This window comes from Globicephala melas, chromosome 11 (genome assembly GCF_963455315.2).
Source record: "Globicephala melas chromosome 11, mGloMel1.2, whole genome shotgun sequence".
Lineage (NCBI taxonomy): Eukaryota > Metazoa > Chordata > Mammalia > Artiodactyla > Delphinidae > Globicephala > Globicephala melas.
Window position 1 is genome coordinate 71222282 of NC_083324.2, and position 136647 is coordinate 71358928.

General features: G+C 52.2%; 6 protein-coding genes and 1 pseudogene across 16 annotated transcripts in view; 5 read left to right on the forward strand and 2 right to left on the reverse strand.

Annotated features, from left to right (window-relative positions):
• Positions 1–235: 235 nt before the first annotated feature.
• CUL7 (cullin 7) lies at positions 236–14675 on the reverse strand. The gene is made up of 26 exons (XM_030870676.2): positions 14377–14675; positions 12947–13534; positions 12362–12513; positions 11724–12221; positions 11050–11188; positions 10756–10952; positions 10256–10484; positions 9242–9479; positions 9050–9155; positions 7820–8047; positions 7453–7543; positions 7178–7349; positions 6898–7003; positions 6506–6601; positions 6196–6371; positions 5930–6063; positions 5408–5590; positions 5041–5147; positions 4760–4942; positions 2995–3155; positions 2615–2831; positions 2212–2500; positions 1390–1535; positions 1148–1274; positions 853–1058; positions 236–627 (listed from the first exon to the last, which is right to left on the reverse strand). The coding sequence occupies exons 2-26, from the start codon at positions 13524–13526 to the stop codon at positions 304–306; spliced, it is 5085 nt and encodes a 1694-aa protein (XP_030726536.1). The 5' UTR covers positions 13527–13534; positions 14377–14675; the 3' UTR covers positions 236–303.
• A 427-nt stretch (positions 14676–15102) lies between these two features.
• On the reverse strand, positions 15103–19347 carry MRPL2 (mitochondrial ribosomal protein L2). The gene is made up of 9 exons (XM_030870693.3): positions 19201–19347; positions 18855–18943; positions 18464–18660; positions 17169–17337; positions 16468–16609; positions 16243–16358; positions 16056–16166; positions 15704–15777; positions 15103–15345 (listed from the first exon to the last, which is right to left on the reverse strand). Exons 3-9 carry the CDS (start codon positions 18557–18559, stop codon positions 15133–15135), a joined length of 921 nt encoding a protein of 306 aa, XP_030726553.1. The 5' UTR covers positions 18560–18660; positions 18855–18943; positions 19201–19347; the 3' UTR covers positions 15103–15132.
• KLC4 (kinesin light chain 4) lies at positions 18793–30819 on the forward strand. Of its 10 annotated transcripts, none has more exons than XM_030870688.2 (17): positions 18821–18888; positions 19224–19371; positions 20497–20778; positions 21781–22011; positions 23635–23716; positions 24301–24511; positions 24963–25050; positions 26143–26244; positions 26490–26663; positions 26978–27077; positions 27277–27329; positions 27543–27613; positions 27795–27903; positions 28494–28634; positions 28936–29051; positions 29406–29469; positions 30342–30819. In XM_030870688.2, exons 3-17 carry the CDS (start codon positions 20521–20523, stop codon positions 30390–30392), a joined length of 1851 nt encoding a protein of 616 aa, XP_030726548.1. In that variant the 5' UTR covers positions 18821–18888; positions 19224–19371; positions 20497–20520; the 3' UTR covers positions 30393–30819. The 10 variants fall into 10 exon arrangements, 9 of the variants coding, with proteins under 9 accessions (XP_030726547.1, XP_030726548.1, XP_060163278.1 ...); XM_060307295.1 differs by lacking the exon at positions 19224–19371 and adding an exon at positions 19716–19800; XM_030870685.3 differs by adding an exon at positions 19716–19800 and having other exon boundaries at positions 18836–19371.
• A 1214-nt stretch (positions 30820–32033) lies between these two features.
• Positions 32034–92120, forward strand: PTK7 (protein tyrosine kinase 7 (inactive)). The gene is made up of 20 exons (XM_030870678.3): positions 32034–32290; positions 68105–68392; positions 68778–68880; positions 69248–69438; positions 69534–69684; positions 70684–70832; positions 71082–71348; positions 74913–75046; positions 75208–75343; positions 75455–75574; positions 76867–77016; positions 77134–77284; positions 77382–77509; positions 78848–79051; positions 79910–80065; positions 80691–80923; positions 81802–81882; positions 89498–89649; positions 90458–90636; positions 91130–92120. Exons 1-20 carry the CDS (start codon positions 32212–32214, stop codon positions 91288–91290), a joined length of 3213 nt encoding a protein of 1070 aa, XP_030726538.1. The 5' UTR covers positions 32034–32211; the 3' UTR covers positions 91291–92120.
• LOC115860677 (large ribosomal subunit protein uL10 pseudogene) lies at positions 54400–55360 on the forward strand (annotated as a pseudogene).
• A 7191-nt stretch (positions 92121–99311) lies between the features above and the next one.
• Positions 99312–107631, forward strand: SRF (serum response factor). 2 transcript variants are annotated; one of them, XM_030870673.3, is made up of 8 exons: positions 99312–100224; positions 101137–101211; positions 101851–102117; positions 103586–103847; positions 104408–104527; positions 105579–105770; positions 106176–106252; positions 106478–107631. In XM_030870673.3, the coding sequence occupies exons 1-8, from the start codon at positions 99706–99708 to the stop codon at positions 106571–106573; spliced, it is 1608 nt and encodes a 535-aa protein (XP_030726533.1). In that variant the 5' UTR covers positions 99312–99705; the 3' UTR covers positions 106574–107631. The 2 variants fall into 2 exon arrangements, with proteins under 2 accessions (XP_030726533.1, XP_030726534.1); XM_030870674.3 differs by lacking the exon at positions 101137–101211 and having other exon boundaries at positions 99313–100224.
• Positions 107632–109512: 1881 nt separating this feature from the next.
• The window catches only part of CUL9 (cullin 9), a 38217-nt gene continuing 11082 nt past the window's right edge, over positions 109513–136647 (forward strand). The window contains exons 1-26 of the mRNA XM_030870666.2: positions 109513–109653; positions 111377–111980; positions 112534–112688; positions 113011–113523; positions 114044–114179; positions 114333–114526; positions 114814–115213; positions 115631–115823; positions 119137–119344; positions 121201–121397; positions 121781–121998; positions 122827–123076; positions 123166–123271; positions 123803–124030; positions 124289–124379; positions 124503–124674; positions 126118–126223; positions 126516–126611; positions 126815–126990; positions 127236–127369; positions 127751–127930; positions 128113–128222; positions 128303–128485; positions 128611–128771; positions 129036–129264; positions 129353–129542. Of these exons, the coding sequence (XP_030726526.2) occupies positions 111386–111980; positions 112534–112688; positions 113011–113523; positions 114044–114179; positions 114333–114526; positions 114814–115213; positions 115631–115823; positions 119137–119344; positions 121201–121397; positions 121781–121998; positions 122827–123076; positions 123166–123271; positions 123803–124030; positions 124289–124379; positions 124503–124674; positions 126118–126223; positions 126516–126611; positions 126815–126990; positions 127236–127369; positions 127751–127930; positions 128113–128222; positions 128303–128485; positions 128611–128771; positions 129036–129264; positions 129353–129542 (5221 nt within the window). The 5' untranslated portion in view covers positions 109513–109653; positions 111377–111385. The remainder of the gene's footprint in view (positions 109654–111376; positions 111981–112533; positions 112689–113010; positions 113524–114043; positions 114180–114332; positions 114527–114813; positions 115214–115630; positions 115824–119136; positions 119345–121200; positions 121398–121780; positions 121999–122826; positions 123077–123165; positions 123272–123802; positions 124031–124288; positions 124380–124502; positions 124675–126117; positions 126224–126515; positions 126612–126814; positions 126991–127235; positions 127370–127750; positions 127931–128112; positions 128223–128302; positions 128486–128610; positions 128772–129035; positions 129265–129352; positions 129543–136647) is intronic.

Genomic DNA, 136647 nt, shown 5'->3' on the forward strand with positions numbered 1-136647 from the left:
TACCCTCCGAGAAGACCCATCCCCGGAGTCCACTTTATCCCCCGGCTAGGAGGGGGATGCTCAGTCACACCCGGCTCCCTCTACCCTCCTCCCCAGCCTGCCATCCTCACCCGAAGAGAGACTCCTCATGAGTCTCTCCTCATGAGACTGCCTCAGAGCGGAGGGCTCTTCTCCCCTTCCAGCCAGGAAAGCCCCTGTCCCTGTCAGCTCCCTCGCAGTCACCACACAGGCCAAGTAATCAAACTGCTGCATTTTATTCTGTAGAAAGCACCGCCCTACATAACCCCGAGCCCGTCTCCAGGGCTACCGGAAGGTGGAGAAGCTCTGGGTGCTTGTGCAGGAGGCATAGGGCACGCCCCGGGAGCGAATCTGCAGGGTGTGGAAGGTGAGGGGTGGGTTTGGGCCCGAGGAGCGGGGGTTCAGGGACTCGGTGTGAGGCTCCATCACAGTCACGGGGACTGCGTAGGACAGCATCTGGGGCCGGTCATCCTGGCGTCTCACTGTGCCCTTGCCCAGGAGGTGCAAGACACAGGAGAGGACATCAGCACTGCTGCAGGTGGCCCCCCTGCCAAGGCTGCTAACCAAGCCCCTGGGAGGACACGGGCCCTTCTGCCAAGCTTCCAGCACCTGGTATGGAGCGGGGAGGAGAAGCGATACGTCAGACGCCCAGCTTACCGTACCTCTAGCTCCCAGCCCCGGGACAGCGAGGCCATGAGGGGCACCCCAACCCCACTCCTCACCCACTAGAGGCTCTACAGTGAGCCAGGGACTTCAAATGTGGATCCATCTCCTCCTGTGGACTGCCCCCTGCCCCCGGCAAAGCCTCCTCACCCAACACCCACCCCCGCCTACCCGGCAGACAAGCTGGTCAACGTGCAGGCCCTCGTCCCCGTGGGCCTTCAGGATTCGGACAATGAGGCAGTTGAGAAGGTTCCGTCTCTTCTCCAAGTTCCGGCCCTCTTCGTCCTCAGCTTTCAGGTATGTCTGAGCTGGGATGAGCCACACGTTGCCCCTCCGAGGCCTGGGTTCCTCGCTACCATCTCGAATCTTGAGCACCCCTGAAATAAGCGCTGGTCACTTGGTGGGGGGGGCCTCGAGGACGCTGGCCCCAGCTCAGGGCAGAGGCCCCGGGGCCCTAAGTACAGACCTCCTGGGGCATCTTTTGTCTCGTGAAGGTCCAGGGGGCCCCTTGAAGAGGTAAGAGGCCCAACTGCCTGATTCAGCATGTCTGGAGACAGCCCCGAGCGCGCCAGCAGACTCTCCACGGAGACGGCCTTAGGAAGAGAAGGGAAGCGTCAGGGCCTCCCCAGGAGGTGGAGCAGAGAGGGTGGAGGGAAAGAAAGGAAGGACAGGTGGGAGAGAGCAGGGAGGCGTGAGGGGCTGGGCCACCTTCAGCTCATTGAGATGCAGCAGCAGCCACATCTGCACGGTGGACACATGCAGCGTCTGGTCCCCAAACTGCAGTTCAGCCCGGCCCAGCCATGTCCACTGCAGTCGCCTCTGCGGGGCCTGCTCTAGGGCAGGGTAGCTCTGACCTGAGTGTCAGGGAGGAGGAGGGAGTCAGGGGGGCTGGTGAGGACGCACCATCGGTGGAGCTTTGTCCCCGTTAATCTCTGCAGAGTCTGGGGCCCAGTGTTTCTGGACACTGTGGTTCCTGGTCTGAGCTTCCAGAGCTCAGCCCTCTCTGTGTCTGCATCCTGAGTAAGGGGAGCCCACCCTGTGCCAGGCAGGCTGTGATCAGTGCCTTCGAGGAGTTCCCCAATTTTTAAGGGAGACAAAACCATGAAGTGAGGAAGGACTGGGGCTCTCATCAAACTGGAAACGTCTCCCCCAGGAGTGTAGGAGCTCCCTGAGGGCAGGGTCTAAGTCTAACCCCCTTTCCTTTGTCGCTGCCCAGCCCAGGATCAGCCCCCACTGGGGAGCTTAGGTTACGATGACTGACCAGGAACGAGACACCCACCACTCTCTGGTGGTTTCAGGTGCCTCCTGCCTCCATCCTCCCCACCACCCACAAAGGGAGTCCTGGCTCTCATTTTAAAGACAGAAAAGACAACAGGCTGGGGATCTGCTGCCTGTAGCCCCACCCCGAACCTAAGCTCCTGCCCTTTTCCTCAAATCTACCCCGTGAAGGCTGCCAGCCCCAGGGGTCACCCCCAAGCCCAGGTTCTTTCCCGGTGTCCCAGCCCCCAGTTCTCTTGGCCCACTGCTCACTCTTGTTGTAGAAGTTGGAGTATCGGTTCAAGGTGCCCCTCAGGTAGGCAGGCAGGCAGGTTCTGGGGTTGAGCGTGTGGCAGATGGAGGCAGTGGGCCAGCAGCGTGGTGACAGGACGAGCACAGACACTTCTGGCATCGCCCCTTCATAGTAAAGGTCCTCGTTCTCATCCTCCTCCTCCGCCGCCTCCTCTCCCGCCCCGCCGGCCGCTGATGCTGCCCCAGCTTCCAGCTCAGCTTCCTCTCCGGTCCCTCTCTCGTGCCCCCTGCCGCTGGCCTCGTGGCTCACCTGAAGACGACGGAACACAGGGCGCCCCAAAGCCAGCGGCTCCTCTGGTCTGCCCCATGCCTCTCTCTGTGCCTCCCACCCTCCCACTTGCTAATTCCCTTCCCCAGCGCCCACCTGTATTTTCTTCTCTGTGTCCTCCAGCTTCAGGAATTCCTGATCAAGCCGCTGGAGCTGGTACACGTGGAACTGGCGCTGCAGCTCCTCCGAGGTGCTCAGGCTCCGCAACATCTGCTGGGGGAGGCGGTTGGGGAAGCAGGGGCCGATCTGCTCCAGCACGGCCCCCTCCAGCCAGCTCGAGCCCACGCTCAGGAGACGGTCCGCCATGTAGTGCCTGCAGCGCGCACAGCCCAGGCCGAGCCTCAGTGTGGGGGCTCGGCATGGCCCCCCGGCTCCGGGACTCCAGCCTGCCGGGAACCCGGCCTCCCAGCCCCAAGGGCTGGCCCTGCCCGTCATCCTGCGTCCCCCCACCTCCCACTCCCTTGGTCCACACTCACTGGTAGTAATGCTCGAAAGTGGTGGCTATCTCCAGGCCAGAGAAGATCAGGACCGTTTCCAGGCATCGCTGCAGTTGGGCCAGCATCTCCATCCCCCGGGCCCCACCGATCCGGCTGCCCTGGATCCGCTGGTCGATGTGCCGCGCAAACTGCTCGCTTACCTGGGCAGTGGGGAGAGCACAGGAAAACTATGAAGGAGAGAACGGAGGAGGTGAGTGGGAACAGGGGGAGGGTCTGAGGAAGGAGATATGAATGGCCAGCAGGTTCATCAACTGGTCAGCGATTTTATAAAACTCTTATAAAATCATTAACAACTGCGTATATTAACAATACTAAAATGATGAAAACTGTTTTTTGTTTGTTTTTTAAAGAAGATGTTGGGGGTAGGAGTTTATTAATTAATTAATTTATTTTTCCTGTGTTGGGTCTTCGTTTCTGTGCGAGGGCTTTCTCTAGTTGTGGCAAGTGGGGGCCACTCTTCATCGCGGTGCGCAGGCCTCTCACTATCGTGGCCTCTCTTGTTGCGGAGCACAGGCTCCAGACACGCAGGCTCAATAGTTGTGGCTCACGGGCCTAGTTGCTCTGCGGCATGTGGGATCCTCCCAGACCAGGGCTCGAACCCGTGTCCCCTGCATTAGCAGGCAGATTCTCAACCACTGTGCCACCAGGGAAGCCCTGAAAACTGTTTTTTTCACATTTAGCATGTCTAAAATCAAACTAACAATAGTAACTCAATGCAAGGAGACACAAGCACACCTCAGAGATATGGCGGGTTTGCCACCGCAATAAAGCAAGCACACAAATTTTCTGGTTTCCCAGCGCATACAAAAGGATGTTTACATTATACCATAGTGTATTAAGTGTGCAATAGCATTATGCCTAAAAAACAGCGTACATACCTTAAACAATACTTTATTGCTAAGAAATGCTGACCATCACCTGACAACACAGGGTTGCCACAAACCTTCAATTTGCCAAAAAATGCATTATTTGCAAAGCACAATAAAGCGAAGAGCAATAAAAGGAGGTATTCCTGTAAGTTATGTGCACAAAGATGGTCACACCACGTTGTTACAGCCATGCTTCTGGCTCCCACTTCGCTGTTCTCTGCTTACCAAGGCACTCTGCTTAACTGTGCATCTTCTCTAGGAGACTGTAAACTTTGAGGGAAGGGATTTCATCTATCTTCAGCTCTTATCTCAGTGCCTGACACATTGTAAGTGCCTATTAAATATTTGTGGAATGACAGGAATGGTGGAGTAAATTATAGTATTGATACATCTATTGGATGGAATTTATACCAAAATTTGAAGACAAACAGCAACACTGAAAATGGCTTTTCATGTAAGGGTCAAAAGAAAACAGGATAAAGCATTTTAGCTACTTGTGAATAAACTATGTGAAATCAAGCACACAAGTAGAAGAAAGTATGCCGAGATGTATTAGGATGGTACAAAGCGGGTCATTTCTTTCTTTTACCTTCCTTTTTTTTTTGCGGGGTGGAGGGGGGCGCTGTGGGCATGGCTTATGGGAACTTAGTTCCCCGACCAGGGATGGAACCTGGGCCCACAGCAGTGAAAGTGCAGAGTCCTAACCACTGGACCACCAGGGTATTCCTGTTTTTTTGAATTTTTGATAACATGGTTCTACATTAGTATTGTACATGCTCCTTGTTGCGTGGGAATGGAAGGGTGGGCCATTCTGAGAAGGGGAAGGGAGAGTTTTGGGGGAGAGGCCCCAGGGGAGGGGCGGATGGGAGGCTTACGTGGGCAGCTCTGAGGAAAGGGAGCTTCAGCAGGGCACCAGCACAGCCATTCTGCAGCGCCAGCAAGAAGGCTGCCCGTGGCCCAAACAGCTCGGAGCTTGACTTCTGCAGATTACTGAAGTGTTCGCAGTAGCGGGGCACAAAGTCATCATCCCGCCAGTGTGAGGTCAGAAAACTGCTGACCTGGAGGGTGGGAAGGGGCGGCAGTGTAGGGCAACCCAACAAACCAACGGCACGGTTCCACCCTCCCTCCCCGCCCCCCCTCCAACGTTCCTGCCCACCTGCTCCTCCACCACTGCCCGCCAGCAGCGGGTCAGGTTTCTCATGATGCTGCCAGGAAGCCCCCGGGTGGCCAGGGAGCTCCAGTCATGGCTTCTGTTTCTGCCCTCTGTGGAGACAGGGGAAGGGGCAGAGGCAAGGCGGTGGCAGCCCTCAGCCCCCGGGTCCCTATTCGAGGGTGAGCCTAGGGTTCTTTCCTGACATTCTGCCACCCAAAATGATGCTCCCAGGTGGGGGTGACACAAACCAGAAGATGAACAGCTTGAGCATGCAGGGAGCGGGGGGTGAGGAGGGACAGACACCTGTAGTATGTGAGTTGGGGGAGGGAAGGCCCCCAACCGAGCTCCCGCCTGAGCCCCCAGCACTCACTGGGCCGAGGAGCGGCCACCACTGGAGGGGCTGCCTCGCAGGGCTCCACATGCACCAGCAGGTGGGTGAGGCGGCGCACTCGTGAGGAGAAAGCTGCTGCGCGGCTCTGCGGGTTGTGGGCAGCCTCCCGACACTCCAGGTACTGGTCCAGCAACCAGCCCAGGGGGCTGACACCATCCTCATCTGGAGGCGGGGGAAAAACAAGCCAAGGCAGGGCATGTCTCCAGGGCAGTGGGGAAGCTGGGCTGGACAGCAGTGCCAAGAAAGAGCAGCAGGACAGAGCGATATGGCAAGGGAGGTAGCGAGGTCCCTCCTGACCATGTGGTGTCAGCTGGCAGCCGGGAGACACGGGAAAGGAGGCGGCCCCTGGGCTGTGAAGAGGGGGCTTGGGGGTACTGAATGAACGCAGGTATCCATAGGGCCAAGAGCATAACCCAGGTGGCTCTAGGCCAGAGCAAGAAGGGGCTGATGAGCAGGGCCGAGCAACGGGATAGTAAAGGGGCCAGGGGCAGGGACAGTTACCGGGGGAGGTGATGTTCTGCACCAGGGGGCTGACCAGGGCCTCCCAGCAGGTCTTGCCCAGTGCTCGGGCAGCTTCACTGTCTGGGAGGAAGCGATCGGCAAAATTCTGCTCCTGACGTAGAGCCCCGTTGAGTCTGGGGAGAAGAGTGGGGAGGAAGGTGTTGGGGGCTGGAGGCCTAAGTGACTCCTTAGGCCTAAGAGTCCACCAGCCTAAGATCGCCAGCTACCCCTCTCACACACACAGGTACACACGCACTCACACACACCTAGAGCTCAGGTGCAGGAGGCTCCTGCGGTCCTCCGCGATGTCCTGGCTCCAAGCCTGCGCCTTGACCATGTAGAAGAGGCGTGTGTGGCGACACAGCTGCTCCCGGAACACCGGCCAGAACGTGGGCTTGGGGCCCAGGACCTCTAATCCCCGAATGCGCGTGTCGATGCCGCCCTGCAATGTGCAAAGGCCCATTTCCGCCGGCCCCATACTCTCCTCAGGAGGGGCTGGAGAGGTGGCCCAAGATCTGCAACGGTTACAGGCCGCAGAGCCTCCTGCCCACGGCTGCCCCCCTCCCCCGGCCCCACCTGCTGGCAGCGCTTTATGCGGATCTGGATGACAGGCCAGAAGCGGTTCAGGTTCTCCAGGAGGACCACCCGGCTGGCGGAGGGCATCACGTTCACCTGGTGGCAAGGGGGTGGCAGGCAGAGAGCGCCGTCACGCGTGTGGATGGGAGTGCTGAAAGAACCCTAGTCTGCTCCTGTTGCCTGCTGTGTCCCTCCCTCCCCCAGCCCTGGGGGGTCCTGACCGAGGGGTCCTAATGCCACCCTCACTGCTCAGGGCCTGATGCTGCCACACGGGCACAGGGATGGACTTCATCTACTATGGGGCTCAAAGCAGGGAGGAATATAGGCATTTTGGGGTCTGGGCAGGAGGGTGGATCCCTTGAGGGGTGGCCTAATGGCACAGGGGTCCCTACCGAGTTGAGTTCCGTGTTAAGGGAGGTGGCACTGTCGCCCCCGAACACCACCACCCTGGCTGGCATGTAGCTTGAGTCTTCGCCAGCCACCAGCAGAGCCAGCTGCCTGGGAGCAGGGCAGAGGGACCAATCGGAACCGGATCCAGTCGTGTTCTCACAGACACAGCCGAGGGGACTCTGGTCACCTTCAGGGGGGTGTGGGTGCTTCCCCAAGACAAACGGCAGGGAAGTCACAGGACAGCGTGGGTGTGTGTCTAGGCACAGGCGTGGAGCACGTTACCTGACGACGACGCCCTGTTGCATGTGTAGGGTGATGTAGTGGGAGCCGGTGCTGCCGCTGGACTCCCAGTAGGTCTTGGGGTTGCGGTCCGTCAGCTTGCTGGCCCGGTGCGGGTTGGAGGACACCTCCACCTTCTCCCAGCACTTGTCCTCCTTCACCTCCACGCTGGAGCCTGCGGGCAGGCGGGAAGGGGTGGCGGTCACAGCCCTGGCAGGTGTGGAGGGAAAACACACGGAGGTGTGGGGACGCGGGGTGACGGGGGGACAGGCACGAACCCTGGCACAGGTATCTGAGGAACACGTCAAAGAAGGGGATGTTGATGGGGCGGTGCGTTCGTCTGTGGTCTTCGATCTGGCCCAGCACCATCTGCAGCCCGGACATCGGAGAGAAGGGGTGCGGGGAGGGGGCAGGAACATGGAAACGCACGTGGAGGAAAAACCCCAGCAGCAGCGGGACTAACTCCGTAACACTGGCAGAGCAGGAGCAGCTGGGAAAGCGGGGCCAGGAACAAACGCCCCCAGGTTCACTAGATTCACCTGCCTTCCAACTTCAGGAACACAGCCCCTTCCCCTGCCACTGCTTGGGTGTCATACTCTTACCCAGCTGTGAACCCAAAGGCTTCCCCCTGCCCTCCCTCCTGACCTGGATACAGCCTCCCAGGATGTTGGTGGTGAGTTTCCGGTACAGGTGCGCATGCTTCTCACACTTGAACACCATGTCTCGCAGCTCCTGAGCCAGCTCCAGCTTTCCCAGGTGCTTTTCCAGGGCTTTGGAGATGGCATCTCGGGCTCCCAGCTGATTCAGCACCACGGCATAGTCCCTGCTCACCGAGGCCAGGTGGTGCAGGAAGAGGATCAGCTCCTGGAGCACCTGGGAAGGAGGCAGGGGGAGGTGGATAAAGGGGACAGACCACAAGCGTCTTCAGTAGTACTGACTACACACCTACTGTGTGCTGGGTGCCAGGGCTACTGCAGTTCACAGAGTGAGGAAGTAAAGACAAGGATGAGGAGACATGAGGGCTCGGTGGAATTAGAGAACCAAACAAACTGCAATGGAAAAGCCAAGAGGTGCCCTGGATCCTGGGGGTCTTGACTACTGATTACGCTGGCAATAGGTGCAGGGGGCATCCCCGGTTGTTTCTTTTCAGGCCCAGCTGTCACAAGAACCAGCTGTGGGGCTGTGTTATGAGATGCTCAGCCCCCAAGCACAGACACGTGACAGCAAAGAGGGGGCCGAGAGGGACCAGATGTATGTGTGGACACTCAGTAAGCCCACCACAGAGCTAAAATCTGGGTAGCCGCCAAAGGTGTGTGCTGCAGACACCCGCTGCCTCCATGACCCTAGTTCTCTGACCGCTTCCCAAGCCTTCTGTGCTCAGGAGCGCTCTGTGGCAGGGGACTCTGGGATGTGATGGTCCCCTCTGCCTCCTTCACCCCCCTTTCCTTCACAGGCCCAGCCAAACAGGAGCCACTGAGGCTCTTAATGTAATATAGATATCATCCTTTATGTAACAAAGGATATGGCAAATAAGATCCCCCATTTGGGTTATATCTGCAAAATAAAATACAGGAAAGATACATAAATTAACACAAATGGTTACCATTTGTAAGGGGCATGTGGGTGGCATTGGGAGGACAGGGACTCAGGTGGGAGTGAGAATTTTGTTTCTACCTTGTTATATTGTTTTGATTTGTGAACTGTGTGAACGTACGACCTATTTTTAAAACTACAATTCAATTTTAAAAATGAAACCCAAACCAAGAGCACAAAGGCTCCATGGTGCCCTCTCGAGCCCTGCCTGGGGTCTGCCTTGCCAGAAGCTGCCTGGTATCCTCCCCCTCTCAGCATCTCCTCAGGGCAGGGCAGGGGTACCTCTCGGTCAGTGTCTGGGGACCGCAGGCAGGCCATGCAGGCGTCCATGGCCTCATGCCAGGGGAGCAGCAATGCCTCGGGAAAGTCCACCAGCCGCATCAGGATTCTGGAGAGCAGGGGGCAGTAGGAGAGAGATGTGCAGCCTGCCTCAGAGACCCCTCTGCCCAGCAGCACCCCTCACCACCCCCTCACCTCAGAACGGCCAGGTGCAGGGCCTTGTTGGCCACGGGAGTGTCAAGGCTCTGCATCAGCGCGAGGAAGGGCTGGGGCTGCCGCTGCAGTTGCAGCAGGAGTGGCTTGACCTCGCTCTCCCGGGGCCCCTCTGAGCTGAGAGCTTGCTCCAGATCCAGGAAGATTTTCCCAGCCAGACCGTAACCCTCCACCAGATGCTGCAGGGGAGTGTTGGGGCACTGAGTCGGGGCTTCTTTTGCTACAGGAAAGGAGAAGTCACAAGAGTTGGCCATTGTTAGTGACGTGAAAGATCATAAAAGGAGAGACATTCATAACTCTCAACTCTTGTTTCCTCATTTCTCCCAAAAATATTTTACATTTCTTCCCCCTAAACGCCAGGTTTTGGGGATCTCATAGCATCTCTTAATGTACTTTTTTTTTTTTTTTTTTTGCAGTACGCAGGCCTCTCACTGTTGTGGCCTCTCCTGTCGCGGAGCACAGGCTCCGGACGCGCAGGCTCAGTGGCCATGGCTCACGGGCCTAGCCACTTCACGGCATGTGGGATCTTCCCGGACCGGGGCACGAACCCGTGTCCCCTGCATCAGCAGGCGGACTCTCAACCAGTGCGCCACCAGGGAAGCCCTCTTAATGTACTTTTAAGACAGCTTCATGACAAACTTTTGATTTTGTATTCTCAAAATAGCAAAGGAGCTTCCTATCTGCAAATAGCAGAACATTTCCCTATATCTGGAAGCATGCAATAATCTGTTTTTCTCTACAATAGAAAAAATTCAATGTGAGGGCTTTCAAGGCTTCAAATTTCTTGCAATGTTCTAACTTGACACTCTCCTTCATACTTTGGAGGGAGGACAATGTCTGCTTCTCCATGCACTGCTTATCTCGAAATTTCAGATTCTTCCTAAAGTGCCATCTCTTCCAGACAGGATTTGCACAAAAACCAGCACAGACGTCTCTCCCAGGCTAATGCCCTCCCAGAGGCCAGTGTGCAGAGCTGCTGTCTGTTTGGCACCCCACCTTCCACTCTGGCTGCATCTGCTGATTCCTGAGGCTGGGCCTGGGCTTCCAGCAGGGATGGGTAGGCCAGCTGCCCTGCCAGGGCCTCGAGCCCGTATTTCCTGTAGACATGGCAGTTGAGCAGGTCCCTGAGAGCGCTGTCATCGAGTCGCTGTGGCAGAGCCAGCAGCAGGTCCTGGGCCAACTCCATGGGCACGGCCAGCTCGGCCAGGATCTCATCATCCAGAATCTGTCATCGGGGAGAAGCTCTCACTGCAGGCGGCTCTGCCGGTGCAGAGGCTCCAGAGGCACTTGCCAGGGGAAAGGAGTTCTGCATACACCTTCTCCATCCCCAGTCTCTCATGGGGGCGCCTCCCGAACAGCTCGCCAACATCTCCGAACATCCTAGACCCCTCCCCTGCAGCCCTTATGCTATCACCCTCCACTTCCCATCCCGAGTCTTCCAAATGCTCTGTCACAGTCCAGCCCTCCAACCTCTGTGTGTCTCTGGGCAGCTCTACCTCCCCATCAAGGTTCTCCTGGAGGATCTGGAGAACCTCCTGATGGTCGGGTCCATCCAGCTTCTTGATGAAGAAGAGGAGCTCCCACCACTCGGCCTGGCTCAGGTGTTCACTCTCCTCAGCGTCCTCATCCTCAGGCAGCACGCAGGGCATGGCGTAGAGCTCTGCCATGGGCTTCCACCGCCAGGAGGGCAGGGCTGTGGAAATGAGAGGGGCACAGGGACGTCACTGCCCGCCCAGCCAGACCGCCGCTCCTCTGCATAGAGTTGATCCCTGCTTCCCCTCTGGGCTCACCTACACCCACAGCTCCACTGACCGCTGCCCCCTGGTACTCATCAGCCTCAACCACGTCTTCGATGTCTTCTTCAAAGCCCAGAATCTCCAGCATGTGCCAGTGTACCCAATAGGTGCGGCCTGTTGACTCCCACAACACCTGGGGGATATGGGAAAAAAGAGAGGGAAGGGGAAGAGAGCTCACCTAATGACTGGCTGTGGCCCGATGATGGGGACACACAGCCCTCACAGCCCTCAGGGTGACCACCTGGCCAGGTGTGGAAAAACCTCTAAAGAGCAAAACCTGTGGTATATGGAGAACACGTACACGCACGCAAAGGATGCCTTCCCCAAACGGGAACAGGCTCTCTCCCCTCACCTATCCTTGGTGGCTTATGCCCCACACTTCCTCCTGGCCTTAACCACACTGTCTTCCTGAACTTGACCTTTGGGATGGTCTTGCTGTATCAGTCTTCTTCCTGGGAGTGAGTCCTCCTGACCTCAGAGTCTCCTAAAGGCAGATTTTCTCAGCCCTCCAAACGGCTCCCCTCTCAATTGCTGACCCCCTTTTACCATACCCAGCTTACTGAGGGTTTTCGCTTTGAGTGGCCCGCCAGAGGCCCCAGCTTGAAGCCCCAGCTATGCCCCACCCAAGACAGACCCCCAACGGTGGCCCGCCACCGCGCTCTGCTCACCTGCACAGGGGGCACGCCACTGTTGCTCTGCCGGAACTCGCCCTCGTCCCCAGCACTGATCTCCTCATAATCGTCCAGCATCCGCACTCGCATGCCCGGCTGCAGCGCGTCCCGCACGTACAAGGCATAGGTATTGCCACTTGCGAACTCAGAGCGAGGGCGAAACCGCCTTGACCTCCTAAGGGAGGGCAGGGCCTGGGCAGGTGGGTGCCCCGGGCCTGCATCTGCCAGCTGGGGCTGGAAGATGGAACAGGAGGGCCGTGCCGAGGGCCCCTGTCTGCTCGAGGCCCAGTCCCAGCGCATGGCCTGTACCAGCTCCGAGATCAGGGTGCCCATGGCCATGCTGAACTCCAGCTCCAGCCGACCCCTCTCCCCACTCAACTCCTCGGGAGTGGAGCTCTGGGCTCCTGGTTCCACAGCACTGTCATTCAACTGATCCAGGAGGGAGGTGACGTGCAAATAGCGCTTCACCAGGGAGAAGAGCAGCCTTCCTGGGACCTGTAGGACACAATCTTTGGCCTATGTCCCCCTTGCTCCAGCTTTAGTGCCTCTTTCCACACTGTCCTCTGTGGACAGGTGCAAAGGCCTGATCCCTAGATTTTGTCCACAGCCACCTCCCAACACTCCGCACAGAATACCTGTGGCAGCTGAATGCCCTCGAAAGACATGGGATGTTCAGAGAGCGTGGCCTGTGCAAACAGTGCCAGCAGAGCACAGCGGCTGTCAAAATCCAGGTGTTTCTCAATGGCCTCCTGCTGGCTCAGTGACAGAAGGATCTGGGTCCGGGTCCCTGTAACCCACAACCCAATCAGTAACAGCTCCCTAACCTTGCCCTTCCCAGGCATCTCTCTTAGACGCTCTACTCTCTCACTCCTTCTGCTGCCACACACTAAGAATGACATGATTTGCTGATTTGCTTCAAAAGCCAAAACTTACTATCTTATCCTATCCTATTACTGTCTCATATGCAATAATCTAATAGTCTAAACTCTTCCTCTGCATAGAAAGACAGTTAATAGGAAGTTCTTGAGGATTCAGTCTCCCCTTTCTGCCGAGATGCCCACACTCACCATCCCACCTCCTTTTCTTCCAATCCTAAGACAAGGGCAACAGAATCATTTACGTACGGATGAGATCAGAGGCTTCTGTCACAGGGACCTGTGAGACGCTAAGCTGACCCAGTCCCTGTCCTGCTCCCCTTTCCTCCCCACACTGCCCCTCACCAGCATCATGGGAAGCCAGGGCTTGTATCATCCGGCCTGCGCTCCAGCGAATTTGATAATCGGGACTACTGAGCATGTGCATGAGCAAGTCCAGGACCCTTGGGTCTTTGAAGACGCCCGTGAGGGGCTCAATGCTGGCGTAGGCGCTGAGCACATGGACAGTGTGAAGCAGAGGGGCGGGAGGAATGGTGCCCTCACATTCCTCCAGCTGCCGAAGGGCCCTCTGAATCAGAGACTTCACATCGGTTTCCATCTCCCCCAGCACAGATTTGTCCAGGGCTCCAGCCTCCCCTGCTGTCTCCTGGGAGGGCCCGATGACCTGGCCATCTTCGCCCAGCATCTTGTGGCAGTTGGCATAGATCTCGTCATTGGACATCCATAGCAGGATGTGCTCAGCCTTGCAGTCCACTTGGTTAGAACCCCCTTCCCCGTCATCCCCACGCCGGAGGATGAGCCAGCGGATCTGGTACTCAGGGTGCCCATCATGGCCCACTCGCTGGCGTATCAGCTCATCAGGATAGGCATGCAAGCCGGGCCCCAAGGGCACCCTGAATTCCCTGTAGCGGAGTTCCCCCACCATCCTGGCACCTGGCAACACAAGGAAAAGAGAATAGGCAAGCTAGAGTGAGAGAGGAGGTCAGAAAATCAAGGACACCCAGAAGTTGGGACAGCAAATGTGGCAACAGCTGTCGGGCTGGGTGGGGTAAAGTAGGGCCCAGGAGTTGCCTGCTGCATGCTGGGTGGGGCCAGGCCTACGCAGAGGAACACTGGGGTGTTTGTTCTGAAAGAACTCAAAATTTGGGGGCTAAAAGGAGGCTCCAAGGCCCTGCATGCAGCATGGAGCGAGTTGGTTTGGAGCAGAGGAAAGGGGACAGTGGAGGCAGGGCAGCCTTAGAACTAAAGTGAATCCCAGGGCCCTGGGACAGGCGCCAGCAGACCTGAGAAGGGGGTATGCGAAGCCCAGAGGGGTGGGTGTGTTTTGGGGAGTTGGGGATCGAGACCCCGAGTGACTATGGGAAGGGGTGCTAGCTCCAATGACTGAAGCATCGGAGAGTGAGTCTGCAGGGGCAAAAGACCCAGAGACCTGGTGGTGGAGTGAGGGTGCAGGGCGCGACGGGCTGGGAGAAGGGGCTGCTGGTAGGCTGGAGGCGCCCAAGATTGGAGGCGCTTAAGCAGCAAGGCCAGTGGGGGCGACGTGAGGCCCCGAACAGGGTGCACAGGAGACCCGATGGGTGAGGGGCGCGAGGCTTGTAGGACCGGGTCGAAGACAGGAGAAGCCAGGGGCGCGCGGCAAGGTGCGGGGGAGGGGGCTAGGCCAGATAAACAAGAATCCCGAGGCGCAGCGGAATCGGGGGCGCGAGGCCCGGTGGGCGAGTGGGCGGAGGAAAACCCGGACTCGGGGCGGGGGGCCGCGGCGGGGCTGTGGCCACCTCAGAAGTCGATGGGGGTCCCGGCGTGAGGCCTGTCCTTCGCCGAGCTAAGGACGCGGCGCAGACTATGGCGGCAGCGCTGGCGGAGATTTGGGCCCCGCCTGGGCCCCCCGAAGGGGTCGAGGCGTAGAGGCGGGAGGGGGCGTGTTTCCGCAGGCCAGGCGGCCGCAGGGGGCGTGGCGCGCGGGATCGAACGCCCTGGGGGCGTGGCGCCGTCAGCTCCCGGCCTCCGCGCAGGTCTGCGGCCTCCGGGGCCTGGCAGGGCGGGGCCTGTCCCCAACCAGCGGCGCCGCCCGCCTAGCTCTGGGGGCCCGTCGCCCGCCCGCCCGGAGCCGCCGCTCATTTCCGCCAGGCCCAGCGGAAAGCTAGGGGCCCTGGGAGAGCGCCGGGGCGGAGCCGCCGGTGCCACCTCGGCGACGCGCGGCACCTCCTCCTCCGCCCTTTCCGTCTCCCTCCTCCTGGCACCGGAAGCGCCTTCCCCGCTTCCCAAAGTCAGAATTGGGAAAGACTTTGGAGGTGATTTATTCCCCCCTCCTCCATTACATATAAAGGCACGGAGCAAGGTGGGCCGGGGGCACTGGAAATGAGAGAGGAACGGCCCTTTTTTGCCCCATACTTTGCTTTCCTTTCTCCTTCCGCCAACGGTTGTTTGCTTCTGTCCCCGCGGCCCCCCCCCCATCCAGTATGTACCTCCTCCCTCCCACAAAAACCAGAAACAGATAAAAATGGGGGCCATTTTATTAGAGTCCAGGGATATCAGCTTTGGGCAGCAGCTGAGGGCAGCTTCACGTAACTCTTCATGGGGGGCAGTGGCCGGATCTTTCGGCCAGCCCAGCCCCCCTTGCGGTGCCATCGCCCACTGTTGGGCCTCTTTCCCAGCCAGCGGTTCCGCCCAGCTTTGCCGATGACCCGTTTGTTATGATCAACGTTGGATACTCGGCCCACTGTTGCTATGCACGTTTCCAGCACCTGACAGAGAAAGCAGATGGAGGGGAATGCACCGTGGGGGGAAAGAGCCTGACATTGTTGAGGGCATGGACTCTTGGGAGGCTTCTTACACTTAAGGAGAGAAAGGAGAGGAGAGGGGGAAAGCACAACATAATTGAACCTGAGTGCAAGTCCTACAGTAGTTGAAAACAGAAGGCACTGTTCCCTACTCCATCATGGTGCCAGCCTGACAAGGCACGCCTAGTCACATGGCAGAAAAGGACAGACCCAGCTCGAGGCAGTTCTCAACATAAAACACCTGGGAGCTATCCTGGACAGGTTAGGTACATTCCAAAAATTCCTCCCTCGCTGATCCCTCCCACCTGCACCCCACACACACCTGCATCTGCCTCTTAGAGGGCAGCTGGATGATGGCTGTCCCATTCACCTTCCGTAGCAGCACACCACAGGTCCCTGGGAAAGGGAGAAACAGCTTTGCAACCCTCCACAGAGCAGGAGGTGGGGGGCAGATTTCCAAGGGGCCACACCCCACACACTCTGAGGAGGAGAAACACTGAAGCAGGATGCATGTAAGGTTTTAGGTCAAAACACAAGCACCTCTTCAGCCTTGTTTTTCCTTCTTTTTCTCTGCCATTGGACCAGATGTGGGCCCATGGGTTCAGAGAGTTGCAACCGCAGGTACCCCTTGGCCTTCCAAACTGTAAGATCCCAAGCAGCTCCTTTCTTCATACCTGCGGCTCGGATATACTGGGCCCCCCGGCCTGGCTCACTCTCCACATTGTTGATGAGGGTCCCCACTGGCAAGGCCCCAAGAGGGTGTGCATCCCCTTCCCGAGCAGCAACTAAAAGACAGAATTTCATCAGCACCAGAACCCTTGCAGCCTCCCAGGCCACACACATCTGGCAGCCATCTCTCACCTGCCATTCGGCCTATGTGGTCAGAGTTCAGGATTGTATCTCCAGCTTGCATGTTTTCTGTGGCAATGATCCAGCGTTTCCGGTTGCCCCCAGCAACCAGAGCTATGTCTGATGACCTGTTCAGAGTGAGGCACAGGTAAGCAGACCATCTAGGCAGCCTCACATCTCCTGAAAAGCCACAGAGCAGTCATTCAGCCATACCACCACCTCACATCCCAAACTTGCCTACAGGGATCATAGCGGACAGTGATGACTTTCTCCTCAAAGGGTCCTGGCTTGGATTGCTGCTCAGGCCGGAACCGCAGAAAGTCAATCATTCGATAACGTTGCTTGTGGCCCCCACCAATACCGTGCACTTGGATTCGGCCTGTGGTCAGGACAGTGCAGGGACATGACCCCAGTCAGACGAGTCAGTTCCCAGCATTGGGAACAGACCCATCCTAGGCAGAGAGCAGCGCTCCCCAACATTATGACACAAGCAGAAAATGATAAAAATTTGCACAGCACAATGGGGTCAGGGTGAACACCTACATGGAGCTTGGTAAAAACATAATTATGATATTGAAATTGTATAAAACATCCAGATAAAATCTCTACAAATTACTGAATTCAGTAAGTTTACTGAGAGCCATGTAACTCGTGTTCAATTTCAACTATTGTCAATTTTTGAAGGGTGTGAAGAGAAATGTCATATAACTTCCTGAGTATGTCCAGTTTTCTTCAACTACCTACATTATCTTTAGAAGCACAGACCACTTGTTTATTGCTTTGTATTCTACTCTCTCACTCTTACACACATACTACATGCAGAAGGAGTCCAATAAATGCTTTTTAATTACATTCCTCTGCCTGTATCAAAATACAGCCCTAGGATCCTGCCATGTTTTTGCCCTTTACTGCTGAAATCTTCGTGTCCTTGCTCCCACCTGTGTGGTTTCGGCCCCCAGACTTCCTCATCTTCACTGGCATAACGGTATACTTGGTACGACTCTTCCAGGACACAAACTTAGCACTAAGGGCCACAGAGGTAAGGACTGGGCGGCAGGGAAGCAACATCGAGGGAGAGGGCAGCGGAAGGAGGACATTGTTTGTCACCTAGAGATAAACAGAAATCTCTTTCACTTGAAAGCTAATTGAAGGAAAAGCTTCAGAGAACCAAGGGAGAGGGCACAAAGTTTAGCTTGTAGCCTCCTTCCTCCTGGAAGTCCCAGACCAGCTATCCAAAAACTCCACCCATCACAGCTTGCACAAATACCAGTTCGGAATGTTCATCTAGGTGTATGTGTGTTGATTACCTCTCCTCATCTGATCCTCTCACCTCTCAAGTATTTCTTCAATGGAATGTTCTCCCCTTGGTGCATCTTCTTCCAAATTTGGCTCAAAACTCTTCTTCTCTAAGAAACTTTTCCTTCCCTAAACAACTCCCTTCTCCAGGGCTGGTAACTTCCATACACCCATGTACCACCATTGGCATCAATACCTTCTGCCCATTTTGCTGCATGTTTCTGAGAGTTTTTCAGATATGAATGGAGGGGAGAGATCATTTATGTCTTGTTCCCTGCTGAATTCCCAGGCTGGTTTGGTTTTGAATTTTAAGTATGCATCTGCCAAACTCTACCATAAGTCTGAAAGGTCCGGGGAGGTAAGACTTAACTTCTCTTTTCTGTAACTCACCAGTCGCCCGCTAGGAACCTTGAGATATCTTCATGTTAGGCTCCTATTCTTGGTATCTTGCCCTGCATTCTCTAATCTCAGTAGTAACTCATCCTTAATGGTTATAATAATGGTTAAGGAGCCTAGGCTTTGAAGCCAGATTACCTAGCTCCAATGGTTGGTGTATGACCTTCGACTACTTATGTTTTCTCATATGTAAAATGGGAATACAATAACTAATTTGTAAAGTGATTGAAAGGAATTCATTTATTTAAAACGTCTATTACTTATGCTTGGCTTATGAGAGACAATAAATGTTAATTATTATTGAAACCTGTACATTTGTCTGTAAAGCACTTTCACCTCCAGTATCTTGTCTGAGGAATCCAGGGACCCTGTGAGATAGCAACACTTACAGAGGAGAAAGCTGAGGTTGAGAGTGACTTATCCAAGGTCACAGGCCGGCGTGACTCCTAACCAGACTCGCATCCCCCACCTCGCTTCTCCTGGAGCCCCCTCTCCGGCTGCCCGAACGGAAACAGCCACATTCCCGGGTAAGGTGGATTACCTGGGTGGCCAGGAGCAGGCTTGGGCCGGGGACGGTGGCAATCCGGGGCGTCAGGCTCAGAGAGCCAAGAGCGCGGGTCAGTGCCCGCAGGGCCATGAGTTGGGCCAGGCTCGGCTGGGCTCAGCACGCCACCATTACCTGTAGCCAGGCCGTCTGGTGCTACTGGATGACTCTAACAGGTCCCCGTTCTGTCGCTCCTTAATGACGTAAAAAGAGGCAGTCAGAGAACCCGAGACAAAGCTGGACACACACCTCTTACGCTCCCTGCTCGCGGTAGAGCCAATCCCCGGGTGGCTCTTAGGTCGCGTGACTGTGGAACAGGCCCCGCCCCTTGGAGCCGTCAAAACAATTGCCTCGAGCGGCAGCCATGATGGATTTAAAGGCGCAGTACCTGCAAGAGCGGCAGCCAGACCGACGGACTGCGGGTGAGTCTTTGAGGGTACCTCTGGGGCTGAGAGTTGAAGTCCCGCTACCTCTTTCCTGCACTCCCAGACAAATGAACAAATAAGTCCCTCCGACCGAACTTAACACAACTCCAGTCAGCCTTAAAAACTCCGCCCCCCCCCCGCGATTCTTCCCGCCCCTCGGCGTCTAGACAGAGGGACAGACGGCCTGCCCCGCCCCCTGCGCTACAGACTGACTCAGTGACCTCGGGATTGACAGTCCCGTGTCCTCGTCCGTGACGCGGACCTCGGCCGTCCATCCGCACCACCTCCCGTCACCTCTGCCCATCTCACTCTATCCCCACCCTGGGCCTCAGGGCAGGTCGACAGCCTGGGACACTTCTCCACCGCATTCCCAGGCCCGGGAGACCAGCTCCCAGCGCCGCGTTTCCCTGTGATCCCGCAGCCGCTCAGCAGACTTGCCGTTCTTCCCTGCATCATCGGGCGTCTGGGAGGTACCCTAAGGTGACTCCTCTCAGAGCCTGTTAGTATGTGATCATGATAGACACAAAACCATAGAAATGACTGGGCTAGGAGTGACCAGGTTTTCCTCCTCACCCTTTCCCAGACACGCCCCTTGCCGCAGGTCTCAGATCAAATCTCACTCCCTTCTTGGGAGAAAATAGCCCCCCAGGCTTGGGGTGGGAGGTTGGCTTGGGGAAGGAGGAGGGACATTGGTAGTCTTTGAAGACCCGTAGGCAGGGGAGGGAGGGCGTTTGTCCTGGGTGGGGCTCCATGCCAGGTCCTCTGGGTGGCTGTGAAGTGGTGAGAGAAGGGGTGGGAACTCTGGGCTTCTGGACTTTGGGCAGGGCAGATCCTTCTGAGTTCCTGGCTGTTTGAACAGAGTTTCCTCTGAGCTCCTGCCTGAACACCACAACCAAGGGCTATATACAGGTAAGAAAACTTCAAAGATGAGAAACAAGGCCCTTTTGAGGAAGTAGGAAGACTGCCTGAGACCTGGGGTTTCAGGCTAGTGGGGAAAGAGGCAGAGCTGACCAGGTTTGGAGATGCTGGGCTTAGCCCCGTGGGTGATGCAACCTGAAGACTTTGAGCCTCTAGGCCCCTCTCATCTGGGTCTTGTGATGAAGGCTCCTCTCCTTTTCTTCTCCCTCTCTTTCTTGGTTTAACTTTGAAAACTATTCATTTCCCTTTTTTGAAAACTCTGCACTATTTTCTGCATACCTCTGGTCTGCTTTAACTCCATTCCCTTTGCAGCTCTCTCAGACACCCTCTGTGTTCCCTATAGTGCTGTCTCTCCTCTCTTGATTCCTTTTCCTAACCCAAGCTCTCTCTCCAGCTCCTCTTCTATTGTGTTCCTTAGTTCTAAATCCCTCTGCTACTTCTCAGCACCTTTGTTCTTTCTACAGTTTTTCGTTCAAGTCAATTTGTCTCCCTCTCTCTTTCCCACGACCTTAGTTTGTGTCTAGTGTCATCACAGGCTGCCTCCCCACTGGTCACTCTCCCTCTCCAATTAAACCACAGGGTCCCCCCCTACTGGTTCTCATCCCTTCATTTGGATCCCTCCCACCCAAGGCGCTCAGCCACTCTTTCCAATCTTTACCCCGCCTGAGCTCTGTTGTTTCTCTGTAGCCCAGGCAAGGTCCCCCAGCCAGGATGTCGGGCCTGGTATTGGGACAGCGGGATGAGCCTGCAGGGCACCGGCTCAGCCAGGAGGAGATCCTGGGGAGCACTCGTCTGGTGAGCCAAGGGCTGGAGGCCCTCCACAGTGAACACCAGGCTGTGCTGCAAAGCCTCTCCCAAACCATCGAGTGTCTGCAGCAGGGTGGCCATGAAGAAGGGCTGGTGCATGAGAAGGCCCGGCAGCTGCGCCGTTCCATGGAAAACATCGAGCTGGGGCTGAGTGAGGCCCAGGTGAGGGGGTGGAGGTGGTGCCACGTGGCCCAGGGTAGATGGAGGAGCAGTTGTCTGATTAGGGCTTTGAGGTCACTCGGGATCCCCTTGTCCTAGTAATTGCTTGCGTTCATTCACCCAGTAAATATGTATTAAGCTTCTACCATGTGCTAGGCACTACTCTCCTGGACACTAGAGACACATCACTGAACAAGAACAGCCATAAACCTTTGCCATCTTGGAGCTTACATTGTAGCTGGGGGAGGCAGACAATACATGAATAAATAAGTGATTCAGTATGCCACAATGATAACTGTTAAGAGTAAAAGGATAAAAATAAAGCAAGGAAGGGGACTAGGGCATATGGGGAGAGGATACCGTTTGAGATAGGGTGGTCAATAAAAGTCTCATTGAAAAGGCACCATTTGAGCAAAGATTTGAAGATGAGAGAATGAGTCATACAGTAAATGGGGGAAGAGCATCCTAAACAGAGTGGACAGCAAGTGCAAAGGCCCCGACCTGGAGCCTTCCCGATGAGTTCACTGAGAGGCCAATGTGGCTGCAGGACAGTGAACGAGGGCAAGCAAAATAGAAAATGAAGTTGGAGAGGTGGTGGAGGCAGGGGACAGATCCTGTAGAACTGTAGGCCATTGTAAGGACTTGGCTTCCACTTTGAGTGAGACGGAAGCTATTGGAATGTTTTGAGTGGAGAAGTGATGTGGTTTAACATTTTAAAAGGATCATTTGGCTGCAGGGTTGAGACCAGACTCTAGGGGAACAAGGGCAGAAACAGGGAGGCCAGTGAGGAGGCAATTCTCATAATCCAGGTGGGACTTGATGGTGGCTTGGCCCAGGGCGGTAGCTCTGGAGGTGGTGAGAAATTGGATTCAGGGTATGTTTTGAAGGTAGAGTCATCACTACCCACCCCTTCCTCCTGGCCCCTGCCAGTCTTGCCGGCTTCTCTCCCGCCTATCCCTCAACACTCCTATCCAGAGCCCGGCGCTCACAGGATTGCCCACCTAGGTGATGCTGGCTTTGGCCAACCACCTGAGCACAGTGGAGTCGGAGAAACAGAAGCTGCGGGCTCAGGTCCGGCGGCTGTGCCAGGAGAACCAGTGGCTCCGGGACGAGCTGGCGGGCACCCAGCAGCGGCTGCAGCGCAGCGAACAGGCCGTGGCTCAGCTGGAGGAGGAAAAGAAGCACCTAGAGTTCCTGGGACAGCTGCGTCAGTATGACGAGGATGGGCACACCGCGGTGAGCACATGCAGGCGAGGCTGGCTGGGGGGCGGACAGCTGGGAGTCACCACAAACGTGGGCAATTGCTCCATCATCCATAAGGGCCAGCAGCCCTGCCCAGCCTGCCCCCACCTGGCAGAATTCAGGTCCTGACACCAACTCCAGATGACAGCAAGGGAGAAACAAGAGTCACTCATTCAGTCAACATTTGATCAAATGACTACTATATGTCAGGCGCAGTGCACTCTGTTGGGGATGCAAAGTAAACAAGGCAGGGTTCCTGCTCTGACAGTAATAGGTTTTTTTGAGGGGGACAGATAGGCATTTGGACAATTCCAGTTCAGAATCCTGAGCTCTGCAATTAGGGAAAGCACAGCCCAGTTGAGCAAGTCCTAAAATTTGCTCTCAAAATGTGTGGAATTTAACCCTCACTCAACAGGCATTTGTATATCTCTGTGCCTTAGGCAATGCAAGAAGATGTGTGGCAGGTAGATGTAAGGAACTACAAAAGAGAGTTTCTGCCTTCTTGAGCTTATAGTGTAGCTGTAGGAACAAGGCTTACGTGTGAGAACACGTATGTGACAACACAAACAGGAAGTGCCCAGTGCTGGAGGAGTGGTTCAGTCAGTGTGGGAGGGTCCCAAGGAGGTAGGTTCCTGGGGGCTGGAATGGTCTGAAAGATTCACAGAAGAGGCGGGGAACAGGGATGGGCAAGATTTAGGTTGGATTTTTTAAATTTTATTTTATTTATTTATTTATTTGGTTTAGGAATTGGGATGGATGTTGGTCGTCTATGAGGGAGAGGGAGGAGTTTTCTAGACCTGTGTGTGTGTGTCTGTGTATGTGTGTGTCTGTGTGTGTGTGTGAGATAGATTCATAGATAAGGCGCCAGGGCTGGAAAGGTGGTCTGACCCAGGGAAAGTGGGATGATTTGTATGGGACACACTGGTGAATCTGGGCAGGAGAGTTGCAAGTGTTTGTACAAGGCTGCAGTGCCTGGTGGGGTGAAGCATTTTTGCCTGGTGTGAAAGGTTATTCAGTGAGGATTGGGCACTACATACAGAGTTAGTGGTGGCAGATAAGGGTGTCAGGCTGAGCTAGACACTTTGGGTACGTGTCAATAAGATAGGACACACTCCTGCCCTCAGGAGAGACAGGACAGACATGTAATCAGTGTAAACACACAGGGATCAACACGGGACTATAATTACAAGAGTTGAGGGGGAGAGAGGTGGAGGGTGAGGGTGCTTAGGAAGGAAGGAAGCTCTCTGGATGTGAAGGAAGGGAAAGTCATGACATTTTGGCCGAAGCATCTCTTGTTTTTGTTTCGTTGTTATTTTTTGTTTTTTGGGCTGTGCCGTGCGGCATGCGGCATCTTAGTTCCTGGACCAGGGATCGTACCCGTGCCCCCTGCAGTGGAAGCACGGCGTCTTAAACACTGGACCGCCAGGGAAGTCCCCATCTCTCATTTTTTATGAACAAGAGAGGCCTAAGCTTGGCGGGACGGATGCTGGCCTTCCCAGGGGCAGGGACATGAACAAGGGACTAGGCCCCACCTGTCAATGATTTCATGGTTTAGAGGGGGCGTGAAGAGGCTGCTGAGGCTATCTTGGCCCAGACATGCTGCTTCTTCCCTTCCAGGAGGAGAAGGAAGGTGATGCCTCCAAGGATTCCCTGGATGACCTCTTCCCCAATGAGGAGGAAGAGGACCCCAGCAATGGCTGTGAGTTGGAGGGTGAAGGAGGGGCGTCAGGAGGCTGGTCGCAGCTGTGGCCTACCCTGAACACAGGATGCTCACCATCCAGGAATAGGCTTTCCACTTCCTCTGGAGATGGGCCAGGGACCAGTACTTTGATTTCCTCAGCTTCCCCCTTATTCATCAACATGTATTAAGCACGTAGGCTGTGTCAGGCACTGTGCTGGGCACCAGGGAGACGAAGATGAGCATGACACAGGTCTTGCCAGTAAGGAGCTCACAGTCAAGTGGAAGAGTGACCCTGGAGGGGAAGAGTATGAGCTCCTCAAGGGAAACGACCAGGTCTTTCTTAACTTTGTATCCCTGGCAGCCCATGCCTCATGCTTATTGAGTAGTTTGTTGAATGAATGGGTGAACAAATGGGATTGTGATGGGCACGGGGCAAGGGAATGGTCAAAAGAGTAGCAGCTGAGGCAGGTCTATGCAGGGAGCCTGGTGGGGGGTAGGCACAGGCATGGAACAAGTCTTGGAGTGGGGTGGGGAGGGCAGACAGCAAAGGGAGAGGCAGCGTCATCTGAGGAAGTCTCCTGTCTTTTTCTGCGACGGTGTAGTGGCCCGTGGCCCGGGTGCCCAGCACAGTGGCTATGAGATCCCGGCAAGGTTGCGGACACTGCACAACTTGGTGATCCAGTATGCAGCCCAGGGTCGCTATGAGGTAGCTGTGCCACTCTGCAAGCAGGCACTGGAGGACCTGGAGCGCACGTCCGGCCGCGGCCACCCCGACGTGGCCACTATGCTCAACATCCTGGCTCTGGTGTATCGGTGAGTACGGGGTCCTCCTCGCACGAACCTGCCTCCACGTTCCCGCCTTGATCCGCCTTTGGCTCTCATTCCTCCTCTCCACAGGGAACCTCTTCTCCCTCCCACCTGGGGGCTTTCTTCTATACCAGACTCTTATTCTTTCATACCTGAGCCCTTGACCTCAGAGAATACTCATCCCTCAGGTTTTTTGCTTCTCTCATCTCTCCTCTGGGGAGGGTCTCCTTCTCTGTTTCTGTCTCTTGCATCTTATGCCTTATGGCCTTCTCTGGGCATGGCAACTCTCAGTGTGCGTCAGTGAACCCCTCTCACTGCTCCCACCAGGCTTCCTGTCTCCTCATGGGGGGGGCCCCAATCCCTAAATGTACCTCAATTGTCCCAAAGGGAAGGAAGTAAGGAGATGGCTTAGGGCCACAGTTCGGGCTAACCCCTTGCCACTTTTGTCCTCTTACAGGGACCAGAATAAGTATAAGGAAGCTGCCCTCCTGCTGAATGATGCCCTCAGCATCCGGGAGAGCACCTTGGGCCGGGACCACCCTGCTGTCAGTATTCCTTGCCCTCCTTCCCCTGTGCTCTCTCAGCTTGTTCATCTGCTTCCCTCAGCCCACTCCCTGGGGCTTCTCAGGAGGGAGGCATGAAGACTCATTTCTCCTAGGCACTGTCTGCTGATCCCAGTGGTCTCAACTCTGAGACCCAATGACTCCTTATAATGAATATTTTCCTAAAACTTAACTCGTAGATAATGTAACCAACCTACCCGTATAATTTCCTCAAAAGTTGAATGATACCCTATTAATATAAAAAAGAAACAAGGAAGGTAGTTTATAATAAAATAATATGTATAATACATTACAGTAAGATGAAAATGCAAAACAATAACAGTTGTGTTGAGTACAACAATGCTAGAAGACATAATATAGTAGTCTGATATATAATGACTGAATAACTTTAGATTTAGAAGAAGTAAAACCAGTAAGTCATTCTACATAAAAATACATATTAGAAAAATGACAGAGCAGAAGAATTGGCGCATGCAAGATTAAAATCCAGTGTTAGAATAAGTAATAATGGACCAGATTTATTTGTCTGTGATAAGAGAGAGAGAGAAATAACCTTAAGTAGGGATAGCATGCCAAGACAAATGCTAGATTTGTCAAAGTGGAGACAATGAGAAATAAGATATTTTTGAAAATGAGCTGACTGTGGAAAAAGAATTCCCTGTGTTATGACGCATGATAGGCAGGGATGATGTAGCTCAGAAAACATAACTCCTGTCTTGATATCCCACCAAGCTTCAAAGCTTATATTCAGTGTTTGAAAGCCTGGCAGGACATTCAAAAGTTGCCTGAGCTGTCCCACACAGGCAGTACATCTGTAGCATCCTTGCCTCCCCAAAGGCCCCCAATATTTATGGCAACCAAAAATACCCTGCCTCCAGAAATGTCTAAAAGTCTATTTAGAGGGTGATACCACCCCCATGGAGAACCTCAGAGCCACGGGGGTCAGTACTTTCCCCTCCGCCGCCTCTGGTTCGGGTGGCAGAGTCCACTTGTCTGGGCGTTGTGCAGTGTGGGGCCCTGCTGTTCAAGGTCCTTTGCATCCAGTTTCTGATGGGGGCAGGCCTGTCTTCCTAGGTGGCTGCCACACTCAACAATCTGGCTGTGCTCTATGGCAAGAGGGGCAAATACAAGGAGGCGGAGCCGCTGTGCCAGCGGGCCCTGGAGATTCGAGAAAAGGTGCCTGTGCCCTCTGCCTGTTCTTCCCTGTTGCGGTGACCCCTCGTCCACCATCTCTCTTCTGATCTACCCTTGCCCCTCACTTCTTTTCGTCTCACCCCCCATCTCTGCCTTATTCCCTGTTCCATCATTCCTTTCCCCCTGCTCCCTGCATGGGCACATGCACACACACACACATGCACACGCACACACACACAAGCACACACATAGTCACAGCCAGCTGTCTGTCCTTTGTACTCCTCCAGGTCCTGGGCACCAACCACCCAGATGTGGCAAAGCAGCTGAACAACCTGGCCCTGTTGTGCCAAAACCAGGGCAAGTATGAGGCTGTGGAGCGCTATTACCGGCGGGCACTGGCCATCTACGAGGGGCAGCTGGGGCCGGACAACCCTAATGTGGCCCGGACCAAGAACAACCTGGTGAGGGCAAAGGTGGTGGGAGGAGGGAAGGGGGAGCATCACAGTCTGGTACACTGACCTCATCGCCTTTGTGCCCAGCTCTGGGGCTGCCTTTGGGGCTGAGGGGTCTGCTTCCTTCCCATGGGAAGGCAGAAGTTCCGTAGCCTCTTGGGAGTGGAGTGGAGTGGGAACACCCTGGACCCTGCAGCTAGACAAAGAGGTGTGAGGTGGATCTCTGGGGAAAGTCATAAAGAGACCAAGAAGTGGAAATCCCAGGCCTGGCCGAGACCTTATCTCTACCTCTTGCTCCTGTGTTTTTGCCTTCCTGCCCCCAGGCTTCCTGTTACCTGAAACAAGGGAAGTATGCTGAGGCTGAGACACTCTACAAAGAGATCCTGACCCGTGCCCATGTGCAGGAGTTTGGGTCTGTCGATGGTGAGTGGTGAGGGCCTGGGCAGGGAGCTGCAGGGAGGAAAGGAAATGCAGACCAAAGGTTGGGGGGTTGACCACAGTGGTTCCCAAGGGGGAACCAGACCCCTTTAGTCCAGCCCTGTCGGCCTCTGGGTCCTGGCTCCCCCGTACTGTCCAGCTCCGTTCTCTAACCGTGCCATCCCATCCCATGTATCACCCCCAGACGACCACAAGCCCATCTGGATGCATGCAGAGGAGCGGGAGGAAATGAGCAAAGTGAGTGGGGGGCCCAGCCTGGGGAGCCCGAGGCTACCAGGGCCTCTGACTTACTCCTGACCCAGCCCAGCTCCTCATTTCCCATCCAAGCACCAGCCCCAGGTGCATGGTGCCTTCCCCAGCCCAGCTTGCACCCCGGCCCTGTGCCAGCTTGTACCCAAGCGTCTCGGTACTCTCATCTCTGGCTTCACCTCCCCCTCTGTCCTCCTGCAGAGCCGGCACCGTGAGGGCAGTACGCCCTACGCCGAGTATGGAGGCTGGTACAAGGCCTGCAAAGTGAGCAGGTGAGCTGCGGGTGAGCAGCCGGCTTGGCCTCCGATGCCCTCCATCCAAGCCTGGCTTCCGGCTTCCTGGACCTTCCCCTTCTTCCCTTGGACCTTCCCTCGGCCTTAGCTCTGCTCCCTCTCTCTCCTGCTTGTTTTCTGAGTCCATCTTCTTTTCCTTCCCTGGTCTCCCCTGTCACAGCCCCACAGTAAACACGACCCTGAGAAACCTCGGAGCTCTGTACAGGCGCCAGGGAAAGCTGGAGGCAGCTGAGACCCTGGAGGAATGTGCCCTGCGTTCCCGGAAACAGGTCAGAGACCAAGAGGGGAAGGAGGTCTGCAAGGTAGGGCCCTGGGGACAGGATGGAGGACCACTGAGGCTGCTTGTGACTCTCTGAAGGGTAAGAGGAGAGGCTGAGGAGGAAGACAGGACAGGCAGGTGAGACTCTTTTGTGACTGTGGTTGTTTTTTAAGTGTGTTCTTACCCCCTACCTGCCCTTTGTGGTCAGGACTCCAAGGTTCATTTCACTAAATGGGACTATTATGGGAAGCCCTGCCTTTTGATAATGTGAAGAATCTTCTGAGGCGGGGCACGGGCAGTGTGGGTGAGAGGGTTGTGGTTGAGGGGAGCCCTGAATCGGAGTTTCTCAAGTTGAGGGTCTTGACTCAGTGGGTCCTGAAATCAGTTCAGTGTGGGCCTCGGCTAAAGATGGATGTGTATCTTTATGTAGGAACGCATTGCAAATAGAAAAGGTGAGTGTCTCCTTTCCAGTATGTGTGTACTGGGAAGTCTCAAAGAAAAATGTATTCTTTGTTGCGGCTGATGGTGAGAAAAAGTTTGGAAGCCCCATCCTGAGGAGTTCAGAAGTGGGAAGTCCCAGCTCCTTCCTTTTCCTTCCAGGGCACTGACCCTATCAGCCAGACCAAGGTGGCTGAGCTGCTTGGGGAGGGTGACGGTGGAAGGACCTCCCAGGAGGGCCTTGGTGGCAGTGTGAAATTTGAGGGAGGTGAAGATGCCTCAGTGGCTGTGGAGTGGTCAGGGGTAAGTCTGATCGTCGCCCCTTGATCTCTCCTGCCTCTCCTGCTGGTGGTGGTGAGAGGCTCTGAGCCTGTAGGATGCGTGTAGGATGTGCGTGTCAGAGGGGATGTTGTCCCCGTCCCAGTTCAGTTAGCCCATCCCTCTCAGGGGTCTCTCTGCAAGCCAGCTGTTGACCAGGCTCTTGTTTTCAGTCGCTGGGCTTTTGGGGGGAGGGGGAGGTGTGCAGAATAAATGGCAGGAGTGGACTCAGAGGCCAGTCTGCCTGGGATCCCTTTAGCTTCTGTTCCCCATCCCTCTCTGGCAGGATGGCAGTGGGGCCCTGCAGAGGAGCGGCTCTCTGGGCAAGATCCGAGATGTGCTTCGTAGAAGCAGCGAACTCCTGGTGAGGAAGCTCCAGGGGACCGAGCCCCGGCCCTCCAGGTACACACTGAGACTGAGATATGGCAGAGTGGGCAGGTGAGCTCTGGCCTGCAACTCCGCTTGGCCCCTCACCTCTGGAGGAGAAGAATCTTGGAGAGAAACATGGAGGAGGTCACTGGGGTGGCTGTGGAGAGAGAGTGTGGGAAAAATGGGTGCCCCAGTGCGGGGACAACAGTACCTGAGAAGATGCTGGTGACTGATGAAGACAAGAGAGTGCGTGTATGTGTGCGGGGGCGGGGGGTCAGATGGTGGGGAGGCAATGATCTGAGTGTGTATGGTGGTGCCCAAGAGTCCCAAGCGTTAGGGCCACCCATGGGAAGAGAAGAGGCCTCGATTCTTTCTTTTCCATTGTAGCGGCAACATGAAGCGGGCAGCCTCCTTGAACTATCTGAACCAACCAAGTGCAGCACCCCTCCAGGTGAGAGCAGTGCTCGTGAGTGTGTTGGTGGGTGAGAAAGAAAGGATAAGCCCAGTGGGGAGAGGGGAGAGTCGAGAATCATCTGGGATGAAGGCTTTGCCAGGGAATTGGAGGTGGGCAGACAGGAATCAAGCAGCTTGTTGGGGGTGGTGACCTCCAAGGGACAGTTTCGGGCCAGAGATAGTAGCAGATAAATTAATCAGGAGGGGAACAGGAATGAATGTTCTCTAAATGGGTACTTTGGAATTATGAATAATTCAGGAATGATTTGGGGATACTAATTGGTCTCCTCCTATAGCCACCATACTCCTCACCTTGGGGACTCAGCAGTAGATGAGAAGGGAAAAAGAAAAAAAAAGCATTAACTCATCTCCATTTGAGAAAACAGCAATGACTTTTTTTTTTTTTTTCTTTTTGGAGAAGAGTTCTCTGCTTTATTTCATTAGCGACGTCAGTGAGAAATTATGCAAAGGATGTATTGATGAGAATTAGTCTCTATAAGGTTACCCCGAAGCACTTTTACATCATGATATTGTAGAGATCGTATAAAGACTGTACAAGTTATATAAAAAGAAATGAGTCTCTGTTAAAGAAGTAGCAATGACATTTTAATGGGAAACGACCACCTGTATCAACACATTCAAAGTATATGCCAATATTCATGTGGTTCTTCCAGGTATTTTCTCCACCAGATTGTGGCCTTCTGGGAAATCGTAGCAAAGACTAAACAAAGCCCAGAGCTTGGGGTTGAGGTTACGGGCTCCATCCTAGGTCCAGAGAGAGACTGCAGCCGTGAGATGGATAAGACTCTAGGGGACAGTCTTTGGGAGGCTGAGGTCCCTGGGCTGATGGCATGCTATTGTCTATTTCAGGTCTCCCGAGGCCTCAGTGCCAGCAGTATGGACCTCTCTTCAAGCAGCTGACATTCATCCCACCCCCCCAGGTCTGCTGGGTCCCCCACACAGTCCTCACAGCATTCCCTATTGCTCCTGGCTCTTCCAGCCCCAAGGTGGGACAGTGAAGGGGGAGCAGTTAACCAGAAGATTGCTGCTGCTCCCTCCTTAGGGTCTCAGCTCCCTCCTCAGGAATCCCCCTCAGGAAGGACCCTCAGGACATCCTCTCCCCACCCTGTGGTACTCTAGAGTAGCTAGCTCTGCTACTAGGGGCCCCAGAGTGGGTAAGGAGCGGGTCTGCACCTCAGAGATGCAGCCTGCAGCTGGCTTTTCTGTCAGAGGGTTTGGGGCTGGCCAGCCAACCTGCCTTGCCCTGGCCTCTCTTGTTCCCTCTGCTGCCTCACTTCAGGTCCGTGTATTTCACTTTACCTAAATAAAAGAATCAGGTAACCATTCAGCCACTTGAGTCCTAACTGAAGAGGGTAGGAAGCAAGGGTGGTGTTGGGGCCCCTCACAGAAGGGTGAGGGGCAGTGATGGATGGGGCAATAGGAGGAATGTTGCTTCTTGGATCTCTCCTCTCTTCCTTCCCCTGTTTGTATCCTCTCCAGCAGGGCCTGCAGGCAGGCGTCTGGGGGATGGGGGGAGGCCCACAACCCAAGGAGAAGGTGCTGTGGACTGCGTTGTCAGGGACATGTGGCGGCCATGTGGCAGGACCCTGGAGTCCTGGCGCCACTGCTCCTGGCCTGTGAGGCCCTCTGTGGTGGCCCCTCCTCCTCCCAGCTGCTTGGGGGAAGGGAGGTCTAAGCAGGCCTGGGGGGCCCTCTGGAGCCAGAGGGGGATGAGGCACTTACTATCCATACCCTCTCGGCATATCCTGGAGGCCCAGCAGCAGCTGGGGCCCATCTTCCAAAGCTTGACTCCTCCTGACCCGCCTCCTACACCCCTTGCTGCTTTCACAACAAAGAAAGAATGTGGGGGTGGTGGCGCTGGGGGTGGGGGGCGCCTGGAACAAGGGCTGTACTGGGCCTCCCCACAGCTGGAGACTTGGCCATGCCCTGACACAGCCCAGACTGCCTGGAGATGGACTTGGGATGAATCTGTCAGTTTAACAGCCTTCAGCCTGGTGTTCAGAGAGCCCAGTCTCTCTCTACCTTTGGGTTCAGATTGGTCCAGAGCCAAACCAGACCCTAGCCATGCACTGGTCCTCCTCTTCTCCAGGCTACTTCTCTCCTGGGGCGCCACAGTATCTCCAGTTTACCTTGCTTGGGGACACCAAGGACACCCTTCTGTTCTGGATCTCCCTCCGGATTTCAGGTTGCTGAGAAGTGAGCCAGAACCCACCCTTTCACCTCCCACCCAGAGAATTTGGGGGAACTGTTGGTCACAGCCCTCAGGAAAGCCCAGAAAGCACGATCTTCCCCAGGAGCCACGGAATCACAAAAGTCACTTTAGGTCCCCTGAGTCCCTGCACACTAGGTGGTAGGCACAGCATCCGCTCCCCTATCTCTCTCAGGTCCCCACACTCCCCCGGGGCCTCCTTCTCTCTGTCCCCCATCCGTCTCCAGACCCCTCCCCCAAGTAGGAGCTCCTCCCCACAACGGCGGGGAGGGGGGCGTCGAGGGGGCGTCGCGGGGCGGGGCTTGGCGGCGGCGGCGGCGGCGCGCGACGGCTCGGACGGAGGTACCGGGCGCGCGCGGCTCCAGCTCGGGACGCCTCGGGCTCTGACTCTGGTTGCGGCTGCTGCAGCGGTACCCGCGCTCCGGTGCGCTCGGCCTCCTGGGCCCGCCGGGGAGCGCTGACCGCTAGCCCGCCGTGCGCCCGCCCGCCCCCTTTCCCGGGCCCGCCGGGATGGGAGCCGCGCGCGGAACCCCGAGCAGCCCTCGCCGGCTGCCTCTGCTCAGTGTCCTGCTGCTGCCGCTGCTGGGCGGTGAGTCCCGGCGAGCTGGGGGAGCGCGGGAGCCCCTAGGGCCAAAGGGGGCGCCGTGGAGGTGGGCTTGGACAACTGGAGCAGGGGAGACACACGGGCGTAGGGCAGGGGCTCGCTGGGCGGGGGACGAGGTCCCGGCGGCCGGGAGATGGCGAAGACCCCGCTTACTCGGCCGGGCCCCTCTCGTCCCCGTGCCCGCGAGGACGCGTTTCCAGCCTTCCCGGAGTTTTCCCTGCCCGAGCCGGGAGTTTGCTCGGGAACTGCCGGGAGTTGCCGGCTCCCGGGCTCCAGTGGGGCGTTTCTTTGCGGGGGAGAAACGGCGCCGCCCCCCCACTTAGGGGGTGCAGCGCGGTGGCTGAGGGTGGGGGAGATGGAGTCCCCCCGGCAGGCTCAGCCTAGGTGAGGGAGGCCGGCCTGTGGCCGGATGCGGGACCGACCGGCGCGCGGAGCGCGGAGCTTTGTTACCTATGCCGGCCCGACGCTCCCGGCTTCCCTCCTCCAAGTTCCTGGGCCAGGCTGGGACCCAGACGGCCCTGCTGGTGAGGGCGGAAGAAGGGGAAGAAGAGTGAGGGTCCGTCCCATCTCCTCCAGCTCCCGGCCCCAGCCCTGAGCCCACTCCCTCCCAGGGTCGGATCTGGGAGCTGAGAGTCCCAGGCTGTCTCGGTGACTCATGTGTGAAGGCCGCTGCCAAAATCGGGCATGGCCGGCCTGCAAAGGTGCGGACGGGGTTGGTTCTGCTCCTTCCTGGATTTCCATCCTCTCTCTCCTCAGCAAGGAAAGAAAATCTCTCTTTCTACGGGCAGAAAGGCAAAAAGAGTTCATTCCGTCTTCTTGGAGGGCCTCAGCATTTTGATGAGGGTGTGGCCCCTATCTCTAGGGCAGACTGGACCCGAACCCTCCCCTCGCTTTATTTCCTGGCTTGGTCACACCTGAGAGTCACCACCGAGGTGTTGAAGTGCTTTAGAGGAAAGCCTCAAGCTACCCGCACACCCCAAACACTCTGGACTGGAAGTATGCCCCTCGCACCCCGTGTCCCCTTCCAAAACCCACGATCTTTGGTGATGATCCTGGCAGCAGCCCTCTCTGGGGCAACTCTGCCCAAGAGACCTGGTCCAAGCTTATCACTTTCCTCCTCTTTTGAAGAGTGGCCATGGGGAGGGTGGGGGTAGAGAATTGCCTTTTCTGACATCTCCCTGGCCTGCCAGCTGTTGAGGGGTTTGGTGCTGATGGAATGGAACATCTCCCACACCCCTAGTTGTAAAAGGGGAGGTAATTGTAACCCAGGACCCAGAGGTAAGAACAAGTTCCTGGGATTCGGAGGAGGTGTTTCTGGAGCTGCCCCGTGTTCCTTCTGATGTGTGGGGTGGTAATGCTCACGGCAGAACCCACATCTGCTCCGGGAGGAAGTATGGAAGTTTTTTGCACAGCCAGCATAGGGGGCCCAGCCATATGGGCCAGCTCACAGGCTTCCTAGGTCTGCAGGCTGTTTGGATTTTGGTGTGTGGGGTGCCAGATATGGCTGCCCTCGCTGCTGATGTTTAGAGTTCTGGGGAAGATTCTGGTGGAGACGGGGCTCTTGTTCAACAAATGCTAAATTCCTAAATTCCTTCCGTGAGAAGACGACTCTGATGTTAAGCGATGTTAATCTGGTGACTGGCGTTTAGCGAAGGGGTGGGTTCTGGTGGGGGGAGTTAGGGCAGGCTGAGGGCTGGGGACTGGAGGTCTGGAATCTCCTCTGGGGGTGGGGAGATGTCTTGTGCTCAACAAAGGAACATTTTAATGAGAGCCTTAAATCAGTCCCATCAGATGTGTCTTAGTGTGGAACCTGCCCATGCGCTGTAAACAGTTTCAATCGAGGCTGAGGCGCTTGCTGTCTGTCTTCTGGTGAAATCCGGGGGCTCAACCCGCCCCTGGATGGCATGACTTCAGCGGGCTATGATTTTTCAATAGAAAACGGTAGATTTTTCCATCTCATTGTGTAATTAGCTGGATTTGTAGTGAGACCCCGCTGCTAATAAGGCAGGAGTAGGGGACCTAGGCCGGCTAGGTTTGTGGATTAGGCCATTTTGAAGTTTGGGTAATTATGCTGTAAACGGCTGAGGAACTTTCCGAACTTTGAGGTCCCCGTTGTGATAAACATGGTGGAGGAGGCGGAGAGGGCTTGATGTTTGAAACCTGGGATTCTTCGCCTCGCCGCTGGAGTGGTTGGTTGGGGTCACCACCCATCCCTCTTCCCACCCCCGACACTGGGTTCTTTCCTCCAGGATCTTGTTTCTTTGGGGAAATGGAATTGTCACGTCCTGAGATGGCTTCCGCAGCCTGTAATTCAGCCCTTTTATCAGTGATGGGCTTTCTCAGATGTTGGGAAGTATGGCGGGAGGGCTACAGTAATTTCTGCTCATCCCTTGCCAAAGGATCTAGTCAGACTCCTGGCGTTCAGAGCAGGGCTGAGTGGTGGAGAGAGCCCAGGCCATCGGGACGAAGTGTTTGCCAAAACAGCAACTCGAGGTTCTTTGACAGGCCCTGGCAGATTTCTTCACCTCACAGTTTGCCTCCTCTGTAAAGGGACTTACTTCCTGGAGTTGTGCTCAGGATCAAATGTAATGAAGTATATAAAGGGCCCCTTTCTTGTTCTTCCCTCTCTGGTGGTGTGCTGCCAGCATACCTTTCCAGCTTGACAGTCACCCCCAACAATAAACATGTTCCACTCACTGGAACCCTCCATTCCAGCCCAACTAGTCTCTTTCCCATCCCCTAAAACATACGGGGTTTCGCAGACCTTTCTTTTCTCTCTGGCCGGTCTCCTGCTATATGCCGCCTTCCCCATCTCTTTTGCCCAGCCCCACCTCCACTTCCTTCCTGAAGCTGTCCCATCTCTCCTACCAGAAGGTGGATGCCTGGAGAACCTCTGGACTCTTAGGCCATCTTCCATATTTTTGCCCCACTTGGATTTTAACTTGCTGAAGGGATTTAACTTACTGTAGAATTTATTATGGTGGTATCTTATTTATAGTAGATCCTTATCTAGGTTTATTAAAAAGTGAATGAAGCATTTGGGTACAGGGCAGAGTGACCAATGGCAAAGGTAAACAGCCCCTTTGCCTGCTAGGCAGTGGGGGGGTCTTTTGTGCCCTTTCCCACTTCTCTGGGTTGGGGTTGCCTGTCCCCTCTCCTTGTGCCTGTTCTACTGTGACCCAGTCAAGGGACCAGATCTTCCTTCCCTGTCTCTGGGCTGTCTGTCCTCTGCGGCGGTTTTCTGAGTTTTGATGTGGCAGGGCTTCTGGCTTTCTCTAAGAGTGCTAGGCATGGGCATCCACCTCTGCATATGGAGCTGACCTGCCTCGAAAGGCCACAGCTTAACCACCATGAGCTATATAGGGGCCTAGATTATCTACAACTTTGCCACTCAGAACGAGGGCCAGGGACTTCCCTGGTGGCGCAGTGGTTAAGAATCCGCCTGCCAATGCAGGGGACACAAGTTTGAGCCCTGCTCCGGGAAGATCCCACATGCCGCGGAGCAACTAAGCCCGTGCGCCACAACTACTGAGCCTGTGCTCTAGAGCCCGCAGCCACAACTACTGAACCCGCGTGCTTAGAGCCCGTGCTCGGCAACAAGAGAAGCCACTGCAATGAGAAGCCCGTGCACCGCAACGAAGAGTAGCCCCCGCTCACTGCAACGAGAGAAAAGCCCGCGCAGCAATGAAGACCCAACGCAGCCAAAAATAAATATAAAATAAATAAATAAAATTATTAAAAAAAAAACCAAGGGCCAAAGACCAGCATCATCAGCATTCCCTGAGAGCATGAATCGGAGTTCCAGACTGCATTTTAACAAGCTCCCCAGGTGACTGCACCCAAGGTTCCAGAAGTCCTGCTCTAAGCATCCTTCCTTATATAGAAACTCGAGGTACAGAGCTTTCCCGTTGCAACAGTACGAATCAGGAGCCCTAGCTCTTGCACAGTATTTGAAGACTTAGCTTAAATAACCTTTAGTTCATGTGAACTCTCCGGTGTGATATTATACACTTAAAAATGACCTCACTTTGGGTTGAATTTGAATTAGATTTTGTCAGGAAACTTGTCCATTAAAGGTGTGACCCCAGAGGATTTGCAACACTAAGGGTGGAGCTCTGTTCCTCTGGGAGCTTTTCCTAGAGGATCTTGTGTCTCAATTTATAAAGAGAGCCAGTGGAGAAATTGGATTTGTTAGGAAGAAGTTTGGTCTGTGGACGACTTTTCAGGAATACGTTTGGTTCATAAAGGGAGGCAATGTCTCCACTGGGCTGCAACAGTTGTAGTTGTTAAAGTTTTGGAGGATTTCATATTTTGGAGTGGGGCGGGTTTGGGTGAGTTGTGTGTTTTTAAGCCAGTAGAGCTTCTGTGAGACTCATCTGGGAGGGAGGGTGGCCAGTTCAGACTCTAATATTTGAGCCAAGAGCAGTGTGGGACCAGGGATTCAGTCTTTGGTGTGTTCCTGATGGAGGAAAGGGTCATTAAACCCGGCTGGGTATCCTTGGCCTGCATCCCTTAGCCTCCCTCGGCTCTCCCTAACCTCAGTACATGCCTCTCTGCTCTGTTGCCCGGCAGAGCCACGTGGTGGGACCACGGTTGCTGGCGCGGGCTCTGGCCTTGCCCTCGGGCTGCCAGCCTGCCTCTCTCCTTGAGTCCTGCGCTGCCCCCCACCCCCCAGCTGTCTGGTCCTTTGTCCCGAGGGTATGGGGGTCCTGCCGTGTGGCTGAGGTAGAGTCCCGCCTTGGGGTTCTCGGCGTTCACTGCTCAGTGCACGTTCAGCCCCGCCGAGCCCCCTGGCGCTTTGGTGGAGCTGGCGCAGGAGCTGCTACAGCTAATCAGTGGTTTGAGGAAGCCCTCCGTAGTCTGTCACTTTTTCCATCCTCTTTTCTTCTCTGAGTTCAGGCCACTTCCCTCCCAGTAATGCTACACAGCGGCAGTGGGGCAGGGAGGAAGCTGTGCTGGAAGGGCTGACCTATGCGGGCGCCTTCCCCCTCTCGCAGCTTGGTTTGGGGTCCCGGAGCTCTTGTGTCCCTGGGTGCATTAACTGAGCGAATGCACAGGTGAGTGGAATGCAATCTACCGGCTGTCCTGCAGATCCTACATTCCCTGCCAGAAACTTAGACCCTGATGTGCAGGACATGAACTGGCTGGCTCTGGTGTGTATGTAACTTTTGATAACTGGGTCCTGAGTCTTTGGGGTAGGGTTTGTGAGTCACACATTAAGAAGACGCGGGTTTGTGTTTCTCAGATACGTGGTCCAGAGACCATTGGGGAATATAGTGGGAGGGCAGGTAGCCAGAGGTACTGGTTAAAATTTGAGTCGCCTGAACCTTAACTGCAGGTCTGCCCATCAGAGTCGTTGGGGGAGGAGCCAGAACGTGTAGTTTATTTTCCCATTTGTTAGATTACATTGTATTGTTTGAAGAGCCAGTCCTCTCACATAGTTCAAGTCTCAAAAGGAAACTGCATTTTAAAAGAGCTTCCCAGCAGATTCCTATCTACTCTCAAGTTTGAGAACCACTGTGTAGCCATAAGGAGAATTTGTCTAAAGTGGCGGTGTGGTGATGAGAAAGAGGTATTGATGCTGAGAGGGGATGAGGATGGGCTCAATTCAAAGCTTTTGGGTGTCTTCTTTGGGTGAAGCTGTTTCAGGTGGCGCAGGAGGCAGGAAGGAGACAAGATGATGAGAATCAGATGAAATATAATGGGAGGCAACACTTGGTAAAGTGCTAAATAGATGGAATAACATTCCAGAATGTGTAGGAAGGTGAGTCCATGATGCAGGAGCAACTGGGGGCAGTGGGAGGGCTTCAGAGAGGAGAAAGGATTCACTTTGCTAGTAGCTGTAGTCTGTGGTGACTGATCAGAACGATGGAAAGGCATTGGATCAAGACTCTGAAAAGTTGGGTGGCTCTCTGCTGATACCACACACGATAAAGGAAGAGAAGTGACACCTATCGGCTCACTGCTGCTGGTCACACGACCCTGAACTGTTTAATTAACCTTTCCGAGCCTCAGTTTTCTCCTCTGCAAAATGCAAATGATGCTGACCCCTGCCTTGCCCGCCTCCGGGAAGTTAGGGTGTAGCAGTCACAGCTGTGAAGGTGGTTGACCCGGGGAAGCAGCCCCTCTGGCCAGCCCTGCTGTCTCTTCCCAGAGACGGTCCTGACCTTCTGTCTCCCTTTAAGGTGTCAGCCTTTCGTTCCACTCCCGTCTGTCTAGAATGGTTTGCGAGGGCTCAACGTGGTCACTCTTGACCGATAGCTTTAGAAAAGGTTTTCTCATTCTAAAGCACAGATTTTCTAAACGGGTCTCAGTATTCCAACAGCAGCTCGGAAGTGTGGGCACAGCCACTTTGCGTTTCCTGGTAGGAACTCTTCCTCCCTCTATCCCGGTGGCAGATTCTCCCCAGGGTGATGAATGCTGGTTCAGGGCCACCTCCCTCGGCCTGCTGAGGTTCTTCCAGGGAGTGAGTAGGAAAGTGTGCTTCTTGCAGCCGAGGCGGACTTTTATAATACCCAAGGGAGGGTGTTTATCATCACAGGATGGCTGTGGGGTCTCCCCCATCAGTTACTGTGTATAACTTGCAGGAACTCCTCCTATGAGAACCATGGGGAGGTTCCCGAGGTGCGGTGTGGTCTCCCTATGAGGGGGTTAAGGTGGCCAGAGTGGGCGCTGGCATGCACCGCTTCTCCTCCAGGAGACACTGACTCTTTTGTCCCCTTCTTGGATTGGTGGTGGTGGTGGTGGTGGTGGTGGTGGTGGGGCAACGAGGAGAATGCTTGTCTGCTCTTGGGACTTCTGGGATGTCCTAGCAGCTAGCTCATAAGGTGCCTTTGTGCAAATTAGAAATAGGCACCCTTCCTCCAAGTGACTGCAGCCCTGCACCAGGACACAGGGCTTTGGCTAGTGGAGCACAGGCAGTATTTCAGTATTACCCCCTTGGCCGGGCATTTGAGCAGTGCACAACCTGTACGGTCATACATGGCTGTGCCATTGGAATGAGAGCCTTGCAACTAGTTGCTCTTTGCTTCCCAGTTGGTAGGCCAAGATGATTTTGGCGACCTCTATTCTAATAATATGTTTCGTAGGAGCCCTTTTCACTACTGTTCTCCTGTCTCCTGTGGTGGGGGCGTGGGGCACTACTGCTCATAACATACACTAGGAGAAGCCTGGGAGGCTGGGCCCCCAGTGCTGTACCCATTCCATAGTATATGTCTGTGGCTGCTGAGGTCTTGGCCTGTTTCTGGGCTCCTTTCCCCGCCAGAGGATTTGCTGCCTTGCAGATTCAGGCATCTAGCCTGATGTGATCACTGATGTAGAAGACTGGCTGTCTTCAGGGAAGAAATGCTGCTCACAGTTTATTTCCCATTTCATTAAGGAGCTTCATGCTTACCTCTCTCCTGTGTCCTCTCTCTCTTGGGACCCCGGGGCCTCCCACAGCCCCAGGTAAAGTGTGTGGGCATTCCTGATTCAGAGGAATTCCTGCAGTAGAAGTGGTGTCACTTCAGTGGAAAGGATGGGTCCTAGGTCTTGCTGGACTTTAGTTCTGGGTACCCTACGGGTGTTCCTCCCTCTTAGCCTGAGGAGACATTGTGAGGAGCACCGGGTTGGGACTTGGGAGATGTGGACCCTGCTTCCACATTTGCCCCAGACTGCTTGTGTGACCTTGGGCAAATCCCACCTACCTCTCGGGCCTCAACTTGAGAAGCCCTTGGAGGACCTTGCCTGTGGTGACCGTTGAGGCCAAGCGCAGCCTTACCATCCACAACCCCCAGCTGTGCTTCTGCCACACCTTGTAAGGTTGTCCTCCTCGCCCTCAGTGCTGGGAGAGCATTTGCGTCTGAGGACTGCGTTTTATCCTGGAGTGTCTAGTGCATGGGCACAGATGCGTCTGGACTCGATCAGCTGGAATTAGGGTGTCATTCCCTGGGTGCCAAAGGGAATGAAAGGTTTGGAGAGTTTGGGGAGGGAGTTCTTACGAGAAAAAAAAACACGAGAGTTTTTATCTGAGTATGGGAAAGCAGCAATCTTTACCTGGTTCGTTTCAGTCTCAGTATTTGAGGAACCAGTGTCCGGGTGGGGAACCCCTTTTCTTCTTTTGCACAGAAGGGAGGACAACTGGAGGGAGGCTTGGAGTTGGGAAGAGGGGTTGGGTGTGCTTTGGGAGAGCCTCGTCCGTGATAACCGACAGCTGTACTCAGCTTTGCAGTTTACAGAATGCTTTCACTCGCACTGACTTTCCATCCTATCAAGCCCCAGAGGCAGGATGAGGGTGGTTGGGTTTTGTTTGTTTGTTTGTTTCCGGAGGAGTGGGGGTGGGAGGCATTTGAGAGGTAAAGAAGCTGAGGCACAAAATACGATCCGCTCAGGACTGCAGAGATGGTAAGTAATAGAGCTGTTTCCGTGCTCTCATATGTCCTTGTATGTATGTCATCACTAAAGGCTATGAAATGTTGCACATACGCCTTGGAACCAGGTAAATATCGGGGAGTGGATTTTGCAGCCGAGATAACTCTCTGGGTGGGCTTAGAGGCAACCCTGCTAGAGTCAGAGGGAGTGTGTCCATAACTTAAACCTGGAGAGATCTTTTGGGACACAGCATTCAGGATTGCTCATCTTTCTCCCCCCCCACCCCCGCCTTTTTGGTTACAACAGTCAGGTTAAAGTTTTCGATGGCCCATTCAGAGGTGTGTATACGTCTTAAAGTTTTTAGTGTTATGATCAGACTATATGTAATCTAGAAGTCCAGAACTCTATGCCTGCATCCCCAAGATTTGAGCTTTTCTCATGAACCCACAAGTCCTGAGTCTCTTCCGCCTGGTGCTTCTGGAAGGTCATGGGCAGTTACAGGCCCGGGCTTGCAGGTGTGCTGCCACATTCCAGACTGATGTGCCTGCTGAGAGTTGCATACTGGGTTATGCTGCGGTGGAGACTACGTAGGTGGTAACAGAATCATCTCTGCTCTCAGTTTACTGCCTCTAACGTCTTTTGTATAGAGAGATGTGCCCGTGCCCTGGCACATAGTAGGGGCTTGATGGATGTAGGTTTCCTTCCATTTCTGACTTTGGAGGCGAGTCTTAATTCTCAAGAGGTTTCGGAAGAGGTTGAACAATGACCTCGACATCCTGAGAGACGTAGGTTCTTTGGTGCCAGGTGTATCTCCCTTTGGCTCAGCCGTTGACCGTGCTTGGCAATCCCGCTGTTTGTTCTTCCGCTTCTGAAGTTCTCAGGTTGCAACACGGGAACTTACGCTCTATCATGGAGGGTGCAAAGCGACACTTCAGTGTTCTGATTCTTTTGTATCTCATCTATTAAAAAAACCCACAAAGATGAGCTGTTTCCCAGCTGGGAGAAGAAAGAGTAGGCTCCTTCAGGCTGGCAGTTCCATTGAGAGGTGGTGTGCTAGGATGGCATTTGTGATCCCAAGTTCACTTCCAGCCACCTGAATAACAAAACAAATCACAGACAAAGAAAACGGTTGTCTTACAGTCTTGCGGGGGGCGGGGAAAGGAAATGCTGTTGGTCTTGGAGCTGCAGCTACAAAGAGCAAATCATTCTGTTTGGTTAATTTAGCAGATTAAACCAATTGTTAAACTGACCAATTTAAAAAATGCCCAACTTGCCAGCAGTTTTGTAGCCTGTGATCTGGGCTCCTCCTCTACCGTAGGGGTTCGGGCCTCCTGCAGGAGGAGCTTGGAGGGGAGGGGGGAATGCTGTGCCTTGGAACAGCCCTGGGGGCCTGGAGGAGGATCTCTGTCTTTTCTTTACCCCCCCCCACCAAAAAAAAACCCTCCTTAAAACAAAAGGCTTTTATTTAGTAAACACCCCCTTGGCACCCAGCCCAATGCAGTGTCCTGAGTTGCTTGGTGCTGCAAGGGGGATGGGTGGGGAGTTTGCCTCTTTATTTCTGTGTAAGAGGTTGGGGTGGCGTCAGCTGCTTCTCAGCCTCCGTGCCTTCCCTTACTCTCTTTGCCTTTGTTTCGAGGGCCTTTTGAAGATGGTCCGAGAGGTCCGCTGAGCTGGCCTGCTCTGTCTCCGGTGAGTCTCCACTTGAGCCTCCCCATGAGACTCACTTCCCCAGGCCCCCCAAAGTTGCCACTGGCGACCCAGAAAGGGGGCAGGAGAGCCTGGGCCCAGCCGGGCCTGGGCTTGGGTGGCACCTCCCTCGGTCCCCTTCCCACCCGGCCGGGATCAAAGCAGCCTCCTCAGGGAGCAGGGAAATGCCTCTCCCAATAGCCCCACCAGTGAGTAAACAGCCAGGGCCTCTTGCAGCTTTTGAAGCGCGGAGCTTCGGCCCAGAGGAATGCAGAACATTTCATTTTAGGAGTGGACTTAGGTTTCCAGCGCTCTTGGTATTTGCAAATTTGAAACAAATGCCCTCATTTAGCAGCAGGCAGGCTGGGCAGTAAACGGGGGCTGTTTAAGGGCGTTTATGACGGTCACAGGTATTTGTGGGAAGAGGAACCCCAGCAAGTTTGGGAGAGGACAGAGGGTTTATGGTTAGGTGGGTTGTACAAAGGCCCCAGCCAGGTCTCCGGTGGAGGGTTGTTGTTAGGTGGGCTTTGCCATAAAAAGCATTGCTGCCTCCTGCCCCCCAGGAAGTATCTCCTTCTGGCAGACAAAGGGGTTTGGGATGGTGTTTAATCCCCAGGGTTGATGCTCAGGGCCTTGCCCCTCTCACTTGGCTGCCAAAGTATCAGATTTCCAATGAACCCTTCCTTCTCCCACTCCCAGAGCTTGAAAGGCTCATTAAATGTGCTTTATGTATAACAAGTTGGCTGAGAGCTTCCCCCCTTCATTTCCAGCCAGTTTTGTGAGGAAGGAGCTAGGAAAACCTGTTTTCCTTTTGTTGTTTTTGGAGGTAGGATCTGTGAAGGTGCAATTGCAAAAAGACCCTAATTTCAGGAATCGGCAAGCAAGTGTTGTTTGCCCTTGAAGGGGCGGGGCAGCTTAACCAAGGCTGGTCTGTCTGAGGCCTGGCTGCCCCGCGCCAACCCCCATGCCCCCCGCCCCGACCCCGGAAATTCAGAAATCTGTTCAGGAACTGAGTTCTGGCTTTGCAGCTTGCTCCCCGAGAGACCTTAGTTCACTTCGCCTCTCTGAGCCTCAGTTTCTTCTTTTGTAAGATGGTGGTGGTAATACCCATCCCTTTAGAGGTCTTGTGAGAATTAAATGAGCTAGTACTGTATTTCACGAACTCTAAGATGCTCTCTCTCCCCCTCCCCAGTTTCACTTCTTTGGTTGTGAGATAATTATGTAATGTGTCTTAGTTTAACTGGTACCATTTCCTTTTGCTGGAACATAAATAATGGTGCATCTTAAAATCAGTGACATCTTTGAAATTCAGTGTATGCAAAGGACTTGTCTGTCCTATTGTGAATACTTGATAAAAGGTAGTTAGAATGTGATTTCGTTACAGACCTGTTTTTGCTTCCTGTCTATTAGTAACTTCCAATTGAAGCTGTCTTCCTTTTAGTCTGGCACATAAATAACAAAGAATGTTTAAGACAGAAGGCCTCATGCTAGGTAATGTGGGAGGGGAGGTCGGGGAACTTCTAAATCCTTAAAAAGCAAGCTATACCCAGAAGATGAGGTAGCTGCCCCTAAGAGGGCAAACAGTCTCTTGTGGAAAGAAAATACCTCTCTTATGGTAGAGTCTCTAGTTATTTATTTATTTATTTAGCCACACCACCTGGCATACGAGATCCCGTTTCCCCAACCAGGGATTGAACCTGGGCCTGGGCGGGGAATTCCCCTAGAGTCTCCATTTAAAAAGGCTAAGTTGAGGGACTTCCCTGGTGGTCCAGTGGGTAAGACTCCATGCTCCCAGTGCAGGGGGCCCGGGTTCCATCCCTGGTCGAGGAATAGATCCCGCATGCATGCTGCAACTAAAAAAAAAAAAAAAAAAAAAATCCCGCATGCTGCAGCTAAGACCCAGCACAGCCAAATAAATAAAATATTAAAAAAAATTAAAAAGGCTGAGCGGGGAATTCCCTGGCGGTCCAGTGATTAGGACTTGGCGCTTTTACTGCTGGCGCCAGGGTTTGATCCCTGGTCAGGGAACTAAGATCCCACAAGCCATGCGGCCAAAAAAAAAAAAAAAAAAAAGACATAAAAAGGCTGAGCTATTCCATGGGGGAGACTGGAGACTCACTCCAGGAATGGATTGTCTGGTAGGCAAACTGAGACAGAACCAGAAGAGGGTAATGAACAAGGCAAGGACACAGAGAAGCACCAAAGAGGGGGGGATACAGTAAATGCCAGGTGCTCAGAGGATGAAGACCTGAGGGGGGCATGCGGGAGACCCACAGGGGGTGGTAGCATGGGCTTCCGCTCACAGCCGCACAGTTGCATGGGGTTGATAGAAGCTTTGTGGAGACAGCTGGTGCTAATCATTCTGCTTGGTGCTACCCGAGCATTGGCTGGGTGGTGCCGTTCCCCCTCAGGACACAAGTGGCCCAAAGGCTGGGGAGTTCTTCCTTTGCTTGAGTTTTGGTTCATCTGATGGTGGGATGGATTGGCTGTCAGGTTGGGGTTTGGATGGCACATGAAAAGACAAAAATATGTCCCTTTTGTATGTGTTAGTGGATATCGAGAGCAAAGCTGCTTTTCTTTTTTAGTAGATTGCTGTGTAGATATGTGTTTTAGGCACCTCACCTTACAGGAGTTTCAGAATGCATTCTTTCTGTGTGGTTGCCCAAAACTTTAACCCTTGGTAGGTGTGCCCAGCTAGGAAAGGGGCTGATTAAGGGCTCGCCTGGAGGGCAAGAACGCAGAAGTCCCAGGGTCTAGAGACTCAGCCCCTCCATGGAGTCAGTGCTCTTCTTTACTTCCTTTGGGAATGTTTTGAAGGAGAATAAAGTGTTGCAGATGATGTGCCTTGAACAATCAGGAAGAAGGGCATTGAGGTTAAGAAAATTCCAGTGCTCTTTTCAGGGCATTTTTGATGATATAAAAATGTATTTTGACAAAACTCTGAAACTTCTGGGGAAGCTGATCTTCCCAGCGTCTGTCCTGGGAGGCAGGGGTTCTTTTTAAACCAGGTCAACAAATTCTTTGAAGCCCTTTTTGTATCTCAAGCACCCAGAGCACTACCCGGGGGGCCCTCCATTGTCCTAAGTGTAACTAGTTGTCCAGTTTGAGAAGCCTTGAGAGGACTTGTCTGGACCTCTCTGGGGCTCCTGCCAGCTGCTGGCCTTGAGGGTGACGGCTGTGGCAGCTGCGTTAACAGCCGTCTGTTCTGGGCCAGGCCACTGCCTCAGCCTTGGGAAGAGGTGTTGATGAGGCTGATGGGGCAACAAATCCCCCTGAGCCCCAGGTTGGAAGTACATTAGTTAAACGTTGCTCTCAGACTCCTGACAAATTGTTTTCAGTTTTTGCTGCCAAAAGAGAACTCTGAAAACGCGGTGTATGGGTTATTGACACTGTCTCTGTTTTTGTTGCTTCCATGAGGTTGGTGGAGGAGGGCGCCAGTCCAAGGGAGCTTTTCAGGTTCCTCTGGTACCTGACATCAGGTGAAGAGGAGGAGGGGGTGGGCATGTGGGGTGAAGTGCCCTTGAATGCAGGAAGTGTGGTGACTGGACAGGCCTTTGAGGTGCCTGGGACCAGCCTCTTTCATTAGATCAAAGAAATACCTTTTGTTTTTCTGCTCACACTTTCCTCTGCCCTGGAGCCAGAGTCGTAAAGAGGTGGAGTTGTGAGGGTCTGCATCTGGTAGTTGGGGTGGTAGGTGGAGGCGGGGCGGTGGGGGGGGTGTCTTCCCTCCCGCTGTGCGCTTCCTGCATCCTGCTCCCACTGTCCTGGTGTGCAGGGGTCTGCCTGGGCTAGCCTGGGCACCCCGGGCTGTGCTGGGCTGCCCTCCCGGTAGGGCCCCACCTGAGCTGGGCTATAAGCTGGAGAAACCAGGCGCACAGAGATGGATTTCACTGCAGGCTAAGTGTTTTGTTGCTGAATCATTTGCATTCATTAAAAGTAGCGAAGGGTGGGCTTTCCTGGTGGCGCAGTGGTTGAGAGTCTGCCTGCCGATGCAGGGGACGCAGGTTCGTGCCCCGGTCCGGGAAGATCCCACATGCTGCGGAGCGGCTGGGCCCGTGAGCCATGGCCGCTGAGCCTGCGCGTCCGGAGCCTGTGCTCCACAACGGGAGAGGCCACAACAGTGAGAGGCCCGCGTACCACAAAAAAAAAAAAAAAAAAAAAAGTAGCGAAGGGTGAGTGATAGTGGAGGCTGCTGCCTTAGAGCCTCATTAAGAATTCTTGGGGCCGGGGAGTGGATGGGCGTAGCTCATTCAGAGCTTACTTAACTTCTGACTGCCTTGGGCATAGGCCAGCTGCTAAAATATGAAAAATGTCTGCCCAGAAGCCCCCAGAGCTTGGCCAGACTGCCCTGGCCAAAGAAAACATACACTTACAATTCATTATTTAGCCTCCTCCTGCGAGTTTGCTCGTGTCTCTTCCTCCCCTGGGACCTTGCTGAGTTGGGGGCACAAGCGGGGGCAGGAAGGCTCCTACGTATTTTAAGGGGAAGCTTAGCCGAAAGCAAGTGCTGTCTCCATTCACCCCACCCACCCCCTGTTCCCTACTGATGGACTTCAGGCTGTCTCTGAGGGTTTGCTCTTGTAAACAGTGCCACCACAAATATCCTTGTATCTATCTGTACCCTTGTGCTTGTGTACCTGAAGGGTAAATTCCCAGAAGTGGAGCTGCTCTGTCAAAGAATAGGAATATATCACAACTGGGTACAGCATTCTGTATTTATGTTATTTTTCTGGGGAGGGTGTTTATAGCTTTCATCAAATTTCTGAATCCCTGCTGTACAGTGGGCCTGTGAAAATTGCACGGGTTAAAGTGTGAAAACTAGTAAGCATGGTTCAGATGTGAGACATTGCTGGGGTGACTGGAGAATTTATCATCCAACCTGGGGCATTGTTAATAATTATGCGAAGACAACCTGCATAAGCCAGGGTTGTTCCAGGTAACTTGGGAGGATGGTAGCCCAGTGCCCACCAAGATCTCTTCCCCTGATCTCTGGGACCATGTATGTTCTCTCTTCTACACCATGGAGCTCTGAATTACCTGCTCCATTTTCTTTTCCATTCTAGCAGCTGTGGTCTTTTTGTTGCTCCCAACTTGATGATGAGCTTAGTAGGGTGGGTCCAGTTCCTGACCTTTGTTTTCCCAGATGCTCAGTGGTTGTTCAAGTTGTTCTTGGATTCCCAAGGCCAGAATTTGAGTCCTAGAAGCACTGTAACTTCTGAATTCCATTTCTCTTCTTTTCTTTTTTAAAAAAATATTTATTTATTTATTTGGTTGCACCGGGTCTTAGTTGCAGCAGGCAGGCTCCTTAGTTGTGGCATGCATGTGGGATCTAGTTCCCTGACCAGGGATCGAACCCAGGGCACCTGCATTGGGAGCGTGGAGTCTTAGCCACTGTGCCACCAGGGAAGTCCCTGAATTCCATTTCTTAATCTGCAGGATGACAATGATAATATCCACCTCATAGAGCTATGGTGAGGGTCTAATGAAGGAACGTTTGTGCAGGGGTGTTGCAGCGTGGCCTTTGTTTGTGGGAGGCAGGCTTCAGGGACACACATATTGACATGTGTTGTCACTCCTTATTGACATAGACTTGGGAGCCCTTGAGCATTGCTGGCTGTAGATTTGTGTTTTCCACTTCTCCAGTTATTACCATCCCTTTAATTGCTCTCGTATCTATTCCCTCCCCTTTTATCCTATTGTCTGTGGCTTTGCCATTTCTCCCTTGGAATACTGCTGGAAAAAAGAAGTGAGTTTTTGAAGGCAGCATCTTTTTTTCCCTTTCAAAAATGTCAAGAAGTCATGCACTTCATGAAACCTAAGATAAAAACATCCGGTGAGTCTCAACAGACTGAGATAAAAAGGAAGCTGACCGAGAAGGATGAAGAAGTAATAAGAGAACTGGCCGAGATAATGAAGGAGTATGAGGAGACAAAAAATGCAATAGCAGAATTCAGTTTCCAGTATTCACTTTAAGGAGCTGAATCAGCACTGCAGTTAATCTAATCAATGTCATGCAGTTGAGGAGCTCTCAGATTCCAGAGGAAAATGTACAGTGAGATGAAAACGATGAAAAAATGTGATAATTAGAGAAATAGATTCAAGATTTTAAAAAGGAATAAACAAAGGATATACAAGTAGAATTAAAAAGCAAATCCTAAGAGGCAAATAAAACACAATACATATAACAAAGGAAGAATTGTAATATTAAAACATAAACCAGATAAAAGCAGAGGTAAATATAGCAGTTAGTATGATAAACTTCAGTGGAATATGTCTCCCACAGAGGTAAGACAAAATTAAGGTTGAGTTAGAAAAGTTTCATGTTCTTTACATGAGACAAACCTAAAATACAGACAGAGTTCATTTTATTCTTTTTTTTAACTTTAGACCAATAGCTTAATTTATTTCACTTATTATTTAGGAAAGAATTTTAAGGTTGTTAATTTTCTTCTGAGTACAGCTTGGAAATTGATAAATTTGAAATGAAAAAATATAGAATTGGTAAGTTCCATTGCTTCAGAAAAAACAAAAGAAACAAAACTTTGGCCAATGCAGTCAAGAAAAGGAGAGACATGGTCAATAAGCAAAGCAAGAAAGGAAAAAGAAGCTTTAACCTCATCCTGGCCTCACAACAATTTCTTGAGGCCAATTTCAACATACTAGGTACCTGGTAGATTCTGGGGACTTAGAGCAGGGAATGAGATAGAACTTACCATTTAGTGGGGAGGGCTTATGAAAATGTGTACTAATAATTACAGTTGTGGTAATTGCCATGGAAAAGATTTTTTAAGTTACAAAGGGTTACCATGTTCAATGCTGTGCTGAGAAGTCGATGCTAGGAGAGTATAAATTATTGAAATGTAATGAGCCATTAGGATGACTAACTAGACCAGTAACTATTAAAAGCAATTGAAAGATAGTGAGAAAATAAACAAAACACCCCCCACCAAACTGTTGTATTAGAGGGCCTTGAGGGGAAATTTTGAAAAATGTAGAAAATCGAGCCTTGTAGTGCTCTATAGGCCATCACAGAGCCAAGGAACAGATGGATGGCCACCCCGTGCATGTCACAAAGTTGATATGACCTTGATCCCAAATGCTGACTGACAGTGTGGAAGAGGAAAATACACTACTTAGAAATATTGGTATGAAAGTCTAAAGAAAATATTGGCAAATACTACGTTAAAGATAATGTACCATAAATAATTAGGGTTTACTCCAAAAATGGCATGGATGGTTTATTTTAATGTAATTCATCAAAATAAGAAGTCAGAGGAGTCACACAGTTATCTCAGTAGATGTGAAAATGACATTAGATACAAATTAACATCCATTCCTGTTTTTTTTTAATCTTAAACAACAGCTAACGTATTTTAAAATGAAATTATAGGGACTTCCCTGATGGCACAGTGGTTAAGAATCCGCCTGCCAATGCAGGGGACACGGGTTCGAGCCCTGGTCCGGGAAGATCCCACATGCGGCGGAGCGACTAAGCCCGTGTGCCACAGCTGTTGAGCCTGCGCTCAAGAGCCCGCAAGCCACAACTACTGAGCCCGCGTGCCGCAACTACTGAAGCCCATGCGCCTAGAGCCTGTACTCCGAAACAAGAGAAGTCACGGCGATGAGAAGCCCGCGCACCGAAACGAAGAGTAGCCCCCGCTCTCCCCAACTAGGGAAAGCCCACGTGCAGCAACAAAGACCCAACGCAGCCAAAAAATAATAAATAAATTTTAAAAAATGAAATTTTAATGCTATTCTCTTTAAAGAAGTCACTACATTAAAATAATAAAGTCTCTACTATTTAACATTATTCTGGAAATTGTAGCTGAGATAATTCTGTAAGAAAACGAAAGTCAAAGTTAATGCTCTTTGCAGGTGGTGCCATTATTTTTACATGTGAAACCCAAGTATCCACTGAAAACCATTAGAATCAGTAAGAGAGTTGAGTCACTTGGCCAAATACAAAACTACACAAAACCCAGAAGTTTCACTAGTTATCAGCAAGTAACCTTTTCGAAAATACAATGGAAACGTTTATCCCATTCACAAAATCAACAACAATAAGAAAACCCGTAAAATACGCAGGCGTACAGCAATAGAATGGAAACTGTATGTTGAAGGAGTCAGTAAATAACACACTTCTTTCCTCTGAATTTTAAACCAGTGGATGTAGGGAGGAAAGAAAGACAGACAGGAATTAGACAGGTGGAAATTAATGTATCACCTTTATTACAGATAAAGGCTAGGTTGAGGAACAAGGCTGTAATCTGAACAGGATAAGCTTGTCTGATTCATCCCTGAATTAGGGTGTGTGTGTGTGTGTGTCTGCAGGGGGTATATTCCCCCTCCCCCAAGTGGGCAGGAGAGGAAGGATCAGAGCCAAACATACTCGGGGAGACATCACGCCTCCCTGGAACTTCTGGGAGGAGGTGGAGTGAGACTCCAGTGGTACCTCCTCCACTGAAATGGGGAAGAGTTATTCCTCCTTAAAACTTCCTTTGCTCTCTGAGCTCACCAGGGCTTAATTGTTGAAGGCCCTGGACTTCTAGGAGGTGTGGGTGCCTGGGGTGTGGCTCTTCCTTTCAAGGAAAGGGCACAGCTGTCAGCTGTTCCTGCTTCCACCTTCACTAACCGCACTGCTCCTTTGTGGGTGCTTCCAGAACACCTGGAGAACAGACTAGATTTCCCCCTAAAAGGCTCTCGAAGCAAAACAGGGCAGTATTTAAATGAATTCCAAGACAGCTTTGCACCCAAGGGTGAAAATTCACTTCCTATCTATTTCCAAGCCCAAATTATGTGCAAACCCATTTTCTTCTGAGTAGTTAAGTAACATTTGAGAACAGGAAGCCTCACTGCCCTGTTCACTGCCGTATTCCCAACACTTAGAACAATGCCTGGCACTTAGTAGGCATTCAGTAACTTAATGACCATTCTCGGGGGGGAAAAGTGTAACATGAAATGCAGAAAAGACCTTATATTAGTGATCTTATTGATTACAAATTAATAAGAAAAAGATAACAGTAAAAATAAACAAGGAAAAAAGTAGACAAGGAAGTTGAATAGAAAATTCAGCTAACCAGTGAACATACAAAAGATAGCTTTATGTTGTCAAGAACAGACTAAATGTCTTAAATGAGTTGCAGAATAAAACAAAGTATTATTTTATGTCTCTCAAATTGGCAAAGATTAATAAGTATCAGTGTTGGTAAGGAAGCATAAATTGGTACAGCCTTTTTAAAGAGCAATTTGTCATTTATCAAAGCCCTGAAATTGTGTTCTCTTTGGTCCAGGGGGAGTCCTGTTTCTAGGAAGTCATACTACAAGAAACATTCCCATTACCAATGTGCATAGGTGCCTGTACAGAGAGATTCAGTTGGGGCATTGTTTGTAATGGCAAAAAATTGAAAACCATCTGAATGTCCATGATTAGGGTGTTAGACAAATAGATTTTGGGTCACCGATACAGTGAAATAACATACGGTGGTTGAAATGAATGGGCCAGAACCATGTGAACAGACACGGAAAAATACCTGTGGCTAGCTGTAGGGCAAAAAAAGCAGTTTGCAGAATAGCAGGTGTTCATAGGTTGAATGGTGTCTCCTAAAAGGGTATGTTCAAGTCCTAAGCCCTGTGACCTGTGACCATGACTTTATTTGGAAATAGGGCCTTTGTAGATGTAACCAAGTAAAGAGATGTCATTAAGGTGGGCTCTAATCCTATGTGACTGGTGATGTCCTTACAAGAAGAGAAGAGACAGATGCGCACAGAGGGAGGAAGGTCACATGATGACGGAGGCAGAGCTTGGAATGATGTAGCCACAAGCCAAGGAGTGCCAGGGATTGCCTGCAACCACCAGAAGCTGGGAGAGAGGCATGGAACAGACTCTTCCTAGAGCCTCCAGAAGGAACCAGCCCTGCCGACACCTTGATTTGGCACCTCTGGCCTCCAGAACTGTGAGAGAATAAGCTTCTGTTGTTTTAAGCCACCCAGCTGTGGTCATTTGTTACAGCAGCCCTAGGAAACTAATAGACCAGGTATGACGTTATCCCATGATCATGCCTTCTGTGAATGTACCGTGACAAAGAGCTTCTTCAGTCCATCTTCTAACCTAACAGCCACCTCCTTGGAAACGGGGACTCACTGTATTGGTGATTTTTTTTGGTCCAGGGACAGCCTAAGCAGGGTAAACTTGGATTTCACCTCCTTTGCCTTCTCCACCCCTCACAAACCAGTGTCCTAGTGGCCTTTTGCTGTGTTCCCCCTCATCATCCCTTAAACTCTGAGCATCCGGAATTACCCTGAGTTCGTGTTTTGTTTCTGTGCTTCTTTTTCTATTTGCCAAGCCCTGTTCCTTCTTTTTTTGTGTTTTTAATTTTTTTATTTTTTGGCCACTCTGTGCGGCATGTGGGATATTAGTTCCTTGACCAGGGATTGAACCCATGCCCCCTGCATTGTAATTGCAGAATCTTAACCACTGGACCGCCAGGGAAGTCCCCAAGCCCCGTTCCTTCTTAAAATCTTGTTTTGAAGAGCCTTCTTCCAGGATGCTTCTCTGCCCCCTTATACCCTCACTCTGAGTTAAAAGCCTGCCTTGTGCACCCACCCGTCGTGCACCCACCCATCATGCTGTGTGATAATGTGGTAAAGCCTAGTGATTATGATAGGTTTTCCTTTGGAGCCAGATGACCGGAGATTTGAATCCTGCATTTGTCACTTACCAGCTATGTTACCTTGAGCAAGTGGCTTCACCTTTCTGTGCCTCAGTTTCCTCATCTGCATAACGGGGGTCGTAGTACCTACCTCACTGGGTGGTTTTAAGCATTAACAATGGGGTTAAAGCTCTCGCAATAGTGGCTGGCACGTAATAAGCGGTCAGTAAGCCTTCGCTGTTGTAATTATATGTTTACTTGTCTGACTCCCCCACTAAACAGAGATACTTAAAGGCAGTAATTGTATTTTTCTCTCTCCATCCCCAGTGTCTTGCAGAGTACTTGGCACATGGTAGGCATTAAATAAATGTTTGTTGAATTAATAATGATAATTAATGTAATTGCCGACCAGGATCCCATACTGGGCTCAACTCTGTTTGGATTCACATCATGCAGGGGCCAGTGAACCCACCACAGATCAGCTGGTATTTCCCAAACTCCTCCAATGGGCAAGGCGTCCACAGTGGAGGGGATGGAAGAGTGGACGTCCAGCCCCTGACCTCAGGGAGCTGAGAATCTGGTGGAGAAGATGGTGGAAGCGCACGAAACATTAACAACAACAATATTAGGTCTTAACCGTTTGTGGGAGCAACAGAAGAATGTGCATTCACAGTTAACTATTTCAGCCCTTGTTTTCCAAATTCTTTCTAGAGAGCTTCTTTTTTTAAAATGAATTTATTTATTTATTTTTGGCTACTTTGGGTCTTCGTTGCTGTGTGTGGGCTTTCTCCAGTTGGGGCGAGCAGGGGCTACTCTTCGTCGTGGTGCGTGGGCTTCTCATTGCGGTGGCGTCCCTTGTTGCGGAGCGTGGGCTCTAGCCGCGCGGGCTTCAGTAGTTGTGACACACGGGCTCAGTAGTTGTGGCTCACGGACTCTAGAGCGCAGGCTTGGTAGTTGTGGTGCACGGGCTTAGTTGCTCCGTGACATGTGGGATCTTCCCGGAGCAGGGCTTGAACCCTTGTCCCCTGCATTAGCAGGCAGATTCTTAACCACTGCGCCACCAGGGAAGTCCCATAGAGAGCTTCTTTTTAATAATGAAACATAGATCTGGAGGCTTCGTCAGGGTCAGATTTGATTTTTTTTTTTCCAGGTATACTTTCTCAGTAGGCACATAACATCTGGTTGTCCTCTGGAATTAGCAGCCGTCAATAATCATTGCTAGATCCAGGATTTTATTAGGGACTATAAAATGGTGATATTCTGTGTATCAGCTGGAGACTTCTATAAAGATAAACCGCCCCTTATTAACTGTTTGGTTACCCTGAGGTATAGCTGTTCACGAAAGGGAGAGTAAATGCTTCTTGACCAGTTTTTAAAATAATGAGCCTCTTGCCAGGTGTCCTCGAGTGAGTGACATCGTCTTTAAACCCTGCGTGGCAATCCCTGAGGCACCGCCGTGATGCCCAGGGAAGACAGGGCAACCTGGAAGTCCAACTACATCCTTAAGATCATCCAACTTCTGAATGATTATCCGAAATGCTTCACTGTGGGAGCAGACAATGTGGGCTCCAGGCAGACGCAGCAGATCCGCGTGTCCCTCCGCAGGAAGGCTGTGGTGCTGATGGGCAAGAACACGATGATGGACAAGGTGATCCGAGGGCATCTGGGAAACAACCCAGCTTTGGAGAAACCGTTGCCTCACATCCAGGGGAACGTGGGCTTTGTGTTCACCAAGGAGGACCTCACTGAGATCAGGGACATGCTGCTGGCCAATGACATGCCGCCTGCCGCCCTGCAAAGTCACTGTGCTGGTCCAGAACACTGGTCTGGGCCCTGAGAAGACCTCCTTCTTCCAGGCTTTAGGCAATACACTAAAATCTCCAGGGGCACCATCGAAATCCTGAGTGATGTGCAGCTGATTAAGATTGGAGACACATTGGGAGCCAGTGAAGCCCCGTTGCTGAACATCTCCCCCTTCTCCTTTGGGCCGGTCATCCAGCAGGTGTTTGACAATGGCAGCATCTGTAACCTTGAAGGGCTCGACATCACAGAGGAAACTCTGCATTCTCGCTTCCTGGAGGGTGTCCGCAATGTTGCCAGCATATGTCTGCGGATTGGTTACCCAGCTGTTGCATCTGTACCCCCTTCTATCATCAGTGGGTACAGGTGGGTCCTGGCTTTGTCTGTGGAGACTGATAACACCTTCCCACTTGCTGAAAAGGTCAAGGCCTTCTTGGCTGATCCGTCTGCATTTGTGGCTGCCGCCACCACTGTTGCTCCTGCTGCTGCTGCTGCAGCCCCAGCCAAGGTTGAAGCAAAGGAAGAGTCGGAGGAGTCGGACGAGTATATGGGATTTGGTCTCTCTGACTAATCGCCAAAAAGCAGCCGACTCAGCCGGCTTTATTTGTGAAACAAGGAAATAAACGCTTACGTCTCTTACCAAAAAATAAAATAAAATAAGATAATGAGTTGGTTTTCTAGCATCCTTCAAAGGTGACCAATGGAGGACTTTGGGCTCTTTTTTTTTTAAATTTTAAAAACATTTTTTTAATTTTTTAAATCTTATGATTTGGCATTAACGGTGTCTTTTTAAAAAATTTTTATTGGAGTATAGTTGATTTACAATGTTGTGTTAGTTTTAGGAGTACAGCAAAGTGAATCAGTTATACATGTACATATATCCACTCTTTTTTGAGATTCTTTGCCCATGTAGGCTATTACACATTACTGAGTAGACTTCTCTGTGCTATACAGTAGGTTCTCATTAGTTATCTATTTTATATATAGTAGTGTGTATATGTCAATACCAATCTCCCAATTTATCCCTACCCTCTGGGCTCTTTTTTTTTGGTGGTACGCGGGCCTCTCACCATTGTGGCCTCTCCCATTGTGGGGCACAGGCTCCGGACGCGCAGGCTCAGCGGCCATGGCTCATGGGCCCAGCCGCTCCGTGGCATGTGGGATCTTCCCGGACCGGGGCATGAACCCGTGTCCCCTGCATCGGCAGGCGGACTCTCAACCACTGCGCCACCAGGGAAGCCCTGGGCTCTTTTTTTTTAAACATCATTATGAACTCACAGATTTTAAACTTACCAGTGTGTTAAGGCCATGTAGTTCTTACCCTTATGAAGCTTAAAAGGTCCCTTCTTGGCCTCGCGGGAGCCTCTTCAAGCTGGCCCTGACCCTTTTGATGTGGCCCTGCTTGTCTTTGCTCATTTCCTCGTATGATAAGATGTTCCAGGTTCATTTGGCACATTTCCTGCCCAGACCTGGAATCAGGTACTTCTCCAAGGAAGAAGGGCATGAATTTTTTGGGATACTGGTACAATATTACCAAACCACTTTCCAGAAGGACATTATTATCATTTACACTCCCATCTTCAAGGCATGAGGACCATTTTCTCCATATACTCAACCAGTGTTGAGTGTTATTTTAAAAACTTGGCATTCATTTGATAGGGCAGAATGATTTGCATTTCTTATTTGCATTTATGTTCCAATTTGCATTCATTAGGTTATTGGTGCATTGGAATGTTTTCTTATCTTTATTAATCATTTATATTTGTTTTGAGAAGACATGCTGTTTTGACCATGTTACTGTTAGAATTTTAGTAGTTATTATGATTGATTTGTAACTGTGTATCAAGGCCAGCAGCCCCTTTTCTGTCGATTGCTAGAAACCATTTTCCTAGTCGGTCGTTTGCCATTGAGAGTTGATGACAACTTCTATTTTATGTAGTCAGATATTATCCTTTATAAAGCATTTTCCAGTCCTCTCTCATTGGGGACTTCCGGGATCAGAAAGCTGAACCCTAAGAGTTATCTCCAGGCATTAGTTGGCACCCAAACATTCACTGTGCTGTCCTCACCTAACTACCGTTGGGTCCCTTGAGGCCAGAGTCCTGCCTCCTTCCAACATGGTCTGGATCCATATTTTCACCCAGACTCGCTCTGACTCTTCTTCATAGTGAAGGTGGGGGAGTGACTGAAACGATGAGCAACTGCTAATCCGGGCACTGCCTGGAGGTTCCCGGGGCAGTGGGCCAGAGAGCGCAGAGGTCCCAGCAGTCAGCTGTTTCCCTGTGGAGACCCGCTTACGTGACCCGCCAGCTCCAAGGCTCCATGGGGCAGCTGCGGGACAAAGTTTTGGACCCCAGGGTCTGTTCAGAACCTATACACCCACATGGCAGAGATTGAGTGGGTGGCGAGTCAAACAGGGCAGCCGGCAGCTGCAGACGGTCTGCGTGAGAGGGGTGCCGACTAAGGCCTACACTGGGTGAGAGGTGGTTGTCATGGGACGGAGGCCCTTAAAAGATTAAAAAAAAAAAATCTTGAACATAATAATGACGAGCAAGAATGGCTAAGAGCCCAAACTCATATGATACTTAATACGTGCCAGGCACTGTTCCAAACACGCTACATTGGTTAACATGTGAATTTACTTTTCGCAAGCCTAGGAGGTAGATACTGTTATTAGCACCATTTTATAGCTACAGAAACGGAGACACCGAGAGGATAAACAGCTTGCCCAAGGTCATATGCTCGGTAAGTGGGAGAGGAGAATTGAAGTGCAGACAGTCTGACTCCAGACTCTGAGCTCTTGTCGCACCTCGGTCCTGCCTGTACACTGTGAGCCAGGGCCTTAAAGTGGTGCAGCTCTTCAGACTTCCCAGGGGGCATTTCGTCCCTGCAGGATAAGGAGCAGCTGGCTTTACAGATGGGGAAACTGAGGCCTGAAGGACAGAGTGATTTGCTCAGAGCCGTCTGTGCAAGTCAGATGCAGGTCTTTCTGTAGGTGACACTCGTTTGGCATCAAAGTCAAACTCTTTGAACCTCCTAGGAACAGAATTGCTCTTAGACAGGTACAGGCAGTGGTTACCTTTTCCCTTTGAGAGGGCTGACCCCTCCGGGGTCTGGTGAACAGGGGGCGTCTTACTTAGGACTTTGCTGGGCTCCTGAGGGCTGTGGAGGCGGGCCTGCTCTCGGGATCTCATGGTCTGAGCCCAGGCTGTGGCCGTTTCTGGAAGTTGACGTCTTTGCCCTTGTGTGAGGAGCAACGGAGTGTGTTCCAAGAGCGCCAGGACTGCTGGGTCAGGGGTTCTGGAAGAGTTGGGTAGAAAGTGCCCTGCTGTCTTCTTGCTCCTGGCCTAATGGCTCAGACCATTTTTAGATGTCAGGAAGTGTAACAATATGGTACATTTATCTTGGTGAATAATGGATGAGCTCAGGGAAGGTACTGTATTTTTCCTGGTGAATTATTTACCAGGAGCCTCTAATTTGAGGCTCTCCACTATGAGTGGTCTGAATCGGGTGTATCTAGAGTCCCTCCTGACTCCTCTCACTCCCCCGGTCTCCCAGCTACAGGTTTGCTGTAACCTTCCGTGTCTAGTGTTACACTGGGCAGCCCCGTGGCTGCCAAACTCTCTTGAGTTTGGAGTCCCTGTGGCCACTGGGTTGGGTGGCAGGAGGGAGTGGGGAGGACCCTCCCTACTAGAGATGCAGGGAAAGCCCTGTGGGGGGTTTACTTGGCCGGGGGTGGGGGGGAAGCTGGGGTCAATGTGGGGCTGGGGGCTGCTCTACAGGCATGGGGAGCCTTTTGTGTGCTTACGTGTGTGTGTGCACATGTGTGTGCTCTGGGTCTTTGTTTTTTTTGTCTCCCTTTCTCTGGGTCTCTCTAGGACTGTATGTTATTCTCTGTCTCTCAGTTTGTCCGTGTCTCTCTGTTGATCTGGGTCTCTCTGTGTCTCTCTGTCCCCGTCCCTCCCCCCTCCCTCCCTTCCTCTGCTCCTCCCTCCCTTCCCCCGCCCACACCATCAATCTCCCTCCAGCCCCCTTTTTCTCATCTTCCTGTCTCCCTCTGTCTTTCTCCATCAGTGTCTGCTTCTCTCTCTCTCTCTCTCTCTTTGCGTGACTTTAGAGGCCTGTAAGAGGCACCTCCTGGGATGGAGGGGCAGCCGGTTCCAGACTTAAGTGAAGCCAGATCTTGGTACCTTCCAGACCCTGACTTCAAGATCGACAGAGTAGGCATAAAATAAACTTTAGGTCTTTGTCATTTTTTTGGCTGTTCAGTTATTGCATCAGCCACTCCTAGGGGCTGTTTTTTTCTTTAGCTATTTGTGTGTGCTTTATGTTTTATAACATCACCCCGCCCCCCGGCCCCCAAAAGTCAGTTATCCCTAGGCTTTAAGCATCTGGTAATGTGTTGCAAGTTTTTGGTGCTTTTAAAAATAACTTACAAGGAATTGTTTCTGTCTGTTATTCATCAGATTGTATTTTTTTCATCTGTTGTTACTGATTTGGAGATTGAAATACATATTTTGCCATCTTTAACCACAATGCTTTTTCAGAACAGCTGATTTTTCAAAAACGACTCTTTTTTGGTTATGTTCTTTTAAACAATAAAGGAGCAAATCATCAGTGATGCAGTTAAGAAATAAAAGAATAAAATTGGTTTTGTCTTACTAGAGAGTTTATATTTTAAGCTGTAAAGTGAAGTTTATAAGGAGTCTGATGCTTTGACTCTAATTAAGCAGCTGGCCTGCCTTCCCCTCCCCGTCTCTGTCCCCTGACCACGCCCTTCCCCAACTGGGCAAGCATCAGTTACATCTGAGTGATGTCGGAGCAGTGACCATGGCCACAGTAGTCGATCCCCACCTCCAGATAGCTTCCCCCTCCGACATTTTTCCAGCCACACGTGGTAGCAGAGGTGGCTGAGGGGAGGGCCTTTGATGGCAGCAGCAGGTCTACCTTCAGAAGAAGGCAGTGGACACTGTGCAAAATCCTGCCCCCCCCGCCCCCCCCAGCAGCCTAGAGGCGAGGAGGGTACCCTTGCCTCTTGAAGACACTGGCTCTTCCATACTGCCTCCTTCAGTCGGGATTCTTCTCTTTGTGTTTCAGATTGAGGCTTAAAGCCTGGAGCAACCCTTTCCCTAGAGAGAAGGGTTGGTTTCCAGAAGCAGCTGTTGGTCAGACAGGTGGAGAAGGAAAGAAAGGAAGGCTGGGAGAGGGGCACTTGGAGGACTGTGTCCGGCTCCGACTCCTGGGCCCTGCCTTGTGCCCTGGCCCCGAGGGGATGGCCAGGCTGCCGAGGGCCACGTTCATCTCCTGCACATGTGTTCAGCATCGCCGCATGTCATCGGGTGTGTGGTACACGCAGCCCATTGCTGCAGGCCCTGGGTGGCTCGTGCTTTCCACATCACACATAGCAAAGCGATGTCCTCACATTCCCCACTCTTGTCTGCTCCAGGAAGTGGTTTGCAGAGCACTTCTAAATATAAAAGTATGAGACTGCCTCTTTCTCTTATCCCTTTGGAGCCAGCTGAGGACCAACCTCTTTAGTCACTTTTGGGGTTTGGTGGGAGGAGGAAGGGGCACGGGAGAAGCTGGGGGGGTGCGCCTGCATGCGTGTTTCCCCAGGCTCTGCTGATACCCGTATGCATGCCGGGGCACGGCGTGAGGCTAGCTGCAGTGCTGGAGGCCCGGGCAGAGAGGAGGGTGTAGGCTCAAAACTGATTTTCAAACTTTGGGCAGCTATGTTCAGCCACTTAACTTGTTTTCAAAAATTTCATTTGCTTCTTGCTTCCCCAGACCCAACAGTATGTTCTTCTACTGGGAAAAGCAGCAGGATGTAGGTGATGGCCCCAGGGAAGGCGCTTCAAAACATAGTGCCGAATGGAATAAAGTGAGAGACAGAATGAGAGATAATGCAAGATCATTTATATGGGTTAAAAATAGCTGCGCACGAAACAACATCACATTTGACCAGAGCACATACAAAGAGAGGACCTACCTGAAACAGGACAGAATGGTTGTTGGGGGGACCTGGATAAAAGGGAGTAAAGTGAAAGAAATGAAGAGCAGCTAGCGTGGCAGCGTGGAAAGAACACAGACGTGGGAGCCAGACAGATCCAGGGGCAGTTCCCGACCCTGCCATTACTGGGATAGCCTTGACCCCAGTTTCCTCCTCTGTGAAATGAGGCTGGTCCGTGTGGAGGGTTCTTTGGATGAGAAGTAATGCGTCCATGTAATAAGGGCCGGCAAGAAGCAGACGGTCAGAGTAGCTAAGGCAGCGCTGACTGATGGGACTTTTTGTGGGGACAGAACTGTTCTGCATCGGCGCTGTTCAGTACGGTGGCCGCTAGCCACGTGCGGCTCCCGAGCACTAAAAATATGGCTAGTGGAACAGAGGCAATGAGTTTTCAGTTTTGTTTCATTTTGATTAAGTTACATTTGAATAGCTCCATGTGGCTAGTGGCTGCCATATTGGACAGAACAGGCCGAAGGGATGTTTTACTGTCTTTAGGAGCCAGGGAGGATTTTCCCTCATTGAGTGCAGTTGAGGCCACTCCACCTAAAGGGCAGGGAATCATGTTCTCCCTGCATAGGGAGTTTAGGGTGTGTGCCTCAGAGATGAGTAAAAAGAGCACAGAAAACAGAGTCTCCCAGAGTTTTCTGAGACTGTCTTGAAAATGAATAGATGAAGTCAGGTCCAACCAGTCCCCAGACTGTCATTTAGTTTGCCCTCTGCTTGCACAAGAAGGACCGTGGGAAGCTCACCCTGGCACTGTTCTTGCTGTGGTGTCCCTGGGCCCCTCCCCACTGCACCTGGGAGGAAGACCTGGTTGGGGCCTGGGTCTGGGCCCACCTAATGAATGGCTGTGGAACCTGCAGCGAGTCCCTTTCCATCTTTGGATGATGAGGGAGGACTCTTTGAGCACACCATCTGAGCATCCCAAAAGTCTTCCTGGGCCTGAGCTCCTGGACCATTTCCCAGTCTCGTGGTCCAGCAGCCCCATTGCCTTCCCGCAATGTAGATTATTTCTGCAGGCCGCTCACTGGCGTCTTCAGGAGACAGCTGGTTGCTGTCTCTGTCTCTCTCCTTGGAGCTGAGAATGGGCATAGAAGGTGCCCATTCAAGCTCACCTTGAGCTTGCAGTCTAGCTTGGAAGATACGGCTCTTGGTCACAGCACAGGCGGGCGTATCAGGGGTGTCACGGGCAGTGAGCTGGCAGTGTAAGTGTGTGCCCGAGGCAGAGGCGGGATCTCCTGGGGAGACGGGATGCAAGCTGAGCCGCAGGAATGGGAGTAGCTCATCAGCAGTGATGCTGGGTCCCGGTTTGCGACTCCCAGCTGCCTCTAACTGCACACCTGCCATTTATAGCATCACTTTTAATCCCTCCCGGGGCTGGCCCTACATGTGGTGTGTGGGCTTTAGGGGCCGGCTGTGCAGCTGGAGGCTGGGGGGCAGGAAGGGGACTCTGGGGAGTGAGCCCTTTGTTTCTGTAACTGCCTCTCAGGCTCAGTGCCAGCGAATCCAGGACTAGGTCTTGGTGACTGTCCAGTCACATCCTTTCAGTTCTCTAATGTTATATATAATAAAACTACCTGGTGGCGGGTGGTGGTAGGTCAGGGTCACCCTACTTGTGAGGGATTGTATCGAGACTAGAACCCAGGTCTCTCTACCCCATGTTCCTTCTGCCTGATCACACCACGTCACTCTGGCTGAGCTTTTAATTTATTGCCGCTTCCTTGGAGACATCGCAGCCATCTGAGGGTTACTAAGGGCGAGAGATGTGTCCTAGGTGTGGCCCTCTGAGCCCCAGCAGAAGACAGGCTGGTTCGAGGATCAGGTGGTGTGGCTGCTGGCTGAGGAGCTTCTTAAAGCACATCTCCCAGCCGGTGTATCTGCCCTTCTGGGCTCGGATGCCGCCTGATACTGGACACGAGGACCGCTTCTGCCGTCAGAGGTTGATCTTCCCCCTCCAGGGCCTCCCAGGAGTGGGCAGGGCAAGGCTGAGCTGTGGTTTTCATCTAAGGTAGAAGAGCTGGCCCGCTAGGTTGTTTCTGTGCTAATCCCTGGTGACTTTGTTCTGTTTCTCTAATCCGGACGTGGGAGCCTCTCCAGATATTTACAGTTAAATCCCAGGACAGGAAAACTCAGCCCGGTCCCTGGCTCTGCTCCCTCCCGCATGTCTCCAAGCGAGGGCTGTGATGGCTTGTGGAGGGCTGCGGGGCTGCTGTCAGCGAACCTGCGGCCTTCTGTAGACACTCGGGAGATGGGGCCGAGGTGGGGGGGCAGCTAGAACTTTGTGTTCTGCCTCTGGGTCTCTGAGTCAGCGGTGGTGGATTTTCAGCGACCCTCTGAACCCTGATTTTCTGGGGCTTATCATCATACAGGGTTGTTGGTGCTAAACCCACCTGTGGTATATTGGTGGTGGACTGGTGGCGGTGGAGGGGGACATTCCAGATCCCCAGATTCACAAACCCCACTGCAGCATTTTGTGTTCCTGCCGGCCCAGGTGCACTGGGGAGGGCTTGCTGTTCATGCAAACGACTTGTTCTTACAGAGACTGAGATTTGTCCTTCAAAAAAATGATGCACGCCTATGAGCCGTGGACCCTTGGAGTGTCCCAGAGCAGCTGAAAGTGCTTCAGTTAGACCCTGAAGGCCAAAGTCCAGTGGTGCATTGGCCCCTTGGGGAGGAGAGGTGGGGCAGGGACCCTGGTACCCCTGGGGCCTCTCATTTGGTGTCCTTAGAGTTTCCACATGGAGGGGACCTGTGAGCAGGGCCATCCTCGTGTGGGTGAGGAGGCCTGGGGCTGTTCTCTTTCCTGGAACAGAGCATTTGTGCCTCTTGGGTTGAGGGCTGTCTCTCCTGGCCTGTGTCCTGATGCTGTCACCCCACATGGGACACAGGAAGTTGGCAAACCTCTCCCTCAGGGGACCATATGCCCAATAGGAGCTGTCTTGGCCCGTGCTCTCGAGGTCATCCGGGAGGCAGGATGTCCCCACAGGGACGTGGGCCCTGGAACCAAGGACTGAGTCTCGGGGATGGAGGAGTCGGCTTCCTGCCTGTGGCTCGTTGGCCTCGTGCATGAGAAAGGTCACAGTCACTCGTGATTACACATATCCGTGCAGAATGCCCATGCCCGGGCCACCCAGGGTCATCTTGGTACCTCTGCCTGGTGCCAAGGCAGCTGTCCGAAGGATGGAATTTCTTTAGTAGGAGGGAGAGAAGGTAGATGGAATCAACTGGTCAGGTTTGGCAGGTTCTGGGACCTGTACAGGTTCAGGGGTTGTCTTTCCAAGACCAAGAGGACTGGTCTCTGGGAGACAGGTAGTTGAGTGGCCCAGATGGTTACTTGGACCGAAGTAGCTGAAATTATCAGAGCAGAAAAACTTCCTGCTGCTCTCTGCTCTCCACAAAATCATGTTTACACATGTGTGTGCGCAGATGCACACGTATATACACGTGGGTCGACTGGGCCTGGAGCCCAGAGAGCATCAAGGAAGGTGGGCACCAGACCAGCCGCTTGCTGGTGAGTGGGGGGCGGGAGTTGGGCTGCTGCCCACACAGGCCTTTCTCAGGGGGCTGGGGCCAGGGCGCAGGCAGAGTGAGTGTCTGCATGTAGATGGCTGTCGAGGAGCCAAGGAAATGGCTTGGAAAATGTCCTTATTGGGTATTTGCAGCGCCAGCTCTGCTGGGGTCGTGCCTGATGTGGGCAGATGACTCTGCCTGCCGGTCACGGTGCCAGTGCTTCCTGAGCCCACCATGCCCTCTCTGTGCTTCGGGCTTTGCATTTATGAACCCACTTAGCCTCACATAGCCCCTGAGTGGTAGGCTTGGGGTCCTCATTTCATGTCAAGGGAGAGGCCAGCGGAGGTGGCATTGCTAGGGAGCGGCAGGGCCACTGGCTGCTGCTATGCTGAGCGGCTTCCTTGAGGAGCACGTGGGCCAGGTGTTCCGTGAGGGTGCAGAAGGTGTCATGCACGGAGGACCGGACTCTGAAAGGGGGGAGGCTTTGGGAAGCCCAGGACCGGTGTGCTTCCAGAGCGGGCCTTCCCTGGACCACAGCCCTGGGGGCATCCTCAAGTCAGGTGGTGCAGGGACAGGGATGTGCTGGGGACTGTGCCACCTCGAGGCAGGTACCACCTCGATCCCCAGAGCCTTCCTCCTTCTCTGTCATTCAGCCGAAGCTTCTGAAGAGTCCCTCACTTCCCAGCCCCTCCCTGTCTGGAGTCTGGCATATCTGCCAGGGGCTCCTCGGCCTGCCCGTTTCCCCTCAAACAAAACAACAGACCCCCCTCTCCTGCAGACCATGCAGATGGCCAGACTGGGCGCAGTAAACGTGGGTGCCACAGCACTGGGCCAGGCTCCTGCGTGAGAAGCCTGGTGGCCAGGGGTGTGCGCTCAGAGCAGGGGCCGGGGTCTTAGAGGAGGCCTGGTGGCTGCCCTCCCTGCCTTTTGTTACATCTAAAGTCTGCCCCAGCCAAGCACTAACCAGGACCTGCTGTGAGCTGACGTCAGGACAGAGGGCCCCGCGGGGCCGGCTTTGATGTTTCCCAGGCCCTGTCTTGGGGGTGCGGCGGGGGCTCTGAGTGGCAGTCTGGGAATGCAGCGTCTCACCACAGCTCCTGCAGCTCCAGCCCCGGGACAGGACGGGATGCTGGAGGCTGAGCTGGGGTCCCTCTGAGTCATGCCATCTCTTCTCCCAGCTCAGGTTTCTGTGGCAAGTGGTCTGTGGTTCCTGCAACCCCACAGCCCCTTTCCCTCCATCCTACCCCCCACCTGATTATCCCTTTCCCATCTGGGGTCTGAGATGGTGCTGGGCCTTGCCTGGGGGGAGCTTCCTAATATCCCTAAAACTCGAGTCCTTGGGCAGGATGGGTGACAGTGGTAAGGATCACGGTAGCCGCCCGCCGAGCGAGCTCATCCAAGACACTTCACACGTGTTACTGCGTTTTTGAGTCACGACGGCCTCATGGGAGAGGCAGAGGAAGCTGGGGCACGGTCTGTGTTCCTTACCCAAGGTCAGGCAGACCGAGTGTGATGGTCAGGATCGAGTCGGACCTGACTGCAAACGCTTAACTAACGCTCCTGTGTATGGACGAGACTCCTGGCCCCCACTGTGTCTGGAGAAGCTGAGCTGGGAAGTGGGGAGTCACCTACACTTTGAGGCAGATGATCTCTCTCTGGTCTTTGATGAGCATCTTTAGTTCTGGGTCGAGGGCCCCAAGATTTGGGTGAGTCACGTTTGCAGAGGCCTGCTGAGGCCTCGGTGCGAGGCTGCCCATCTGTGTCAGGCGTGGGGGTCGGGAAGCGTTTCGGATGCCCCTGTGTCCGCCAGCTCTTGCCCCACGCTTCCTCTGAGGTCACCCCAGTTCAGCTAGTGTTCGCTGAGTGCCTCTGTGAGCCTGGCGTTGTCTGCAGGAGGTGTGTCTAGCTTTCTACCTGGCTGCGGGGAGTGAGACCCATTCTGAGATCAGATACTTCCAGGATTGGTTTTGAGTTCCTGGACGGGGCTGGGAAGAGCGTGGGGTATGGAGTTGGCCTCCTTGGATCATGGTCCTGGCTCTGCCACCAATTAGCTGTTTGATCTCTCTGGACCTCAGTTGACCCACCCATCCGTACTACACAGGGTTGTACCATGTTGCTCAGCGGGGGCAGGACCGCACTCCTGTGCAGATATTGGAACTGAGCGGGGTTGTTTGGGCTGTTAGGGTGACTGGGTGCAGATTTGCTAACTTGCACAGTGGGTGGGGTAGCCCAGCGTGGTGGAGAATTGTCCCATCCAGAGAGCCAGCAGGAACCCAATGAGAAGTAATGCGGGAGCTCCCAGCCCCTTTCAGCTCTGTGTGTCTTGCGGGCCGGCCCCTCTGGAACGCTGGGAAGCAGACCAACATCGGGTCAGCCCCTCCTCTGGCCCCAGCCCTGGGGGATCCTGAACTTGTCTTGAAACTGACTTTATGAGGAGACAGGTTCTTGTGCCCTAAAGAACCAACCCCCCCCTCCCCCGGCTCCGCCCAGGGACTGGGAAGGGTGCTCTTTGGGCCAAGATCAGTCTCCAGTGGTTTGGGATGGGATGGGCAGAACCCCATTAGCCTCTTCCTTCCTGCCCTTACTGGGCCCAGTTTGGCCAGAGGCAGAGCCTGCTTCTTCACGTAGCAGCCCCAGGTGGCCTGTTCCTTCTTCCTGGAGGGGTAACACATCCTCCTCTGTGCCATCACCGCCCCCCCGCCCACCTGCCAAACTCCCCAGGCGGCTGGTGTCCCGGGCTCTGCAGCTCTGGGCCTCTGCAGGGCGCCCACACGGACCAGGAACAAAGCCCGGTGTATTATTCCTGGCTTGGTAACTATGCCACCTGCGTGGCCCTGCCCTCCGCCTCCCCAGCCCATCTGCCACTCTGCACAGGCTCTTCACTCTCCCCTTTGTTTGGCTACAGTTCCACCTTTGATTGCAGGGCCCCTTCCCCCGAGGGTACCCCCCTGACCCCTGCCAGAGCTGAACTGTAGCCATGCAGGAGGAGGAGTGGATTCAGGTGAAAACCTGGGACCACTTAGCTCACCTCTCACCTAGCACAGAAGAGCCAGCCTTGGCCACAGACGGATCCTTAAGGATGGAGAGAAGGACGTGGGGGTGGCCCTGGCATGTCTTTGGGAATAATGCCAGTTCAAGAGAATATTGGCTTCTCCTGTGATGGGATGGGTTCTCCCAAAGACGCCCCTGGGGAATGCTGGGCTGCAGAGTGGTCTGTGGATGGGATTCAGAACCGCCTCCCTGACCTGTGGCCAGGTCTGATGCTGGACCCTCAGCGGGTATGTGAGTGCCAGTAATCCTTCCAAGAAGCTCTTTGGATCATGATTTAACTTTGCTCAGTGTCCTGCATTCTGAAGATGGTGGGAGGGTTGCTTGCTGATGTTCCCCGCTCCTTGGTCTGGCATTTCCTATGATCTGGTCCCATAGCTCCAAGGCCCTCTTCCTCTAGGGAGTGTCCCATGTGGCATTAATCCCCTCCTTCCCCTAGCCCTTGGGGCTCCCTCCCTCTTCGGTGTTCTAGAGGCACCGACTGCCCACATCATTCATTTGGCACGAGCTTTGCCTTATCCTGGGTCCGCCTCCAGACTAGCGTCCTGGAGGGTACCGCATCTTTGTATCCTGCGGAGCGCCCAGCACAGTGTAAACGTTCCTCAGTGGACACTTGGCAATTGTGGTCTAATGATCCTTCTCACTTGCACTTACTGGACGTCTCCTGTGCACAGGACAGTGGGTGACCTGTGTTAGAACAGTGGCTGCAGCTCCCCCTGACCCTGCCTCTCCCGTGTTCCCCATCTGCAGGTGCCCAGGCAACCATTGTCTTCATCAAGGAGCCATCCTCCCAGGATGCGCTGCAGGGGCGCCGGGCGCTGCTCCGCTGTGAGGTCGAGGCCCCAGGCCCAGTGCACGTGTACTGGCTGCTGGATGGGGCCCCAGTCCAGGACACCGAACGGCGCTTCGCCCAGGGCAGCAGCCTGAGCTTCGCAGCTGTGGACCGGCTGCAGGACTCGGGAGCCTTCCAGTGCGTGGCGCGGGATGATGCCACCGGAGAGGAGGCCCGCAGTGCCAACGCCTCCTTCAACATCAAATGTGAGAGCCGGGAGCTGTGCCCGCCCCCTCCCTCTAGACCCTCAACTCCCGAGCCCTGCGGGACTCCTCCTTTGCCTCAGCTTCTCCCATTTCCAGTTGAATGGGGCAGGGAGAATGCAGTTGGGGTCAGCTCTCTGCTTGTGTGGATAAGAGGAAGTTAAAACGTTTTAATTTTTCCAGAACTTATTTTTTTTCCCCTTCAAGTCTTGAACCCATTGATCTGCCAGATACTTTTGCAAATGGCAGGAGCAGTGAGGCAGTGTGCCCCAGTGTCCCTTGGCTCCAGAGCCTCCAGGTTCCATCGTTTCCTGCTTGTCCTCCTCCTCTGCTCTCTCACCCTTGCTCTGCCCCGCCCCTCACTCTGCAACCATGGCCTCTGCTCCAGGGATTGAGTCCGGTCCCGTGGTCCTGAAGCATCCAGCCTCGGAAGCCGAGATCCAGCCACAGACCCAGGTCATGTTGCGTTGTCACATTGACGGGCACCCTCGGTAAGGAGACACTGAGGGTGGGGAGGGAAAGGGTTATTCTGGACTGATGTCAAGAGCTGTCTCCCCAAACTGTGGACTCTGCCACCGCCCCTGCCCCATGCTGCTCCACACTGGGCCCTGGTCACCAGAGAAGGGGCAGCCTTGTGCTGTGGAGTGATCCTGGATTCTGGGAGCTGAGAAATCTAGAATCTCAGCCAGATTCTGCCCCTGAATTGTGTGCCTCTGTGCAAGTCACGGTCCCTCTCCAGGCCTCAGTTTCCCCATTTGTAAACTGAGGGGTCTAGCCCTGACCCTCTGATTCTGGCCCTCCCTGCCGGCCACCTGAGACCCCCCTGCCCCCCTGCTACTGAACCCCTCGGCCCCTCAGGCCCACCTACCAGTGGTTCCAAGATGGGAGCGCCCTGTCTGATGGTCAGAGCAACCACACGGTCAGCAGTAAGGAGAAGAACCTGACCCTCCGGCCAGCCGGCCCTGAGCACAGTGGCATCTACTCCTGCTGTGCCCACAATGCCTTTGGCCAGGCCTGCAGCAGTCAGAACTTCACCTTGAGCATTGCTGGTGAGCCTGGGGCAGGGATGGAGAAGGTGAGTTGGGGATGGGGGAGGGGCCTCCCCACCTTGCCTGCTCATGTGTCTGTGCCTCCCTCACCCCAGATGAGAGCTTTGCCAGGGTGGTACTGGCCCCCCAGGACGTGGTAGTGGCAAGGAATGAGGAGGCCATGTTCCACTGTCAGTTCTCAGCCCACCCGCCCCCGAGCCTGCAGTGGGTCTTTGAGGATGAGACTCCCATCACTAACCGCAGCCGGTAAGGCATCTGGCAGCAGCTTTCCAGTATGGTGATAGAAGTTGTGTATGGTTCTCTAAAAGGGAATGAAGTTCTTATCGCAGACATCATAGATCTATACGTGTATTACTTCGACTTTCCAGCAGATGGCAGTAGAATGTCTTCCTGTTACAAAATGATTCCAACAAAGGGAAGGGTCTCCCGGAAGGGCATCTTTTTCCAGTTCCCACAGACACACTGTGTGAGCCAGCGATGGCTCTGCTACTTTCTCTCCTCCCTTTCTGCCCACATGGGTCCTCTGGGATGGGGGGGTAGAGACCCAAGGATGGAGGGACACAGGGGACCTGGGGGATCACAGTCTGCACAGGAAGGTCCTGGAGGGCAAGGATACCTTACTCACACACATGCACGCACACGCACATTTTTTGGAAGAAGCAGACATTACTAGAAGGTGCCGGGAGGTGTCAGGCCTCTATAGGGACTTCTGTCCTCATCCAGGCCCTATGAGAGCAGAGACCACACCACCTGTGTGGTGTCAGGTGTGGCCATGGTCCTTTGGAGGTGTGGTTCCCTAGGCTGTGGGCTGGGATCCCGCCTGGCTGCAGCCCTGAGGACATCATCAGTAGTCCGTCTGGTGCGTCTGAGGGACTTCTGGTGCTGGAGTTGCTGCTTTACCAGCAGGCGTATCTTGACTCTGTCTCCACATCGATTGCTTGCTGCCTCCCACTTGCACTGCTGCTCGCCTGGCTGCCCCAAAGCTGCGTCTCTTGTAATTAGAATACACACCTCCACATACACGCGGACAAGCGCACGCACACACGTGCACACACAGGCACACACGTGCACACACAGGCACACACGCACACACCAGAGTGGCGTGTTGGCTTCCTTCTCTCTGCCCTGTTCCTGGTTGATTCCTTCCTGCATATCTGACCTGTGCAGGATGGGGTTCCACTGGCCGCCCTCCAGAAGAAGGCCTGTGGGCCACTCCTTTCAAAGAGCACTCTCTCCCCTCCACAGCCCCCCGCACGTCCGCAGAGCCACGGTGTTTGCCAACGGGTCCCTGCTGCTGACCCAGGTCCGGCCGCGCAATGCAGGGGTCTACCGCTGCGTAGGCCAGGGCCAGAGGGGCCCTCCTGTCATCCTGGAGGCCACTCTCCACCTGGCAGGTGGGTCCCTGGGTCTGGGGTGCCGAGGTGGGAGCCGCCTTCAACGTTGTGGGCACGTAGAGATTTAGGCTCCTGTTTCCACTCAGAGCAGCTTGGAGGGCAGAGGGAGGAAGAGGATGCTGGGCTTGGAAGAGGAAATGCTGAAGGTCACGGGGAGGGCTCGTGCTGGAAAGGGCAAGGCTTGCTGCGGGAGAACGTCAGGTACCCTGGGCCCCACAGTAACCAGGCTGTCTGCTCCCATCCCTGCAGAGATTGAAGATATGCCACCATTTGAGCCACGGGTGTTCACGGCTGGCAGCGAGGAGCGTGTGGCCTGCCCGCCCCCCCAGGGTCTGCCGGAGCCCAGTGTGTGGTGGGAGCACGCGGGAGCCCGTCTGCCTGCCCACGGCAGAGTCTACCAGCAGGGCCATGAGCTGGTATTTGCCAGCACTGCCGAGAGCGATGCTGGTGTCTATACCTGCCATGCAGCCAACCTGGCTGGTTGGCGGAGACAGGATGTCAACATCACCGTGGCCAGTGAGCACCTTTGCCCTGAAGGGCGAGGCGAGGAGGGGAGCCCAGGTCCCAGGAGGTCTTGGGCTCTGGGTGTGATGGATAGAGGCTTCCCTGGTGCTCACCTGAGGCCCTGCCTCAGCTCTGAGCCCTGCCGGCTTGGGAACCAGTCAGCCGTTGGGAGGTGATATTGGAGTGGACAGTGGCGAGTCAGGCACAGAGGTTGTGGTGCCAGAAAAGTGGTCCTCTGGCTGCAGAGGACAAAGCAACAGAGTGGGAGTCTTGAGACCCAGGTCCCACTCCGTCCCCAGTGCATGGAATGACCACGGGTAGAAAGTCACCTGCCTTGCCAGGCGTCAGTTTCCTCATCCATAAAATAGGGCTTAATAACTCACTACCTTCCCTACTAGATGGCCAGAAAGATCAGTGAAGTAGATAAAAAAGGTCTTTCCTTTTCTTTTTGGGGAAGGTGATGTGTCAGAGTTGTAGGTAGTAATTATTTTATTTGTTGTTATACTTTCCAAATTTCTACAGTGAACATATGACTTGTGAAATAAATGATAAAGACCTATATACCCTTGCTACAGGCATAGAGATTTATTTATTTACACCATGCCTGTGTCAAACGTTTATGATAATTTAAAAGGATATCCGAGACAAATTCATACACACACACATACCATTTTGCAACCTGCTTCTTCCATTTACCTCTACATCTTTCCAAGTAGGTAAACTGCAAAAATTCAAAAAGATTTCAAACATGAAAAGAGCTTTGTACACTTGGAAGTTGTGGTGGTATTATTCCCATTAAGATACTAAAACCTAGGAGACATGCACTTTCGTGCTCAGGTACCTGGTTCGGGTGGGAAGCTGCAGCATCCAGGTAACATGCGCTCAGGACACTTCCACAGCGACGTGCAGACAAATGCAAGCAGCCATGATCAGCCTTTCTCCAGTCGGGGTCTGTTGTTCACCTGTTTCATTGGGGACGCTTTTATTTTTTTATTATTATTTTTTAATTTTGCATTTTATTTATTTATTTATTTTTAATTATTTTTGGCTGCGTTGGATCTTTGTTACTTCGTTACTGTTTGCGGGCTTTCTCTAGTTGCAGTGAGCAGGGTCTACTCTTCATTGTGGTGTGCAGGCTTCTCATTGTGGTGACTTCTCTTGTTGCAGAGCACGGGCTCTAGGCATGCGGGCTTCAGTAGTGTGGCACGTGGGCTCAGTAGTTGTGGCTCATGGGCTTAGTTGTTCCGCGGCATGTGGCATCTTCCTGGACCAGGATCGAACCCATGTCCCCTGCATTGGCAGGCGGATTCTTAAGCACTGCGCCACCAGGGAAGTCCCGGGGATGCTTTTAAAAATACAGAATCTGGGACCACACTCCACATCTCCTGCCCCCGGCCTCTCTGGGGGTGGGCCCAGACAAAGAGTGTTCAGCATATGCTCCAAGTGAGGCATATGCGTGCTGGAGGTGGGAGTGCTGGCTTTGATCAGTCTTTTGACAGGCACCAACAGTGCCCTGTGCCTGCACTGCTCCCTGAGAAGACCTGTGGAATTAGAGAGAGTGCGTGACGCACGCAGGGCTGGACTGGTGCGAAGGGGTAGTGGGTACAGTTCGGAGGAGGAAGGACTCCATCCCTGCATTCCATCAACAGCTTTATCGAGTGCCTTCTTTGTGCTGGGCACTGCTCCCAGTACTGGGAATGCAGCAATGAACAAAGCAGACAAAAATCCTTCCCCTTGTGGAGCGCGTAGTCTAATAGCAACAAAGCAAGCAAGGAAAACAATTGAATGAACAAATATATGATTTTAGGTGGCAGCAGAGCCATGAAGAAAAATCAAATAGGGTAAGTGACAGAGAGATGGCATGAGGGCCAGGGGGAGTTTAGAGAAGGCTTCTTTAGAAGGTGGTATTTGAGCTGATGCTTAAATTAAAGAGGGAACCACGTGGACGGGCCCTGAGCAAGAAATGGGCTTGTAAATTGAAGGGACAGCAGTAGCCTGTGTGGCTTGTGTTGAATAAGTGATGGTGAGTGTGGTTGAGGTTGTCTGAGAGGCAGAGATTAGATCATATGAAGCTTTGTAAGAACATGGTAAGGACTTTGGTTTGTAATACAAGTGTACCAGTTAGCTACTGCTGTGTAACAAACCAGTCCAAAACATGAAACAATAGCCACCGATTTGCTCATGATTGATTCTGTGGGTATGGTTCAGCTCCATGTGCTGGTGGCGGCAGCTGGTACGTCAGCTGGTGGCTGGCTGTTCCCTGATGTCCTCCCTCAGGTGCCTCGCTCAGTCTGGCAGTTGAGGGAGGATATCGACCAGGGTGCCTTGGTTCCCTTCCACACAGCCACTCCAACAGACTAGCTCAGGCTTCTCACGTGGAGGCTGGGTTCCAAGAGTGCAAAAGTGGATCCTGCAAGCCTTCTCAAGGCATTAGCTTAGACATTGTCCACTATATTCTATTGGACAGGGCAAGTCACAGGCCACCCAGATTCCAGGCAGTAGAGAAATAGACCCTGCCTCTTGATGGGAAAGTGGCAACGCCACATTACAAAGAGAAGCAAGAGATGGGAGGACTGTTTAAAGCCATCTTTGCAAAGTCTGCTCCACCAAGTCAGAGGATGAGAAATCTTTGCAGGGACTGAGTGTGAGAGTGACATTTTCAAAAGGTGACTCTGGCTATTCTGAGAAGACTAGACTGTTAGGGGCAAGAGTCTAAACAGGAAACCAGTTAATAGATGACTGTAATCCTCTAGGGGAGGTGTTTAAGGGGCTTGAACAGAGGTGGTAGCGGTGGAGGTGGGAGGTGGTGAAAGTTAGGATACATTTTAGAGCTGAGGTAGATGAGGTTTGTATAGAATGAATGTGATGGCAGGGGGAGCCGTAGAGAGAGAAGTCAACTAAGTTTTTGGCTTATACAGTTGGCTGGATAGTGGTGCTATTTACTGAGATAGAGAAAACTGTGATGAGCAGGTTTGGGGAGAAATTGAGCATTCTCTTTTGCACGTATAAAGCCTGAAGTGCCTATTAGATACCCAGTTGGAAATGCCGGTAGGATTTGCAGGTCTGAAGTTCATTGGGGGGAGGCCAGGAGCCAGGCTGTGTATTTGGGACTCATCCACTTGGATGGTACTGAAGGCCGTGGACTGGATGAGATCATTCAGGGGATGAGCATGGCTAAAACGGAACAGAGATTCAGGGACCGAGCCTCGGAACGTTATGGTGTAATAGAGAAAGCAAGGATTTTGGAGTCATGCAGACCAGTTTTCAATCCTCTCTCTATCATGGATTAATAAATCACCATTACTTCTTTGAACCTCTGTTGTCTTATCTATAAAATGGGTATAAAAATAAATACCTTGGGGGTATATTGTGATCATTAGCTAGGATAATGTTCAAAAGGTACCGGCACATGGGCCTTCACTAAGGGGTCATGGCTGCAGTTATCGCCGGAGCAGACAAGGGTTTCTAATCTCAGGGCTGGGGTTGGGGGGGAGGGTATTAGAATTTCTTGGGATTGGATCTGTTGGTTTTGTAGATGGGTTGGTCAACCTTCTGTTTCCTCCCTGTCCCTCTAAGCTGTGCCCACGTGGCTGGAGAAGCCCCAAGACAGCCAGCTGGAGGAGGGCAAGCCAGGCTACTTGCATTGCCTGACCCAGGCCACACCCAAACCCACAGTCTCCTGGTACAGAAACCAGATGCTCATCTCGGAGGTGAGAACGGGGATTACTGCTGGGGGGGGTGGGGCGGGGACACGGAGTCCTCTGTGCTCACCTCCAAGGCTCGCTTCCCCCCACCCCGAGGCTGTCCCCCAGGGAGATGATGGTGGGGGGTAGGCCGAGACCTGCTCTCAGGCACATCTTCTGTGCTGCAGGACTCGCGGTTCGAGGTCTTCAAGAACGGGACCTTGCGCATCAACAGCGTGGAGGTGTACGACGGGACGTGGTACCGCTGCGTGAGCAGCACCCCCGCTGGCAGCATCGAGGCCCAGGCCCGCGTCCAAGTGCTGGGTGAGCTGGCGCCTGGCCTCCTGGGCAGGAGAGGACCAGGGAGGGAGCAGCAGCGTCCAGAATCTTCAGGCCTGCCGCCTCAATTCCTCCCCTTTTCTGCTACTGAAACAGAAAAGCTCAAGTTCACACCACCGCCCCGGCCGCAGCAGTGCATGGAGTTTGACAAGGAGGCCACGGTTCCCTGCTCAGCCACAGGCCGAGAGAAGCCCACTATTAAGTGGGTCCGGGCAGGTGGGTACTGTGTGAGCATGGGGTGGGGGCAGCAGGCAGTCCACTGGTCAGATGTATGCCTGTCTGAGGACGAGCTGAGTGCCCAAAACTTTGGGATAGGCAAGAAATGTAGGGGCCGATTTATGGTCCAGTTAGAAAAAAAAAAGCCAGACACAAAAGAGGTCAGGTTACAGCATTAAACAACATATAAGACGACTCAAGGCAACAAATGATTGGATTGGTCCAGGCAGGGCCGTAAAGTCCTTTCCCTCTTTTCAAAATAGTCATCCTTTCCAATGTAAAAGTAATCCTTTAGAAAATTTTGGCAGAAAATAATGCATAATCCCACCATCAGTCATCTCTGGGTGTGTACCTTTTTGTGTGTACATCTTTTTGTTTTTACATAGCAGTTTTACTGTACATATAATTTTCACTTATTATACTTCCATGAGTTGAGTCATGCTTACTATAGAAATGGAAGATGCAGATAACTGTATGTAATTTTATCTTTTTTTACTTAACATTATCAAGCATTTCCCCGTGGTTTTGTACATAAACATTGGTTTTGATGATTGCAATAATATTCCAATGATTGGATTCACTGTAATTTACTTAAATATCCCCTAAATGTTGGACATTTGGGTTGTTAACCACCCTCCCTTCCTCCCTCCCTTTCTCTGCCTCTTTCTGTCTCTCTCTCTCTCTCTGTCTTTTTATTGCTGCAATAAACATCTTGAGGCAGAGTTTTTTCTGGACTTGGGTTTATTTCGTTTGGGAAAGATTCCCAGAAATGGAATAATTATGTATAAAAGGGTATGCACGTTTTTACAACCCTTGATGCGAATGGCCAAATTGTTTTTTAAAAGGTTTTTACATTCCCATTAACAGTGAGAGAGAGGGGGGTTGTAGATGCTGAGCAGCAAGTGGGCTGTCTCTGCTCAGGTGTCTGGGGGAGCTGTCTGTGGGGGGTGGGACTCAGAATGGGTGGGACGATGGCAAAGAGCAGGAATGGGTTCTAGGAGTGGAGAGTGACAGGCAGTGAGGGTGAGAGCAAGGCACATTCCAAGCCCAACCAGAAGTCCGGTTTGGTGGAAGTGGAACGTTATACAGGGCAGTAGAAGGACGTGAGACTGAAAAATTGGGAAAGGAGTAAGTAATAGGGACTCCCAATGCCTGGCTCAGGCGTTTGGATCTTGTCTGCGAATAGCCAGGAGCGATGCCGTGTTTTTCAGTAGAGGCGAGTGACTGAGGGCTTTGCTGGCCACTCATGGGACTCTGGTCCATCCCATCATTCCCCAATGTTGCCCCTGTAGATGGGAGCAGCCTTCCAGAGTGGGTGACGGACAACGCTGGGACCTTGCACTTCGCCAGGGTGACCCGCAATGATGCCGGCAACTACACTTGCATCGCCTCCAATGGGCTGCAGGGCCAGATCCGTGCCCACGTCCAGCTCACCGTGGCAGGTGCGACCGTGCAGGGGGCTGGGGCTGGGGCTGGCGGGCCCTGTGGGGCAGCTGCCTGCACCCCGCCAGCCCCTTTGCTCAGTGCTCCCTGCCCCTCACCGGGCTCTTCCCATCCAGTGTTCATCACCTTCAAGGTGGAGCCGGAGCGCACGACCGTGTACCAGGGCCACACGGCCCTGCTGCGGTGCGAGGCCCAGGGGGACCCCAAGCCACTCATTCAGTGGAAGGGCAAAGACCGTATCCTGGACCCCACCAAGCTGGGACCCAGGTAGGCTGTCTCCTTCCCCCACCCACCCTGCCTCTCCTGCAGCCCAGTCTCCCTGGAGCTGGCCTGGTGGGCAACGCTGTGACTTCTCTCCTGGCAGGATGCACATCTTCCAGAACGGCTCCCTGGTGATCCACGATGTTGCCCCCGAGGACTCGGGCCGCTACACCTGCATCGCGGGCAACAGCTGCAACATCAAGCACACGGAGGCCCCCCTTTATGTCGTGGGTATGGGACCCGGAGGGGTGTCCTGCACCGGAAGTGGGGGCACCTCACTTCTTTCTCATCCTTGTGCTCATCGGTCCCTGTACACAGAAGGCACGAAACCATTTTTGCGGTGGGCACGGGCATTCAGCTGTGTCCCCTCCACCAGGCCACCTCACCGTCAGTCTCAGGTTCCTTGCCTGGACCTGGGCTCTCCCTTAAACATTCCACGGCTAGTGGGTGTGTGCCTGTTCCGGGGAAGTCAGGGGATGGTGCCCTTGTCCTAAAATGCTTCCTCCCAGGTCTCCCTACAGGTCCCTGGGTGGGCAGGGAGGGGATCAGGCCAGGAAGCAGCAGCACAAGTTTCCTTTACCCTGGAGGCCCAGAGAGGATGGTGTGTCAGGTGAAACACCCTGACTAGGGTCAGGGACTTGGAGTTTGGGTCTGGCCTCTCTTGTTAACCACCTCTGTACCCTTGCAGGTGTTATTTCCTCCCCAGGGGCTTTTTTCTCTGTCTGTAAGGTGGGCGTGGTTTAAATGAGAGGTTTCAAACTTTTTTTGGTTTAGCAGCAGAACTGGTTTTCTAGACAAAGTTTTATGTGGAACTTTAAATGAGTAAGGTGAAGTGACAGCCTCCTTGGTTGAAGCCACTGGGTGTGTGTGAGAGTTGGGGAATCCTGCATGGCCTCCCCCTTGGGCCTCTCTCCCTCCAGGCACCTCTTTCTCCATGGGACCCGAGGCCACTGAAAGCCCCTAGACTAGAAGATCCCTTCTGCAAATACGTTTCTCTTTTTTTATTTATTTATTTATTTTTTGGCCATGCCGCACATGAAAGATCTTAGTTCCCTGACCAGGGATTGAACCCATGCCCCCTGCAGTGGAAGTGCAGAGCCCTAACCACTGGACCGCCAGGGAAGTCCCTACCAATACTTTTCTTGAAGAACCACTCTGTGCTGGGCGATGGCTGGGATTCTAAACCAAAAGTTCCCAGATGCAGCTCTTCAGAGCCTGACTCATGATGTTAAGTCGTTAAGGAAGCTTGTTAGCAAACAGTGTGGGTTTGTGGTGGGGCCGACAGATGTGCCTCTTAGGTGTGTCCCCGGCCTCGTGTCCAGATGCAGAGCCAGCTTGGGAATCACTGGCCTCAACTCCTGCAGAGCTCCCTCTGGCCTTGGTGGGGCCCTGAGGACCTGGCCCTTGTTGATGCCATTGCTGGTGGTGACCTTCCCTGGGTCGCTCTGGCTTGGTCAGGCCAAGTGTCTGGGAGGTTGTCTTATGTGTGCAGTAGGGAGCAGCCAGTAGAGAAGTAGGGCTGGGCTTGCTTCAGCGGCCCCTGCTCACACCTATCTGTATGTCTCTCAGACAAGCCGGTGCTGGAGGAGTCGGAGGGCCTGGGCAGCCCTCCGCCTTACAAGATGATCCAGACTATTGGGCTGTCGGTGGGCGCCGCCGTGGCCTACATCATTGCCGTGCTGGGCCTCATGTTCTACTGCAAGAAGCGCTGCAAGGCCAAGCGGCTTCAGAAGCAGCCGGAGGGCGAGGAGCCAGAGATGGAGTGCCTCAACGGTGAGGGGCCCTGGAGGAGGGAGGCCCAGGAAGAGGGAGGCGGTGCTGTGCGCAGGTGCTGAGCGCCCTCCCGTGGCCACGGAGGACAGCGCTGTGGCGCTGGAGGGAACTGCTGAAGCCAGAGCAGAGCCGCTCCTTACCGCCCCCCTCCCCTTCCCCCGCCGCCCCCCTGCCCCAATCCCAGCTGGAAGCCTGGAGTTGGCCGATTCCCTGGGCCTTGGCTTCTGCGCAACCTGGCTTACATCTTGCTCGTTGGAGCCTCTTGGGCCAGCCTCCTACGTTTCCCTGCCTTCTCCCTGCAGTTCGAAACCACAGACATAATTTAAGTATATGTGTTCATGTTTCTTTGCACACCTTGTCTCCCCCCATTAGTCTTTGAGATTCCCCAGGGGCGATCTGTCTGCCTGTTTCCCTCCTCCTGCCATTCTCTCCTCTGACTGGGAGCCCCCTGGGGACATTGCTGGGTCTCCCCTCTCAGTTTAGGAGTTCAGGAGCAGGGCCTGGGTTTCCCTTGTTGTGATTTTCCCTTTGTGCCTGCAGGAGACCCTATGAAAGCAAAAACCCTTATGTCACCATGCTGTCCAGGGACCATTGACTCAGATAAGACTTGTGCAGTTTTTTCCATTTCAAAAGTTGTAATCGGCTGTGTCAATAAGTGGTCATACCCTAAGGGATGCCTGTCTCCCTCACCCCAGCCCCATCAGTTCATCGGTTGGATTGTGTGTGGATTTTGTGTGGGACCCCAGAATTGGACCCCTTTGGTGGAAGTGGGAGATTGTGGAAAAGAACTGCAGTCCCCGCCATGGTGGCCAGAGTGTCAGGTCTTATCCTGACACCCTCCCTGCCCCTTCTTCCCAGGCGGCCCTCTGCAGAACGGACAGCCCTCAGCAGAGATCCAAGAGGAAGTGGCCTTGACCAGCTTGGGCTCCAGCTCCGCGGCCACCAACAAACGCCACAGCACAAGTGACAAGATGCACTTCCCTCGGGCCAGCCTGCAGCCCATCACCACACTGGGTGTGTTGCCTTGGCCATCATCACCCCTGCTTAACTACAGACTCTGATCTGTCTTGGGGCTGCGCTAGGGCTGGTGGCTCTGGAGTCCCTGAGGCCCAGAACATCAGAAATGGAGGGAGCTTTGGAGAGGCCCGGTCCAGTGTGTCCCCCACCTGTTGTCCACACCCCACCTCCACAGATTTTGTCATTCCTGTGTATTATTCACTTGATGTTTTATTTAGATTGACTCTCCCTCACCTTTAAAAAGAAATCAACTAAAGTTAGCTTTGTTTTAGGAATAACTCTGAAAGTTACGGATCTGTGCTAGTTAAATGTTTTCTGAGCATAGGTTAGAACGTAGAACTAAGATCTATTTATGGTGAATGACCTAAAATTCTCATACAGACCACCCTCTAGAAAGTACTATTAATCTGACCCCTTTATTTCACTGTTAGCAACTGCCAGGCCCAGGGCAGAAGGGGAAGTGGTTTGCTCAGGGTCACCCACACAGCTGGGGCCACCGCCTGGTCCAGGTGGGTGGAGCAGAGAGACTCCCTGCTGTGTGACACAGGCCAGGTGCCTCCCAAGTCAGGGGCTTTCTCTGCTCGGGGGAAGGCTGCTGGCCGACTCAGACGTGTGTCCGCAGGGAAGAGCGAGTTTGGGGAGGTGTTCCTGGCAAAGGCGCAGGGCTTGGAGGAGGGGGTGCCAGAGACCCTGGTGCTTGTGAAGAGCCTGCAGAGCCGGGACGAGCAGCAGCAGCTGGACTTCCGGAGGGAGTTCGAGATGTTTGGGAAGCTGAACCACGCCAACGTGGTGAGGCTGCTGGGACTGTGCCGGGAGGCCGAGCCCCACTACATGGTGCTGGAGTATGTGGACCTGGTATGCTGCTGGCCGGGGCCCTGCTTGTCTCGGGCTGGGCAGTGCTCTGACCTGGGGGGTGGGGGGCACCGTGAGAACCTGCTGTCATCACCTTGAGATGCTCAGCCTCCTGTCCCCCCAGCTCTCCGACACCCACCTTTCGTTGACCCGCACCCCGTCTGCCAGCCCCATGTCTGGGGGTGGGGCCCAGGTTCTTCCTGCTTCTCCCTCTGCCCGCTGCTCAGAAACTGGCTTTCCCTCTTTCCCTGCAGCCTGCACCACTTGAGGGACAGTGTTAACCCAGCCACTAGCCTTCTCTTTCCACCCTGCTTGGCACGCCCAGCTCCACCCCTCACCCTTCATTCCCTCGCCCATCTAGGCCTAATCCCCTTGGTCTTCGAGCTGCTGCTTGTCAAACTCCCCAGCTCGGGGCAGGAAGGGGGCGGAGTGACCCTCGACTTTCCGTTAGCGAGTGCTCGTGAGCACTTTGTGCATGTTTTTGCCGCTGGTGTCCCCTCTTCGTTATGTCTGGAGGACACAGCCTTCCTGTCTGGGGTCCGTGAAGACCCCGTGAAGACGGAGGGTTGGGGGCTGTGGGGTTTTCCTCTCCTGGCTCCCTCAGGGCAGGGGCTTCCTCACCTGCCCATCTGGCAATGACCGTCCTCCTCCCTTTCCGACGTGAGAGCTTCTAGGAGGCACTTCCTATAGTTTTTAATTCCCACTGGACACTCCCCATGGGAGGGGGTCTGGGCTGGGGATTGGGCGTTCAGGTCAGAGCTCCTCAACCCCCCCACCCACCATCCCCCCGGGGCGGGTACCTTGTGAGCACCTGCTGGGTTGGATGCTTTGGAGATACCGGCTGGACTCTGACTTGACAGAGACACCTGGCTTTTCCTCAGGGAGACCTCAAACAGTTCCTGAGAATTTCCAAGAGCAAGGATGAAAAGTTGAAGTCGCAGCCCCTCAGCACGAAGCAGAAGGTGAGGACGGGGGCGGGTCGAGGCCCCCAAGGTGGGCCAGGACCCGGGGCAGTTACCTAACAGCAGTGCACTGGTTGAAGGCATCCTGTGGGCCAGGCCCCGTGTAAGTACTTACCTCAGCGATCACGGTGATCCTCTGCGATACATGTCGCTGTCCGAGTTGTGGGTGAAGACGCCAAGGTTTAGAGAGATTAGGTGACTTGTCCCAGTCATGGAGCCTGTGAGTGCCTTTGTGTGGCCACGTTGCTTTCGGAGAGAAGAGCTGCCCTTCACCTTGGCCGCTGGAGCAGGACTTCTGTCGCCTGCCTTGGACGCTGAGCTGGAGGAGCAGCAGGCAGCCTGGGTGTCTAGGGGCCTTCGGGGCTGGGCGTGGCCCTGAGCGTGTTTATTCCTCCTCCGCGTGTGAACTGGCCTCCTGACATGGTGCCCCTGCCTCCATCTCCGAGAATCCACAGGATTGTCTGCTATGGCTGTATATGGAAAGCCACAGGACAGGACGTGCTTCTCCAGCTGGGTGGGATGTCAGGACCCCAGAGCTCACAAATCAGGGCACGCGTGGAGCCAGTGAATCTGGCATGATGGGCCCTTGGGGATGCAAAATTGAGACTGTGCCTGTCCTTGGGGCACTTAGGATCTAGTGGGAGAGCTTGGGTAAGTGAGTATGGCGCGTGCCTTACAGACTTCAGGTAAGACACAGAAAGCAAGTGAGAGACATAAAATAAGAGACGTTGAAGACGTCCACGTCCTTTAGGTGGACAGTGTGGTTAACAAAGGTCTCCTGGTAGAGAAAGGCATTCGAGTTCAAGTCTCAAGGACAAGAAGTAGGTGAATGGTGGGAAGAAGAGGAGTTTAGGTATGTTGCTTTGGCTGGGACAGGGGCGTAGGCAGGTGACGGGAAGTTATTTCCATCACGTGATCCGAGGGACTCTCTTTGGTTGAGAGTCGTCACCACTGTTGCTGAAGATCTCTCCACACTTTTTTGCCCAAGTGTCTTGAACTTGATGGGGAAAATTCAGTAAGTTGGGTTTCATACTCTCCAAGGACAATATTCTGCATTGGATGGTGGGGGAAGGGCATTGCTTTAAAAAAAAAAATTGGAGATTTATGGACCGTACCTCAGACTTGCGGAATCTGTGAGAGTGGGGTCTGAGGATCTGCATTTTTTTTTTTTTTTTTTTTTTTTTGCGGTATGCGGGCCTCTCACTGTTGTGGCCTCTCCCGTTGGGGAGCACAGGCTCCGGATGCGCAGGCTCAGCGGCCATGGCTCACGGGCCCAGCCGCTCCGCGGCATGTGGGCTCTTCCCGGACCGGGGCACGAACCCGTATCCCCTGCATCGGCAGGCGGACTCTCAACCACTGCGCCGCCAGGGAAGCCCGGATCCGCCTTTTTTAAACAAGCTCTCCAGCTGATTCTTAAGCTCATTAAGGTTCAAGGAGCCCAGGAGTAGGATAGTGGCTTTGTAATGGTTTTGGTTAAAGTCTCCTATAAGAAATGCATTTTAGGGCTTCCCTGGTGTCGCAGTGGTTAAGAATCCTCCTGCCAATGCAGGGGACATGGGTTTGTGCCCTGGTCCAGGAAGATCCCACATGCCACAGAGCAACTAAGCCCGTATACCACAACTACTGAGCCTGCGCTCTAGAGCCCGCGAGCCACAACTACTGAAGCCCTTGTGCCTAGAGCCTGTGCTCCGCAACCAGAGAAGCCACCACAATGAGAAGCCCGCACACCGCAACAAAGAGTGGCCCCTGCTCGCTGCAACTAGAGAAAGCCCGCACGCAGCAATGAAGACTCCAACGCAGCCAAAAATAATAAATAAATTTATTTTAAAAAATGCATTTTACATCATGGCCCAGCAAACACACACATACACACACACGCAACTAAAATTAATCTTTCACAACCCTGTATTTGATGCACTTAATATTTCCTATCCTATCCTTTTTTTTTTTTTAACCCACTAAATTGGTTTTGATACCCATATGGGTCTCGATCAGTAGTTTGAAAAACACTTCTTTTGGGGGATTCCATGAAAATGAAAATTCTTAGGAAAGCTATATTAAAATTTGTAGATGCTTTCTGGCGCTAATAATTTAGTGAGCTGCTGTGCCACTTTATATTCCTAGGGTTCTGGGGGAATAGAAGGAGAAAACGTTCAGGTTTTTTTTTTTTTTTTTTTTTTTGCAGTACGCGGGCCTCTCACTGGCGTGGCCTCTCCCGTTGCGGAGCACAGGCTCCGGACGCGCAGGCTCAGCGGCCATGGCTCATGGGCCCAGCCACTCCGCGGCATGTGGGATCTTCCCGGACTGGGGCACGAACCCTTGTCCCCTGTATTGGCAGGCGGTCTCTCAACCACTGCGCCACCAGGGAAGCCCAACGTTCAGTTTTTAAAGGGAGGTGCAGTGGTAAGCAGGGTGCTCCCTGGCCAGCTAGAGCCGGAATGAGGGTGCTGTGCCTGGACGGGGAGGAGCCTCAGGAGGATTCCAGGATAGTTGTGGGATCGTGATAGCAATCAAAGACACAGGCCCTGGGTGGTGGCATAATTGTAGGTGATGCTTGTTAGAGTAGCTGATAAGATAATGGAGATGTTGAAGTTGGAGCACTGTAACCTGTGATTTCTCCGTGGATCACCTGCAAGCTAATGACGGGACCAGGAGCAGGGGCCGCTTAGCACACCTGGTGGACAACGCTTTGCTTTAAGCAGTCAGATGCCGGACAGGAAGCAGCAGCCTGTTTGGGAAGAGCAAGGAAGCGTCACCACGGTGGCTTAGCCAGAACGCGGGCGAGCCCCCAGGGTGTTAAAGTTGGAAAGGAGGGGTGGATCTGGTCTTTACCAAAGTGCAGGTGTTTATAACAGCATTTGAAAATTAATCCCGTGGCCATCTGATGGCGGCTTGCCCAGCAGTAAGGAAACACTTAACTGGCTTGGGTTAACAGAATTCCCTTTTACTGTCCTCGCTTAGCCAGTATTTCCAGAAGCACTGCTCCTCTGGAAAGATAGCAAGTTAGTCACTGGGCCAAGACCTCTGTCTTCTGTTCCCATGACTAGCAGCAGATTGTTTAGCTTGTGAGCCAGAGCAGAGAGGGCAGGCTGAGGGGAAAGCCAAGTCTGATGAGGGCTTGTTACAAAAGTCTTTGTCTGCCCCTTACGGACAACGGGGCAAGGCTGGACAATGCCCTGGCGTTTCTTTTTTTTTTTTTTTTTTTTTGCGGTAGGCGGGCCTCTCACTGTTTTGGTCTCTCCCGTTGCGGACGCACAGGCTCAGCGGCCATGGCTCACGGGCCCAGCCGCTCCGCGGCATGTGGGATCTTCCCAGACCGGGGCACGAACCCACGTCCCCTGCATCGGCAGGCGGACTCCCAACCACTGCGCCACCAGGGAAGCCCGTGGCTTCACTTTTGATAAAGAAAATGCACCAAAAAGATGAGATTTCCCCTAACTCTTGGTAGTGGCCCGCGTTCAGCCCGTCTGCATATGCAGTGTCAGTCGATATATTGGATATGTAATGGGTCCAGACTGGTTGTGGTTGGGATCAGCGCTGCCTAATAGAACTTCCCGAGGTAGTGGAAACATTCCATACCTGTGCTGTCCAGTGCAGTGGTCACCAGCCCCACGTGGCTACTGAGTACTTAGCATGTGGCTAGAGAGACGGAGGAGCTGAATTTTTTATTTTATTAAGTTTTAATTAACTGAAATAGCCACACGGGTCGAAGGGGCTACTGTTTTGGACAGCGCAGGTGTAGACCATTGTTTTTAAACTTTTTTTGACTGAGACCCACAGTAGCAAAAAAAAGAAAAAGAAAAGAGAGCACATTTTACATCACAATGCAACACAGACGTGCATATTTATTTATTTATTTAAAATATTCTAAAGTATCACTTTTTAAAAATTAATTAATTAATTTATTTTTGGTTGCGTTGGGTCTTTGTTGCTGCGTGCGGGCTTTTCTCTAGTTGTGACGAGTGGTGGCTGCTCTTCATTGCGGTGCACGGGCTTCTCATTGCGGTGGCTTCTCTAGTTGCAGAGCACAGGCTCTAGGCGCACGGGCTCCAGTAGTTGTGGCACGTGGGCTCAGTAGTTGTGGTTCGCGGGCTCTAGAGCGCAGGCTCAGTAGTTGTGGCACATGGACTTAGTTGCTCCTCGGCATGTGGGGTCTTCCCGGATCAGGGCTTGAACCGTTGTCCCCTGCATTAGCAGGTGGATTCTCAACCACTGCGCCACCAGGGAAGTCCCAGACGTGTATATTTAAAAAATGAAAAAAGTTCCATGAATGATAGTTATCCTTACCACGTGTGATACTCTGATATTTTCTATTCCTTTAAAAAAAAATGCTGGTTAAGATTCACTAAATGGGTTTTATGCCATACTAGTAGGTTGTGACCACAATTAGCAACTCTCCAGTGGAGGCAGTGGGGCCTGCAGGGATCTCACTGGTCAGAGCACACAGACTGAGAAGATCTGTTTCTGGAGTGACCCCTCTCCCAGTGTTTGGACCCTGGGAGCCAGGCCGGTGAAGCTGCTCGGAGCCAGCCAGGGATGCCGAAGGGCCAGTCCACGGCCAGCACCCCACCCCTGGGGTCACTGATGGCAGACAGCCCTTCCTGTGCCCCCATCCACAGTGAGGTGACCCAGGAAAGACAGCTGCAGTGTTGAGGAAACAGCCAGGCTTTGGCATTCGGCTGGGACTGTGGGCAAAGCTGAGGAGGAGCCCACCTCACAGAGAGCAAGAAGGGGAGCGGCTAGCTTGGCTCAGGGCCCGGGCACACAGTAGGTGCACAACAAGTGTTCCCACCCCCTTCTCTCTGACTGCTTGGTCTCCTCCTTGCCCTGGGTAATGTGGGAGCAGCCCTTCTACCACTCACATTCACCTTTGTTCCTTTTTGAACTTCAGGGACATAGAATCAGATAAACCATAATCTTGGTTAATCGGTGACATACTGTCATTGGTCCACACACAGGCTGCTTTTACTTACTTATTGTTATTTTTTTAATCTTTTTATTGACGTGTGTATGTATGTGTGTATGTTTGTTTCACTTTGATATTTCAAACTTAAAAGACTGTAAGAATGGTTCAAGGAGCTCCTACAAACCCTTTAGCCAGATTCAGTTGTTTACATTTTGCCCCATTTGCTTTATTGTTCTCTGTGTCTGTATATTATTATTATTATGCATTTTTCTGAACCATTGGAGGTAGGTTAGAGGCCGACTTCTGACCTTTTGCAATCAGATGTGTGGCAAATGATACCTTGTCAGGTCTTGATTAGTATTTTCTTGGTCACCCATGATACTGGTCCTTAGCCACGTTTGTCTCTCCGTGATTTAGTATGTGGTGGGTGGCTTCTCCCTTATGGATCCTGAAAGTGAGTCTGTGTGCTGGAAGAAATACACAGCTGGCCAGTAACTTGTTAAATAACCTTCCACGCGGACCTCTTTGCATTTCTGTTTGCCTTGTTTTTATACACAAGGAAATGCTACATGTCCTGTGTCCCTTGGTGTTGCTCCCAAGGATTGGATAAGGTGACAGAGGCATAGGGACCATTGGTCTTTACAGGCACTCTCCTGGTGCTCCGATTTTACCTCTGTTTGGCATGGCTCACCTTCCCCCAATTGGTGACACCCTTCTGCAGGTACAATTCTTACCTCCCTTCTAGACTGCCCTCTCACCAGGAGCCCAGTCTTGCCGTCCCTGTCATATTCCATCAGCACCCAATTGTATGTGGTGTATAGTAGATGCTCAGTTGATATTCGTTCAGTGCATTGGTGTATATTTTTTAAATGTTAATATTTCTTAATTATAATTACACTTAATATGTTATATAATGTATTATATGTAATACATTCACATGGCTCAAAAACTTTTAAAAGGTATCAGTGAAAAATCTCCCCAACTCTCTTACACTTTGGAAAATAGTATTGCATTATTTTGTAATGCTAGAGCTACTCACAGTCCATGACCCCCCACGAGGTATCTTAGAGAAACTCATGCATATATACACTCATAAGAACATTCATAACAGCACTGTTTTTTTTTTTAAAGAGAGAGGGAGGGAGGAAGGGAGGGAGGAAGAGAGAGGTCATGCTCTTATTTATTTATTTATTTATTTATTTAGTTGTGCCGGGTCTTAGTTGTGGCCGGTGGGCTCCTTAATTGTGGCTTGTGGGCTTCTTAGTTGAGGCTTGCCAGCTCCTTAGTTGTGGCACGTAGGCTCCTTAGTTGTGGCATGCATGTAGGATCTAGTTCCCTGACCAGGGATCGAACCCGGGCCCCCTGCATTGGGAGCTTGGAGTCTAACCACTGTGCCACCAGGGAAGTACCCAGCACTGTTCTTTTTTTAAATTTTATTTTTGGCTGCGTTGGGTCTTCGTTGCCACACGCGGGCTTTTCTCTGGTTGTGGCGAGCAGGGGCTACTCTTCGTTGCGGTGCGTGGGCTTCTCATTGTGGTGGGTTCTCTTGTTGTGGAGCACGGGCTCTAGGCGCTTCAGTAGTTGTGGCACGTGGGCTCAGTAGTTGCCCAGCACTGTTCTTAATAGTGAAAATCTGGCAGGGGGCGGGGGAAACAAATTTCCACTGACATTAGAAGGAATAAATTATGATGTGTTTATGATGAGAAAGAACTCAGTACAATGATATCCCAAAAAAAAGGATGAACCTTGCAATGTTAAGTGACAGAATCAAGGCACAAAGGAATATACGTATTTGTATGATTGCAGCCTTATCTGGCTCTAAAACAGGCAAAATGGAATTGTATTGTTTGTTTAGGAACATACGCATCAGCGGTAAAACTGTAAAGAACAGACAAGACATTATTTTCATACAAGTCAGGATAGTGATTACCTCTTGAGGAGAGAGGAGAATTTGTGATGGGGAAGGAGCCAGTGAGGAGCTTCTGGGGGCCTATCATTGGTTTCTTTTTTTAACTTGGTGACTGTTACCTGGGTGTGGGCGTTATAGTTATTCGTGAAAGTAGACATATTTTATGAACTTTTCTATATGTAGTTCACACCAAAATATAAACCAAAAGTTTCCCTACCTTTTCTCTCTGGCCTCCAGCTACCCTTCTCAGAGGCAACCTGTGTGTGTGTGTGTGTGTGTGTGTGTGTGTGTGTGTGTGTGTGTGTTTGTGTGTGTGTGTGTGTGTGTCTCTATCTACCTTCGCTCACACATATATTTTATATATAGATATATATGATTGTTTATTTTGTTTTTTATGAAATGCAACTAGTAGAAAATATGTAACTTTGAAGTAAAAAAAAAAAAAGAGGAGCAGCCCATAAAGATGTGAGCTATACTTACTGCCCAGTTATTTTTCACTCAGCAGGTGGTCACTATGTGGTCTCCCCACCCCACCTGCCACTCACTTAATCTAGCACCTGCTGTGCATGGGAGTGGGGCCGAAAACTTTATTTCATTCAATTCAGTTCTCCAACAACCCAGGAGGCGCAGGTCCTGTTATTCCCATTTTACAGAGAAGGGAACAGGCTGTTGTGCCTTTGTTTTGGGGCTTCCTTCAGCATCACATTAATGGTGCTGAGACCCCACCAAGAGCTGTGTCAAGGGCGGTCCGCCAGTACCCCAGTCCTGATGTGCTCTGACAGCCCCCTTTCTCGTTCCAGGTGGCTCTGTGTACCCAAGTGGCCCTGGGAATGGAGCACCTGTCCAACAACCGCTTTGTGCACAAGGACCTGGCCGCTCGAAACTGCCTGGTCAGCGCTCAGAGACAGGTGAAGGTGTCGGCCCTGGGGCTCAGCAAGGACGTGTACAACAGGTAGGGGGCACAGGTGGAGTGGGCGAGGGGCAGAGGGCAGACACAGCTGGTTGGGGGGTGAGAAAGGGCTTAGTCCAAAGCTGGAGGCCCCTGGAGGGGCAGAACCTTCCCACCCTCTCCCAAGGGTGCAGTAGGCGTCCCAGCCAGTGGACCACAGCTCCCTCATCTTACACATTTTCTCTAGTCATAAAAAAATTATAAACCTTTTTCAAAAGTAACTAGTCACACTTTATATAGTTTTCTATAGAATTTAACTATTTGTATGGTTCTCTCTGTAACTTCCTGAACTCAGTAGTTATTTTTAAGGCTAAGACTTAAAGCTCAGCACCCGTAGCCAGAGATCGCGCTGGAATGTACATTACCTGGTGCCTCCGGGAGCTTCCCCTCGAGTCATCCCAGTTTTGACTCACCCTGGTTTGTCTGACCGTTGCTTTAGTCATGATTGGGTTATCACTAGTAAAGCTCTTTAAGATTTCTTTTCATTTAACGTGTTCATTTTTCACACTTTTAATATAGAAAGTATGTACGATTATTAGCTTTTAAATATTGACATTAGGTGAAGTCTGATTCTTAAGGGAATTGTTTAACCGTCAGACCCCATGTGGATGCCTCCAGATTTCATCCAGTATAGAACCCCCCCACCCCACCCCTTGCTAAGCAAAAACGTTTCCAATTTCCCTGAATGCCTTGATACAGAAAATCTGGGCTGTAGCTTGGGTATGAGACCCAGACCTGGGATGAGGCGGGGATCCCAGGCTGTGCCCCTCACCCCCCCACCCCCATGCCTGTGTGTCCTCTTGTCCCACAGTGAGTACTACCACTTCCGCCAGGCCTGGGTGCCGCTGCGCTGGATGTCCCCTGAGGCCATCCTGGAGGGCGACTTCTCCACCAAGTCTGATGTCTGGGCCTTCGGCGTGCTGATGTGGGAAGTGTTCACTCACGGGGAAATGCCCCACGGAGGGCAGGCAGACGACGAAGTGCTGGCAGGTAGGCAGCTCTGTTTCCGAGAGACGGTTCCAGATGTTCTCTAGGTGGAGAGTTTGCTCAGGGTCCCGGGGCCAGTTCAGCCCCCGCCCTCCTCTCTCAGGGCTGGTATCAGCACGTACATGGATGTGGCCACCCCACTTGTTAGATTACCGAAATACCTTCATACTGGTTGGTAAATAGCCCTCGTCCCCAGTGTTCACTCCAGCTACTCTGGTGCCTGCCTATTGACCCCACTTCAGCCCCTGTGTATTGGCTGCTTCTTGTGCTGCTTGGACCCTGCCCCCGCCAGCCAGAGAGAGCTGGGATCAGGGGAGTCCTCCCCTTTGCTTGCAAGATGCTTTCCATAAACTCCCTGAATCCTTGCTCATCCACACTGGCCAGCGTCCCTCAGAGTCTCCCTCACGTGGCTGCCTGTGGGAACTGCAGGCTGCACAGAGTATTGGACAGGTGGTTAAATATTTTGACTAACCCTCTTCCCACCGTCTTTCTGCAGACTTGCAGGCTGGGAAGGCCAGACTCCCACAGCCTGAGGGCTGCCCTTCCAAGCTCTACCGGCTGATGCAGCGCTGCTGGGCCCTCAGCCCCAAGGACCGGCCCTCCTTCAGCGAGATCGCCAACACCCTGGGAGACAACCCCGCGGATAACAAGCCGTGAGGAGGGAGCCCAGGCAGGCTGTGCCTCAGGATGGCGTGGGCAGGGGAGGACCTCCTGAGGGGTGCCCACAGCATGATGGGCAAGATCCTGGTCCTCTCGGGCCCTAGGGGCCCAGCCCGGGCACCACAGGCACTGCTGAGGTCAGGCAGGGCCTGGGCTTTCTTCCTCTTCCTCACTCTCAGCCCTTGGGGAGGCTGATTTGGACCCAGACTGGGTGACTGGGGCTTTGGGCTGGGCAGCTTTCTCTACCACCCCTTCCCCCATCAGGGGCAGTGTGGGTGCCTCAGGTAAACCCAATTTCTGGCCTGGGTCTCCTCCCCTCCACCAGGTCCAGTTCTGCCACTCACCTGCCAACTTCATCGGGGGAGGGCTAGGCTGGAGGTGAGCTGGCTTCAAGGGGATTTCCTTAATATACTCAAGTCCTGGATTGTTCTGGCCTCTGGGGACCACTGTGGGGTCTGCACTAGGATCATGGAGGACCCAGCCAGCGAGTCCCCCCCCCCCCACCCCCGCCATGGACATGTGCACGCTGACCCAGACCTGCGCCTCCTACCCACCCTTCTCTCCTTTTCTCATCCTAAGTGCCTGGCAGATGAAGGAGTTTTCAGGAGCTTTTGACACTATATAACCCGCCCTTTTTGTATGCACCGTGGGCGGCTTTTGTATGTAATTGCAGTGTGGGGTGGGAGGGCATGGGACGTAGGGGTGGGTCCTGGAGGAGATGGGACAGTGGGCCACCCCTGCCTCACACCTTTATTGTTGTTGTTGTTGTTTGTTTGTTTGTTTTGGTTTTTTTTTTACACTCGCTGCTCTCAATAAAGAAGCCTTTTTTACAACCTGCTTCTGATGCTCATTCCCTACTTTTTGCCCATAAATGATGTGCCTTCTTCCCTCGCTTATCGGAAGGAGCCATGTGCCTTCCCGGAGTCTTGGGGGGTGCTTGGGCAGGGATAACTGGCAGACACTGGTCCTTCTCTCTGGTTTGTGGAGCAGTTGAATACTTTTTTTTTTTTTTTGGCCACACTGCGTGGCTTGCGGGGTCTTAGTTCCCCAACCAGGGATTGAATCCGGGCCACAGCAGTGAAAACACGGAGTCCTAACCACTGGACTGACAGGGAGTTTCCTCCTGGGGAAGTTGAGAATGTGGGCTCAGAGGAGGTGAAGCTACCTCTTGTTCATGTGACCCTGTGTTGCTCTTTGATGCCAACTAATTATTCTCTGCTGGCTGGCCTGGTACTCACACTCAGGTATTGAGCGTAGAAGTGTGAGGAGGGAACTAGTTAGAGTGGGATTGGAGAAGGAGTTAGTGACAGATTCAGGTCTCTGAATCCCTTTTAAGACTCTAGGAAGGTGATGGAGGAGATAAGGCTGAGCAGAGATGCGCTTAATGCCTCACTGCTCCAGGGCTTTCAGCCCTCAGCTGGTTTGATTCCTGCCTCTTCATTACCTAGACCTTGTGTCATCAGTTACACTCTACCATATCGTAACTTCAGCATGGTTCCCCATCCTAAAGAGATAAGTCCTGACCTCTGGAATAGCCCTAGTTCCTTCTTTTCCTCACCAAATTTCTCAGTAATGAAAAGAACAGCTTTTATTAAATACTTGCTCTGTACCAGTCTCTTTGCTAAGCACTTAGCATGCATTATCTTATTGAACTTCTGTGATCACTCTGTTAGCCAGATATTATTGTTCCCATTTCACAGATTAGGAAACCAAGGCTCAGGGAGGTCAGGTAGTTTCCCTAAGGTTAAATGGTAAGTGAGCCACTGTTGTAGATATACAGTGTGGTACATCCCTCAGGTGTGTTGGAGTGTAAAAAAACAAAAACAAAAACAAGAAAAACCCATAAGAACAATATCTCTAGAGCAGTGCTTTTCAAATTGTGGGTTGTAATCATCATTTTAAAAATATGAAACAATAAAAAACTATCTGAGTACATTGTATACCTCATGGGTAAGTATTGTTTTACAAAATTTTGTTTATTATATTTGATATGTGTTTGGGTATGTTAGCTTATGTCAACTATGGGGGTGGTGCTGCAGCATAAAAACCCCAAATCTCACAACAACAATTTATTTTTCTCACAGATCTGCAAGTTGGTGAGGTTTGGCTGATCTTGGCTGGACTTAGCTGAGTTCAGGCGGGCTTGGCACCAGGTGGTAGGTCTGGTTTGGGTCTACTCTGCTGGCCCCCAGAGCATGCTCCCATGCAGTAGCAGGAGCACAAGAAGTCCCGCCAGATCATGCCAGCACATTTAAAAGCGTCGGTCTATTAACATTTTATCAGCCAAAGCAAGTCACATGTCAAAACCCAACATCAGCACTAGTAGGATGTGACTGCAAAGGATGTGGATATCTTATTCCAACACAGGGTGTAAAAATGGGATACAATAATTGAATTCACTCGATGTTGTGATGTAAAAATTATTTCCTCCTGTGGGATGCACTCAGAAGTACTGGGAAGGCAGTACTGTAGAAGGTCATTTATCACTAAGCCTCTTCTTAGAGGCATCAAGGAAGATGCCTGGTCTTCCTTGACCGCTCTGCAGTGGCTAACACTGCTGGCCACATCTGCCTTTTCAAATTCTCCTCTCTTGCCTTCGGTGATGGTACGCCGTATCCACCTTCTCTGACCAGGCCTTCTCCATCCCTGGTTGTGGCTTCCTTCTTCTGCCTGCCCCAGAGATGGCTGTTCCACTGGCTTCTGTCCTTGGTCTTCCTCTCTCGACATTCTCACCCTCAGGAATCTCATCTTACCTCATGTGACTCTAACTGGCCCTTCAGTGTGGACAGTTCCCAAAGCATTAGCTCCAGTTCCAGCCTCTACCTCAAGCTTCAGACTCACGCTCCCCTTTTTCTACAGGACATTTCTCTCTACCTGTTTCCCTGGGCCCAAACTGAACTTACCTCTCTCCCAAACCTGTTCTTTAAGCCAAGTTCCCTGTTCCCATTATTGGTGGAGAATAGTCACCCTTACTTAGAATCTCAACCCATCATGAGCCCTCTTCTCTGTGCACCCCCTTCCCATGCAGGCCATCACCAAGATCCATTTATTCTACCTCTGCCCTGTTTCTATCTTTGGTTAATTAATTAATTAATTATTTTTGGCTGTGTTGGGTCTTCGTTTCTGTGCGAGGGCTTTCTCTAGTTGTGGCAAGCGGGGGCCACTCTTCATCGCAGTGTGCGGGCCTCTCACTGTCGTGGCCTCTCTTGTTGCGGAGCACAAGCTCCAGACGCACAGGCTCAGTAGTTGTGGCTCACGGGCCTAGTTGCTCTGCAGCATGTGGGATCCTCCCAGACCAGGGCCCGAACCCGTGTTCCCTGCATTGGCAGGCAGATTCTCAACCACTGTGCCACCAGGGAAGCCCTTTGCTTAATTTTAAGAGAAAAATTTTCGCATAGAAGTAATACTGATCATGGAAGAAGTCAAGTGGTATAGACTTGCATAAAGCAAAAAATACATTCCTCTAGAAGGAACACACCCAAGCTCATTCTACAAGACCACTATCACCCTGATAGCAAAACCAGACGAAGATTTCACAAAAAAAGAAAATTACAGGCCAACATCACTGATGAACATAGACACAAAAATCCTCAACAAAATACTAGCAAACAGAATCCAGCAACACATTAAAAGGATCATACACCATGATCAAGTGGGATTTATCCAAGGGATGCAAGGATTCTTCAATATACGCAAATCAATCAATGTGATACACCATATTAACAAATTGAAGAATAAAAACCATGTGATCATCTCAATAGATGCAGAAAAAGCTTTTGACAAAATTTAACACCGTTTTATGATTAAAAACTCTCCAGATAGTGGACACAGAGGGAAACTACCTCAACATAATAAAGGCCATATATGACAAACCCACAGCAAACATCATTCTCAAAGGTGAAAAACTGAAAGCATTTCCTCTAAGATCAGGAACAAGACAAGAATGTCCACTCTCGCCACTATTGTTCCACATAGTTCTGGAAGTCCTAGCCATGGCAAACAGAGAAGAAAAAGAAATAAAAGGAATCCAAAAAATGAACTTATCTGCAAAGCAGAAATAGAGACACAGATGTAGAGAACAAACTCATGGATACTAAGGGCGGAAGAGGGGGGTGGGATGAATTTGGAGATTGGGATTGACATATATACACTACTATGTATAAAATAGATAACTAATGAGAACCTACTGTATAGCACAGGGAATTCTACTCAATGCTCTCTGGTAACCTAAATGGGAAAGAACTCTTAAAAAAGAAGGGATAGGTCTTCCCTGGTGGCGCAGTGGTTGAGGGTCCGCCTGCCGATGCAGGGGACGCGGGTTCGTGCCCCGGTCTGGGAGCATCCCGCGTGCCGCGGAGTGGCTGGGCCCGTGGGCCATGGCCGCTGGGCCTGCGCGTCCGGAGCCTGTGCTCTGCAACGGGAGAGGCCACAACAGTGAGAGGCCGGCGTACCGCAAAAAAAAAAAAAGAAGGGATATATTTTTACGTATAACTGATTCACATTACTGTACAGCAGAAATTAACACGACATCGTAAAGCAACTATACGCCAGTAAAAATTAAACACATTCCTCTTGTCTGATGGAAAGCACGATGAGTGTTTGCAGTGTGGCTTTTCCTGAAATTTCCTGGGCACACTGACTCATGACCTTTCCATTCCCCCTAATGCTGCCATCACCATTGAGACCTCTTTTCTTCTATATGAAGTTAAGAATTCCTGTGTAGAATTCTGCTCAATCTTATGTGGCAGCCTGGATGGGAGGGGAGTCTGGGGGAGAATGGATATGTGTATATGTACGGCTGAGTCGTTTTGCTGTGCACCTGAAACTATCACAACGTTGTTAATTGGTTATTTCCCAATGAAAACAGTTTTAGAGTGTTACAAATTTTTTTTTTTTTTTTTTTTTTGGTGATAGCAATTTTTTTAAAAGCAATCTTGGACTTTCCTGGTGTCGCAGTGGTTAAGAATCCACCTGCCAATGCAGGGGACGAGGGTTCGAGCCCTGGTCCGGGAAGATCCCACATGCCACAGAGCACCTAAGCCCGTGCACCACAGCTACTGAGTCTGCACTCTAGAGCCCGAGAGCCACAACTACTGAAGCTCATGTGCCACAACTACTGAAGCCCGCGGCCTAGAGCCTGTGCTCCACAACAAAAGAAGCCACCGCAATGAGAGGCCTGCGCACCGCAACGAAGATTAGCCCCCGCTCGCTGCAACTAGAGAAAGCCCGCATGCAGCCACAAAGACCCAACACAGCCAAAAAATAAATTAATTTTTTAAAAAAGTAATAAATTTTTGTTCCAATTTTATTTGGGTGATAAAAATCAGGAGAAAGAAAGTTCAGGGTGGGAATGGTGTAGAATGAGAGGATCTGGCTGAAATTCTGATGCCCTTCTGGAGGTCCTTCATGGTCTGGATGGACAGGGGGCTACTGCGATCGAGGCCTTATCGGAGAAGCACCAAACTCACATTCCAGAGAGGCCAGGCAGGGGACTTATCTGAGTTCAGTGGGCTGTGCAGAGTCTATAGTGAACCTGGGAGCAGATGCCTCTTCTCTGGCCACCATTCAACTCTGCTCCATAATATTGGGCTCCTGCAGGCGCATAGGCCCGGGGTTGCTAAAAATTCCAATTTTTTGAGAGAGGCCAGATAATCAGATTTCTATGTAAAATCTCCTGATTTTAAAATATTCTATGGTCCAAAGAAGACACACCTATGAGCCAGTTTTTGATTGTAACTATCCACGTCAGCAGTTTTGTTTCCTGAACCTGCAGTAATGTGGTGTGGGTGGAGTGGTGCCCCCCTTCCCCCGCCGGTGATAAAGGGCTGTGAAGGAGCTGTGGCACTAATGCTGCTGTGCAATTGCCCTGGGGTTCGGTGAACTGGGAGAGACGGCAGCCTCTGTGAAGGGAAGCTGAGTACTTTTGTCATCCTGGACCCCCTTCCCTGCGGACGTGGCAGACGGCTGTCGACCTCTGCTGAGTGGAGTGCCACCGCTTAGGGCTGTCCACCCTGCGTGTCTAAAGTAGGTTTTTCAAATGGAAAAGTCTTTAGAAGCCAGGCAAGAATGAACCCCAACGGCTGTGATTTTGACTGTGCGGCTTAGACAAATCCCAAGCAAATGTTTGTGGCCCCTGAAGCCCGTCTGGAACCTATTTATCTATTTGACCTGTTCTTCCTCTTGAGCTAACACATTCCATATGTTTAACTACCTGTTGTGCAGAGTAAATTAGGAAAAGAGAAAAAAAAAAACCTCTTTAGAAAACTATTGGGAAAGGGGGGGGGAGAGGAGGGCTCTTAATTCCTGTATTTAGGGGTTTGATGAACAAGCCATGTTTTTAGTATGTATGTGTATATGTATGTATATATACACACATGATATCTCACAAATCACTTGAACATACTTTATTTCAGTATTTTTCAGTCTTTGGATTGCGATTCACAGTAAGAAATGCATTTGACGTTGTCATCCCGTATACACACATTGAATCATATGAAACTGACAGTATCCTACCCTCTTGACCTATAAAATGGCAATTTTTTATGGTTCAAACTAAAAATAATGCAAAGAAAAGTTTTATGCAACAATATTTACTCTTGTCTCTTTTTTTTGTGAGACCCATTACTTTATTAATTTAAATGCTGGTTGCAGTATACTAAATTGATTTCACTATCACTACCACTTTATTCACAACTGACTGCTTTATTTAATCTTCATAACAATTTTTAAGGCGGGAATCATCACCCTATGCCATCCCCTTAAACACAAGAGGCTGTTTATCCTAGGGACAAGGTGATTAACTCCCTAAGCACTTACTTAGACCACCACTGCACTTTATATCTCATCTAATCTTTTTAAGGACCTCATACCGACAATGAGCAATGTGGAGTTTGGAGAGGTCAAAAACTTGTTTCCAGGCACAGGGCTGGGAAGAGGCAGCTTCCAGATTTTAATAATTTCTGTAATAGTAAAGCTCAAGCTATTTTCACTGCCTTGGAGCTAAGAACCAGACCCAGACCCTGAACCTGGGTTTTGCAGCACTCCACTCTTTTTTTTTTTCCTCCTATGGGCTTTGCTTGGCTTTCAAAAGAAGGGCGTGTGTGTGTGCGTGTGTGTGTGTGTGTGTGTGTGTGTGTGACGCATGCACTTGCTTGCTTGCTTAAACTTTCTGTCCGGCTACACTTTTTCCCAGGCCTTTGCACTGGTTGAGGGGTGGGCTTTATCCCCGCGACCACCCCCTCCCCCAGCCCAGGCCGCAGCTGGAAGTCTTTACAGATCATCATCTCTCCTCCCTGCCCCCATTGGGGACCGGGAGGCCGACTGTCTCCCCCGGTCTTTTCCAGATGTACGTCTGCCAAAGATCCCCGCCCCCCCCAAAACCAGTATAGAGAATGATGAATGAGGACCGGGGAGCTGGCCTGGTGGGAAAGTGTCGTCGCCTTGAAAAGAGAGGGAAAGGGAAAGGAAGTGGTGGGGGGGGAGGGGAAGCGGTGGAGCAGAGAGGCCGCAGGGCGAAGAGTGTAGACAGCGGGGACACAAGCCCCCTTTGCTCCGCCAGTAACGTTGACTCCCTCGGGAAGGCGTGGGGAAATGCTCTAATCCCTGCAGTCCCTGGGAATTTGGGCTGCATATCATTTACTGCAATCCGCACAATCCACTCAGGGACTATCCCAGTGTTAGCTTCCAGCCCTTCCAGCTCCGGGTTCCCAGTACCGCTCCCTCTCCTCCGCAAGACTGCGTTCCAGTGCTCTGCCAGGCTTCCTCTACCGCAGGTTCCTCCCAATTCTCTACCATTCTCTGGTCAGGGGGGCGGAGTCGTATCTCCTCTCCTGTTCCTTTAAGAGGCGTCGGCTCCTCCCCTTTCGGAGTAGCCGTCTGACGCGTGATGACAGCAGCGAGTTCGGTATGTCTATGCAAATAAGCGCTCCCTATGGGCCAATGGGGAGCGGAGGTGCTGGAACCGCGGACCAATGGGGCGGGGGCGCAGGGGCTCACCATATAAGGAGCGGCCTCGCCATAAAAGGAAACATTGTATCTCTTTATATGGGGGGAAGGGTCGGGGGATCCCTCGCCACCAGCGCGTGGTCCCGGCCCCCTCCACCCGCCGTCTCGGCCGCGGCCAGCAGCCCCTGCCCCCCGGGGGACGCTGACGGCCGCCGGGCGCGCCGCCCTAGAGTACGGACAGGGGGCGCTCCGCGCGGCCTGGGGCAACCCGGGCCACAGGGGCAGGAAAGTGAGGGCCCAGGTCGGCCCGGGCGTGCAGGGGCCCCGGGTTCGCAGCGGCAGCGGCGGCAGCGATAGCGGCACTAAGCAGCAGCGGGAGCGCCGGGTTGAGCCGGGAAGCCGATGGCGGCGGCGGCGGCGGCTCCGATTCCTCGCTGACTGCCCGTCCGCCCTCCTACTTTGAGCGCCATGTTACCGAGCCAAGCTGGGGCCGCGGCGGCGCTGGGCCGGGGCTCGGCCCTGGGGGGCAGCCTGAACCGGACCCCGACGGGGCGGCCAGGCGGTGGAGGCGGCGGCGGGACTCGCGGGGCTAACGGGGGCCGGGTCCCCGGGAACGGCGCGGGGCTCGGCCCGGGCCGCCTTGAGCGGGAGGCTGCAGCAGCAGCGACAACCACCCCGGCGCCCACCGCGGGGGCCCTCTACAGCGGCAGCGAGGGTGACTCGGAGTCGGGCGAGGAGGAGGAGCTGGGCGCGGAGCGGCGCGGCCTGAAGCGGAGCCTGAGCGAGATGGAGCTCGGCGTGGTGGTCGGTGGGCCCGAGGCGGCGGCGGCGGCCACTGGGGGCTACGGGCCGGTGAGCGGCGCAGTGAGCGGCGCCAAGCCGGGTAAGAAGACTCGGGGCCGCGTGAAGATCAAGATGGAGTTCATCGACAACAAGCTGCGGCGCTACACGACCTTCAGCAAGAGGAAGACGGGCATCATGAAGAAGGTACCGGGCCGGGAGGCTGGCTGGCCACGGGAGACCGGGAGGGTGGGGACGCGCAAGGGGAGCCCGGGAAGGAGGCAGAGCCGAGGCGGAGGTGAGAGGCGGCGAGTCCGCAGGAGGTGTGTGGGAGGGGATGGCTGTTGCCCCAGGAGGGTGAAAGGGGAGGGGCCGCCAGGGAAATGTGGGGAGAGGGGAGATGCCGGGAACGTCCGGAAAAGAGAGGAAAGGCGCCGAGGTGGGAGTGACGGGCGCCAGAGAGGAACGGGGCCCTCGTAGAGCGGAGGAGTGAGGAGTGGTAATGGGAGGCTGCGGGGCTGCCCGGGAGGTGGTTAATGAGACCCGGGGATCAGTAGGTCCAGTGCGCTCTGGTGTTGGGGGGAAGGCGCCGGAAAAGCAGGGAGAAGAGAAGGTATGGGGGTGAGGAGGTTGGAGCTGCATAACAACAATGAGCGAACATGTGTGGGAGGAAGGTGAGCATCACTAGAGTAGTGCAGGCTGGAAGGATGGGCAGGGCTGATGACCGAATGGGGCTTAAGAGCCCCAGGTAAGGGAGCAGGGCAGGAGACCTGATGCTGCCCTGAGCATCAGAAACCAAGTCCTGAGATGGCCATGTGTCTTCCGTGCATCCACTGGAAGCTGGCACACTCCCTGCAGGACAGGCTTCAGAACCATTTGCCCTTGGAACAAGTGGGATTTCCAGCCCTAGGGAAAAATCTGTGCACGGAGTTTGGGGAGAAGGTTTGCAGAGGTACCTAGAAATGCCTCCTCTTCTGGCTGATTATCCAGTGAAAAGAATGAGGAAAGGAGTTGTCTTGGGGTATAGAAGACATGGGAAGGGATGAAAGCAGAGGAACTGGGAAACAAGAAGCTAGAACTCTGGGAACATTGGCCGGTGTTTATATTTATCCCATATAGAAACCAAGGCTGCTTCCAGTGGGTTGTGGAACTTTGTTGGGAGTGAGGATGCTACCTATGGGGCCATCCTTGAAGGTCTGTGAAGGTCCCCTTCCTGGGTTTATGGCAGGGTAGTAGCTGCTAATCTAGCTGCCATCTCCCCTCATTCCAGACACTGTTGAATCAAGACAAAGAAAGAGAAAAGGGGGAGCAGAGTATTATAGAGCAGGGCAAAATGGCAACAGGTTAGTGCCTGTGCAGTTTCTGGGAAGAAACATGGGACATTTTAGAGCTTAGGTGGCCCCTTATCCCTAATATCTATGTGACTTCCAGTGTAGTAGCGACTTCATCCTGGTCCCTGTGACAGTGAAGAGGTAGTGGGAGCCATCTCTTTGTGAGGCTCTGGGCACCAAGCTGTAATGAGGAGCAGCTACCTGGGCCCCTCCATGTCTGCTGAGGTGTTATATGTTCTGTCACCGGGAGCTGTGGCTATTTGCTTGGGGTATCTGCAGGTCAGTGAGGCTGTTCCTCAAAAGAGAAGCATGGGGTTTTTCTACTCTTCAGCTCACCTTCAGATATCCTTCAGATAAGACCCCTATAGAGTCACTGGAGAGGAAGGTAATTATGGGAGTGGGGGCTTGAGATCACTGTGTACTTCCCTCTCTTTCCCACTACCCAAGGAAGGTAGAGATTAAAAGTTTTGCTGACCTACCCATCTCCCCCCCCTACCCCCAGGCCTATGAGCTGTCCACGCTGACAGGGACACAGGTGCTGTTGCTGGTGGCCAGTGAGACAGGCCATGTGTATACCTTTGCCACCCGCAAACTGCAGCCCATGATCACCAGTGAGACTGGCAAGGCACTGATTCAGACCTGCCTCAACTCGCCAGACTCTCCACCCCGCTCAGACCCCACCACAGACCAGAGAATGAGTGCCACGGGCTTTGAAGAAACAGATCTCACCTACCAGGTGTCGGAGTCCGACAGCAGTGGGGAGACCAAGGTGTGTTTGGGTCCCCTGTCTGAGGGGAAGGAAGGGGAGGGACTTGACCGGCAGAGAGGGGAAGGGGTCTCTCTCCCTCGCCCAGGACAGGTGGATAGGTGCCTACTGATGTGGAGTGGAGCCGGGTTAGTGCCCCGCATCTTAGGGTACAGGTGTCCATCCTCTCTATTCTGACAGGAGGCTGGCCCCCTAGATAAGCGGGCGGCCTCCGTGCCCATATAAGGCCGGCTCCGGCTCCACGCCGGCCTCCCGCCTGCAGCCCGCCTGCCTGGCAGGGCCCTTGCATTCCTCCCGCCAGCTGTCTCCCTGCTGGGGGCGGGGGCGTCGCTTAGCCCTGCCCTCCTGGCCGGCTGGGTGGCCGGGGAGTAGGAAGGGAGTGCTCATGGGTTCCAGGGTCCTGGGAAGCCAGCACTGTCAGCAGGCAGGCTGGCTGACTAGGCTGGAGACTACCTTGCTAGCCAGCCGCCTGCCTCTTCAGGATGTCCGGGTCTGCGCACGTTAGGGAGTGTATTCGCCCGGCTGCTAGGGATGCCAGCCGTGGTTACGCCTCCCCCTTCCTTTTCCCGGTAAGGAGAGGGGGCGGAGCTTCCTCCCTTGCTGCTCTGGGGAGCTCCACCTTCTGTGTGGCCCTTCACTAACTGGCCAATCGGAGGAAGCAGCACTGTTTGCCTTAGCAACGTCTCCGCCAATCAGGGGCTTCAAGCTCCACTGCTTAGCAAACATCCCGCGCTGACCCAGCTCCAGTATCGGAGCCCCCTCAGTTCTCTGGGCCTGGTTCTCAGCTCGTGGCTTCCTCTTTCCTCTTCTAAGAACAAAGCCTCCCTGAGGGGCGAGTCAGTGCTCTAGGCTCCCCACTCTTTTAGCAGTAGGGCTAATTTATTCGCATGAAATTTTGCTGAATGAATAAATTCTTTTGCTTCCTTGCCGAACCCCCAAGATCGCTCTCAAACCCTAAATTCCCTGAAAAACTGTCGGTCCCTATCTCAGAAGCCTGGCAATTCAGATCTGGAAGGACCCTTTTAAGGATGACATAGTAGCCCAGCCCCCTCATGTTTACAGAAGAAGAAAACTGAGGCTCAGAAAGAAGAGGTTTTCCAAGGGTCACACAGGATATCATTGCCAGAGCTGGGAACAGACCTCAGGTGACATTATCATTGTCATCATTATAAGAGCAGCAAATACTGCTTTTTTATCAGCCAGGCACTATTCTAAGTGTTTTACATATGTTAACCTCTTTAATCTTCACAACACCTATGGGGTAGGTATTATCCTTCTTTTACAGACAGAAGACTAAAGAAAAAAGCTCAGCAGCCCAATAACTTGTCTAAGAGTCAGGCTGCAGGTAAATGGTGGACTTGGGATTTGAACGCAAGCACACTGGTTCCATTCTGGGCTGTCAATCCACACAGTTTCTTGAAGGGGCAGGGTCTGGTAGAGGCTCACCACTCCATCTTTACTCTGGGTGTAGGATACACTGAAACCGGCCTTTACTGTCACCAACCTGCCGGGTACCACCTCCACCATCCAGACAGCACCCAGCACCTCTACCACCATGCAAGTCAGCAGCGGCCCCTCCTTTCCCATCACCAACTACCTGGCACCAGTGTCTGCTAGCGTCAGCCCCAGCGCTGTCAGCAGTGCCAACGGGACTGTGCTGAAGAGTACAGGCAGTGGCCCTGTTTCCTCTGGGGGCCTCATGCAGCTGCCTACCAGCTTCACCCTGATGCCTGGTGAGTCACAAGGGGCAAACTGAGCATGCTAAGAGTGGGTTTAGGGCTGGCACAAGGAGAATGACTTTCCTCACTCAGAAGGAGGGTAAACAGGGGCCAGAGCCTGAGAGAAGCCTCTTATGTCCCATTGGTAGGCACTGGGTCCCTCCCCACTGGGACTTGAACTATCCTTGTCAGTAAGTTTCAGCCATATGCTCTGGCCTTGTCTAGCAAGCCAGCCCTGTGCCTCCATTGCCACAAGGACAGCAGACATTCTACCACTTCCTTACCTTGACTGGAAGGCAGGTCATGTCCTTGATGGGTCAGTGCCTGCTCCTGTGTTAACTGAAGAGGGTAGAGTCAGGGCCTAGGGCAGGAGGAGGAGGGAAGGGCAAGAGCAGAGTGTGGAAGCCCCTGGAGACAAGATTCTGGTCATGAAGGGCCTCTTTGGCTCCCAGGAAAAGATAGTGATGGGAGTCGGGGATAGAATGCCAGACCTTGGGCCTGGGGGTGTTTGAGGGTGCTTGGTGCAGGTGGTGGCTGGGTAGGACAGAGCACGAGTAAGTCTCTGTGTCTCATAGGTGGGGCAGTGGCCCAGCAGGTCCCAGTGCAGGCCATTCAGGTGCACCAGGCCCCACAGCAAGCGTCTCCCTCTCGCGACAGCAGCACAGACCTCACGCAGACCTCCTCCAGCGGGACAGGTATAGCTCGAAGCTCTGTCACCTCCCTGCTCTGCCTCCTTCATGAGGCCTAGCAGCAGGTGCCCAGCAGTATCCATCCCATAACTAAGGTCAGAGAATTTCTTCATGTGGAGACTGAGGCTTTGGGGTTAACCCTTACCCTAATCGTTATGAGAAAGTCAGGTGAGGATGGTTGGGTTTTGACTCCTGCCCTGCAGTAGGGCTGTGGATTTCAGGAAGAAATTAGGGACCATTGAAGCTACACTCCTTACTTAGGTGAGAAGCCTGAGGCCCAGAAAGGAGAAGTTACTTGCCCAAAGACACACGTTTGCTCAGTTACCAGGAAGGACTTCTAGAGTAGTTATCTCCTTGTGGGAGGGTGTTCTAGGTTTTGAGTAACCATAATTCCCCTCTGTGTCTCTAGTCATTTCAGAAATGACGAGACACTTTAAAAATAAAAGTACTTTTAAGTACTTTAAGTTATTTGCAACCTTGTTACACGAAGTTTGGTCTGTGGAAAGAGGACCAGTATCACAGCATCACCTGGGAGCTTGATAGAAATGCAGACTCTTTAGCCTCACCCCAAACCTACTGAATCAGAATCCACACTTTTAACAAGTTCCCCCGGTGACTGTATGCACGTTAACATTGGAGAAGTGCTTATTTAAAAGCTGAATCTGTTAGCCACATGTTGAAGAAGAGGGAAGAGGAGTGAGAACAAGTGAAAAACGGGATGAGGGAGCTCTCTAAAAGAAGAGTATCTGAGTTTCCTTGGGTTGGGTCAGTCATTGTAATCTTTGCTTTTCCCAGGGCCTTGGGGTCTTGGAACAGAGCAGATAGATAATGGAATAGAACAATGTGATAGGATACACTTAAAGGTTGGTGTGGTTGTGTTCAAGAAAAAATAAGGATATTCTTAGTTGATGACAGGGAACCGAGGAATAAGTTTTATCTAGCTTTTGACCTGGGAAATGGCAAGAGGGCTCCGGAGGCCTGGGGTTCCCGGGGGTGGGATGGGGGATGTTAATATGGACCAGTGCCGACCTCCCTGACGGGTGTTTGTGTTTGCCAGTGACGTTGCCTGCCACCATCATGACGTCATCTGTGCCCACAACTGTGGGAGGCCACATGATGTACCCCAGCCCCCATGCAGTGATGTATGCTCCCACCTCGGGCCTGGCTGATGGCAGCCTCACCGTGCTCAATGCCTTCTCCCAGGCACCATCCACCATGCAGGTGTCCCACAGCCAGGTCCAGGAGCAAGGTGAGTTTTGGGGGGGCAGGGCTGCCGAAAGGAGGGCCATTTCCTCCCTTACACACACACACACACACACACACTCACACACACACACTGACACTCAAATGCCTCCCCCAACTCAGATGCACACACTCACACGTAACCCAAACCAGGTGCTCACACATATACCTAGACATTTACACACACAGATGCTTGCACACATACTCCAGCACCCAGGCTGTCCACTTGGACACTCATGCACACTTGAACACCCACACCCACATACATACTTAGACACATTTGGACACTTACCTTTGGGCACTTACATCTGAGACTCACCCAGTCACTTGTGCGTTTATCACCACACCTCCAAGATCTGGAAGTTTCTCTTGAGCAAGTGATTTGAGTTTCTCCTGTGGCTTTTTAATGCAGGTGGCGTCCCCCAGGTGTTCCTGACAGCGCCATCTGGGACAGTGCAGATCCCTGTTTCTGCAGTTCAGCTTCACCAGGTAGGTGGGGGCACCTTTCACCCCAGTCAGCCAGCCCCTTCTTTATCTTGACCTCAGGGGTTCCATTACTGGGTGGTCCAAGCCAAGATCCTTAGCCGAGAGGCCTCTCCATTTGCCTGGTCAGGCCTGTGTGGTGGGCAGGCAGGCAGGTGAGCAGGGGGCAGCCTGAGCTGGCTGGTCAGGTCCAGCCCCCTACGTCCTCCTCACACATCCCCTTCCCTCCAGATGGCTGTGATAGGGCAGCAGGCCGGGAGCAGCAGCAACCTCACCGAATTACAGGTGGTGAACCTGGATGCCGCCCACAGCACCAAGAGTGACTGATCCGCCCTGCCGCCCTGGACAGACGGCCCAAGGGACGGCACCACTTATTTATTGTTGCCTTTTCACGTTTTCTTTACACACATGTTGACGGGCCGCAGGAGGGGGGCGGGGAGGAGCAGTGGGCAGCCACAGGACTGAGCCCTCTCACTCCAGCCAAAGAAATGGGCCAGCCTGCCCTCCACCCCATCCTCCCTCACCCTCCCCTCCTTCTAGCTCCACCTCCCATCTCTGTTGATGGTGGGGCTGTCCTGCCTCCTCAGACTCCCCTTGCCAGCTTGGCTCCGTGTTTGCCATGAGTATTAGCTTACCCAATGGGACCGTGCTCCCCCTCCCACACACAGGTCTCTGTGGGACGAGGCACTGTGTCCCCCTGAGGAAGCGGTCGGGGTCCTCTCTCCAGCCTCCTTGCTGACCCCACGTCAGCTCTGCGTCTGCCACAGGCTGGGTCAAAAGAGCCCTAACCCTGCCCCTCAGGGAGCCAGCTGGGGAGATGGGGCTTCTTCCCTCAAGACTTGCCCGTGCCTGTGGCCCCTGCAGCTCCTGAGTAGCGGGGCCTGTGCGCGGAGCAGATTCCTTGGGTGACCTGCCCTGCCCAGCCGCTCCCCTCGGAACTCCGGGGGCTACTGGGTTGGAGGGAACCACCGGTGTTCCCTCTCCCCGTCTTCCCCCCCGTCCTCCCAGCTGCTTTACTTAAAGTTGATTTTGAACTTTTTATTTGAGGAGACGAAGTGAAAACAAATCTATAAATATATATTTTTAAAATATTTAACTTTTTTTTATGGCGTTTTTCTCGTCCCCCTCCCTGCCCAAGCTCCCCTTCCCTGGGGAGCCCTGGGGCTCCCTGGAGCTGGCTGGGCTTCTGTGGACAGAGCTGCCCCATGAGCTTGGGGCCCGCCAGTGTATGGGGGAGATGCTGGGATCACCCGGTCCTGGGTTGTTTCCAGGAGAAAACCGGGGGAGGGGCCCTCAGGCCATGCCCCAACGGGGTGGGGAGGGTGACCCACAGCTCTGGGCCTCTTTTTGTCCTTCAGGGCTGTTGCTAGGGAGAGGGAAAAGGGAGACCAAATGTGGGGATGGGGGTGGGAGGGTGTCAGAGGCAACCGACTTCATTTGTGCCACACGCATGGGCATTGCAGCCTTGTGTGCCCCCAGGCCTGCAGCTGCCTGGGGCCCAAGTTGCAGTGAGCAGGGTGGGGTCTGGGAGGGGGCGGAAGGCAGGAATGGGGGGGCAGAAGAAATGGGAGCAGCTCTTGGGCTGAGTGTGGGGATAGGGGAGCCAGAAATGGCAGCTCTCCCAGGGAGTGAGCAGCTACTGTAACTTTTTAAAATTAAGACAAAAAGCCTTGAAGAAAATGACTTTATTTTTCTAAGTGTAACCTCAGTATTTATGTAATTTGTACAGGGGCCGTGCCCCACCCCCTCTACCTGCTTCGGGGTAGACCTTGAGGGTGGGCCAACATAGGGGGAGGGTCTTTTACCCTGTGTCAGAGCCTACCTTTACCACCTGTATCCAGAGAGGGAGCTTTTTCAGAACAGGGCAGCGGTGGAGTGGAGTTTTATTAACCCCTTAGGACTGCCTTCAGTAGGAACAAGCCTGCTTCTGTGATTAGGTGAAGGGGTGGGGGAAATTTTTACGCACAGCCTAGTTATCAAGGGGGTGATTTGCCGACATGTTTGAGAACCTCCGAACCTCTAACCCCCGTTGCTGTCTTGCCCCAGTTTGGGGTGCCAAGATGGAAGTCATCTTTCTGGCTTTCTCCTGGAGGTAGCTGGGGGCTTATGGGTGGCTTACAAGATTGGGGCATGGCAAATCAGGGGCTAGAGAGTGGGGGAGCTTGGGACTCAGGTCTGTAACTGCCCAGCCCCTTTTCTCTGCTCTTGTTTTCACTCCACCATCACTCACTCACTCCCCCCTCTCACCCAGGGGAGGAGACCTTGATGAATTCCTCCTCTCCTTCCCACAAAAGACAGACCCAGTGAGTGAATCAGGCAAAGTGCTTATAACGTGTGTTGTGTGAGCGTGGCCTTGGGAGAACATGTGTGCGTCAGGGATGAGGTGGCATTTATATGTGCAGCGACCCTTGGTGTTTCCCTTCCTTGGTGGCTCTGGGGTGTGTGTGTGTGCCTGAGTGAATGTGTGTGTGTGAATGTGGGGTGTGTATGTTAGTGGTTTCTACTTCCCTGGGATGCTGACCCAGGAATAGTGGACATGGTCACAGTCCTATGTACAGAGCTTTCTTTTGTATTAAGAAAAAATACTCTTTCAATAAATGTATCATTTTTGTGCACAGACTGTGGGGTCTTTGCCTTTGTTTTCCCATATTGGAGGGAGGGAGGTGTGAACATGAATCAAACCCCAAAAGTTGCTGCTCTGAGAAGCAAGCCTGTCTGTTTGATGAAATGCTAAGGGGTGCTTTGGGCTGTTGAAATTCTAGGATTATACTTGAGGAACATTTCCGGGGGGGGCTCGGGCATTTATCTTTGGCCCCAGCTGTGCTAGGTGCTTAGGTCAACACAGAGAGGAGCAATTTTAATTAATAGGAAAAGTGACGCAACCAATCCAAAGTATCGGGTTTGGGAAACTCAGGGCCACGTGACCTAGTGCAAAATAAGAGGAAAGCCCTAGGGTGGGAGTGTGAGTTTCAGTGGGAGATGAGGAAGGCAGACCTAGTGAAGGGGAGGGAGGGCTTCAAAGTTGATATTGGATGGAAAGGGCTGCCTACGGCTGCTGAGAAAGGAGCAATGTGACCACTACCCCGGGCTCCGCGGGCAACCGCCCACTCACCCCTCCCCCGGCCGCTCGCCCCAGCGCAGCAGCCCCCGAGTACTACGCATGCTCCGCTTGCGCGCTGCGCTGCTGCCGCGCTCGGCTGTGGGCCGCGGTGGGACCCGTAGCCGCCGGGCAGTGCGTGCACTCGCGACGTGACCCGGAAGGGAGCTGCTGAGGAGGCGGGGCCAGGACGGCGGGGCCAGAACGGCGGGGCCAGGACGGAGGGACCGGGACGGCAGGGCCAGGACGGCGGGGCCAGGACGGCAGGACCAGCGCTGTGTCCCAGCAGGGCCGAGCCGGGCGGTGGGAGGTGAGAGGAGAGTTCTGCGACGACCCGGTCCCTGCCTCGTTCCCTCCCCGGTCCCTTGCCCACTCTCCGTGGGGCTGACGACAGGAGCCAAGTCTTGCTGAGATTCGTTCGGACCAGTCAGCCTCCTGCGACCGCGCCTCTCCATCCTCACCCCGCCCCCCAAGCCCGTTCCTGTGGCGATACGGGCCTCCTCTACGGCCCCTGGGCCTGCAAGCTCAGGCCTGATCTTGCCACCTACGCCTACCTGCTGTCTCATCCCCGCATCCAGACCTCGACTCCACACCTCAGTTTATTGCTCCTGTTCTAAGCCCTCCCTCTCCCCCCATTTAGGCCTTTCCGATGGTGTTACTTCACCCTGCTCGTCAGTTGTCCATCGCACATCTCTGGTTACCTCCCTGTCCTGCCCCCCATGCTAACTGGACCCCTGCCCCCATCGAGGTCCACATCCCATGTTTCCCCTCCTCTTCACGCCTTCTGTTCTCATCTTCTATCCCTGTACCCCAACATGACCCCTGCCCTGATCACCATTTCTTCATCTTGGTTTATCCTCCGTTCTTATCCTCATCATTCCCTGTTGTCCCCCACTGCTTCATAGTGTTCCCTGACCACTAGCATAGCCATCACCCCACACGTATTTATAATCCTTTCTGGCTTAACAGCGTTCCGTTTATCTGGGGACTGATCCTACCTTCTCCTTCTCTAAGAATAATAATATTAGATTCTGTTTACTAAGCGCTCAGTGTATGTTAGAGGCTGTTCTAAATGCTTTATGTAGCGATTTTAGTTTTTACAACAACTTCGTGAGTTGGGTATGAATATTATTACCATCTTTCAGAGGAGGGAACGGTGGCGTAGAAGTTAAGTAACTTGTCCAAAAGCATGCACACAGTAAGTGAAAGAGCCAGAATTCAGAGTCCCATTTATCTGACTCTGAATCTGTACTGTTGATATATTGCCTCTCTAGAATCTCTACTGTCTCCTGACCTCATTCCCTAGCCTTCAACTCCACGATTACCATCTCTGTCAATAACTACCTGACTTAGAGCCTCACCGTACCTATTGCATAAGTGCAGGGTGGGACCTGGTTTTTTTCTCCCATGATTTTACTTGGCCCCCTAGTCCCCTCCCCCTTTCACAATATTCTCATACCCCTTTCCCATTCAGCCATCTGCACCTGGGGGCCTCCTTTCATCTCTGTTCTCTGTGTCTGCTGTGGCCCACCCTCTTATATCCACAGTCCAGTTTTACCCTGTCATTTATACTCCTTGTCCTGCCACTTCCCCATCCTGACTTTCCTGGCTTGTTCTGGCCCCACTGTCTCACAGGCTGCTGTCCTACCTGCTCACCCGTGTCATCCTTCTAAGTCCTGATCTGTACCCCTCAGCCACCCTGCTGTTCTGCCCAAATTGTCCTGATTAACTGTCAACTCTTCTTGTCACCTTGCCTTTTATCCTTCTCATCCTCTTTTGTAATTTCTTGTATTTCTTAAATCTTTTCATTTCCTTCTATCGCCGTTTTTCACTCCATTCTCCTTCTCTTATAAATCCCAAAGTGTGTTCAAGTGATTCATTCCATCCTATTCTTGGCCTTTTCTCTTTGGCCTCTAAATTCCATGCAACCTACCAATCACCACCCACCCTGTCTACGCCTCAAGATTCCACCCCCTTCATGTAGCCTTTTCCCTTTCCAACACAGCCTCTGTCTTTCTCCTTGTGTGTCCCAGGAAGTCAGGATGGTGGGGGAACGGCGCCCTGGGGACCTCATGGTGCCCTTGGGGCCCCGGCTGCAAGCATATCCTGAAGAACTTCTTCGACAGCGGCCTGGGCATGATGGGCGTCCTGAATACCTGATCCGATGGAGTGTCCTGAAGTGTGAGGAAGTGGGAAGAGTGGGTGTGGAAGAGGGCAAGGCAGAGCACATCCTCATGTGGCTGTCAGCCCCCGAGGTCTACGCCAACTGCCCCATGTTGTTAGGTGAGCGGGCATTACCTAAGGGACCTCAGCATGAAACAGCTGGGGGTTCCGGAAGCTTTCCCCGAGATCCGGGAGGCCTGGATGATGTGGCAATGGGAGAGATGGAGGCTGATGTGCGGGCGCTGGTGCGCAGGGCTGCCAGGCAGCTGGCAGAAGGTGGGACCTCGAGCCTCACGGCCGCTGTGCTCCACACCATCCATGTGCTCAGCGCCTACGCCAGCATCGGGCCCCTCACTGGTGTCTTCAGGGAGACAGGCGCCCTAGACCTGCTCATGCACATGTTGTGCAACCCTGAGCCTCAGATCCGTCGGAGTGCGGGCAAGATGCTGCAGGCGCTGGCAGCCCATGATGCTGGTAAGAGACAGCCAGGGGAAGAAGGTAAACACTGGGGAGAATGAGGCTACAGGAGTAAGAACAGGAAGAGGAGGGATTTCCCAGCTCTGTAAGAATACCTAGTATTTGGTGGACATCAGTTTCATTGCAAAGGGAAAAATATAAACTAAGCTATCACAGGTGCGTAAACAGGATAAAATGATAGCACCTGGTTTATCTGTCCATTCTCAGTGCAGTGGCAGAGAAGAGAAGGGAATAAATTTATATTTTTAAACTGGTTTGAGATTTGTTAGTTGGTTATGAAATCAGTTTGGTGGGTTGTAACCAACATTTTTTAAAATGTAACATATCAGTACATGGCACTTGGTAGTGTAGGTTTTGTAACCTGAAGTATATGTTTCAGTTTCATATGTGTACACTTGCATTAGGTTACCATGTAAAATGTGTGTGTTCCTGTGAGTCTCAGTCAGAGAGAAGTTTGAAAGCCTCTGGGAGTAGGGGATAGAGTCTGGGGGAAGGCAGTGGGTAAGTAGTGGGGACTGAGGAGAAGATACAGATTGGGTGTGGATTGCAGGGAGTCGGGCTCACGTCCTTCTGTCACTGAGCCAGCAAGATGGCATCGAGCAGCACATGGATTTTGACAGCCGCTATACTTTGCTGGAGCTGTTTGCAGAGACCACGTCTTCTGAGGAGCACTGCATGGCCTTTGAGGGCATTCATCTGCCTCAGGTACCCTGGCAGCTGTGGGGGAAATGCTGTGTACAAGGCCTATGGCATCATTTCTGAAAATGTGGTTCAGGACTGCGTCAGCCTGGGGAGCTTATTAAAATGAAGGTTCGTGCTACCCTCCCCACTCAGAATCTCTGAGATGAGAATCAGGAATCTCTGTTTTAGGGCACTCCTTGTGTATTTCTTCTATAAATCACAGTTTGAGAACTACAGGTGTGGGGATGAGGCCTTTATCTTTTTCTGGAGAGGGTGATATTGAGGGGAAAGGAGAGGGGCTAAAGCCGGGAGAAGAGGAGCCTACACCATGGACTGTGTCCTCTAGATCCCAGGAAAGCTGCTCTTCTCCCTGGTGAAACGATACCTATGTGTCACTTCCCTGCTGGATCAGCTGAATAACAGTCCAGAGCCAGGGACTGGAGACCGAGGCTCCCGACCCTCAAGGGAGGATTTTGGCCGGGAGAAAAGCCGGGGGCAGCGGGAGCTGGAGTTCAGTATGGCTGTGGGCAACCTCATCTCAGAGCTCATGCGGAACATGGGCTGGGCCCGGAACCTCAGTGAACAGGCCGCATCGCCACCCCGGCCAACCCGGTCCATCTTTCAGCCCGGCATTTCAGGCCCCAGCCTTTTACTCCCCACCAACGTCGCCACCCCCAGGAGGCAAGGGCGGGCCTTCCGCCAGCGCGCTGAATTCTCCAGCCGTAGTGGCTACGGCGAGTACGTGCAGCAGACCCTGCAGCCGGGCATGCGAGTGCGGATGCTGGACGATTACGAGGAGATCAGTGCCGGGGACGAGGGCGAGTTCCGGCAGAGCAACAATGGCGTGCCCCCTGTGCAGGTGAGCAAGAGTGCGGTGGCGGTCCACCGTTGGGGGTCTGTGTTGGGTGGGGCATAGCTGGGGCATCCACACAGGGGACTCCTGCAGGCCACCCAAGGAGAAAACCCCAAGAAAATTGGAATGGTTTAAAGGGGGTCAGTGATGGAGATGGGGGCTGTTTGAAGGGCTGAGAAAATCTGGCAGGAGTGGGTGGGCTGTGAGGTCAAGGAAACAGTTCTTCCTTCCCACCCAGGAAGCAGAGCTGACATGTTCACACACCCTGACCCCCACCAGTGGAGCTAGCTAGGAGGGAGTGTGGGCGCGGAGGCCATCCGGATTAGGAAGAGATGAGAGGCAGGGCCTGCCTGGTAGGGGAAGGGAGCCTTTTGCTGAACGGAGGTTTCCCAAGCCTAGCCAGGTGTGCCCCTGAGGACTGTGTGCCCAGGTCTGGGTCCAGCCATGTCTTCTCCAGCCTGCACAGCTCAGGGTTCACAGGGCTGAGCCCTCTTGTCTTCTCTCTTTCTTTCTCCCTCCACGCTAGGTCTTTTGGCAGTCAACGGGCCGTACCTACTGGGTGCACTGGCACATGCTGGAGATCCTGGGCCCCGAGGAAACTGCTGAGGATATGGCTTCAGCAGCTGTGGCCAAGGGGTCGGGGACCGCTGTGTTGGGCACAGGTGAGCCGTGGAGGGAGGGGACATGGACGTCGTGTCTCTGAACAGAGGAGGAGTGGCTGGAATGAAGCCCTTCCCGACCAGGAACTGCCCCACAGATTCAGAAATTCAGTCTGTTCCTGGCGGAGCTGAGGCCCCTCCTGCCTGTCTCCTCAGCGCTTCCCTCCTGGGACTGGAAGCCGGTGGATGGGCTCTACTCTTTGCCCTACCTCCAGCCCGAGCCTCAGAAGAACGAGGAACTGGGATACCTGACCCAGGCTGAGTGGTGGGAGCTCCTCTTCTTCATCAAGAAGTTGGATGTATGTGAGCAGCAGCCAATTTTCCAGAATCTTCGGGAGAACCTGGATGAGGTATTACAGGCCTGCGATACCTGGGGGGTTTGCAATGGCATTGGAGGCGGGATCCTCTAAGGTAGTTTGCCATATGGGACTGCCTAGGGGAAGGCTGAAACGAGAGGTTAGAGAGCCCGGCGCGGTGGGGGGGGGGGGGGTCCTGCTGGGGGAGGAGGCAAATGCTGGGAGGGTCTAGTATGTAGCAGGTGTGCAAGGCACGGTGGGAGGTGGCCGCCCTTCTGTTTCTGTCCCCAAGGCCTTTGCGTCTGCTCCTTCCTAAAAAATACATACCATTCTGTTGCCAGACCCTGGGTGAGAAGGCCCTAGGTGAAATCTCCGTGCCCATAGCGATGGCTGAGGGTCTGCTGCAGGTTCTCAGTAATCGGTTTGAGGGCAGCGCCCTCAGCGACCTGCTCAACTCTCAGATCTACACCAAGTACGGGCTGCCACCCAAGGCACTGAGCAGCTCGTCGTCTTCACGAAGTCACTCCAGTTCTCCAGTTCTGGAAGAGGAGTCCAAGTCAGAGGCCAACTTCTCAGAGGAAGAGGCTGAGTCCCCCAAAGCAAAGCCCCTTAAGTTAGAGGCAGAGCCTGCCAGGGGAAAAACTGAGCCCCCCATGGCACAGAGTGATTCGCAGCTGTTTAACCAGCTTCTGGTGACTGAGGGGATAGCTTTGCCCGCCGAGATGAAGGAGGCAGCCAGTGGTGAGTCAGGTGCTGGGAGGTGAGGGCAAAGAGGTTGGAGCAAGTCCCGGGTGGTCCCCAGAGAAGTGGGTAGTCAGGGCAGAGGGCAAGCCGTGGAGGGAGGTCACTTTTGTATGGGAAAATGCTTTGGAAGCGTGCATCCATTTTCCTTCCTTCGACCTTGATTATCGGTAATTGATCACTGCTCCCTTTCTTCAGTATCCCTGGAAAAGGAGGGTCCATATTCCAGAGTACTGTCATCTTCATTGCTTGACTATTAAATCCCTCACACAGAATTGGGAAAGTTCTAGGTGCAAGCTACAGTAGTGAACAGTGTGTTAAAATGTCAGTAGGATAACTGGACTTGACCTTTAAAGACTTCCAACGTGAAGGTGCCACAGTTTTTTGAAGGCACTGCCTTTCCCTCACCGCTTTCAGAAATGGCTAGAGCCTTGCGGGGTCCTGGGCCACGCAGTTCCCTGGATCAGCATGTGGCAGCGGTCGTGGCCACCGTGCAGGTATCCAGCTTGGACACAAATCTGCAGCTTTCGGGACTCTATGCCCTCTCTCAGGCCGTGGAGGAAGTCACTGAACGGGACCACCCTCTGGTCAGTCCCGACAGATCCCTAAGGTTAGAACCGTGGAGAGGTGGAGGGGGTTATGGTTTAAGCTGTCAGTGGGGGAGGATGGTTGGGGAGGGAAGGAGCTATGAGATCAAGAGTTAGAAAGGCTAGGAGGAAAGAAGGGTCAGCCTGAGGGGTAGCTGAGCAGAAGGGTGGAATATTAACGATGGTTAATATTCTTGGAGCATTTGTTCAGTGCCAGGCCTTGTGCTTAAAATTTTATAAGCATTCTCTCATTAAATCCTTCTATCTCCAGAGGAGAACTTGATGCTGTTCTTATCCATTGTGTGGGTCAGGAACTGAGGCTTAGAGAATTTAAGTAACTTGCCCAGTTTCACAGATAACAGAGCCAGGATTCAAATCTAGGTCCTTTTGGCTTTTGAGCTTGAGTTTTCTTTTTTCTCCCCTCTTTTTCCCCCCTCCCTGCTTTCTATCTATTAAAAAATTTTAAATACTTCTTAGTTATACACATAATACACAACTGCATTCTTATTTTAAAAGATCTAAAGCATATGAAAGAACAGAATGAAAAGGCAAGGTCCGTTTTTACCACTGTTGTCATGTCCCAGCACATATCCTTCAGACCTTATAGAGATTGACATTTGTTAGTGTGTTTTCTGAGTTTGTGTTTTCGTATATGTGATCTCACTCTTCCTGTTTCTGCAGCTTTCCCCCTGCACGCAGTAGGTCTACACTCAGTATGTCAGTCCGCATGGTGCTACCTCATTCTTCACTACTGCCTCGGACTCTGCAGCATGATTGTACCCAAGTTCAAATATAGCGTTCTTTTTAAAAATTTTATTTTACTGAAGTATAGTTGATATACAATGTTGTGTTAATTTCTGCTGTACAGCAAAATGATTCAGTTATGCATATATATGTACTTTTTCATATTCTTTTCTATTATGTTTTATTACAGGATATTGAATATAGTTCCCGTGCTGTACAGTAGGACCTTGTTGTTTATCCATTCTATATATAATAGTTTGCCTCTGTTAATCCCAAACTCCCAATCCTTCCCCCCCCATTCTCCTCCTCCACTTGGCAACCACAAGTCTGTTCTCTCAAATAGTGTTCTGATCGATCTGTTTTTCCTCACATCTGCCAGTACTGGATATTAATCATTTTTTAAATCTATCAGGTTGGGAAAATTTGAAGTGATTGGTACCTCCTTGTTTTAATTTCTTAGTTCTAGAGAAGTTAGTCATATTTGCATGTATTGTATTTCTTCTTCTATAAATATTCTTATCTTTTGCCCACTTTCTTATTGGGTCTTAGTCTTTTTTTTTTAATGTATTTTTCTTAATTAGTTAATTTATTTTTGGCTGCGTTATGTCTTTGTTGCTGCTTGTGGGCTTTCTCTAGTTGCGGCAAGCGGGGGCTAGTCTTTGTTGCAGTGCGTGGGCTTCTCATTGCCGTGGCTTCTCTTGTTGCGGAGCACGGGCTCTAGGTGCACGGGCCTCAGTAGTTGTGGCGCGCAGGCTCAGCAGTTGTGGTGCACGGGCTTGCTCCTCGGTATTTGGGACATTCCTGGACCAGGGATCGAACCTGTGTCCCCTGCACTGGCAGGCGGATTCTTTTTTTTCTTTTTTTTTTTTGTGGTACGCGGGCCTCTCACTGTTGTGGCCTCTCCCGTTGCGGAGCACAGGCTCTGGACTCGCAGGCTCAGCGGCCATGGCTCACAGGCCTAGCCTCTCCGCGGCATGTGGGATCTTCCTGGACCGGGGCACGAACCTGTGTCCCCTGCATCGGCAGGCGGATTCTTAACCACTGTGACACCAGGGAAGTCCCTGGCCTTAACCTTTTTTTTAATTTACAGACATTTTGGATATTAATCCATTACTTCTGTTTCAAATATTTTGCTTGTCTTTTTCTTTCAAAATCATATTAACTTAATTTTCTGAATATAAAATACATGCTCACTGTAAGAAAAATAGAAAATTGTGAGGATAACAATCATCTGAAAACCCTTTATGCAGAGATAGTCACTGTTAACGTTTTAGTAAACGTCCTTACTCATATTTATTTATTCATGTTCAGATGCATTCATATGTATGTTAACTTGTTTATAGTAAATCATGGCTACAGAGAGGGATATATATCTAAAGCACTTTTCGATTCACGTTGTAGTCATCATAAAGCTCATGAGAGAAGACAGAAAGCATCTCTACATGGGGAGGGGCTGTTAGCACTCTGGCCGCTGGTCCCCATCAGCACCTGGTCGAGTTAGGGCTCTATGGACCCCAGGACCTCTGGACCTCGAGACCCCAGTACAATGACAACAAAAAAGACAGAGATAAACACAGAACTTTCTCAGTGCTTTTATTTGCCTTATTTCCCAGAATTTCTCTTTTTGTCCTCCTTTCCTTCCTATTTCCCAGGCCACCTCCTCAATATACATCTCTGTCACTGTGGAGAAAAATGTCAGTCCCGGCTTTTTTCCTCTTGTGATGCTCACTGTGATCTAGGAACTCTGGAGACACTTCTTCCTTCCCTTCAGATCAGCATTTCCACTGGACCCTTTCTCTAGCTTATGTGGCTGGGCTCTTAATTTTGTGGGTAGTATCTTTCATTATGCTGAAGTTTCAGATTTTCATGTTGCTATATTTTCAACTTTAAAAAAATGGCTTCTGGGTTTTAAGAGGGTCTATTCCATTCTAGGATTATAAAAATATTTCCTTTTACTTTCTAAAAATATTTATGATTTTACTTTTCATGTTTATTTTAAAATCTGTTTGCGGTTTATTTTTGCAAATGGAGCGAAGCAGAGCTCCAGCCTTCGTTTTTTCAGATAGATAGCCACATGTCTCTGTCTCACGTTTTGTATGGTCCTTCCTGTCCTCACTGTCTGAGATGCTACCCTTATCTCTCTTCTCATCTATTCATCTGTTTGGCTACCCTGTATTGTTTCCAGAGTTTTAATTATTGTAAGTTTATATTTTGATAAGTAGTAGGCAAGTCTACAATTATTTCTTTCCAAACATTTCTTGACAATTCTTGCATTTTCTCTTCCTATACCTAAACCTGCCTGTCATTTTTTTTTTAAACCTTTTGGGCATTTTGATTAGCATTATACTAAATTTATAGATTTATTTGAAAAGATGAACCAGAGTTCATAACCCTTTTGCAGTACTCCCTACTTGATGAGGTGAAGAGCCTGAGACAGACTGCAGAGGAGAGGGCAGCAGGACTGGGACTGAGGCAGGGAGAGTAGGATGGAGGGGGGTGGGGGGTGATGGACTGGATCTTGGTGGACAGGGTTGGGCGGGCAGTCAGACATGACTCTTGGGATGGGGGACCCCGATGTCTCTTCTCTCTCAGAGAGAAGCTAGTGAAGACGCTGGTGGAGCTGCTGACCAACCAGGTGGGAGAGAAGATGGTGGTGGTGCTGGCCCTGCGCCTCCTCTACCTGCTCATGACCAAGCACGAGTGGCGTCCACTCTTCGCCAGGGAGGGTGGCATCTACGCTGTGCTGGTTTGCATGCAAGAATATAAGACTTCTGTCCTGGTGCAGCAGGCAGGGCTGGCGGTGAGTGGACCGGGCCTGGGGGTAGAGAGTGATGGGCAGGGTGGGCAGGGTGGGCAGGTTGGGGGCGTGGCTGATCTCAAGGAGGTTCTCTGGTGATTCGGACAAGGAGGAGACATTGGGATGGAAAGATGCAGGTGGATGGAAGAGATCCAGCTGGACAGTCTTGGAGGTTGAATGTGTGTATTTGGAGCAAGGGAGAAGGGTGTTTTTGAGAATGACTCCCAGGTTGAAAATTGAGCAGCAGGGATGGATGAGGTGGTCACTTGCCAAGGGGGAGAATGTTAGAGGGGGAAGAGGTGTGGAGAGAAGGTCAGGTTGAGTTTCTAGGTATGCTGACTTTCCCATGGCTTTTTAGTTACAACTTGGTGTCTGATTAAAGACTAAATTTCTAGATGTGACAGAGTATTTTTTAACCCTTTTGTCTGAGTGGTACCGGTACACAGAAATTACCTCCTCACCAGATGTGGGTAAAGCCCAGCCAGCATTGCCATTGCCTTGCCCCGCCCCCCCCACCCCCATCCCCCGCCCCCTCCCCGGGCCCAGAGAATGGTGAAAGGAGGCCCTCGTTCAGGGAGGAAGAATTGGCTTCCTGAGTACTCCAGACAGAAGGGCTGGCTGGTGGGGAGGTATGGGCAGGGGACAGGTAGACCTCGTCCAGAGCAGTTCTGAGAATGGATTCCAGCAGTGTAACGGCAGCAGCATGGACTGGAACACAGGTGCTCTTAGGGCAGCCTTCCCAGGGAGAGGCCGGGAGGCTCGTCCTTTATGGGGCCAGCCTGGTGCTGCTCCTCCCAAGAGCAGCCAAGCATTCCTAGTTGAGGCCGCGTCTGCTCAAAAAATTCCCTGATCCTTTCAAACCGCATGACCAAAATACGACATTTGCCTCTAAATTTGAACTCTTGCCCTATAACAGAATTGCATCTTTTTGTATATAACTTAAAGTCTACAGAATTCAGCTTGGGGGAGGGGGAGGTAGCTAAAGGGAAAAAGCCTCATTATGAGGTAGCATTTGCTTGAAGGGTCCAGCCCTCACAAGGGGGATCGTCCTGAGAATTATTTCTAATTTACTTCATCCTTAGAAGGTTTCTTCTCAAGAGTCAACCCTTTCACCAGCCAAGACATTCTCCACCCTGATGGTTTAGTGTTCATCCTAATTTAAGATTCTCTTTAGTACCAGCAAACAAGTTGGCATATTACCAGTATTTTTTTCTATAATTCCAGTTGCTCTGCCTGTGAGTCAGCACAAGTAGCCTCGTCCAGGCAGGCTGGATACTGCCTTTGGAGGCCAGGGGACATAGGGGTGGGAGTGTTGGCACACAGGTGCTAGCGGCAGTTGTGGGAATGGCTGAGGTTGCGTGGGGAGGGGGTGCGGGGATCGAGGAGAAGGGGGACAAGGAACTTCCGTATTTGGGACCTGGCAGCAGAGAAACTCCAGAGAGGTAGGACGACCAGGAGGACAAGAAATTATGGAACTCAAGGGAAGAGAGGTTTTTCAAAGGGAGGAGTGGCCAAGCGAGATGGAAGACAGCTTAAAGGAAAGCCTTGAAGGCAAGTAGAGGCTGTGAAAGGGCTCCGTCCTGAGGGGAAGCTGTGGAGGGGTGGCCACCCCAGCACTCGGCGAGCCCCGGTGCTGGCAGAGAGAAGTTACAGGCTCACATTACCGTGGAGCCTTAGGTGTTTTGGTTGGCTTTCTTTTCTTTCCTTTCTTTTTGATGTCCCATCACTACCTCTTTCATTTCTATTTGCAAACAGCTCAGCTGCCCCAAAGTTTGAGGCCTAGAATGATGGCCCGGCTCCCCCCTCCTCTGCACGATGGCTTTTCCCACTCCTGACTCTGCCTTCACATCCCCTCGCAGGCGCTGAAGATGCTGGCCATTGCCAGCTCCTCGGAGATCCCCACTCTTGTTGCCGGCCGAGATTCCATCCACCCTTTGTTTGATGCCCAGATGACCAGGGAGATCTTTGCCAGCATTGACTCGGCCACACGCCCGGGCTCTGAGAGCCTGCTCCTCGCCGTCCCTGCTGCCGTGATCCTGATGCTGAACACGGAGGGGTCAGGACCTCCCCTTCCAAACTCCAAACTCCTGCTAAGCCCCAAGCCCTGCTGCTCCCCTGCCCAGGTCTCATGCATTCCACAGAAATTCCCCTCACGTCGTTGCCTCTGGATGAAATGTGGTGGCCCTCTCTGGCTGTTGTTAGAAGAGAGGCCAGTGGTTGAGGGTAGGGAGATTCCAGAGAGATCAGAGACACCTGATCTTCCTTCCTGGAGTTGGGAGGAGTGACCTGAGGTCAAGAGGCCAGATGTCTAGCCTCAGGGGGACCCCGGGAGCCCCTCCTTCCCCAGCTGCAGGGCTCCTCCCTCCAGGAGGCTGGCTTCCTGCTTCCATTGCATTCACTCTCTTTCAACTTCTTTCTGGGTCACCTCCCTCCTCCCAGGTGCTCCTCCGCGGTGAGAAACGGCCTGCTCCTCCTCAACCTGCTTTTGTGTAACCACCACACTCTGGGAGACCAGATCATAACCAGAGAGCTGAGAGACACCTTGTTTAGACACTCAGGGATAGCACCGGGGACAGAAGCCATGCCCACCACACGCACCATCCTCATGATGCTTCTCAATCGCTACTCGGAGCCACCGGGCAGTCCCGAGCGTGCAGGTACCATCGGGGAGGCGGTGGTTGTGCTGAGGAATCGGTCCCCGCCCGCGGCCAGGAGGGTTTACATCCTAGTACCGTGCTGGAGAGACACGATGAACATTCAGGAAATAAGTGAGGGTTTTGGTGCTCAAGTTAGGTCTCAAGTAGAACTTCCTGACCAAGAGGAGAGGGGGACTGTAGGATAGGTACAAGGAAATTGCCTTCTCTAAATGGCTTTAAACGTAAAAGGGTTCCATCTCTCTGGGCTGGGTTTGGTCCGCTCTTATTGGACACTGGAAGGTTGGTTGAAATAACTTCTAGAGGGGCCTTCTGTAGAGGAATTGTAGCTTATGGTACAGAAAGTTGGTGACTAGAATGTGAACCTACTGATGCCATAGGGAAGAAACCTTTTGTATTTAACAAACAAATGAAACCTGGAAGTATGGGGGCAAATCAGAATAAGCACTGTGTGTCTTTTAGTCTGTACATCTGAAGCCACCATGCTAGGTAGTATAGGGATGTGACTGTAGTAGCTAATAGTTATTAACTTGTGTAATAACAAAGCTGATAGTTAATAATAAAAGGTAGTTGTGTGACTGTATGAGATTAAAACTGTGCTGTTTAACTTGACAGTTTTTGCCATACTAATTTTTTTTACAGATGTAGTTAGGTATATATTTGGTGCCAGAAAAGAAAATCCCCCACAGTTGAGTAGAAACTTCAGACATCCTCACAACGGGAGGAAAAGTGGGGGGCGGCGGTTATTTTCTGCATCTGCCAGTTTCTCAGTTTGACCAATTTGTATGACTCTCCTTCCTTCCCATTTTTGCCTCCTGTGTGTCTGAGCAGCAGCACTGGAAACGCCTGGCGCCCAGGGCCAGGATGGGTCCCCTGAGCTGCTGATCCGATCCCTGGTGGGGCGCCCGTCTGCAGAGCTCCTCCTGGACTTGGAGCGTGTGCTGTGCCGAGAGGGCAGCCCAGGGGGTGCCGTGAGACCTCTCCTCAGGCGCCTCCAGCAGGAGAGCCAGCCCTTCCTCCTGTTTCTGCGGACTCTGGACGCCCCCGGGCCCAACAAAACTCTGCTGCTGACGGCGCTGAGGTGAGAGGCCAGCTCGGGGGCACCTGTGCGTCGGGGGCAAGGGCAGCTGGCAGACTGCAGGGACTTCACTTGTTTCCATCCCTCGCCAGGGTCATGACCCGGCTGCTGGATCATCCGGAGGCCATGGTCCTTCCCTGGCACGAGGTCTTGGAGCCCTGCCTCAACTGTCTGAGTGGCCCTAGCAGTGACTTTGAGGTACCAGAGCCCTGGCAAGGGTGGGGGAGGGAAAGGCAGCTTCTGGACACCAGCTACCTAGTGAGGCTCTGGAGGGCACAGCACAGCCTTCCTGGATGAGTCTGGAAACTGGGAGGGGTGTGTAGGAAGGAGGCCAGCGTCATCTGAGCGTCTCCAGAACTGAGGCCTTCTGGCTGCACCTGAATTTTAAGATTCTGGGTTTAGGAGAAGCCCACGTTCACCAGTCCACGCAGTCCTTGCGCTCTGCCTTTGGGGTTTGTGCCTTGTGGAACAAGGCTCAGACACCGAGGTTGGCTCCTGAGATAGCTTGGTCCTGGCAGGAAGAAGCCTGGGGAGCTGCGCCTGAGCTCTGCCCCTGCCACCTCATTCTGGAGTCCTGGCACCCCAGTGTTCTGTGCCAGCCTGGCTTTGGTACTCTGCTTTCAAGTTCTCCAAAATCTCAGCCACCACATCCCCATTTCTAAACCCACCCCTCAGCCTGTACAGCCTGCCCTTTGTTTCCCTACGTTAATCTCTGTGGCTCTGGGCCAGATTGTTCAGGAGCTGCTCTGCTTCCTGTATCGCCTGGCCTCCATGCACAAAGACTATGCAGTGGTGCTCTGCTGCCTGGGAGCCAAAGAGGCCCTGGCCAAAGTCCTGGTCAAACACCCGGCTCAGCTGCTGCTGGCCTGTGAGCTGCGGGACCTGGTGACAGAGTGTGAGAAACACGCCCAGCTCTATAGTAACCTCACCTCCAGCATCCTGGCTGGCTGCATTCAGGTGAGGAGGTGTGTGGGTCCAGAGCTGAGAAGTAAGCCAGAAGCAGGGGAAGGTGGTTCAGTGCTTGTCCCTGTTTGGCATAAGTAGTAGCAAATCTAGGGCACTTGTTCCCCAGCCTTTACCCCACATGGTTCTGTTCTGCCAAACTTTGGGAAGAAAGGGCTTGAGTGTTCTGTTGCCCCTTGATTCTTCCTCCACATGTGTTTCCGTGTCTCTGCCCCCTCCCCGCACCCCTTCTCTCTGATGTCCGGGCTGCAGATGGTGCTGGGCCAGATCGAAGACCACAGACGAACCTACCGCCCCATCAACATCCCCTTCTTTGACGTGTTCCTTAGGCATCTATGCCAGGGTTCGTGCCCCCATCTACTTTCTCCTGCTGCCACCCCAGCATCTGTTCCCCGCTTCCCTTCGTGCTCCCTAGTCCCCTTCCTTTCTTCTCTCTCAACTAACCAGGCTTCCCGCCTGCCCGCAGGCTCCAGCGTGGAGGTGAAGGAGGACAAGTGCTGGGAGAAGGTGGAGGTGTCCTCCAACCCGCACCGGGCCAGCAAGCTGACGGACCGCAACCCCAAGACCTACTGGGAGTCCAACGGCAGCACCGGCTCCCACTACATCACCCTACACATGCACCGCGGTGTTCTTGTTAGGTGTGAGCGTGCCCATGTCCATGTGTGCATGTGTGCCCTCACGAATGTGCACACACACGAATATTCTGATATGCCGCAGTACACATCCTCAGCGGATTGCCCACATACACACAACCCCGACTGAACCCCTATGCCTGAGGGACACGCTGAAACCCATTTTGTGCAGTGAACATAGACACGTTGGCCTCATCTCCCTGAGCTAAGTGTAGACCTCCCCTCACTCCCCAAGCCTGTGCCGCAGTCCCCCTACAGGTCACATGTCACTGCCCTGTGGTTTTGGTCGAGGGAGAGCAATGACTCACTTATCCACTCCTCCCATGGGCATTTGTTTATTGTGTACTCTGTGCCAGGCACCCTGCAAGGGTCTGGAGCTGCGCGGACAGTAAGATAAGGGACCTGTCTTCAGGGAACTTACAGTCTTGTTGGGGAGCCAGGCTGGAAAATCAGTAAGAAATAGAGTAAGAAAAAAGTTACGGTTGATGTGTGTACTGGATCCTGATGCCAGCTGAGAGCTCAGAGGAGGCTGCCGGAAGGAGGGGCTGACTGGGTTAAGTTTGCAGTAGAAATTGATGTAGTAAAGAGAGGGCGACAGATACTCCAGGTCGAGGGACAACGTATGTGCAAAATGGAAGCAAGAAACAATGATGTATTTGGGGGAACCTTAAGTAATTGTGTCTGGCTGGAACGAAGGGTATGTGTAGTGAAGTGGCAGGAGAGGAAGCCAGAAACGGAGGCAGAGCTGGACCACAGAGTTCTGATCTAACAACTCTGAGCTTTATTCTGAAACTCGAGGAGCCACTGAAGGATTTTAAGAGGGAAAGAGACAAAAGTAGGCTTTTTAATTTAGAGAACTCTGGCAACTATGCGAGTTCGGGTGGCAGGCTGGGAGAGAGTTGGAAGGCATACTGAATGATGAATGTTCAGTGAGGCAGAGGGGACGGGAATAGATGGCGAGGGGGCGGTGGACTGGGGGAGCTTGAGAGGTGGCATCTGCAGCGCCTGCCACTGACTGGATGAGGGCGGCCGCGAGGGAGAAGCCACGTGTTCTAGTTGGAGAACTAGGTGGATGGCAGTTTTCTTTCCCAGGAGAGAGAAATAGGAAGAGGAGCAGGTTTCTACAGACAAATGACCGGTCTGTATGGGCATGTAGGCTTGGAGGTGCCTGTGGGCGCGACATAGAAACGTCTGTTGGAGGCATGGCGTGAAAGCTCAGGAGAGCCGTCTAGGGTAGAGGTGTGGATTTGGAGTCATTAGGGTGTGAACTTTCAGCTGAAACCATGGGTTTAAATGAAGCCACTTTGGGAGAGGATAAATGTAAGAGCAGGGGTCTGGGGAAAACTGACGCTTAAGCAGAGGACAGGAGTCTGAAGAGGAAGTGGTGGGCTGAAGTTCTGAACCAAGACCAGGGCCCTGGTTCTGACTGATTCCTTTCTCCCCTGCCAGGCAGCTGACTCTTCTGGTGGCCAGCGAGGACTCAAGTTACATGCCGGCCAGGGTGGTGGTGTTTGGGGGTGACAGTGTCAGCTGCATCAGCACGGAGCTCAACACGGTGGGGACCCTGTGCCCTGCTTCCCCTTACTCTCCATCCTTCTGTTGGTCCCGGGGCCTTATCAGAAGGACCCAGTCCGTGGGGAGCTCCCACATCCCTTCCTCCCAGGCAGGCAACTGCCTCGTAAGCAGCGAGAATAGCATTAGGACTGTGGAGGCGTGTAGGTCCACGGGCGCAGGGCGGGAGAGGTGAGGGCACACGCTGTCACAGACGTGGTTGCTGTCAACAGCCCTTCCCGTTCCACTTCTGCAGGTGACAGCTCTCTCTCTACTCTTCTCCCCTGCCCCACCAGGTGAACGTGATGCCCTCCGCCAGCCGGGTGGTCCTCCTGGAGAACCTGAACCGCTTCTGGCCTGTCATCCAGATCCGCATAAAGCGCTGCCAGCAGGTGGGGCGAGGGCAAAGGCTGGGGGCTGGGGACCAGGAGGAAGCGCAGGGTCTCCGCAGTGCCTGGATTCTCCAGCATTCAGGCCAGGCTTAGGCCAAGGGTCCCCCTTGGTCTGCTCGTGGATGGCCCAGGAACCTGTTGAGTTCCAGAGATGCGGGAATGTCTCCAGGGAGCCGAGGGTATGAGACATGTGCACATTGCAGGGCGGCATTGACACCCGGGTTCGGGGCGTGGAGGTCCTGGGCCCCAAGCCCACTTTCTGGCCACTATTCCGAGAGCAGCTGTGTCGCCGTACATGTCTCTTCTACACAATTCGGGCGCAAGCCTGGAGCCGGGACATTGCAGAGGACCGCAAGCGCCTCCTCCAGCTCTGCCCCAGGTGAGTGGGCGGGAGGCAGGCAGGGAGGAGAGGGGATGGTTAAGGGAGCAGGAGATGTGCTTCAGGGGAGTCTGAAGGGTAAAGCAGCAGCCGGGATCGGGGACAGAGCAGAGGTGAGAAGTGTGTGCTGAGGCGGGGAGCAGGGTAAGGGACTGGCTCAGCTCGGGGGGATTGGGAGTTGAGCAGGCTTGAGTGGAGGCCTCAGGGAAGTCTTTAATCCTTGACCAGACACTCTTTGTTCCCAGACTGAACAGGGTTTTGCGTCACGAGCAGAATTTTGCCGATCGATTCCTCCCTGACGACGAGGCCGCCCAAGCACTGGGCAAGACCTGCTGGGAGGCCCTGGTCAGCCCCCTGGTGCAGAACATCACCTCCCCGGGTAACCGTCCCCACCCCTGGCCCAACTAACCCGCTCCTTGTAATTATTCCCAGGGCTGACCTGAGTTAATGCTCTTGGTTCTTTTGGTTCCTGTCTTTATCCCTGAAGGCTTGTCACCTCAGTGTTCCTCTCCTTCCTGCCCCAGGGACTGCTCCCTGAAACTCTGGTATTTGAATTCTCACCCCCACCCCCACCCCCACCCCCACCCCCAACCTGTTCCCATGTCCCCAGACTCCAGCTGAAGCAAACCTTGGTGAGGGGAGGACGAAGGCCCTGCTGCCCCCAAATCCTTTTTGTACAATCACTCCTTCTCTGTCCTTCTCCTGGGCTGTCCCTTCCCCATCACCCATGGAGACCTGTTCCTGACCCACCTCCTTTTAGATGTGGAAGGTGTGAGCTCCCTGGGGTGGCTGCTGGATCAGTACTTAGAGCAAAGAGAGAGCTCTCGGAACCCCCTGAGTCGAGCAGCAGCCTTTGCCTCTCGAGTCCGTCGCCTTTGCCACTTGCTGGTGCACGTGGAGCCTCCTCCTGGGCCTTCTCCTGAACCGTCCACTCGGCCCTGTGAGTCCCAGTCTGGCCAGTTGAACTAAGAATCTGGGCAGCGGTGATATCTGACTCCTCTCTTTTGGGTTTTACTCATCCTTTCTGCTTTGCCATGGGCCTTCCAAGGGGTCAGTTCCCAGGATGCTGGGACTCGCCCAGGGACTGAGATGAACCCCGTTCTTTGACCTCTGTGTCCACAGTCAGCAAGAACAGTAAGGGTCAGGACCGGAGCCCTGGGCCTTCACCAGTTCTTCCAAGCAGCAGCCTGAGGAACATAACCCAGTGCTGGCTGAGTGTGGTGCAGGAGCAGGTGGGCAGAGGGAGCTGAGGTCTGGGCGGGACCGAGGCTGCTGGGCTGCCCTTTGGATGCAGTTTCCCCTTTCTCCTCAGGTCAGCAGGTTCCTGGCTGCGGCCTGGAGGGCGCCAGACTTCGTGCCCCGCTACTGTAAACTCTATGGGCGCTTGCAGAGAGCAGGCTCGGAGCTCTTCGGGCCCCGAGCAGCCTTCATGCTGGCCCTGCGCAGCGGCTTCTCGGGCGCCTTGCTACAGCAATCCTTCCTCACCGCTGCCCACGTGAGTGCTGGGGACCGCCGGCTTCCCAGACCATTTCTGCTCTGCGTTTTCACCTCCTTCCACCCGCCACCCTTCTACTCCACTCCCTCTTCATGGTTTGCTGCTGCCCTTCCTGTTGCCCCCAGATGAGTGAGCAGTTTGCCAGGCACATCGACCAGCAGATCCAGGGTGGCCTGATGGGTGGAACTCCTGGAGTGGAAATGCTGGGACGGCTCCAGTGGCACCTGGAGCCCATCATGGTCCTCTCTGGCCTGGAGCTGGCCACGACTTTTGAGCACTTCTACCAGTGAGTGCAGGGCTGGAGAAGTAGGGCATGGGAGGCATAGAGTCTAGAGAAGGGGGAGACTTGAGTCTTAGAGGGAAGGTGAGGGAGGAGCAGTAGGGAGGAGAGATTAAGATGCAGAGATGGCCGTGGCACTGGTGGGAAGGACAAGGTGAGGGATGGCCTGTGACCCAGGCAGGCTACAACAGAGGTAGTACCTACGTTCTGGAGTGGGGGGCCATGCCGAGCCCCCACACTGAGGCTCGGCCTGGGCTGTGTGTGCTGCAGGCACTACATGGCGGACCGTCTCCTGAGCGTGGGCTCGAGCTGGCTGGAGGGGGCCGTGCTGGAGCAGATCGGCCCCTGCTTCCCCAACCGCCTCCCCCAGCAGATGTTGCGGAGCCTGAGCACCTCGGAGGAGCTGCAGCGCCAGTTCCATGTGTACCAGCTCCAACAGCTGGACAAGCTGCTCTTGGAGCAGGAGGATGAGGAGGAACAGGGCCTGGAAGAAGAGGAGGTGAGAGCAAGGGAAAGAGTGGGAGAGCAGGGGAAGACTAGACCAAAGAAGGGGGCCCAAGAGCCCTTGAAATCCTTCTGTCTCTCAGGAGGAAGAGGAGGAAGAGAAGGCTGAGAAAGAACTATTTATCGAAGATCCAAGTCCAACAGTTTCTGTACTGGTCCTGTCACCACGCTGCTGGCCGGTCTCTCCACTCTGCTACCTGTACCATCCCAGAAAGTGCCTTCCCACAGAATTCTGTGATGCCCTTGACCGCTTCTCCAATTTCTACAACCAGAGTGAGGAGATAGGGGCAGGCATTTGGAGACTGGGGTGAGATTTGGGGTGGCATCTCAGAGAGGAAGAGGAGAGGATCTTTGGACAGGAATGTGTAGATATGAAGAAAAATAGCCTCTAGAGAGAACCATCTCCTAAGGAAGGGTGGAAAAGCGTGGATTAGATCTTCATTAATTTCTCTCTTATTTTCTTCACCTTTGTATGAATTTGTTCTATTTTTCTTTTTTTAACTTCAAGTTGCATGCTTACTTAATTTTTAGTCCTTTCAGGCTTCTGATTTTCAAATGAAACTATTTAAGGCTATTCATTTCCCTCGCAACATTACTTTAGCTGCATTCAGTAAGTTTTTTGGTTTTATTTTCTTTTAGAGTTTTTTTTTTGATGTATAATTAATATTCAGTGAAGTGCACAAATCTTAATTATAGCTTAATGAATTTAATGTTCATATGCCCTCCCATAACCACTCCCCAGATCAAGATACAGAACATTTCCAGCACCCCAAAAGGCTTCCTCCTTCATGTCCCCTTTCTAGTCAGCATCTTCTTCCAAGAGAAATTATTCTTTTTCCCTTTATCATCATAGATTTTTGCCTTTAAGCATCAGGTAAGTGGAATCATAGAGTATGTATTCTGCTGTGTCTGATATCTTTCACTCAACATAACGTCTGTGGGAGTTATTCAGGTTGTCAGTTATGTCATTACGTTGTTCTTTTGTATTGCTTAGTCATATTCCACTGCATGAATGATGGACATTTGGGATGTTGCATAAGTTTTTATCATGTAGTACTTTATTATTGTTTAGTTCTAAGAATTTTCTAATTTCCATTTTTATTTCTTTGATTTATTAGTTTCTTTGAAGTATATTTTAAAATATTTATTTATTTATTTATTTATTTGGCTGTGTTGGGTCTTAGTTGCGGCATGCGGGATCTTTCCTTGAGGCACGTGGGCTTTAGTTGTGGTGCACGGGCTCAGTAGTTGCAGCGTGTGGCATCTCTAGTTGTGGCACGCAGGCTCCAGAGTGTGTGGACTCCGTAGTTGCGGCACGTGGGCTCTTTAGTTGTGGTGCGTGGGTTTAGTTGCCCCGTGGCATGTGGGATCTTAGTTCCCCGATCAGGGATCGAACCTGTGTCCCCTGCATTGGAAGGTGGATTCTCAACCACTGGACCACCAAGGAAGTCCCGGAAGTATATTTTTAAGTTTCCAAACTTTTATTTTGCTTAGTTATCTATCTGGTTTAGATTTTAACCTTCATTCCCTTGTGGCCAAAGAACACGATTTCTATGATTCTGAATCTTTGCAATTTATTGAGACTTCCTTTATGGCCTAGTAGATGGTCAGATTTTATAAGTGTTCTATGTGTGATTAAGAAAAATGTGTATTCTTCAACTGTTGGATATAGATTTCAGTATATTCCACTAAATTGACCTTATGTTGTTCAAATCTGTAACCTTACTCATTTTTGTCTGTTTGCTCTGTTACTTAGAGAAGTATGCTAAAATCTACCATTATAATAGTGAATTTTTAAACTTCTAATCATGTCAGTTTTGCTTTATATATTTTTTGACTGTATTATCAGATACAAGCTTAAAATCATTTAACAGTGCTGTCCAATAGAGCTTTCTGCCATGATGGAAAAGTTCTTTTCTGTGCTGTTCAGTATGACAGCCAATTGTGTCTGTTGAGCACTTGAAATGGGACTAGTGTGACTGAGGAGCTCGATATTTAATTTTATGTACTTTAACCAGTTTAAAGTTAAAGAGCCACATATGGCTAGTGGCTACCGTAATGGACTATGCAGGTTTAGAATCTTCATGGTCAGTTAAGCCTCATTATTGTGAAATGACCATCTTTCTTTCTAGTAAAGTTTTTTCTCTTAAGATCTACTTTTATCTGGTACTAATAGTATACCAGCTTTCTTTTTCTTTTTAATTTTTTTGGGCACGCCACACGGCATGCAGGATCTTAGTTCACCGACCAGGGATGGAACCCGTGCCCCCTGCAGTGGAAACGCGGAGTCTTAACCCCTGGACCGCCAGGGAAGTCCCTGTACCAGCTTTCTTTGATTAGTATCTTTCTAGTATATCTTTTTCTATCCTTTTACTTTTTTTTTTTGAATTCATCATTCTTTTAGGTGTCTTTTATTGTGGTAAAATATGAATAGCAAAGTTTGCCATTTTAACCATTTTAAGTATAAAATTCAGTTGTTCCTTTACTTGAAAATTTTTTTATTTGGAAATTCAAATTTACAGAAAAATTATAAGAATAATACAAAGAGCACTCATATATTCTTTATCCAAGTTTACTTTTTGTTAACTTTTCACTCATTTGCTTTTATCGTTTGCTCTTTGTGTACATATACATATCTATAAATGTGTATATGTATGTATATGTGGTATGTGTGTGTGTATACTTTTTTCTCATGAACTGCTGCATATATGCTGGCTCTTTGCCCCTAAATAATACACATTTCCTCAGAATAAAATATTCTCTTATAAAATCGCAGTACATTTATTACTTTCAAATATTTAACGTTCATATAATACTTTTAATCTACTTTCCATATTCCAATTTTGTCAATTACTCCAAAATCTTTTTTTTTTTTTTCCCAGTCCAGGAGAGGATCCAGTCTAGGATCACCCGTTATGTTTAGTTGTCATGTCTCTAGTCTCCTTTAGTCTGGAACAATTCCTTGGCCGTTCTTTGTCTTTTGTGACGTTGACATTTTGGGAGAATATAGTCCTTTAAAATTTTCTAAGTAGTTCCTATCTTAAGTTGGTATATTTCCTCATGATTAGATTCAAGTTATGTATTCCTGGCCAGAGTACTAACTGATATTATATACTTCTTAGGGTATTACATCTGGAAGCACAGGATTACCATCTGCCCCTTGTTTGTGATGTTAATTTTGACAACCTGGTCAAGAGGTTGTTTGATTTCTCCACTGTATAGTTAATATTTTTTCCCTTGCTACTATTAATAAGCAATCTGAAGGTCCTGCTATATAGCACAGGGAACTCAATGTTATGTGGCAGCCTGGATGGGAGAGGAGTTTGGCGGAGAATGGATACATGTGTATGTATGGCTGAATCCCTTTGCTGTGCACCTGAAACTATTCACAACATTGTTAATCGGCTCTACTCCAATATAAAATAAAAAGGTAAAAAAAAATAAGCAATCTGTTGGCAGTATACTTTAAAACATGCCAATATTCTACTCTCATCAGAATTTCCCCCAGTAGCATTTTACTTTTTTTTTTGGCTGCCTCTGTGGCTTGCAGATCTTAGTTCCCCAACCAGGGATTGAGCCCGGACCCCCGCACTGAGAGCATGGAGTCCTAACTGGACTGCCAGGGAATTCCCTCATTTAACTTTTAACTTTACCATACTCTTATATTTTAGGAATGTGCCTTATAAATACCTAGAATTTGTTTTTTTAATCAACCTAATAATCTCTTTTTGAATTGTCAGTTTTTGCCTATTTATAATTATTATGAGTAATGATGTATTTGGCTTTTATTTTTAACCTCTTAGTTCACCCTTCTTATTAATTTTAAATTTTAGTTATTTCATATACACAAAAGAGTATATAAAATGTACAGGTAAAGCAAAAAAAAAAAAAAAAGGAACACCTTTATTGATGTGATTCTGCCCTGAGGTTTTATGCATTTTATTATTTTGGATTTTAAAAATTCCTTTTTTGTCTCTATCAGTTTTGGAAGTTATGCATTCTATTTCTATAGTTGATTGCCCTTATATTTTTAATGTAAACTTAACTTGTTACTATCACTTTGCATCTTCCTGAACAATAAAAGGACCATAGAAAATCTTAATTCCAGCTCTAACTCCCATCTTGTATCTTTTTTTACCTTCCAGCTGGTCATCATTATTATTGTTTTATTCAGTTTGGATTTGCCATCATAACAATTGCTTTAGTCACCATTCCTCTTGCATTTTTGAAAAATACTTTATTTATTTTTTTGGCTACGTCAGGTCTTAGTTGCGGCATGCAGGATTTTTTTGTTGTGGCATGCAGGCTCTTCGTTGCAGTGCATGGGCTTTTCTGTAGTCGCGGTGTGAGGGCTCCGTAGTTGTGGCACATGGGCTCTGTAGTTGTGGTGCGTGGACTTTCTCATTGAGGCGTGCGAGCTCAGTAGTTGTGGCGCACTGGCTTAGTTGCCTTGTGGCGTGTGGGATCTTAGTTCCCCAACCAGGGATTGAACCCATGTCCCCTGTGTTGGAAAGCAGGTTCTGTACCACTGCACCACCAGGGAAGTCCCTCCTTTTGCATCTTGATCCTTCTTTCTGAGTTCAATTTTATTCCTAAAGTACATCCTTTAGAAGTTGTTTTTTTGTTTTTTTGTGGTATGCGGGCCTCTCACTGTTGTGGCCTCTCCCGTTGCAGAGCACAGGCTCCGGATGTGCAGGCTCAGCGGCCACGGCTCACGGGCCCAGCCGCTCCGCGGCATGTGGGATCTTCCCGGACCGGGGCACGAACCCGTGTCCCCTGCATTGGCAGGCGGACTCTCAACCACTGCGCCACCAGGGAAGCCCAAGTTTTTTTTTCTTTTTAAATTTTTATTGGAGTATAGTTGATTTACAGTGTCATGTTACTTTCTGCTGTACAGCACATGAATCAGTTATACATACACATATATCCACTCTTTTTTAGACTCTTTTCCCATATAGGTCATAACAGAGTATTGAGTAGAGTTCTCTGTGCTGTATAGTAGGTCCTTGTTAGTTATCTATTTTATATATAAGGAGTATGTAAATGTCAATCCCAATCACCCAATTTATCCTTACCCCCCTTCCCTCCTGGTAACCATAAGTTTGTTTTCTACATCTGTGACTCTATTTCTGTTTTGTAAGTAAGTTCATTTGTACCAGTTTTTTAGATTCCGCATATAAGTGATATTATACGGTATTTGTCCTTCTCTGTCTGACTTACTTCACTCAGTAAGACAATCTGTAGGTCTATTCATGTTGCTGCAAATGGCATTATTTCGTTCTTGTTTATGGCTGAGTAATATTCCATTGTATATATGTACCACATCTTCTTTATCCATTCCTCTGTCAGTGGACATTTAGGTTGCTTCCAGGTCCTGGCTATTGTAAATAGTGCTGCAGTGAACACTGGGGTGCATGTATCTTTTCGAATTATGGTTTTCTCTGGGTATATACCCAGGAGTGGGATTGCTGGATCATATGGTAGCTCTGTTTTTAGTTTTTTAAGGAACCTTCGTGCTCTGCTCCATAGTGGCAGTACCAATTTACATTCCCACCAACACTGTAGAAGGGGTTCCCTTTTCTCCACACCCTCTCCAGCATTTATTGTTTGTAGATTTAAAAAAAAATTTATTTATTTTATTTTTGGCTGCGTTGGGTCTTCATTGCCACGTGTGGACTTTCTCTAGTTGCAGCAGGCGGGGGCTACTCTTCGTTGCGATTTGCAGGCTTCTAATTGCGGTGGCTTTTCTTGTTGCAGAGCACGGGCTCTAGGCACGCGGGCTTCAGTAGTTGTGGCTTGCGGGCTCTAGAGCACAGGCTCGGTAGTTGTGGTGCACAGGCTTAGTTGCTCCATGGCATGTGGGATCTTCCCGAACCGGGTCTTGAACCTGTGACCCCTGCATTGGTAGGCAGACTCTTAAAACACTGTGCCACCAGGGAAGCCCTGTTTGTAGATTTTTTGATGATGGCCATTCTGACCGGTGTAAGGTGATACCTCATTGTAGTTTTGATTTGCATTTCTGTAATAATTAGTGATGTTGAGCATCTTTTCATGTGCTTTTTGGCCATCTGTATGTCTTCTTTGGAGAAAGGTCTATTTAGATCTTCCACTCATTTTTTAAAATGTAATAATTATTTATTATTTACGGTTATAGGAAACAAATTTTAAACAAATTTGCATACATGTTTTGTTCCTGTGATATATGAGACACTGATCAGTAAAAGACCGACAAGCATAAAAATATCAATGTATTACATCAGGATAAAATTCTGTGGGGGAAGTGAAATGGAAATATAATTTCAAGGAGTAAAAGGAATGATGTAAAATGTCTGATTGTTAAAGAGCTTGTCTTGTACTTTTTAAGTGGATGATGGTGGCTGTCACAGCATAATGATTTTTTTTTCAACATCTTTATTGGAGTATAATTGCTCTACAATGGTGCGTTAGCTTCTGCCATATAACAAAATGAATCAGCCATACATATACACATATCCCCATATCCCCTCCCTCTTACGTCCCCCTCCCACCCTCCCTATCGCACCCTTCTAGGTGGTCACAAAGCATCGTTCTGCTCATTTTTTGTATATTTTGGAGATTAATCCTTTGTCGCTTCGTTTATGAAGAAGTCTCTTAATTGATGGAATATTGTTGGAAGACTTTTATCAGTTTTTATTTCAGAATGGCTTATTTTTACCGTCATTTAAAAAATCATTTTATTGTGAGAACTTTTATTTAATTAATTTCTTTTTGGCTGCATTGGGTCTTCGTTGCTGCACGTGGACTTTCTCTAGTTGCGGCGAGAGGGGGCTACTCTTCGTGGTGGTACGTGGGCTTCTCATTCTGGTGGCTTCTCTTGTTGCGGAGCACGGGCTCTAGGCACGAGGGCCTCAGTAGTTGTGGCTCGCGGGCTCTAGAGCGCAAGCTCAGTAGTGGTACACGGGCTTAGTTGTTCCGCGGCATGTAGGATCTTCTGGACCAGGGCTTGAACCCGTGACCCCTGCCTTGGCAGGTGGATTCTTTTTTTTTTGTGGTACGCGGGCCTCTCACTGCTGCCGCCCCTCCCGTTGCGGAGCACAGGCTCCGGACGCGCAGGCCCAGCGGCCATGGCTCACAGGCCCAGCCGCTCCGTGGCATGTGTGATCCTCCCTGACCGGGGCACGAACCTGCGTCCCCTGCCATCGGCAGGCGGACCCTCAACCACTGCGCCACCAGGGAAGCCCGGCAGGTGGATTCTTAACCACTGCACCACCAGGGAAGCCCTATGAGAAACTTTAGACATACACAAAAGTAGACAGAATAAATAAACTTCGGTATACCAACATCTATCAATTCATGGCTGATTTTGCTTCATTTGTACCCCACCCGCTTTCCCTAGCCG

What these genes read in the sequence shown, in the direction of transcription:
- CUL7 (XM_030870676.2), bottom strand. Translation starts at nt 13,526, where the DNA reads ATGGTGGGGGAACTCCGCTACAGGGAATTCAGGGTGCCCTTGGGGCCC. An exon ending in CAACAGGGCGTCGTCGTCAG is followed by an intron (nt 7,004 to 7,177) that starts GTAACGTGCTCC and finishes CCCTGCTCCCAG; the next exon opens with GCAGCTGGCTCTGCTGGTGG. An exon ending in TTGACCAGCTTGTCTGCCGG is followed by an intron (nt 628 to 852) that starts GTAGGCGGGGGT and finishes GCTCCATACCAG; the next exon opens with GTGCTGGAAGCTTGGCAGAA.
- MRPL2 (XM_030870693.3), bottom strand. Translation starts at nt 18,559, where the DNA reads ATGGCCCTGCGGGCACTGACCCGCGCTCTTGGCTCTCTGAGCCTGACG. An exon ending in CCACATAGGCCGAATGGCAG is followed by an intron (nt 16,167 to 16,242) that starts GTGAGAGATGGC and finishes TCTGTCTTTTAG; the next exon opens with TTGCTGCTCGGGAAGGGGAT. An exon ending in CCTCTAAGAGGCAGATGCAG is followed by an intron (nt 15,346 to 15,703) that starts GTGTGTGTGGGG and finishes TTTCTCTGTCAG; the next exon opens with GTGCTGGAAACGTGCATAGC.
- KLC4 (XM_030870687.3), top strand. Translation starts at nt 20,521, where the DNA reads ATGTCGGGCCTGGTATTGGGACAGCGGGATGAGCCTGCAGGGCACCGG. An exon ending in ATCCTGGCTCTGGTGTATCG is followed by an intron (nt 24,512 to 24,962) that starts GTGAGTACGGGG and finishes GTCCTCTTACAG; the next exon opens with GGACCAGAATAAGTATAAGG. An exon ending in CCCTGGAGATTCGAGAAAAG is followed by an intron (nt 26,245 to 26,489) that starts GTGCCTGTGCCC and finishes GTACTCCTCCAG; the next exon opens with GTCCTGGGCACCAACCACCC.
- PTK7 (XM_030870678.3), top strand. Translation starts at nt 32,212, where the DNA reads ATGGGAGCCGCGCGCGGAACCCCGAGCAGCCCTCGCCGGCTGCCTCTG. An exon ending in CCCACCAAGCTGGGACCCAG is followed by an intron (nt 77,285 to 77,381) that starts GTAGGCTGTCTC and finishes CTCTCCTGGCAG; the next exon opens with GATGCACATCTTCCAGAACG. An exon ending in TGCTGGAGTATGTGGACCTG is followed by an intron (nt 80,924 to 81,801) that starts GTATGCTGCTGG and finishes GCTTTTCCTCAG; the next exon opens with GGAGACCTCAAACAGTTCCT.
- SRF (XM_030870673.3), top strand. Translation starts at nt 99,706, where the DNA reads ATGTTACCGAGCCAAGCTGGGGCCGCGGCGGCGCTGGGCCGGGGCTCG. An exon ending in CTATGGGGCCATCCTTGAAG is followed by an intron (nt 101,212 to 101,850) that starts GTCTGTGAAGGT and finishes CCCTACCCCCAG; the next exon opens with GCCTATGAGCTGTCCACGCT. An exon ending in GACCTCCTCCAGCGGGACAG is followed by an intron (nt 104,528 to 105,578) that starts GTATAGCTCGAA and finishes TGTGTTTGCCAG; the next exon opens with TGACGTTGCCTGCCACCATC.